The sequence below is a fragment of the Lycorma delicatula genome, chromosome 8, assembly GCF_047948215.1.
Source record: "Lycorma delicatula isolate Av1 chromosome 8, ASM4794821v1, whole genome shotgun sequence".
NCBI lineage: Eukaryota > Metazoa > Arthropoda > Insecta > Hemiptera > Fulgoridae > Lycorma > Lycorma delicatula.
The window spans coordinates 111,198,486-111,342,664 of NC_134462.1; the positions used below are offsets into that span (position 1 = coordinate 111,198,486).

Sequence of the window (144,179 nt, forward strand, 5' to 3'; positions counted from 1 at the left end):
TGATGTAAATGTCACACAGATATTATTAATCATCAGCATGATTAAAAAAATATTATTAACGACATTAAATTTCATTTTTAAAAAGAAACCAAAAAACTTGCGTACATTTATCAAACAAGTAAAAATATATAAAAAGTGTTTAATATTACTAACTGTTATGTGTATGTTTTGAATATTTAATACTAACTAAAGCCATCTAGTTGTGTACTCTGTTACTAATATGTAATACTGTTTATTGCACTTTCACCTTACAATGAGGATGGGTAGATAGCATGTCATGACACTATTCTTATTTTATTAGTATCATTAATATGAATCAAGAGATATCAGGTAATCAGATCCTTTTGTATTGTTCTTCTATCAATTAATTAATTGGTACTATATACATCTTCTATCTGATCATGAGTTTATTTATGTCTTTATTAATACTCATAGGAAGATACAAACATATAATACAAACAAAAAAAATGTATTGATGTACTGTAATTTTATCAACATTATTTTTTAACAATGAAAGTTTATGTATTAGAAACTAGGTGAACGATTGTTTGAATTTTGCTATTAAATAAATATTAAAAACTATTCTATATAAAATTTGACACTCATCATTAAGACGTTCATATGCAAATAACAAACTGGAACACTGCTTCATATGATTTACAAGGTAAAAATGAATGGTATGTCTTATATATGGATTCAGTATTAAAAAGCAAATAATTTAAAAGAAAAAGACATGAATAAAGGTGTTGCAACATGACAAAAATGAAGATCAAACAAAGTTAACTTCCATGGTGTAATGCTAATTTTTCAGCCTTTCATCTGGGAGGTTCCAGATTCAAATCCTGGCTTGGTGTGATGCACGCTAGAACATTTTTATTGCACATTTCTATAAACAAGTGTAAAAGTGTTAATACTCATACCAAAAGCAATAATAATACAGCACAAAAAGGTAATAATAATTACGCTGTAAATGACTGTTTGTATTGGTATAATAGCCTGTAGGTCAATTTAATCTGCTTAATAATACCATCAGTTACAATATAAAGCCTAGGTATCACCAGAGAGATGTCCTCATCATAGTATTAAAGTGTAATATCCTGTTCCTTCCCTTCATAGATTATAACATGATTGGTACAATAGCCAGATAAAGATATACCTAAAAATTAATATATACCATGTTCTGTTCTGACAAAAAACCCATGTTAGTAGTTGAAGATGGCTTATTCCATTACAAATGGAAGAAATCTGTTATCACAAACTATGTATGTAACTAAGAATTAAAAAATAATGTAACAAGATAAAGATTTTAAATTTTAGAAACCTCTGATGGCAAAAGTGTTGGCACTGTACATAATTAAATCATTTATTATTGAAAGGGCACATGTTCATTTTTTTTAAATACTTTTTTAGCGGGATTGAGTTTTTCTCATTCAGCTTCATTTAGTAGAAAGGTCTTATGTCCCAATGTAACAGAATGGTAAATATAGTTCTCTGTATATTTGGTTTAATATTGAAAGGGAACATGCCCTGGACTTATTCCCTTTCATTAAAACTGAACACAGCTTATATTAATATCATATGATGGTTTCTGTAAAACCTATAATAAACTATGTTTTCTGTGTCATTTCATTATGTTGCATCAGGCTTTTTAAGTTAAAAATGTGTGATATTAATGAATCAGATGTATAAATGAATGTAGAATAAAAAAAAGAAAACATATTAAAATTAATAAACAAAGACGTAAGCCAGATATTATTCAAAAATCTAGATTACATGGTTTACAATACAGTGGTTATTGACAGAGCTGTTCTAGCTTAAGCTTATGGAGAAGTTGTGGGTAAGTTGTTAATTAAATTTAATGTATTCATTTTATTTAAAATTGTATTGACACTAAATTTAAAAGTAGGCTGTAGTATTAAGTAAAAAAAATATACCTTTTACTATTTAAAGCTAGAACATTGTGTTTTATTTTTAGATGCAAAAAACACTGTTTGAATACATTTAAAAGGAATGAACTTGTTAACTTTTTCACTCATTTTTGTAACTCATTTTCTATAAAAAATGATCAAGATGCTTACCTTCAGACATTAGCTGAAAAAGAGCCTGTTAAACATTTACGTTCAAGACCAGAAGTTGGAGATCCTAAATTTAAACGTAAAAATCTGTTCCTTTTAAGAATTTTCTCTTGAATGATTCAATAAAAAGTTTTTGAAGTTTGCAAATGAGCATTAATGAAAGTTCTTAATATCAGACCAAAGAGAATTTGTAGAATCTGCAATCTTCTTGTTGCAGGTGAAATTCCTGTTGATAAAAGAGGTTACAATTTTAAGTCTCATGCCACATCTGGCAAAATTTGTGAACTTGTCCACAATCATATATAATGTTTTCCACTTAAACAATTACATCACAGAAATAGTGAATTAAACTTCCTAGATAGCTGATTAGATATTAAAATAATACATGATTTTTTTACAAAAGATATCCAGAAGTACATGTAAAGTACAGTTTTTATTATAACTGTTTTATATAATTGCAGATTTGGGAGGCCACAATAAGATGTGTACAGTAAGTGAGAGGAATTAAATGTAAAAATAAAAAATGCACAGCTAAATGAAACAACTAAAAGAGTGGCAGTGGCAGAACTAATAGTACATAAGATGCAGGCTAAAAAATTTTACCTAAAAATGAATGAAGTAGAAAATTTTTGTCGTGGGAGGGATGACACATATGCAATAGTATTTGATTTTATGCAAAACTTTTCCCTACCCCACATTCCAGTGTAAGAAATATTTTATTACCATCAGATTTGGGTTAACCTGTTTATACTGTCACAGTATAAATCCTGGCAAATGTGAGATGTATATGTACCATGAGACAAAAATTCCTCGAACTGTTAAATACTTGCATATTTTTTCAGATGGTTGTGCTGGTCAAAACAGAAATTACATAGTGATTAGATTCCTGCTTACTCTGACACAGACTGGAAGGTTTGAAAGAATTTTTCAATACTTTCCTCTTCGTCATCATAATTTTCTGCCCTGTGATCGTGATTTTGGGGTAGTTAAAGGATTTATGTGTAAGATAGAAAGAATATATACACCAGAAGAATATGCAAACTATGTTGCTCAAGCAAGTAAACAAGAAAATCTCAAAATAAATCTATTAAATGATAGTAATATGATTTTTGAATTTAAAGATTGATGGTAGTTATATTTTTAAAAAGTGCTTTATCAGTAGAATTTCTAGGAAAAGCCATGCCTAGAAGTGAGAAGCAACATTTTAAGATTTCACAGTTCTCATATTTTGAATACAAGAAACAACAACCTGGAACAGTTACTGGAAAACAATTTGGAAAACAGTAATTGGAATAATAGTTCACACTTTCAGAATTTCAGACCCTACTACTGCACCACTTGCTCTACAAACATCCTTGGCATTTAACAAAGCAGTAAACCCAATAAATGAAAAAAAAAATTGAAGATGTCAAAAAAGTAGTACACTACATTCCAAATGAACATAAAGAAGTTTATCGCACAATCTTACAATGGCCAGTTACAGCTCATAATGATAGTAATAATAATACCTTTCCTGATAACAAATAAAACATCAAAGATATTTTTCATGATTAATAACATTAAAACTTAACAGTATTTTTTCAATATAATTAATTTTTCTGTAATAAATAATTTTTTGCAACAATAACAAGCATTGTTTTTCTTTTATATAGTAATTAGTTACAAAATAATTTTCCTTTAATGTTACAAAAATTAGTTTATTATTGAAAGGTCACATGTCCAAGACTTATCTTTGTCCATTACTCTTTATTTATCTAAAAATAATCTTTGGCTAACTCTTAAACGTGTGCAAAATCAGTTTCTCAAACAAACTGTAAAAAAAAACATTAAATTAAATCAAGACTAAACGATTTAATTTAGTTTATGTACAAGTGTAAAACTATGCTTTCTAGCAACACATGCTGACAACAAGGCTGCTGCAATATTCGCATGAAGAGTTGTCATAAAAATTCAGTCACATTAAAAATTAATTCTAAAGTTGTACATAATTTTGAATATTTAACTGTTTCCTGATGGAATAGTAAATCATTAAGTTCACTCAATAAATATAGAAAACAAAGGCATTTTCTGTTTGAAAAACATATACACTCAATTCAGGGGGAGGGGTAATAAAAAGCAGGCTGATTAATCAAGAGAGCTTTGATACTGAAATCTTTCATTAAAAACTATATTTGGGTGAGATATTTGTTGTTTATTAGAGATTTGATATTGTATTTGTATTTAAGTAGATAGCTGGGGTATACTCAATAATCGCTTGTCATTAGGCTTTTGTACTATCACTGAAAAGAAGAGTCTTTGATTGGTTCCCACAGGACTAGCTCGCCCCTGCCATTATAATTAATGAAATCATATTAAAGATACATTGGTTCTATCAAACCTGGCATTATTAGAATTTATCACCGCATCAAACACAATATGGGAAAGAAGGTTTTGAAAAGAGGTGGATTGATGAGAAAGTTAGATCTATCAATCAAGGGACCAAAGTTGAGAAACAACCCCAACCAGACGGTGGCTTAAGGCTGCCTGTTCGTTCACAAATACTCTTATTCAATCAAGAGGGATTCATGACTTCTTTCATCTATCCGTGATGGATCTACTGATCAGTGATTTTTATATTGATTAGCTTTACATGCTGGGACAAAAATTAATTTTCCTCTAGAAATTAAACAGCCACTCAAAAGGAGGTATAAAGTTTCCAAAGGAACAATCTAATCCATCTCCAGGATTGTCTGGGATGTGGAATATTCAGCTACGGATTTAAAATCCATAATTAAAGTCACGAATTTAAAATGGATGCTCAAAAATATTTTTTTAAAGCATTTTATGACAGTAAAGCACAAAAGATAGACAAGAAACCTGTGAGTAGTAGTTTCCAAATATCCAAAAAGAATTTTGAGAAGTTGTCAGGTTAATACTGTCTTTCTTACAAATTGGAAATAAAGGATAATTTATAACGGAATTTTTTCAAGTAATAAAATTTAGAGATGTAAATAATGGATATAATAAAAAAAAGTAGTTAAAAATAAGAATTATTTTGCAAATAAACATTATTCAAATTAAAATTCAATTTTTCTCACAATTATGTTGTAGTAAATAGATAAAATGTTAAATTATGAAGGAAAATATAAGAATACAATTTTAATTTCTACATATCAAAGGATGTAGAATGAATGTTGAAAGTAAAATCAGTGTAAATATATTAGATAGAGTAAAGGTCCAGACTAAACCTATTAACAAAGTAAAAATTAAAGCAGTTAACTCAGTGTGCCAATATTTTTGTTTATCATGAAGTTCTTAAGATTATTAATCAATCAGTTGAGATTTTTAGTAAAAAATATAATTTTCATAAAATGTATTATAAAGATACATAAAATATCATAAAACATACAGTGTCTTATTTACTCTTATTCTCAGAAAGTCTGCAAACATAAAAAGTTGAAAAGTCAATTTTGTATTGTTTAACCTTTTTGGCCTAAGATACTGTAAATCCTAATTCATGCTCAGACTAGGTTATTTTATTAAAGTTACTCTTCTTTATGAAGTCATTCTCTGAATGATTTATCAGTTTACAATCACTAAAAATGATTTCATTTAAAATTTAAAACTTTTTTTTAACAGATTTTAAAATACGATTTTTATTATAAATACTAGCTCCCTGTCATATCTTCTTCCGCGCATATGGTTATTTGTGATTCCCGTAGCGGTCAATCTTTTTTATTTTAGTCAAGTAACCGGAAGCAGGTGCAGCCAGTCACACTTATAACAGTAGCAGTGGCTGTGTTTTATGGTTGAGCCACAGCCCTGTTCGTATAATTTTGCACTCCTTAAAATTCTTAATACGGTTTTTTAAATATTTATCTTCGCGTATTTGCAAGCCGAAATCTACTGAGTTTCATTTACTGTAGTCGGGATTGGGAAAATTTTCAATCATTGTTAAAAACATGTTTTACCTTTCTTCACCCCATTTCAAAGTCGAATTTAAAAATTCTATAAATTGGTTTATTGATGAGGTTTGCACTCAACAAAAATCAGGTTGATTCCTTCATTTGTTAATAGAGAAATTAAAAAAAATAACAGGATTTAAAAAAATTCAAAAATTAATTTTAATTCTTAAAACTCTGAATTAAACAAACATCTAGAATTTGGTTTTTAGATGTTCAAATCAACCCACGGGGTTGGTCTAGTGGTGAATGTGTCTTCGCAAATCAACTGATTTCGAAGTCGAGAGTTTTAACGTTCGAGTCCTAATAAAGGCAGTTACGTTTATACGGATTTCAGTACTAGATCGAGGATACCGGTGTTTTGGTGGTTGGGTTTCAATTTAGCCTGACACTGTACAACACTTACACTTAATTGGCATTCATACATATCCTCATTCATCCTCTGCAGTAATACCTTACGGTGGTTCCGGAGGGTAAACAGAAAAAAGAGAGGTAACAAAATGAACGATAATTTTCGGAACACAAGCAAAAATTTATGGACATTTGTTTAAAATTGATATATATGATTATTTATGTAGTTATACAGATCAGTGTTCAAAATATAAAATCACAACACTTCCATTGCATCGGTTCAAAACGTGGTTGTATCCCTACTCTTACCTGTGCATGCACAGATATTTTATTTAATTCTGGCCACTGATTTTGTAGTGCTAATTGCTATAAATTTTACCAATTATATCTATCCAGTTACGTAGAGATCTGTAAATTAGCTGAAACCTATTGATAGTGCAAATAGTTCGTTTTAAAGTCAATAGAGTGCAAAAAATGTGGGTGGAAAAATTATATTGGTTGCATAAACACGATGACAATACTCATAACTAGACCCGCCGGTTTGGTCTAGTGATGAACGCGTCTTCCCAAATCAGCTGATTCGGAAGTCGAGAGTTCCAGCATTCAAGTCAGTTATTTTTACACGAATTTGAATACTAGATCGTGGATAACTGTGTTCTTTGGTGGTTGGGTTTCAATTAACCATATATCTCAGGAGTGGCCGAACTGAGACTGTACAAGAGTAACTTCATTTACACTCATACATATCATCCTCTGAAGTATTATCTGAATGGTAATTACCGGAGTCTAAACAGTAAAAATAAGTACTCCCAGAGTTACGCGTTCGTAAACTGTGAGGACAGTTTACCGCTGTCGCGTAAGCGCGACGCCAGTCCCCCAAAGGTTAAATACATTCCTGGGTTACAGATTTTTTTGTGACAATCACAAGATTCTGCCTCTTTCTATTCCCTCCACCCAATACACCAATATTTCACTTTACATTACACTAACAGAACGTAGAAAATTAAACCTTCCTTAGCAAAATTAAAAATAATACACTAATTGTGAAATGTTTGTCAAGAAAATGTTTATACAATATAACACATTTTTTAGTTTAGATTAGTTTTATTTTTTGAGAATTAAATTTTGAATTGATCTGGTCTTTGTAGTAAAGATTTTTAGTTAACAAAATTTACTGGGAGGGACACAACTCCAGAAACAACTTGATTGGCTGGAAACAAATTACAATGTTTTTTTTTTCACTATGTACTTACTGTATTTACTTTCTTTTAAGTTTAATATACAGGAATTTCCCTCCTCTATGAATCATGAGACCTTGCCGTTGGTGAGGGGGCTTGAGTGCTCAGGGATACAGAGTAGCTGGATCGAAGATGCAACCATATCGGAGAGGTATCTGTTGAGAGCCAGACTAAGGAATGATTCCTGAAAGAGGGCAGCAGCTCTTTCAGTAGTTGTTAGGGGCGTAAGTCACAATGACTTAAACGGCCATATCAACATCACTCAGTCCTCTGAGTACTGCGCAGCTGAAAGCAATGGAAAACTACAGCTGTTTTTTTTTCCAAGAAAATGTGGCTCTGCATTTTCAAAAGCAATAATGGAGGCGCCTTCCTTGGTAAAATATTCTGGAGGTAAAATAGTCCCCCGTTCGGATCTCCGGGTGGGGACTACTAAGGAAGGGGTCACCAGAAAAGTAAAAAATAACATTCTACGAGTCGGAGCGTGGAATGTTAGAAGCTTAAAAAAGGTTGGTAGGCTAGAGAATTTAAAAAGGGAAATGGATAGGGTAAACGTGGATATAGTAGGAATTAGTGAGGTTCGGTGGGAAGAGGAAGGCGACTTTTGGTCGGGTGACTTTAGAGTAATTAACTCAGCATCAAATAATGGGCAGGCAGGAGTAGGTTTTGTGATGAACAAGAAAATAGGGAGGAAAGTGGAGTATTTCAAGACGCATAGCGATAGAGTCATTGTAATAAGGATAAATTCAAAACCTAAACCGACAACGATTGTTAACGTCTATATGCCTACAAGCGCCCATGATGATGATGAGATAGAATGTGTATACGAAGAGATTGATGAAGCAATTAAACACGTAAAAGGAGATGACAATTTAATAATAGTTGGAGATTGGAATGCAAGCATTGGAAAAGGCAAGGAAGGAAATATAGTGGGTGAATACGGGCTGGGCAAAAGGAATGAAAGAGGGGACCGACTTATAGAGTTTTGCACGAAGTATAATTTAGTAATTGCCAACACCCAATTTAAAAATCATAATAGAAGAATATACACTTGGAAAAAGCCAGGCGATACTGCAAGGTATCAGATAGATTATATCATGGTTAAGCAAAGATTTAGAAATCAACTCGTGGACTGCAAAACTTACCCTGGAGCAGACATTGATAGCGACCATAATTTGGTGATAATGAAATGTAGATTGGGGTTTAAAAACCTGAAGAAAAGGTGTCAGATGAATCGGTGGAATTTAGAGAAGCTTGAGGAAGAGGAGGTAAAGAAGATTTTTGAGGAGGACATCGCAAGAGGTCTGAGTAAAAAAGATAAGATAGAAAATGTAGAAGAAGAATGGGAGAATGTTAAAAAGGAAATTCTTAAATCAGCAGAAGCAAACTTAGGCGGAATAAAGAGAACTGGTAGAAAACCTTGGGTTTCAGACGATATATTGCAGCTGATGGATGAACGTAGAAAATATAAGAATGCTAGTGATGAAGAAAGTAAAAGGAACTATCGGCAATTAAGAAATGCTATAAACAGGAAGTGCAAACTGGCAAAAGAAGAGTGGATTAAAGAAAAGTGTTCAGAAGTGGAAAGAGAAATGAACATTGGTAAAATAGACGGAGCATACAGGAAAGTTAAGGAAAATTTTGGGGTACATAAATTAAAATCTAATAATGTGTTAAACAAAGATTGTACACCTATATATAATACGAAAGGTAAAGTCGATAGATGGGTGGAATATATTGAAGAGTTATACGGAGGAAATGAATTAGAAAATGGTTTTATAGAGGAAGAAGAGGAAGTTGAGGAGGATGAAATGGGAGAAACAATACTGAGATCTGAATTTAAGAGAGCATTAAAAGATTTAAATGGCAGAAAGGCTCCTGGAATAGACGGAATACCTGTAGAATTACTGCGCAGTGCAGGGGAGGAGGCGATTGATAGATTATACAAACTGGTGTGTAATATTTATGAAAAAGGGGAATTTCCGTCAGACTTCAAAAAAAAGTGTTATCGTAATGATACCAAAGAAATCAGGGGCAGATAAATGTGAAGAATACAGAACAATTAGTTTAACTAGTCATGCATCAAAAATCTTAACTAGAATTCTATACAGAAGAATTGAGAGGAGAGTGGAGGAAGTGTTAGGAGAAGACCAATTTGGTTTCAGGAAAAGTATAGGGACAAAGGAAGCAATTTTAGGCCTCAGATTAATAGTAGAAGGAAGATTAAAGAAAAACAAACCAACATACTTGGCGTTTATAGACCTAGAAAAGGCATTCGATAACGTAGACTGGAATAAAATGTTCAGCATTTTAAAAAAATTAGGGTTCAAATACAGAGATAGAAGAACAATTGCTAACATGTACAGGAACCAAACAGCAACAGTAGCAATTGAAGAACATAAGAAAGAAGCCGTAATAAGAAAGGGAGTCCGACAAGGATGTTCTCTCTCCGTTACTTTTTAATCTTTACATGGAACTAGCAGTTAATGATGTTAAAGAACAATTTAGATTCGGAGTAACAGTACAAGGTGAAAAGATAAAGATGCTACGATTTGCTGATGATATAGTAATTCTAGCCGAGAGTAAAAAGGATTTAGAAGAAACAATGAACGGCATAGATGAAGTCCTACGCAAGAACTATCGCATGAAAATAAACAAGAACAAAACAAAAGTAATGAAATGTAGTAGAAATAACAAAGATGGACCACTGAATGTGAAAATAGGAGGAGAAAAGATTATGGAGGTAGAAGAATTTTGTTATTTGGGAAGTAGAATTACTAAAGATGGACGAACCAGGAGCGATATAAAATGCCGAATAGCACAAGCTAAACGAGCCTTCAGTAAGAAATATAATTTGTTTACATCAAAAAATTTAAATGTCAGGAAAAGATTTTTGAAAGTGTATGTTTGGAGTGTCGCTTTATATGGAAGTGAAACTTGGACAATCGGAGTATCTGAGAAGAAAAGGTTAGAAGCTTTTGAAATGTGGTGCTATAGGAGAATGTTAAAAATCAGATGAGTGGATAAAGTGACAAATGAGGAGGTATTGCGGCAAATAGATGAAGAAAGAAGCATTTGGAAAAATATAGTTAAAAGAAGAGACAGACTTATAGGCCACATACTAAGGCATCCTGGAATAGTCGCTTTAATTTTGGAAGGACAAGTAGAAGGGAAAAATTGTGTAGGCAGGCCACGTTTGGAATATGTAAAACAAATTGTTAGTGATGTAGGATGTAGAGGGTATACTGAAATGAAACGACTAGCACTAGATAGGGAATCTTGGAGAGCTGCATCAAACCAGTCAAATGACTGAAGACAAAAAAAAAACAGGAATTTCTACAAAAAGAACAGAAAAAAATAAGTTGTTTATAAAATTGAGACAAAGAATACAAAAAAAAATTATTTTAAAGAGATCACTACTAAACATAAGATGTAGTTTCACATAAAAATTCTTTATGACATTATGCAATAATCTAATTTTAAATAAAAGAAATTGATATCATCTATATGATTTTGTAATTCTTTTTATCTAAAATAAAACCTTACATTGCCTTTGTATGGGATTGTCAAGAGGAACTTTCACCAAAAATAAGGTGAATCATCCAATTATGTACAAATATACAGTAAAAATATAAATATATTTTATTGGTCAAGTTGAAAACCTCCTCCTTTTTTAAATTTTTTCTACATTTATTTGCTAAATGTAGAAATTAATATTACTTTAAGGGAATAATTTATATGAAAGTATATTTAAAAAAAACACAAATATATTTATTTGATTTATGGCAAAGACAATATTTATGTATTCCAGTCATCAGAAAATTCTTTTTACAAAAAAATTATAATATATCAAGAGACAGTATTCATTGTAACATTTCTTGATACTGTTATATATTACAATTTCACAAAAAAAAAAAAAAAAAATAGAATCACTGAACTAGAAACAATCACAATTAAGAACTTGTGATTTACAGTCCCAAAAGTAGTGGATATGTTGTTTTTTCTTTTATTTCATTCTCCACATAAATCAAGACTTAGTTTCTTGGGAATTACTGACTTTTTTCTTTGAACTTTGTCTTTATAGTTCATGCTGCACTTTTTGCTTGAATTGTTTGTTTTCTGAAAAAAAAATTAATGTAAAAAGTAAAAGAAAATATTTAATTTCAAAAATAAATAAAATTAGAAACATTAAGTTTCCAATAAATTTGGCACTAGCATACAAAACATTAAGAAAATCAAACCTTTTATTTTAACTTCTAGGCACAGTGTGATTTTTAGAAATAACATGCCACCATTATATATCATAAACAATTTTATTTTTCATTAACGCTATTACTTCTCACTCCACTGTTTGTATTTTTAATATAGTGTAAAATTTATCTTAAAACATTTTATCTAATGCTTATTGTTAAAAAAATCACATGTACAAATTATAAAAACAAAATAATAGTAGAAGACAATTTCTTTTTAATAATGAAATTCACAGACTGAACAGTCAAAAATAATAATGTTATGTTTGTAATACATTTATATGTATGTATGTAGATGCTTGAATATCTGTAGTAATTATTACTTCTAAATGTGCAAAAAATAATGTAAAAAATTATTCTACTTTGAGATACGGGACACATGTAACCATATCTCCATCTACTTGACCAATTGTAACAAGACTGAAATGCCCTTGAAGAAAAAACTTATTGTACAAAATTTCATAAAAATCAGCTAATCCAGTCTGAATATAAAAAGCAAAACAAAGCTCTTTCCTAAGATTTTTCCTTCAAAGGTGTTATTTAGGAAATTTTATTTCTAACAGCTCATACATATTAATTCTCCTGTCAGTCCAGATTGATTCTTGTTATCTTTTTCCAAACCTACAACCCTAAAAGCTTGTAATTTTTCCTAATTTTGGTTTTCCAAAATTCCATGACTCAATCCTGTATGACAGCTTGTTGAACTAAACGCAAACATTCCAAAATATCTGTCAAATGTGAACCCAAATAAGCATTCCTTTCTTAATATAGTCATTAATCATTTATTTCTGTGGAGCAAAGTTCTTTAACGTGGTATAACACATTTAAGACCCTTCTTAATTTCGGGTCTCTCTTACTTGCTCCTCTTATTTACCATCGGTTTAATTTTTCTTTGAATTTACTATCAGTTAATTTACTTAAAGTGCTTTGAAAGTACTTCAACATTTACTTCACCTCTTTTTCTGAGTCCGCTAACACATTATGTCTTCAGCAAATCAGATTGTGGAATCAATTATCATTAATTTTGATTCCCTTAGACTTCACTTTCACTAGTTCAATTGCTTAGGTTTGCTTCTCTTTTGTACCCATTTAATTCTAGCTTAGTATTTTATGATTTTATAAATATTCAGAATCAGACTTCTATCTTTAAAAATAGACTTCCAACTTTGTTGGAAAACTTCTAAGTTAATAAACGCAAATTATATCCTTCTGTTTAAAATTATCTGTTCTTTTCTACCAGATCTTTTACAAAAAAAATTTGGTTTCTCTGGTCCTCTACCTATCTCTAAAGCTGAAGTGATCTAAATTTTGTACAATTTTTCTCTTCCACCTGTTTTTACTACATTCACTAAGCTCTGTGATGCATGAAATGATATGGCAGCTCAGATATATGCTGAATATTTTTTTGTATAAATCTTCTAAAATAAAAGATTATCTGTTTTCAGAAACAATATCTCTTAAAATAATTTTTACAGATTCCATAGAAACTGGGAACTGAAATAAAATCCACTATATCAACTAAACACACTAACAAAAAAAAGAGACCACATCTTAATACATGTGAGCATTATGAAATATATAAATGCACAACTAATTGTGCACTAAATGAGCAGACATTTTGAAACAAAAAACATTTTGACAACACTAAGAATGCATTTGTTGCCTAACTAAAAAAAAAAAATAGAAGTAAATAATTATAACAAAGCAAAAAAAAACAGCATCTTCCACGTATTAAATTCATCCATTAAATTACAGTGGACAAATTGAGTCCACATGTAGATACACAAGCAACAAAAAAAATGACATTTTGCAAAATCACCTCATATAAATAGAAGGGCAAACAGACTTTAGCCACATGAAAATTCTACTCAAAACTAAGGATTTAAAAACGTCAACATTATTAAATTACACACACTAAATCTGATAAAAATACAAATAATAAACAATTATGACAAATCAAATTATCAATTACATGATTAAGCATTTTTCTAACTTTTTAGGAAGAGAACAACAATGCTCCACTAAAATCCACCGTCCTACTTTCACCCTACCCAGGATGAGAACAGCAGTACAGAGTTATTGAAGACAATCACAAAGACAGAAAATTTTGCTGTATAATTTTAATATGTTGTATTTATGAAATTTGGTTCAGTTATCATTACAAAAGTACATCCTGACCCCTGTAGGGAGAGACACCCTCCATTCCTAGCTCTTCAAAACCTCGACTTTTGACGTATTCATGTCTGCCTCGCCCAGGATGCCACCTGTAACATTCCCATCAGTATACTACCATTTAATGAACTCAAAACAAAACACGTCTTACAGAGTCTTAAGTAAGACTGAAAGGACTAAAAACAAAGGAGCCTACCTAAAGAAGGTAAAAATGAGTTCAACACAACACAAAACATAAAATCGAACATAAAAACAAAAAATAAAAATATTGCACAGAACAATAATAACACAGTAACATTGAAACAAAGCAAAAACAATAAAAACAATTTATAAAAAATATAACAACACAATGCAAGAGAAATCCAAGCAGGGCTCTAGATCCCCTCAGCAATATTTTCCTTTGCCAAGTACACTATAAAACTCTCTACTTTTGCCCGTTCAGCCTGGCTTCTCCTGTTTACACGGAGATCCAACATCGACCCGATAAGATCAAGCCACAGATGGTCTCCATGCTCATTAACTCTTACTTCAAGTATATAAAGAACATGGTAGGTGTCATCCAATTATTCTGGGATGTATGAGGACACATCCCAGAATCTATCAGACCGAATTTCTGCAGTCTGTCCCCTAAAAGCACCATGGCCGGAAAGAAATTGCATCACATATTTATTAGAGTGTACCCAAAAGGCATCCCACAAACCAACAACATTTGAAAAGAGATCATGCATATAATGCACACCCTTTGTCTCATCCCATCTGGCCTGCCACAAGGCATTGCCATGTTGTTCAATTTCTCAAATTTTATCCAAAGTCAACTCACCAGACTTCTTAGCAACATACCACTGCTGTCTCTTAGATGCAATCAAGTCTATACCAGTTTCATGCCTGCAATCACTGAGACTGTCTTCTGTGAATAGTACAGTAACTACCAGTTACCATTAACAATATTAGGCACTGACCCCTTAATAATATGACCCAATAACTTTTATATTTTGCCTATCCACCCAAACAGACACCGCATATAGCTTAATAGTCTCGCACATGCCTTTATACAGAATGCTCATGGTCTTAAAATTAAGACCCCAATTTGGATTGACCATACGTTAATACCAAAGAAGGTATTGCAGGTCTTCTCTGCGACATATTGAAGGTGTATCTTAAATTGCAATTTCTCATCAAGAAATATCCCAAGGTACTTTTGAACCTGAACATACTTTATACACTGGCCTGCCATTAAAACTCTGCCGACTCACTGCCAAATGGCATTTGAGGAGTATCATCGTGGTCTTTTCCAGGCTAAACATCATCTTGTGTTGATAACCCAACAGCTCAAGCATCCTACAAGCTTGAGTGGCTCGGAGGTCAACCTCCCCTCACAAGCATCCTTCAACCAACAGGAACTATCATCAGCATAAGCCACAATGCAACACCCGCTGGGCAATCTCAGCCACAGGAGAGAATCAAACTCCACCTCCCACAATAAAGGACCCAACACACTGTCCTGGGAATACTCCTTGGACACAATCTTTCCAGCCTCATCCTAGATTATACATGCACCACCAAAATTTGATTCTTTAAGTCTGCACCACTAAGTGCCTTATTTAATTATTATTTTTTGGCTTGTAGGAAAATAGCAAAATATTGTTTATGAAAAAAATATTTAATAATTTACAAAAATTTGGTTTGTAATCACTGGTTTTCTAGCTAGCAAAACAATACTATGATTGTAGGACAACTATAGAATTGATATGGTACTATTTTTTGCAACACCTCTCATAGCTGAGAGTATCTATCAATCAACTTATTTTTTGTCAGCAGTTTTATAGGTAAATAACTAGAAAGGTTATAATCACATGAACCCCCTAAAACACGCCAAAAGACAAATAGTTTTTAATAATTACAAGATTTAATTTGCTTACAAGAAGGTAGCATTAAAAACACTAAAGATATTTTGCTTATAGTAAGCAAAAAACTAAATATGTACAAAATGAAACAATAGGCATAGTTTACTGCTCCTAATGGCATAAACTGAAAAAATAACCAAAACCAAAAAAACATTTTTACAAAAAAAATGTGTAAAAGCCCATTTTTCAAAATAATAAATCCACAAAAAATTAGTTAAAATAAATTTAAATGAAGGTATCTGGTTAGTTAAGCTTTCATTATATAATTACCAATAGTTATTAAATAAAAGTTGCATATGTTATAATTTTCACAAACTAATAGTCATTTAATAGATTTTTTGTGTTATTATCCAAGGAAATATCCACCCATGAATAGCCACCCAGGAATTTAGAAATTAAACTAGAAAAACTATGCTGTTTGTTACCGTGTAAATTTGAATTCATATCATCCATAATTACAATGTAAAGATCATACTGTCATTATATATATATATATATATATATATCCTTTGCATCACTTTTTAATCTGGTACAAATTTGCGAAGATACTAACCACAACATGCAAATTTTTACATAGCATGAACAGTTAAGAAGTCAACTCACTTGACAAATACAAAAACATTTAAATGAAAAAAAGACTACCTTGATGTTTGATGGTGATAATATTAATTTTTATAATGAACTGAACAAACTTGAAAAAAAATTTGTTTAAAAATTTACTTCCAAATGTTTTCAGTCATTTTTGCAGTCATGGTCAGTGACTGGCTGCTCTTACTTTTACACTTTCATTTGGATGTTGCTGGTTATCTACTACCCACCTTATATTCTACTTAACACAAAAAACAACCATGTTGATGAAAGTTATTAATTATGAACACAAAAACACAACAATGATTCATATAAAATTCAGGATCATACAAACTTTTTAACACATGTCTGTCTAATTAAAAATAAATACATCAATTGCATTAATACAATCAGAAAACAGCAGTAGTAACGAAAGATGATCACATTGATGACTGAACAAAGTAAAATTTTTTATTATACAATTTGGTTCAGTTTGTCAACAAAAGTTATTAAACAATTTATCTAACAAATTTGAGATGAACAGTTTAAAAACATCACTGGAAGGAACAAGTTCTGAAAAAATATCTGGAAGCTTATTTTTAGGCAATTAGAAATTAATTTGTAACTGGTTGTATTTTTTAATATTTGTGAATTTAAAAGTTTTAAATTTTCTGGAAATAATATTGAGTGATTTACTTATTTCCTGTTTCTCCTATTTACCAGATAGGACCTCCATAAAGCACTACCACCTCATCCATTCTCATATGGCCACTTCAACTGTGGCCGTTTGAGAAGTTGCTACCGATAACTAAATTCATACTCTCTTATCCCTCATTTTTACTATTCTTTACAGTGGCAATTGATTCTTTTAAGAGTAATATTAAAGCATCTCACCCAAACATATACCTATGTTTGAATCCTTCCTTCCTATGCAGTTACAAAACTTCAGTTGTTCTGACACTATTTAATATTCTCCATATTCAAGACCTTCATAATAAATGGAAATTATTTAGAACTATGTACAATGACTATTACAAATAAAGGACTAGCTTGCTCAAGTAGGTGTTTTATGTACAATTGAATATATTTTATATAGAACATTTTCATCAGATTTTGTTAAATTTATTTTATGTTCAGTATTTTTTAAATGGTGTATATTAAAACTGTCATTAACTACCTACCAGCTTTGTGTTTTAAAAGTTCTGCAATACTTCAGTGAATCCGTGAATTGTAAAATCACAAAATTTTAGATGTTAAAATCACTACTCACTTAGTAATAAACCTATTTATTTTTTTAATCAGTATGAATGTGTTGTTTAACACTGTGTAATAAAAACATTAGTTCTTAAAAATAAAGATTGTTTTAAAATAAATGCCTAATTTAATAATAATGTAATTAAACTAACATAAAACTTACTTATCTTTAGTAGGCGGTAAACAGGCAAACTGTGCAAGAAATTCAATTAATGTTCTAGTTGGTCTTCCAGTCATTCCTCTTCTCAGGTAGGGAAATGACCTTCCTGTTGTTCTTGAAACTCCATAAATATCCATATGTATCCAGTCACCTCCACACCGAAATCTGTCTAAAAACGCAGCAGCCAAGCATGGTCCCCCTAATTCTGTAACCACATCTTTTGTATCAGAAAGCTTGCTGAATTTAACCCTATTTGAAAAATGCTGCCACAAAGGAAATCGCCACACCCTATCACCAGTGTGAACGCTGGCAACGCGCATTTGCTCCCATAGATCATCATTATTAGTCCATACTCCAGTAGCTGCAAATCCTAAACTTTCTTTCATACCGTAGTTGAACGAACCGATGTCCAGAATAAATTTCGGATTGTAATTGTTAGCATACGTCAATACATCGTTCACAGCTAGCCTACCATCCAAGTCTGAACTATGTAAACGTATAGTTTCTCCTTTTAACGACTTTATAGTATCACCGGGTTTAACCGCTCTAGGTCCTATCATATTTTCGCACATGGGTATCAAGGCTCTGATGTTTATAGGTAACTGTAACAATGAGGCGGCTCTTAACGCAGCTATTACACACGCAGCACCGGCCATGTCGTTCCTCATATATTCCATGTTTTCACTAGTTTTCAGGCAAATACCGCCGGTATCAAAAGTTACCCCCTTACCTATGATCACGACAGGACAGATATCCGGATCACAGCCGTAGTACGTCGCTTCTACAAGAACCGGATCTTCACAGGATCCTCTACCCACTGTCAATAAACTATCCATTCCGACAATTTTCAGCCACTTTTTAATCTTTATCTCTATATTTATACCGGATGAATTCAATAGTTTGACTGTGTGTTCTGCAAATGACTTCGGTGTCAAAAGATTAGAAGGTACATCACTTAATTGTCTGGCTAGATTCTGAGCGGCGGCTTTATGTAAGCCTATATGCCATCCAGTAAGATTACAATCGTCAAATAGTTGTAATTTCGGTATAATTATCCTCTTATCAACTTTTTTGTGCTCTTGATATTCCCATAATCCCATTGCCGCTCCTTCCGCAGCCGATTCAGCATGTCCGAAGCTTTCCACATGAACAGTTTCTACTTTGCATGTATTCTGTAAAGCTATACTACCTGAAGCCGCAGCTTGTCGTATTCTTTCTTTATTTTCATCCATTTGCTCTTGTTCATTATAACTTAGGCATTCGTCACCCAATCCTACGACTGCAATTTTAGGAAATCTATCGTCCACACCGTACAATATTCTAACCTCATTTCTATTCGGCGTAGGTCCTGTTACAACCAATTGTTGTGCGATCTTTCCTTCAGTGTACCTGTTAAATTTATCCGCTGTCGGTGACAATTGAAAATTTTTGCTTAAATAGTCAGTTTCGTCCGAATATACTCCCAAAACTAGTCCAGTGCTCGCTTTGTCTCCGCTACAAGAATATGATATCATACGGTTTTCATTGTAACTGCTAGTGTATGTTCTTCTTTGCTGTTTTTTTTCATTTTTTAAAAATGTTGCAAACGTATTATTTTTTTGAATTTTCCAAGGTGTAAAATCAATCTTTTTTAAAATAAAATTTACTGAAAATTTATGTTTTAATACCAACATCTTTAACGAATCCATTTTGTTTGTAATTATAATTAAACCTAAAAAAACTAAAAACTTTATCACAAAAACAAGAAACAAAAATTTTTTTAACAAACCGTTTCTGCATTTATTTGGGTGAAATTTTTAAATATATCTTGTAGTTTTTTTTTTGTTTTACTATAACAGTAATAATTATAATTTATTTGTGAAAACGAGTCTCTGAAAATTTTGCACGAAAATATAATTTAATTACATTTTTCGAATTTACTGGAATTTAGCTAAACATGGTTGGAGTTACAAAACGTCCCGTGAAAACCGTATATATTGTTTAATTCAGAAAAATTTAGTTTACTACTCTAAGGAAACATATGGTAGACAGCTGTAATTGTTAATATTATGGAAACATAACTGCTTACTATAAAAAATATTTAATTTATTGGCTTCAAAAAAAAGAAGAAGGTTTTCAGTTCGATTTTTAATCAAATTTTAATACTTTTCAAAGATAAAATTGGTCGGAACGTTATTTTAAATAATTACTGTGAAAATCTTAAAAGAATTCCATATTTTTTAAATTATACTGGCATTAATGATAATTTTAATCAGCATGTCAATCTTATTGTTTTCATATAGTAATGAAATTCATCCAAATAGTGCTGATACTATTATTTATTACAATGAGACAACATCGAGTAAACAACCAACTGTGTTTGATTGGTGACTGCCTATCATTATTTAGTATTAGTATTATTTTATATAAATTAACATAAAATTAATGTACATTAATTTTATGTTAATTTATAACAAATATATAACTAAATATTTGTTTAGTTATAATAAATATTATAACTAATATTTATTAATCGTTAAATAATTTCTTTACAGTTATTTGCTTCTCTAAGAAAGTCCAAGCTCAATGGATTTACAGACTGCATTCGATTTTAATAACTTTAAAGATAAATCAGTTACTACATATATTAGAATTTTTACAACATAAACGATTTGATTACGGAAACGATTTTTTTCATAAAATAAGGAATGAGATATTCGTAGATCCGGGTACATTAATTTTTAATTAGATACACAAAATAATAGTGTAAATCAGACTATGTTTGTGATTGGAAGGTTCACGATTACAGATCTCAATTACTGGTATTTTGAAAGATAACGACGAATAAGTTTTTGTGAACGTGGACTAGGATTCAATTACGATACAAATATCGTTGGAATAATTATTTGGGAGAAGCGTATGCTAAGAAAAATAAAATTAAGAGCCAGAAAAAAAATTTATCAGATAGCCAGCGAGTATAAATATTGGTAAAAATTAATATCAGCAGTATGTCACTGTAAATCACAATGAAAATACATATAGACCCCGTTATCGCAGAACACAATCAGAATATAAATCAGTTATGGAGATAGGCTATGAATAGTACAAAAGGAGTACGGCAAAGCCAATGCCGTGCGTTAGATGTAGTCATGCCGAGTTTCTTTAGCGTCGGCGGATAGTAAGATGATACTAATCCATTTGAAAAAAGTTTTCGTGATACTGTTATCGTCTTTAGCCTCCTGCATTAATTTCCTCTTCTCCCAATTGCTATTTACAATAATTATTTTTTTAATTTTATAAACAGTTCTATAGTTGTTGAAATATATTGCCTATATTAAAGATTTGGAAACATTTTTCAGTAAATATTATTTGTTAGTATGACATAAATTGTATATAACCTGATATTATTCCAACTTTCACAAATCAGTAGATAGATAGGTCTTTATGTAGTCTCCAATGATGGATGAGTAGTCTGTTTTTACTTCAACAGTCAGAATATCTCCCTTTATGAATCATGAGATCTTGCTGTTGGTGAGGGGGCTTGAGTGCTCAGTGATACAGAGTAACTGGACCGTAAGTACAACCATATTGGAGAGGTGTCTGTTGAAAGCCAAACTAAGGAATGATTCCTGAAAGAGGGCAGCAGCTCTTTCAGTAGTTGTTAACGGTGTAGGTCAGAAGGACTTAAACGGCCATATCAACATTACATAATCTTCTGAATACTGCCCAGCTAAAAGCAATGGAAAACTACAGCTGTTTTTTTCCAAGAAAATGTAGTTCTCTGCAATTTTCATGTTACAAAGATGGAGGCGTGTTCCTCTGTAAAATATTCTGGAGGTAAACTAGCCCCCTATTCAGATCTACTAAGGAAGGGTTACAGAAAATTAAAAAATAACATTCTACAAGTCAAAGCATGGAATGTTTGAAGTCTAAAAAAGGTTGGTAGGTTAGAAAATTTAAAGAGGGAAATGGATAGGTTAAATGTAGATATAGTAGGAATTAGCGAGGTTCAGTGGGAAGAAGAAAATAACTTTTGGTCAGGTGATTTTAGAATAACTAACTCAACTTCAAATAAAGGGCAGGCAGGAGTCTGCCCTTTATTCATAATGAATAATGATAGGGAAGAGAGTAGAGTATTTAAAAAATTCATAGCGATAGAATCATTGTAATAAGGATAAAACAAAAACCTAAGCCAATGATTGTTATCTATATGCCTACAAGTGCCCATGATGACAATGAGGTAAGTGTGTATACAAAGAAATTGCAATTAAAACACATTAAACAATTAAATACATAAAAGGAGATTTAATAATAAATAAAATTTAATAATAGTTGGAGATTGGAATGCAAGCATTGTAAAATGCAAGTAAGGAAATATTGTGGGTGGATACAGGCTGGGCAAAAGGAATGAAAGAGGGGACCAACTTACTGAGTTTTGCACAGACTATAATTTAGTAATTGTCAACACCCAGTTTAAAGTTAAAGTTAATAGAAGAATATACACTTGGAAAAGCCAGGTGATACTGCAATATCAGATAGATTAAATCATAGTTAAACAAAGATTTAGAAATCAACTCGACTGCAAAGCTTACCCTGGAGCAGACATTGAGAGCGACCATAATTTAGTGATAATGAAATGTAGATTGGGGTATAAAAACCTGAAGAAAAGGTGTCAGATGAATCAGTGAAATTTAGAGAAGCTAGAGGATGAGGAGGTAAAGAGGATTTTTGAGGAGGTAAAGAGGATTTTTGAGGAGGACATTGCAAGAGATCTGAGTAAAAAAGTGTAGAAGAAGAATGGGATCAGCAGAAGCAAACTTTGGTGGAACAAAGAACTGGTAGAAAACCTTGGATTTCAGAGGATATGTTTGAGCTGATGGATGAACATCATGGAGTGTAGCTTTATATGGAAGTAAACTTGGATGATCAGAGTACCTGAGAAGAAAAGATTAGAAGCTTTTGAAATGTAATAAAGTGACAAATGAAGAGGTGTTCATTTGTCACTTCAATGACAAATTGATGAAGATAGAAGTATTTAGAAGTATAATAGTTAAAAGAAGAGACTGAATTATAGGCCACATATTAAGGCATCCTGGAATAGTTGCTTTAATTGGAGGGACATGTAAATGGGAAAATTGTGAAAAATTCCAAATATTTTCTTACACAAATTCAACAAAAGTAGTCACAAAATATATTAATGTGCGTTACAGTTATAATACACATACCAATATTCTAAAGAATCGTTTATTTATGCAGGGACATTTAATATTTTACTATCAATGTTTTAATGAACAGAAAAAATAGAAAAATGTAAATAAAATAAAAGAAAGATGTTCCAGTTAACAGGATTCCAAGGTAGGAAGGATAAGAGAACTGGAACAAAGTGGTCTGAGAGAAAAAAATTCACAGCACAAAGATGAGAGAGTACTGGAAGATAAGGAACAATATAAAAGAATAAGTTAATAGTTACATGGTCCTTTCTTTTTCTGTTTAGCATCCAGAACCACCATAAAGTATTACTTTAGAGGATGAGTGTAAATGAAGTGTAGTCTTCTACAGTCTCAGATCAACCACTCCTGATGTGTGGTTACACCACATATTCTACATACCCATTAATGTAGTAACTAAACAATTTCAGCTCATTAAATTTTTACTTGTGCTATAAATGCTAAGTCAGTGCTATAAAGATTATATTTTTCAAATTAATGTACAATGAGACGAGACATAATATAGATGACTAGGCTACTTTCAGTTACTAAAAGAAAACTTACTATGGTTGCACTAAAAACTAATTAGTCTTGAAAACATTTTCCTTTTTTGCATTTCAAACATAGATCCACACATAGAAACAAATTTAAATGGTTACATCATTTTAATTTTAAAGTAATCTCTTTTCTTACACCATGTTGATTAACACTGGCTTAATATTGTTGCATACACATGCGCATTTGGCACGTTTTATTTTTTGTCCAGCAGTCCTAGAATAAGAGGTACTGCAACTACCCTGCAGGTGCTTTTAATCTTAGCACTTTCTTGTGATGTTATTCCAACATAACTGATACGCCCATAGGATTTTTAAAAAAACATAGTCTATTCTAATGCATGTTGAGATTGTAATAGACTGTGTTGAAATTTTAACATAGGTCTATAAATTGTAACATAGAAATATAATGGTAATGTAGTAATGTATATAATGCATTTGCATACATTGCATATAATATGGTCAAAGTTCTCTGCTTTAAATAACATGTGAAAAATGTTGAACTAGAATTCAAGCCAGATTAAGGTAGATTACTCTGCCACAGAGATTGCCATTATGAGAAATACTTCTCTTTGGGATAATAGTACAAAAATTCTTGTAATGCTTTTGGCAATTTAGTCTAATTTCTTTAAGTATATCATTTGGGATTTAATAAAAATGATTTGAGCAAGTTTACCTGGCTTTAAGAATGCAAATATATTAATTTATAATTAAAATTTTAATAAAAATTAAAAATGTTATTAAAATAAAAACTAGAATTATTTTTTTATTAATCTTTTTTATAACAAGTAGTAATAAACTTAATCTCCTGGTCTTTTTCTCAACTATTGGGAAAAAAATTAAAGACATTTGAAAACAAATTATTTCCTTGATATTTATTTCTATTATTTTACAAAAATATAAATGTGTGAGGAATAAAAAAAATCAGAATAAAATATATGTAATTTTTTTTTATTTTATTATTTTTTATTTTTATGTTTTTAATCATATATTAAGATAAAAAGATGTTTACAAGTATATCTTTGTTGACAAACAATTAACTGAAAAAAAAAAATTTTGTCTAAATACAGTACATGAAATATAAATATTGAAATATTGAAATATGGGAACACGAATATAAAATTTTATTTTATTTAAATTTACAAAATTCTTGTAATGATAAAAATATTTTGTAGCATTAAGATGAAGTCTTGAAGAACATTTGTTTTTCCATTTAATTATTTTTCAGTTTAATCATGTTACTTACAAGTTTCAGTTTTTATCATTTTGCATGCAGTTTGCTGTTTTTGTGTTGGTTGCTTTACTTTTGAGCCTTTTGCTTTCCTGAAAGATAGATTTATAGGATAATAGTATGACAAACTTAAATTTAAAATATCACTTAAATTCTAAGCTGTTCTTGTAGCCCTGCAACCAACAAATAACATGTTTCATTGTTTCTTTTCAAAGGGAAAAGATTTAAATCTGACAACTCTTTAACAGTGTGATTGAAATCACTGCTTCATTTAAGTTTACTGATATTTGTAGTGTAAAGATAAGAATGGTATTATACATCTCGAAATACCATTCTTCTAATACCTTCGATATTTATCTTCTAATACCTGAATCGTATTCAGTACAATTGAATTTCTGATTTTGAATTATTGGATTATGTGATTTCTCATTTAAAGATGAAATTTTGTCAAACAAGAAACTGAGCCAATTATAATCAGTTTTATAAAACTGAGTAGAAAAGAGGCATTTTTCACTTCTTACACATTTTCCATTACATCATTAGTCTTTCTCAACAGAATTTATCTCTTTAATATTGTTTATAAAAATAGATATAAAAACTGTCTAATTTAGTCAACATGAAACTACAACTTCCAACAGTAAGTGTTAATAATGTTAGATAAGTGTTGCTGTTTAGATGTGTATGCAAAGATTTTTTTTTAAAACGAGTACTTTATTTTTTAAAAAATGTCAACTACATCAGTTATAGCAATTTTATTTCTATTCTAAAGTTATTTTCATTAAAATATACTACTTTAAAAATTTAAATGTGATGAAAAATGTATAAAATTGTTAAATTTAAATAAATAATGCAATCTGATTGTAACGGGACAAACAGAATGAATTAATACAAAGAATCAACAATCAGAAATAAAGAAAAAATATAAATTAAAAAATGAAATAAATTAAGCATTTGAATACACTATTACTCCTAGGTTGAAAAAATACAGAGCTGTGAGTAGATGAATTAAAATATAATTTTGCAATTTCATCATCTTCCATACTAGAGAAGAACCCTAAAATTACATTAGACATTAAGTTGGTTTGGCTCACATTAGTAATGTTGACATTTCAAACAGCTGAGAACTTTTTATTCTAAATTAAAATTTACAATAACAATTTTTGAAACATTTTAAAAATTCAGTAATTCGGCTAACTTATGAACGTCTATTACAATGCAAATTTTTTTTTAAAACCGTTATGAAACAATAGTGTACAATGTGACGAAGTATAACATAAGTATTAAAAAGCTGTTTAAATTTATAGATACTGTATTCTTTCAACAGATTTTTCTGGTGCTTTACTGAAGAATTAAAAATAGCATATGCCTAAATTTTTATAAGAAATCATTTTCAATAATAAAAAGTTAAATGGATTAAGAAGAGTTAAATAGACAGGAAAGAGTTAAAGGGATAGAGAGTGGTTAAATAGATACATACGTATTTTTATTAATACATGTTTTTTAGTTTATGAATTTTGTATGATATACATGAAGTTATACGTTATGATTAATATTTTCTCTCTGTATGCCCCTGTTTCTTACACAGTCAAAAAAGACTATTTAGAATAGAAAGGTGAAAAACAGTGGGTGGTTACTGTAGCCTGAACTATCATATGAGTAACTTAACAGAATTTATTAGTCACAAATCTTTCATCTTTTCAACAGTGGTGGGAGGAAATCATTGCAAATAAAAACATTAAAAAAATCACAATGACTGGAAAAGAACAACAATTACAAAATAATAGTAAATCTGTAAATGTTCAACAAAGTAATATCTGTAAAGAAAAAATAACAATGAGCTAAGGGTAACAACAAGTCTAAAGATATTAAATGGTCTTTAGGAATTGGAATCACCCACCACAATACATTTAACAGTACTAGAATACCATATCCTTAAAGAAAGCATCCAGTTAAGATATGGACCACTTTATATATTTTTGGGTTCATCAGCTTTGATAATAATAATAATAATAATCTAATAGGTTTAAAAAATTGAGTAATACGGAAAAAAATTGTAGGAGCAATATTTTCTTCTGGTATTATGATTCAAAAATACCTCCCTACTTTTTATATAACCAACCAATGGTTATGGGTCTGCCCAACCCAGGCAGACATGTTTGTTAGTAGGAACAGTAGTATCTTAATAAATAATCAGATTTAGTGAGAAAAAGATAACCGTTATAACTTTTTGAACATGCAAAAAAATTATTAAACTTACATTAAAAACATGTTATATTATTAAAAACTTACGTGTCTAATTTTTCAGGTGACAAACAAGCAAACTGTGCAAGAAATTCAATCAGTGTTCTTGTTGGTCTTCCAGTCATGCCTTTTCTCAGATATGGAAATGTAGTCCCATTTGTTTTAGTGACACCATAAATATCCATATGTATCCAATCTCCTCCACATAGGAACCGGTTTAAAAATGCTGCAGCTAAGCTCGGTCCTCCTAACTCAGTGAGCACATCTTTTGTATCTGATGTACCGGTAACTACAATTCGTTTACTAAAGTGTTTCCACAGTGGAAACCTCCATACTCTGTCTCCAGTGTGAATACTAGCAACCCGTACTTGCTCCCACAACTTGTCGTTGTTAGTCCATACTCCTGTAGCTGCAAATCCTAAACTTTCTATCATATTCCTGTTAAAGGAACCAATATCTAAAACAAGTTTTGGGTTGTAAGTTGCTGCATAACTGAGCACATCGATCACAGACAGCCTACTATCCAAGTTTGTATCCCATGAATTTACAGTTTGACCTTTTAATGATTTTATTGTATCGCCAGGTTTCATTGCTTTAGGTCCTATCATGTTTTCACACATCGGTATCAAGGCTCTGATGTTTATAGGCAACTGCAATGCTGAAGCGGCCCTTAATGCTGCTATTACACACGCAGCACCAGCCATATCATTCCTCATATACTCCATCTCATCTGGAGTTTTTAGGCAAAGTCCACCGCTATCAAATGTTACTGCCTTACCTATGAGCACGACCGGACATACACCTGGATCACAACCGTAGTATGTTGCTTCTACAAGAACCGGATCTTCACAGGATCCTCTACCCACTGCCAGCAAACTATCCATTCCAACAATTTTCAACCATTTTTTAATTTTTACCTCTATATTTATACCTGATGCATTCAATAGTTTGACTGTGTGCTCAGCAAATGATCTTGGTGTCAAAAGATTGGGAGGAGCATCGCTTAATTGTCTAGCTAAATTCTGAGCAGCAGCTTTATGCAAACCGATGTGCCATCCAGTAAAATCACAGTCTTCAAATAAAAATAATTTAGGTATAATGATCCTTTTGTCAATTTTTTTATGCTCTTGATATTGCCACAAACTCATAGCTGCTCCTTCTGCTGATGATTCAGCATGTCCAAAACTTTCCACAAAAATATTTTCCACTCTATTCACATTTTGTAGTACAACACATCCTGAGGCTGCAGCTTGTCGTATTCTTTCTTTATTTTCATCAATTTGTTCTTTTTCATTGTAACTTAGGCATTCTTCACCTAAACCTACCATTGCTACTTTAGGAAATCTTGGATCTAGACCATAAAATACTCTAACTTCATTTTGATATGGAGCAAAACCAGATAACAACAATTGTTCCATCAGCCTTCCATCAAGATATCTATTGTATTTATCTGCTGCAGGTGTAAGTTGCATTAATCTTTCATTAGGATCATGTGGATCAGTGTAAACACCTAATACAAGACCTGTATTAGCTGGTTCTCCAGCACATGGGCATGGTAATCCTGATTCTTTGAATGTAGTGGTTTTAACTGAAGCAAAATTTCGTTTTGTTTCTTTCATTACTCCATCACTTAAAGTATTGTGAATATTTAAGGTTATGGGACTTCGCTTGGCAAAGTGCCCCACAATTTTTTTTAAATGTACATATAAGAAATTCATTTTTTCATAGCTAGATTACCTGAAAGAGAAACAAAAATAAGGTGCTGATTGAACTATATATATAATAGTTTTCTAAATTCACAAGAACAAAGATGTACTCATATTTTAAGTAGTAATGCAACAAAATTATATAATTCAGGATCACCCATAATATATATTAAATTAAGACGGATAGAATTCATCAATCTTGAAAATCTGTGTGAAGAGATTTCAGGAATTAAAAGCTTGTTAATTTTAGTCCACCTAAAATATCACATTCTGTCAGCTAATTTATATCTGCAATGCAAATCTCCATTACATATACAATCAAGGATAACGCAGCAAACAGTGCAGCAGTTATTGAACAGGCATATCAGAGAATCACACTAAATTGCATGAAAAATCCATGCGATAACCTGATATGTACAAATACAAATAACAAGGGACATCATAGAAAATGTTTTGTACAGACTTCCATGGCAAATATACTACTTTTAATCAAACTAAGGTTTCATATTAAGAGTAACTGGATGATAAAGATAATCCACATGAAAGTAAACCATGTAATTTTCCTTATATTGTTTACTGCCTTATGCGGCTGTAGGCAAGATAAAAAGTTAAAGCTGTCAGAGAGGAACTAAAACAATGCAATGAAAATTTTCAGGAAAGAAATAAGTAAATGTAAAGAAAAAAATCAAATTTTTACTTGACATCAAGCAATCAAGTCAAAGACAACAGAATTAAATCCTGTTTCTAGTCATGTCGCAAATTGTATAATTAATATAATTGAATATAATGTAAAATTAAAAAAATGGCTTAGAAATAATGAAGATTGGAATTGTTTGTACAGTTTATTGTACATACACAGATTGGAATGTTAATAACCTGGCAAAGTATATCCTATCAGGTAGATAATCTACACAGATTTTAAAAAAATTACTTATTGCTTATTTTCCTGTCCTCTATATTTAGTACTCTTGCAGCAATATTGTTTTGTTAAACGTAAAAAAACACTACTTGGAAATTCAAATTTAATACATTTAAAAAATTACAAAACCATTTAAAACATAAGGAAAAAATAATTATATGAAACAAATTTTTATTAACAAGGATTATACAAAACTGACGATTTAAAGTTAAGCATAATTATACAGCTCAGAACAGAAAGGAATGGAAAACATCAAACCGGTCAAATGACATAACTAAATATTTATATAAACAGAAAAACAAAACAAATAAATGTAAATTGTTACAACTGAACCTTATGTATGATTATAATTTATTAAATATCTTTTTTATTTAGATATTACAATCTATAATTTTTTATTCTTGAAAAAATTTTAAGGCAAATAATTGATTACAAAGTGCACTGGAAAATATTTTAACATGAAAACAGATAGTATTATAAGTTAAATGTGAAATGTTATTCAGGTCCTAACTGATTATGGTACTTATTTTTTTTAGTAGACCAAATTTTACAAAAAAAAAAAAAAAATCAGTTCACAAGAAAAATGTTTCTTTTCTACCTTCTATAGTAAATAACTTAATGCATACACAGCCACACAAATACAAATGTAATGTTTTATTACCAGTTTATTTACATTTACAAACTTTAGTTAATATATCTAAGAGAGCCTATACTGTTTTGTTTTGTTCAATTCCTCCTTTTGGATAGATATTCATCAGCTTTTCTGTTTCATTGCTTTTATTTTCAAAGCTTTAATTTTCATGTCAAATTCTGTCAGTTTTCTAATTTTGGAATCAAATATTCTGTCCCATCTTTTAAAATGTTTTATCTGCAAACCTACACAATTTATTTTCCTTCATCCTGCTCTAATTTCTTCATCCTTATTTAGGCTTATCCCTCATATTCAAAAATTTAATCCAAGTAATATTGTTTCTATAACAGAAAATCTTAATGCTTTAATTGGTTGAACGATTCTTTAAACGGTTCAATAATTTATTAAAAATGGCACTGGAAACATAACAAGACACTTTCTCAAAGGCCTAAGGATTATGTTGATTACACAAAAACAACACCTTCCGTTGTCTGGTCTGATAAAAGTGGATATTCTATTTTAAGATTAAGTGACTATTATTTTTAACAAAGATTGCACATATAGACAAGTCAACATTTTAAATTTTTCTTAATATAGTCAAATTGATTTACACTTAATGGAGCACACCAAACGATCTGAACGTGTAACACTTTCTCAGATTTTTTGAGCGAGCCTCAGGCACGGAATTGTACGCAAGCACGATAAATACTGAATAATGGTGACAAGCTCAGTCTTTAATTAAAAGCGCCGCGTCATGTTTTTAAATGGCGCTTTTAAAAAATTGCTATACCGTAAAAGAGATTGCAGTTTTGTACAGATTTCTTTATCTTCGCATGATACTCCTACTCCACAATATTTTCTACACTGGTTACAGGATAAAGAGGTAGGCTATAGGCTAATCTTTTTTAGCTCAAGTATCTGAGCCATATGTCCAAATACGAAACCTGGCAAAAATATTAAACAACATGGCGGTTAATATTAGCAATACACTAAACGATTCCTAAAAACTACCACTTCATTTTACGCATTAGGCTTTTAATAATTCGCTTATAGGGCTTGTAAATCATGAAATCTATTTTCCATGGAATCCATTATTCGAAATGGTAGCAGTTATGTCGGTACATATTTTTATACTTATTGTCAAGTATAAATGTGTGTATTTTTAACAAAATTCGGAGTTGTAATTTTGTTTTAAATTGAATAGAATTAAAAAGAAAACATAAAATATATTTAAAGAAGAGTTCGGGAAAAAGTGTAGAATTACAAAATACAATGGAATGTTATTATAACTGGTTTTTACCTTAATTTATGTTGTACTGCACTAGAAATTATTTACTCAAAATTTTTAAGCCACAAATATTTTGTTCCTGATATTATATATTTCGTAATAAGAAGAATTTTGACATTACCAAAAAAATTAAAAACAAAAGACAGAAATGCCTTTTTACATGTTCGGTTTTTTTTGTAACTGTATTGTTGTTTTCCTACTATAAGTACATAATATACTTATTCATTGAAAAACATATGATTGTTATAATAGTCCATAAATTCGCAATTTACGGCTGGCTATATTAACCTCATTTTCTTGCAGAAAAAATGAAATAAAATTCATATTTTTATTTAATGAAAAGTATATTTTTATCATAAAAAAAATTCTTTACATGGTTATTAAAATACTTTTTATCTTAAAATCGATTTTCAAAAAAAAATTCAAAAAGTATTCCATATTTTTTAACTTTTTATTAACGATTACATAGTTTAAGCAAAATTTTTATTAATTTTAAAAAATTAATATAAATGTAATTTCGTAGATGGGGTGCAAGGGATAAAAAGCTCATTCCTCTTACGTATCAAAAAGAATAAGATCGGTAGTCATATCTAACAGGCATAGTATTCGTTAAATAAAAAAATTGTATCTTAAAATAATTCGGATGTATAAGTTGCATAATTCCTGAAAAAGTAAAAAAAATGTGTGTATGTGAAAGAACACACACGCGTGTATGTATAGGACGGGTACACGCGCAGAGTAACAACCATTACTCCGAAAGTCCCTCGCATATTCTTCGATAAGAAAAAAGGCATAAAATAAGGAGTGGGGAGCTTAATATAATTATTTAAGGTGATCACTGATTTTTAGTTACGCTTGCTTAAAATTAAATAATAAAACCGACTTCAAAAACGAAGAGTACGAAAAAAGAAAGTAACAAACACATTTTTCATCTTTTTTAAGTTTTCACACCACACTGCTAATGTTTTATGGTTATATACACTGCTTACACTAAGGTATTATCATTAATAATCGGATTTTTCAGACGGGCATCATTTAATTATTACAAATCTTTTCTACATGTTTTGAAAAGTCATGACAAAATTAAGCGTAGCACCAACAAAGCGGTCGGTAGTTTCGTTACTGGTTGCTAGTGAGAGCGCCCGCCTCAGCGACACGAAAATTTATCTGACAGTAACCCGTCCGTGACATACGATGTGTGTGAAAAAAGTAATGAGATTGGTAACACTGCGAGCGATCTGGCAACCCTGTGTCTACCGGTCTGTGCTAGACCGGTTTGTTCATCCCTTCCACATGCTAAGTACGGGTTTCAACTCCGTTCAGCCAACACATTATTTTTGACAGCGCCATCAGTAAAGTTGTGTTTTTGTTGTGTGTTACGAAAATGGAGCATCGGAATTTACGTTGTGTAATCAAGTTTTGTGTTAAACTTGGGGAATCCGCGAGTGTGACCTTTGAAAAGTTGAAACAGGCCTATGGGAACATTGCTTATGAAGAGCACAAGTTTTCCGCAGGCACAAATCATTTTTGGAAGGCCGAGAACACGTTGAGTATCAACCTCGCTCAGGGAGACCTTCAACTTCAAAATCTGACGAAAACGTTGAGCGTGTGAGGATTCTTGTGAGATCAGACCGTCGTACAACAATCAGGATGATTGAACAGTTAAATTTAAACACTTTCACCGTACATCAAATTTTGACAGACGATTTGGACATGCGAAATTGGTGCCGAAAAACCTCACAACGGAACAGAAGGACAATCGAAGAAACGTGTGCGTTGATCTTCTTGAGAGGATTGACAATGACCAAGAATTCTTTAATCGTGTGATCACAGGTGATGAATCCTGGAGATTTGAGTACGATCCTGAAACCCCCCCCCCCCCTATTCACCTGATTTGATTCCTTATGACTTTTTCCTTTTCCCGAAATTGAAACATGTCTTAAAAAGATGCCATTTTGAAACTCTGGAGAACATTCAAAAGACTGTGACCGACCAGTTAACTGATAAGCCCTACCAGTTGAAGCCTTCCAGCGCTGCTACCAGGAGTGGGAACAACGACTCCGCCGGTGTATAGCTGCCCAAGAGAACTAATTTGAAGGGGATAATATTATGTTGTTTGAAAAAAATAAAAACTTTGGTAAGTAAAAAGTCAGTCTCATTATTTTTCTTACTCACCTCGTAACTTTCTTGTTATTAAAGCACACCAAACTAATTATTATCTTGTTTCAAAGCTTACCAGAATATCTTCTTCTCACAGATACTATTACATTTACTTTTGAAAACAGCACTATCGGATGAATTCGCATTTGAGAGAAATGAATGAGAAGGGTTCAGATTTCTTTCGGTACAATCGGAGCTTTTATAATCATATGTTACAAGGATGTTTTTCTTCTAACGACGCTAGTTTAATATTAAATTCCTTTCATTTTGTTCGGCACAGTACCTTATTATTAACTAGACAGTAATTACCAAGATTGTTAGGAAAATTATTTATTAGAATAAACTGAAACTGATTAACGTTCAAGTTAGAACCCCTGACTTAAAAAGTGTCAGATTTTCGAAAAGGATTCCATTATTACAAGCTCTTTTGTTTATTTCAATATTCGACTCCACTTGAAACGTGTATCGTGGAAGAACAGCGTGCTATTATAAGATTTTCACTTTCTGAAGGTGTAAAACCGGCCGAAATTCATTCATGAATGTTAAAAAACTGTGGTTGAAAATGTATTAACCGTGCAGTCTTTTATAAACGTAACTAATAGTTTGAACCGGACAAAAAGGTGTGAAAAATTCTCATCATTGTGGAAGACCGGTGGAAGTTTCAACTGACGCTTTGCAAAATCGCTTTAATGATCTTATTTGCGAGGACAGATGCGTAAAAATTTTAGAAGTTGCTGAAACTTGTGTGAGAGTATCAGGAGTGGAAGTGCTAATACATTTCTACACAATAAGCTGAATTACTTCAAAACGTGTTGAAGATGGCTTCCGAGAAAGTCAACTCAAAATCTAACAATTAAATTCATATTTGAACGGAAACAACAGTTTCTTAGCGGAAGTTAATATTTTTTTATTTATAAATCACATAATAACGTGTGATGAAACTTGGATTCATTATTTTGAGAGCGGAATCTAAACTTACAATGCGAATGGAAACGTCCAATTTCCCACGACAGGGAAAATTTCACAACCCACGAGTCATCCGCTAAAGAAATACTAATGGTGTATTGAAACTACAAAGGCCCAATTTATTGTAATTAACTGGAAAACAACATACAATCAGCAGCGAATATTATTGTGACATGCTAGAAGGTGCTGGTCCTTTCTCAAAAGTCGTAATTCTTCTGCCTGATAATGCCCGCTTCCATGCCGCGCGAAAGATGTGAGAAGCTAATCAAAAGTTGGATCGGAGGATGCTACTACATCCGCCTGCTACATACGAGGTGCGACAATAAAGTAATGAGACTGATTTTTCTTTGCAAGATGTGGCAACCCTGCAGCTTGCGTAGGCACACCATCTTTGACTTTGGTCTATAAGCTATTTCTAGTCCAAGCGGCACATTGATGCAACTGCTCAGTCGTGAGTTGTGCTATAATAAGTGAACACATGTTTGTGTCTCTCGTCACAGAAATGAAACTGCAAAATATTGTGCAACGGTATGCCATTTCGTTTTGCGTTAAATCGGGTGAAAACGCGACGACAACTTACGGTAAGCTTCAGAAGGCTTTTGGAGAGGAGGTTATGTCAAGAGCTCAAGTTTTTCGGTGGCATAAAATTTTTAGTGAAGGCAGAATGAATGTTGAAGATGAAGACCGCAGTGGACGACCATCAACCTCACGGACAGATGTCAACTTGACCAGGGTGCGTGAAATCGTACGATCTGATCGAAGATTATCCGTGAAAATAATTGCAGAAGAACTCAACATCAATCGAGAAACGGTTCGTCTAATATTAACTGAAGATCTTGGTATGAGAAAGATTTGTGCAAAAATGGTTCCCAAAAATCTCACACAACAACAGCGAGAAACACGGAAAAATGTGGCAGCCGATCTGTTAGAGCAAACGGAAATCAATCCAGATTTGTTGAGCCGTGTTATCACTGGCGATGAAGGTTGGTTTTTCAATATGCTCCAGAGACAAAACGCCAAAGTTCGCAATGGTGCTCAAAGGGATCACCCAGACCAAAAAAATCTCGCATGTTAAAGTCAAAAGTGAAATGCATGCTTTTGTGTGCTTCTTCGATTCCAAGGGAATTCTTCATAAAGAGCGGGTGCCTCCTGGACAAACAGTTAACCAATATTTCTACAAAAAAATTTTAGAAAGACTTCGTAAACGAGTTCTTCGTATCCGTGTCAACATCGCTGATATTTGGATTCTGCATCACGATAATGCGCCATCCCATACTGCTCTGTCAGTACAGCAATTATTAACCTCAAAACAAATTTCAGAACTACCACAGCCACCTTATTCACCAGATATCGCTCTGTGCGACTTTTTTCTATTTCCAAGAGTCAAAATGGCGGTCAAGGGACACCATTTTGAAACAACACAAGATGTCCAAAAAGCTGTGACGAGGGTCTTGGAGGATATTACAGAGGATGAGTTTCAGAAATGTTACCTTCAATGGCAGAAGCGCTGGAATAAGTGTGTGCAATCAGAGGGGAACTACTTTGAAGGAGACAACACTAAACATGACTAAAACGGTAAGCAACATTTTTTTCACATCAGTCTCATTACTTTATTGTCGCACCTCGTATGATTATTGTTTGTTTGGTCTTCTGAAAGTGATTTTACGAGACACTGAGTTCGGGGGCATTGAACGGTAAAAGAATTACTCGGACACCGAGATGAACAATTCTTTACTATTGGAATAAGAAAGGTCGCAAAAAGATTAAAAGTAACCTTTTTAAAAGACTTTTTTTTAAACTTTTTAAAAGTAAGTACTTTTTTTTTAAAGTAATGTTAGTTTCATTATTATCGAATAAATAATTTCTCTTCAGTCATTCGTCTCTTTAATTATTGAACGACCCTTGTATTAATAACTCAAAATTACTGAACGGACCGATTATTTATAGAAAACTGAGGTAAAACAACCAAAGGTTGTTACATTACACTCAGTAATCGTACAAAAATGCATTAAAGACAACAGAAAACGGAACATGCAGCATTCTAAAGACGAGCCCAGAATGAAATGATCTGATTAACGGTACTATTGAGATAATTGTAAAAAATGTTATTTCGAAAACGAAAAATGTAAGCGTCTGATTTAGACCCCACCGATGTGATACAAAATCCAGATTACATTGGTATATAAAATTCGATTTATTTTTTGTTCCAGAAGTGAAAATTGGTGAATTTAAGAGCATTCTTCGCGCTAAATTCAAATATGGTTTCAGAATTAGTTCATCACGTAACATGTCTTCAGTGACATGTTGCATCCCGTGATTTTATGAAATTTTAAAAGATTATCCACTATTTCTTCGTAATTTTTTTGGATTTATGGTTTCCAAATAAGTTCTGGCAAATACTGTTAAAATCCATTCAGTTTTCTTCATTTCATTTAACGTACTATCAAAGTTGTCACCTTTAAAATAAATTTATAATTTGAGGTCCTACAAAGATTCCTTCTTCGAGTATTGCTTTACTGATCTTTGAAAACTAATTTTTTAAATAAACAAATCCAAGCCCTCTTCGATTCATTGCTTTCACGAAGTTTTTCATAAGTCCCAGATTTATAAGGAGTGGAAGTAAATAAATTTCTTTTAAATCAGTAAATGGTGAATTAACAGCATTATTCTTTCCTGGAGTTAATGCTGTTCGGTTTATCCACATTTTTTGTATGTAATGATTTTTTCGGTCTTTGGTTCCCCACTCGCAAAGAAAACAACAGTATTTGGTGAAACCAAGTTGAAGACCTAGCAACAGAGCAATTACTTTCAAATCACCGCAGATTTAGTCCGATGAAATTCTTCATACTTTATTTTATCTAGCAGAAATTTCATGTCCACGTAAGTTTCTTTCAGATACGTAGCGTAAGCTAGCGGCACTGATAAAACTCATTCCCGATAAGCAGAAGCACTGCTTTCGGATTAGCTTTTGACGAATTTGTAAACAAACGCCACTCCTCTGCTTTATTCTCATGACCAAATGATTCCATGAAATGAAATTTCATGAAATAATTCCACAGACAAAACATTATTACAAAAAACAAGACCATCTTCAAATACAAAGAGATTCTTGACGTCAAAATGGTTATTTCTAAAAACACATACTTTTGTTTCGTGGTGGAGGAGGTTCCAACGTTTTAATCGTGTGTCTAAAAGTTCTGCCTCCTTTTTTGATAAATTCAGATCTATTACAAGTTCATTGAGGTCCCCTTGTGTTATTAAATGTGCTTCACCAGACGTACACGAAGATCATAGTTTAGATCAACCCTTACATCATTTTTATCCTCTGTTAAATCTTTGTGTTGTTGATCACCGATAAGTATGTTATTTTCTAGTGATTTAGGCACAGGTCTCATGGAAGAGGGTAAATTAGGGCATCAAATAGGGTGCTTTGATTCTGAACTAATGCCCGCAATATTGGTCAGACAAAAGTAACAATCAGCAGTATGATCATTTGGTTCCCGCCAAATCATTGGAACAGCAAAGTTCCCGAGAACGATCGGCAAAATATGCCGAGAACTCTTTGACTAGCGTGTAAGGAATCTTATACAAGTAGCACAACAAATTTGAGAGGCCCAATGTTTTGTCTTGGTTACCTACTTTGCAGCCAAAATAAAGCTCGTAACGTTTTTGATGAGAGGAATAAAACTACTTTTCTGAAATTTAAATGTTACCTCACCATAAATCTAGAAAACTATCCAGAGGGTTTACACAATTTCTAGGCATTTTGCAAAGTCACATAATATACAAACATTACAAAAAATATTCACTGCACGTTTTGAATTCAAAATATGAAATACAAATTTAGAATAAGTCGTAACTGAGAAACGTTTACACTGAACTATATTGTATCAGCACATACTCACGAAAGATGTACAGATGTCAACAGAGTGTACACTAAACACAGACTGGCTACGGCTTGAACCAGAAACTCAAACATTATAATCAAAACAGATGTTGCTTGTGACATCACTTTGACAAAAAATAACGACAAAGTCTGTAAGAAAGCCATCTTCTGACTCGTTTTAGAACTGCATCGTCCAGCAGTTATGACTAATTGTACTGTTCTATGCAATTGCAGACCTTCTTTCATAACATACTAATCATTTTTAAATGCTTAATCAATACAATTTTTTTTATTCATTTATGTATTATAAACGCTTAATACCGTTACATAATTTCCATAACGTATATTTTTAACTTGAAAACCAAGGGTGACAGAAACATTTTGTTAACATTTTTGAATTCAAGGGGGAAAATATGTACAGGTACCACTTCTACTTGCTCTGAGACAAAATTTTGTATACAAGTGTTATTAGCAAAATTCGTATTTCCGTCGTAAAAGTGCAATTATTTTTATTTGCCAGTAGCAAGTTGTTAGAACGGTAATTGAAAGTACTATTACTTTGTATTCTGTCCGTTTCTATTCGTAAAATAATCTGAACTGCTTTATAATATATTTGTTTATTACTATATTTGTAGAACATAAATAACAAGATGAAAGAAAATGTAAAATCTAATATTAAATTTGAAACTTTTATAGAACAGCATCCTTGTTTACACGATTGCAGAAAAAAATGGTACTTTTTCATTTTATGCCCCACTTTTTTCGCATTTTTTCCACATAAAAATTATTTAATATAACATGTTTTGTAATAATTGATGAATAAAACATTACAGAAATACCGTAAATCTCCACTGATTTGGAAGAATTTTACCTCTGTGGTACGTTGTTTTTGTAAATGAGGATTCGTCTAATCGTGATTCCTGGACCACTACCTTTTTAGGTTTTTTAATAAATGAACAGAACACACACTCTCTCTCTCTCTCACCACACACCTCTCAGGTACATTTACCAAACTCCGGGACATCTGCCGAGAGGACCGTACTCCACAGGGTATAAGAAAACGGCCTCATGCCGTATTAAACGAACCACCGTGAAGAAGGCGGTACGAGAGTTAAAAAATGACAAACCAGGCTTAGGAGCCTCTAGATCGCGCAACCTACAAATGGAAACCGCACGAAAATTCCGGCCGCGATAGTGACCGTTTTCGCAATTAGATTTTGTTAAAACTATAAAAAGCTAGACAATACCCCACACCGTCCCACGAAGAGACCACAATTTCATTTAGTCAGCATATGCGACTCCCTCCGGAGAACGGGGCGCATTTCCCCATTCTCCGGGGAAATACGCGCGTGAAGATCACGCGCGTATGCATGTGGCATCTATGGACTAAAACCGCGGTTCCACCGGCGGTGGGGTATCCGGGCCGTACTGGCATATCCGTCCTATATGTGAAATAGTTCCGAAGATTTTCCCTAAATAATACGTAGAAATCCGCAATATCTCAAAAATATTATCACCCAAAAACTGTGGGCAATGGAAAAATTCTGATTACGTTTTTGAATTCAGTATAAAAATTTACGTTATAAACACAATAAAACTTCCACGTCCCAATAACTGTGTTTTTTTTTAATGTAACTAGCATAAATAAATTAAATTAAACTTAAAAAAACAGTTAAAAAATAACTAAGTAAACTGAAAAATTATCTTTTCCAACGACAGCGATATACAAGAACGTAAAGGTACAAAAAATCGTACCTTTTTTTGTGAAAATCAAAAAAAGGAAGAAAGCAAACCAACTATAAACACCCCTTCTCTTATTTCCCCACCTTTTTGAGCCTCCGACTTCATATAGCGGACAAACTTGAAACTTATAGGACAACAGTATTATTGTTCTTATTTTGACGTAACCATGCAAAATTTAATAATAATTTTTGGTACAAACAATCCCGAGTTTGTGAGTGACACACACACTCACACGAATAAGCAGATTTTTCTTTCCCCATATTTTTTCATTTCTCGACGTTTCATGACCTCCGAGTCCAAAAAAAGTACAAGGTGATTGATTTTTGGCATTAAAAAACAAAAATGTGTTTGTGCTTGCTTAACCGATACAATTGTATTGTATTAGTGTTTACAAGACTGTTGTCAAACTCCTCTTCTTTTAATGCCGCCTGTAGCGCTGTTATGAATAATTAATGTGACCAATAATGATCGAAGAAAATGGCACTTTTGGATGCATCCCAAAAGTAGCTATGAACGGAAAAAGTGCGTTGGGGTTTTTTTGAATAACTTATGTGTTCCATAAATTTTTTTGGATATTTATTTGGTACTTTTTCGTTTGAAGCCTCCCACTCTTTTATTATTTTATCACATAAAAATTACCTAATATATCATGTTTTACAATAATTGATGAAGAAAACATTAGAGAAAACACATTAACGTGCTGTTTTATACATGTCATTTTAAACATATTAGTCAAGGTTAGCGAGCGTAAGTTAATGCCAAGTGAATCAACAACGGTTTGGTAAATGGGGAACGGAACGCAAGAATGGCGGGAGTTTCAATATTTCTCCCTACAGATCGCAGAGCCTGGACAATGCCCCTTGCTGCTGTATCTTTCTATTATCGGGCGGATTTCATAGGTTATTTAGTGACGGTTATAAATTTTAAGTCTTATTTGTGGACGGATTTGGTAATTTGCGTTCCTATCCGTATGGACCATGGTGTAATTTATTTACTGGTTCTGGCCGTGATAGACTAAGCTTTTGAGCCTAGTAATCCCGGCGTGATTCCCCTTCAGTCCATGTAATGGTTCCCCTATTTTATTAACACTGTACATATGTATATCAGAGAAGCCACAAAGTTCCTTTCAATACAAAGAAATAAACATGAATTGTTTTTAATTAGTTTATTTAATATATTTAAGTAAAACTATAACATAAAACTTACTTTAAATTGCATCTGTATATGCTACTCCAATGTCCAGGTACAGTTTTATCAGTCACCAAGTGCATTTAAACACTCTCTTTTGTGTTGAAGGATCAAAGCAGTAAAAACAGCAGGCTCTGATAGCAGGTTATCAATATTCTTTAAATATGAAGAATATAAATAAGTATAAGTATAAGTATAAGTAAATGGGAGATTTTTTCTTTGATTATGCCATAGAGAGAGATCAATGTTGTTAAGTTTTGGACTTCTAGGTCGCCATTGAACGTGGGAGCCCCTAATAATCCACCGCACTTCAATATGTTCATTTAAAATATCCTTTGCTGACTGAACATAATGAACAGGAACTCCATCTCTGCCTACAAAGAAATTTGTCCTGACTGACTGACATTCATCAATGCCCAGCAAAAACTACTGAAGATATACTGATGAAAATTTGTATACATGTTCTTCTTACGTGTAAGTGCACACTAACAAAGGACTTTTGAAATTCCAAGCTTAAAGGGTTGATATTTACTATTTTTTTAATTTCTCTGTAACAAATGAAGACATTTAACAAATGAAGATATAACTTGATTTTAGATGTGTGTAATCTTCATTTGAATATTTAAAAACTAATTTCTAGATTTCTTGAAATTCCTAGTTTCAAGGGTAAAAATAGATTTTAATTTTTTCCCATTTTCAATTATACTAAATAAGTTATTCAGTAGATTTAGGCTTGCAAATACTATTCAGATAATTATCTAAAAATAATTTTTGGGCTTTTTAAATTTAATATTTTAAGGGGTAAAAAACACATTATTTTAAATTTTTTTTAAGTTTTATGATACCGCTATTGAAATAATTATTATCATATTTAGTAACATTGTGATGGTAATTTATGTTTCTAATTCTGATTACCTATTTTGCCAGTAAAGCCGCTACAAAATCAGTTAGTGGGTTCTGTACTGACCTAACTGTTGCTCTGAAGAAATGGAAATATAGCTTTTTTATAAATTGAACAGAACTTAATTTTTAATTATCATTATTATTCTCACAAGAATGAGTTTAATAAACATAGAGGAGGCCAGGGGGGCATTTTAAAAGCCATTTCAGTGCATTATTTATTAGAAAATTATATTCAGTAGATGGTAAATTATATGAATAATCTTCTAGTCCCATAAATTTGAAAAAAGTATTCCAATTAATAAAGAAAATAAAAAACTGCAATGGATTTTAATGTGGTGCAAACAGGATGCAGCAAGACTCATTATCTTAGTAGATGCAAGTTGTACAAGTGTCATGTAAGTGTTTGTGTTCTAGTATTTATTTACATAAATAGGAACTGTCCCAGCATTTGCCTGGATACATCAAAAGAAAACACGGTAAAAATTTGATTGGAGCAGCATCACAAAATATACAATTAATAATATAGATTTATTCAGCACAAAAAATTGAGGTCAATTTTTCTAATATACTACTCCACAGATAAAAAAAGGAACTGAGTCAAATTTTGGCTGGATAGATCAAGGGAAACCATGATAAAACATTGAGCAGCATCACAATGTATTATTAACATTATATAGCTAGATATCAAACTGTAAATTACTTAGTTCATTTTCCTATTAAACAACACAAATAATATAATAACAAATAACAGTTGAGGATTATAAATTTGCAGTCACATAAATAACAAATAATTAGATAAGTATTTCATAATATAAATATTTTATTGTTTGAAATATAAAAAAGTTTATGTAACCCACGGAAAGTAAAATTAACTGTTCTGGCATTTACCCTACTGGACCAAGAGAAACCGTGATAAAACCTTGGTCAGAAGAGTTTACAGTGTTTTATGTCAATAACATGCTACAATATTAAAGGTATATAATATTGTAAAAGAAATTTACTGGCGATACATTCACTGTTTATTATTAATACATTTAATAAGCTTTAAACAATATAAATTGCTTAATTTTAATTGTTATTTCTTGAATATCATGCATCTAATGAACCCTGTAAAGAAAAAAGAAAAAAGTTTTAAAGATAATAAAACATTTAATAAAATTCTGTATCATAATACAGATAGAAATATTAATAGAATTTAAAATTAATCTTTTTAATAATTCAGCTTTACACAAATTTTAACGAAGAAGATAAACCGATTAAATTATATGTAAAAAGATGCAACTCCTTGCCAGGAATGGAACCAGGGTCACTTATCTACAAAAGAACAAAAAAATAACAAAAGTTTGTTTCAGATCCGTTTACAAATATAATTAATTTATTTGTAATCAAACAAAAATTATTTTATTGACCTAAATTAATGGAACTCTCGATCGGTTAATACTAGGACGGACAATTAAGAAGAATTATCAAAACTGTAACTGAGCTTGTAATCTATTAAGGGATAAAACAAACTCAAATTACATTTAACATTTTATAGTTACTTTAAAGAAATTTGTTTTTTTTTAAATTGTGTTCTTTGTAGAATCGAAAGTTTACATCTGAGAACGTAAAATTAATAGACTGTGAACTAATAATTCTGCTGAATTAAATGTAAAGTATGCATAGTGACATTATTAATTAACTAATTACTTTTTTAAGCTTAACAATCCCAAAACAAGAAAATAAATCTTTGGCCTCATAGAAGGTGACAAAATGAATTTAAATAAATAAAAAAAAGACTTGTTTCAAATTACACAGAGATTGTATTTTATATATTTTTAAGTTTATTATGCATATTTATATTATTATTGATGTTACCTATCTTAAAAGTAGTCTGAAATTCCTTAACATGAAATTTATATAATTTTTCATTACTCCTAGCTTGATTTGGAGAGGGGGTAAAAATATTTTTTGTGTTCAAGTAAGGGCTCATAATATTTTTCCCATTTGGAGTTAAGTTGTCTCATTTTTTCCACGTCTCATTTTTTCTCATTTTTTTCCCTACCTCAGCTGTCCCATTCGCAAAGAAAACACATGTACTTAGTATAGCCTATCTGCATGCCTAACAAAATAACTATAACTTTCAAATCACACCATATGTTCCAGCTATGTTTTTTATAAAATATTTTTTCAAGAACGTCTTTCAACACATCGTATGTCTGTTTCAAATTAATATCATAAGCAACTGGTATTGAAGGATATTTGTTATTGTTGTGTAGTATAACCACTTGTAACTATAACTGGATGAATCTATGAAAAGGCGCCAGTCCTCAGGTTTATGAACTTGTCCTAAGTGCAACATAAGCTCATCGATATTTGTGTAATAAACCAATTTATTTTCATCAATAATGTACTGAGAAAGTTCTTTTTGTCGGCTTCAAAAGCCCAAAATTTGTATATTTTTTTGTAATAAATTCCAACCTTACAATCTTGATCCTAACAGTTCAGCTTGATTTTTGATAAATTTAAATCCCTAACAGAGTCATTTAATTCACCTTGTGACATAAGATGTAGCTTATTGGAAGATAATTCAAGATCAATATCATTGTTGTTTTCTTCAGTACTGCCTGATTCTTCATCGCTGCTTTCGAAACATACATTCACAGGTGGCTCAGAAACTGGAATAATTTCACTGTGAGGTACAGGCCTGATTGCAATTAAGCATATTTTACGGTATGTTTTGATTTTTTAGAAATTCCAGACACACTTGTTAAACAAAAGTAACAGTTGGTTACATAATACTTTGATTCATGCCGAACCATAAGTACACCAAATTGCAAAGCCTTCCATGTACCTTTCAGTCATCCTCTTAAATATACAGAATAATTAGTGCATACTATATGACGAGACCACGAAGTTATACTGATCACCAATTTTACACTGAAAGTATAAATGATAAGTTTTTTTAATTAAAGGTGTAATGTTTTTTTTATTTGATTTTATGGTAAACTAACCACAAACACAAAAAAAGGCATTTACATCATTTATAAAATTTCAAGACATTATGACATTGCACTGTTAACAAACTTAAGACAGCAATAAGACTGAACAAAATTAATTCATTCCTAAATCCAGTGCTTAATACAAACAACACAGATGTGTTTTCAGGTACAAGTTTTGACCTGCACAGACATGATTCAATCATGTACTCACATGATTAATCTCTATTCAACACAAGTCAAAAAAAAACTAACCAAGTTAGAGGAATAGTATTGGTGTGATAAGGCAATGACAGAAATGAACAATTTTAAATTATATATTATTCTAAATTACACGACCAATTTCATTTATAAGGAAATAATTATTTTTTCTAAAATAATCTTCAATCACCTTAAAACTAATTTAAGCTTAAAATTTCTGCCAAAAAAGTAACAATCTGTTTACGCAAGTATAAATCCATGATTTAAAATGAATAGTTATGATCTTTCATTTTATTTACGAGCATATTTGCACAAACAAAAACAATAACGGACTATATGTCTAATATATAAATCCTAATTCTCAAAATATAAGACTGACTGATATATCTGCTTCCTGAATGTATTCACGCTGATTCGTGATATTACATTTATTGCTAGAATTTATTGATTCCATTCCTTTTCCTTTTAGCATTTGCTGGGTTTGTGATTTAGTTAAAATCATAAAAATAAATAAAATTCTGCTATAATAATTTTCATAGTTATTTTTATAAAATTATTCAGTTTTAAATTGATAAACAATAGATAAACATGAAACAACTTTCTAATTTATGCCCATTACTTTTAATCTTAATTTTACACCTTTTAAAAAATTTTATTTCAATAAGCTTTGATGATGATTGCTAGCCGTTGAATGGTGTTTTCTGAATGTCAAAAGGTTTAATTATTAGACTGAGTGATAATAAGAATCTTTGTAAAATCATGTTCTTTGTACTTCGAAAGAATGAAAATAATTTATGAAAAGTTACAAACTTAACAAAAAAGATATTAACGTTTTCTAATCTGAAGCTGTGTCAGCAAATTAGAATAAAATGTTGAATAGTTTTTAAGGTAAAAAAATATCCAGTAAGATAAAAAAAAAAATTAATTAATTTGTGTTGTAACAGGTGAGTCGCGTTATTATTTATGATGTAATTTCTCCTATGGGGTAAGTTCATTCACTCACCAATGAGTGAAGTACTGTGTTATTGCCTAGGTTTATCATGACAGATATAGAAATCTGCATTAAATAATAATTAGGAGACAAAACTGAGAGTAAATAATATTGAAATGCAACTATTTCAACAAGAGAATCTAATAGCCTCCCTCAATGAAGCACATAGTTAATCATTAGCCTGGTACATCCACTTACACAAGTTAAATGTGTTTTGCTATTTTATGAATAAATAATTATGATTTTGTATTATTACTGCAGTATGATGTATGTATGAGTATTTGACCATTTATTGGCTGATTTGCTGCAATTCTGTATTCCTTTATGTTGTATGGTAATCTTTTAATCTTTATTTACTCGTATTTTACATCCTCAGTTTTCTGTTTTATATATTTCAATATTTGTTCTCAACTATGATTTTTACTTTCTACAAATCCTTTCTACACATCATCAAATTAACAAAAACCATGCCTTAATACTACATAACCCACCAATCTTTTTTATCTTTTTAAAAGATTCTGCCACAAATTTCCAACATCTCCTGTTTGTCTTAAAACCTCTTCAATAGGAATTTACAGGTCATCTAATTTTCAACATTCTTCTACAATACTATATTTCAAAGGCCTCATTTTGCTGTCATAAATCATTACTATCAACATATTTTCAAGAATAACCAAGTCAACTATAATTTATACTAGCAGATTTCTTTTTCTTCATGAAAACTATTCCTATTTGTACCAGTTCACAATTGACATAACCTTACTTTGTCCATCCATTGTAATTTTTTGATTTGAGTAATAAAAAAACATTTTGTTATGTTATGTTCTGCTTCTTAATACTTAATTATTCATTACATTACTCTTTTTCTTTTTACAGAGTAAATTTGCATTCTAGCAGTTAACCTTTACTCTTCAGTATTTCTTTTAAATCATTACTGGTCTCTGTCAAAACAACAATATTATCAATGGATCTTACCATATTGAGATTGGTAACACTGCAGCGATCTGGCAATGCTGTTTCTACCGGTCTGTGCTAGACCGGTTTGTTCATCCCTTCCACATGCTAAGTACGAGTTTCAACTCCGTTTAGCCAACACATTATTTTTGACAGCGCCATCAGTGAAGTTACGTTTTTGTTGTGTGTTACGAAAATGGAGCATCAAAATTTAGAGCGACGTTGTGTAATAAAATTTTTTGTTAAACTTGGGGAATCCGCGAGTGTGACCTTTGAAAAGTTGAAACAGGCCTATGGGAAACATTGCTTATCAAGAGCATAAGTTTTCCGCTGGCACAAATCATTTATGGAAGGCCCAGAACACATTGAAGTTCAACCTCGCTCAGGGAGACCTTCAACTTCAAAATCTGATGAAAACGTTAAGTGTATGATGGTTCTTGTGAGATCAGACCGTTGTTTAACAATAAGTATGATGAGTGAACAGTTAAATTTAAACGCTTTCACCGTACATCAAATTTTGACAGACGATTTGGACATGCGAAAGGTTTGTGTTAAACTAGTACTGAAAAACCTCACAACGGAACAGAAGGACAATCGAAGAAACGTGTGTGTTGTTGTTCTTGAAAGAATTAACGATGCAAGAATTCTTCAATCGTGTGATCACAGGTGATGAATTCTGGAGATTTGAGTAAGATCCTGAAACAAAGCGGCAAAGCGAAGAGTGGCACACTCCGTCATCTCCTCGACCGAAAAAATGTCGAATGAGCGAATCAAAGATCAAAACCATGCTGATTTGCTTTTTTGACAGTAGGGTATCATGCATAAAGAATTTGTTTCTCCAGCACAAACTGCCAACCAAGTGTTTTACAGAGGTGTCCTTGAAAGGCTCAGGAAAAGAGTGATTCGTTTATGACCAAACATTGGAGACAAGTTGATGTTTCATCATGACAATGCCAAATGTTACACGGCCTTTCCATCAGCGAATTTTTGACCTCAAAATGCATTCCTACAGTTCCTCAACCCCCCTATTCACATGATTTGAGTTCTTGTGACTTTTTCCTTTTCCCGAAATTAAACATGTTTTAAAAGGATATCATTTTGGAACTCTGGAGAACATTCAAAAGATCGTAACCGACCAGTTGAAGCCTTCTAGCGCTGCTACCAGGAGTGGGAACAACGACTCTGCCAGTGTATATCTGCTCAAGGGAATTACTTCAAAGGGAATATTGTTGTTTGAAAAAATAAAAACTCTGATAAGAAAAAGTCGTCTTATTACTTTTCTCATACACCTTGTATGTATTTATAATCAGCTGACAGATTTCAATTATTAATTGTTATTAATGACCGACTATAATGTTCTGATTCATACAGAAATTTTTTCCTTTACATTCAAACTTCTTTAATCGATATTTATACACTTTGTTATTATGCTATAGCTATCATAGCTATCATTATTGTATAACTTAAGCGATGGTATAATGAACTGCCAACAATTGAAGAGTGTTTTTTTTGTGAACAGTAATTATAATCTCTTGTAAGAAAGTCATAGTGTATGCTGCTCCAGTAGTCTCAACATGTCATCAAGTATATATCTGGGTCTGAGATAATGCATTAAGTATATGACAATAGTTGTTTATTTTATCTACAGGATTTAGATGATTTACATAGAAGTAAATTACTTAATGGTGATGACAGACCTGAATACCCAATTTCTGTTTATAACAAAGAACTCACTAAACAGTGATGGCTAAAATAGTGAAGTTTCCAAAGTAACAGTCACCAAGCAGTCATGCCTAGGAATCAAAACCTAACATATGAAATAGGGATGTCCAGTCATCCCTACACGTTAGATTTGCATCCCTGAGATTATTTCCTGTTTTGACTATTACACTTACCCTTGAAATGGCATCTTTCTGGTGATGATGAAGACATAGAGTCTTAAGATCACACCAAAAGCATACTTGCAAAGATTTTTGGAAATTGATGAATTGATGCAGAAGGGATGCACTTTCATTAACACACAAGTAACATTCAATCGTTTTCTTTTTATTAAATTAAACAATGTCTATCTCATTATTTAATAGTTAACTGTATATAAATGAACTATTTACTGCACTAACAAAATTCACAAAATTAAGACCTTCGCAGTCTAAAAACAAAAGAGTTTAAAGCATAAACTTCTTGGACCTTAATATTACAAACAAAAACGCATTCTAAACTTGCATTAAACCTATCATAACATAACTATCACACTTACGTATATATACAATCAGTTGCCCATGCCTTCACTCAAATTTTGAATTTGTACCTAAAGTAAATTTTCAAAAGCAACATTAGATTTTTTATTAAAATTCTTCCATAATTTAAAGGTTGATGTTTTAATGTACATATTGGCGAATTGGTTTTATAATGTTTAAACTGTTCTAAATTTTAGTTGAGCAACAAAGTAACAATATTTCATATCAAAACTAAATGATAAAATGATGGGAGAAAGAGAGTAGTCTTCTGAAGTATAATCATTTATTCATTATGCACTATTGAGATTTGGTATTTTCACACAAAATTTTGGTATGCCTGCTTGCCCGCAAAATTAATACATTTTTGAAAAATGATGATACCTATCTTTTTGTTTTAAAAGAAAAGTTTAAAATAAAATTTGCATGATTCGCTCCACATATTTTCATGAAAAACTTCTCTCCCTTTGCCACCTTACTGGTTTTTTGAAAATTATGAACTACATATAATTTTATTTTCAAATGAATGTCTAAATACCACTTTTCATTACTGTAATACCTCTGGTTCCTAAGGATAGAATTTTTTTTTTAATATTTGTCCTTTTTACACCCTTCTAAATGGATTTTTCAAAAATTCTTTCTTGGGTACCTATATTAGAAAAGAATGTTATCTCCAAAATTTACCTATCTAGGTTTTATTGAGCTATTTTACTGATGAGTTAGTTAATCATTATAAGTTTATATATATATATCTGTATAGGACGAAATGATTCCAGAACCGATTTAAACTTTTCTCCATACTTAAAATCTCAATTAAGAAAATCGGTTTGCGCCTCCACGTTGGTTCGTCTGGATAACCAGTTAGAAATGTGGAGATTTCTACTGGTGAACTAAATCGGAATCACCTCTCTGGATCACATCCAGAGTTGTAACTCGGGAATTTATTCCCACCCAAGGCTGACTTGCCTTTGAAAGTCAAATATGGAAAGTCTTTTAAGAAAAAATCCACCGTCTGGTAAATACCAGAGAAGGCTGCACTCGGATCCGGTGGGCAGCTGCTTAAAAGATAACAATAAATCGGAGCGTTTGGAAACACCCAAAAACAACACAACTTCAAAATTGAGGATAAAACACAAGCAAATAAACTACATTGCCACTCACAACATTAATTCTCTAACTCAACCCGGCAAACTAAAAACTTTAACAGACATAATGGACAAACAAAAAATCCTAATCGCAGGACTTCAAGAAATGAGAAACACCGATCAAGAGCCGTTTGAATCTCAGGGTTACAGAATTTACAAAGGAATACCTGGGAAACATGTGATGAAAAATTGCCCTCAGTTCAGAACAGGATTTGCAATCAATCTTAAAATAATTGACTTGGTCATAGAATTTAAGTCTTACTCCCCCACGATTTCAACCTTAACCCTAAAATCAGCCAATAAATTCTACACCATAATAAACGTCCATGCTCCCACCAATGACAAAAACAATCTTAAAAAAGATAGAGAAGAGATGGACAAATTCTGGGAACTTCTTGACCAAACTGCAAACAACGTAAATAAGACCCACACCAAGATTTTAATAGGGGACTTTAATGCCCAACTTGGTAAAGAACGAAGATATCGTGATATTATTGGAAAATAGCCTGCCCAGAAGAAAACTAACAAGAACGGCCAAAGACTTGTCGAATTTTGCAAAAACCATAATATGATCTCAAAATCCACCTATTTTATGAGAAAACCAAACAAATTGGAACTTGGAAACACCCAGATTGGAAAAAAAGGGAATGGCAACTCGATCATGTTTGCATGGACCGGAATTATCACAAGGAGATTTATAATGTAAAAGTCTTCAGGGGAACAGATACTGGATCGAACCATTACTTAATTAAAGTTAAAATAAAATTCACCCCACATAAAAAGAAAAAATCCCAACCTAAAAACAAAAGAGCTTATGATCCACATAAATTAATAAACAATGCCATCTTTGAAGAAACAAACAAAAAATCAAATTAACTAATAATTTAAAAGAACTGACATCCCAACTGAAAGAAATAGCTGAAGAACTAGCCCCTATAAACCCCCCAAAAAAGACACCAATGGTGGAATGAAGAATGTGAGAAAGCATTCAAAGACCGACACCGGGCTTGGATCAACCACCAAACCCAGAAAACTGAAGAATCTAACCATGAATTCACCAAACAAAGGAAAATAACTCAGAAAATTATAAGAGGAACCAAATGACAAGCCCAAAAAAAATTTGATTCAGCAAATAGAAGAAAGTTCCAAGAAAACTAACTCCCGAGACTATTATAAAATTTTTGGTCAGGCTCTTCAAAGATATGAACCACCCACCCTTATGCTGAGAGGAAAAAAAGGAAATATGGCCCACACCAATAAAGAAAATGCTGAAATTTTGGCAGAAACCTTCAATAGACTCCTCAACTGTGACGACTCCCCAGAGCTTTTTGAGATTGACACTGAAACTCCAGTTAAAACTTCACCGGTAAATATCAACCCGCCAACAATTCAAGAAGTTCTCGCAGCCTTAAATGAAATAAAAAACTACAAAGCAAGCGAAGAAGACCAGCTTTTCGCAGAACTCTGGAAACACTCATCAGTTTATTCAGTCAAAACTTCCCTACATCTATGCCTCGTGAAAATATGGAACGAAGAAAAACTTCCAGAACACTGGACCACAGCCCTCATTCATCCATTACATAAAAAAGGGGATAAAACTAATCCGGAAAACTACAGAGGCATATCTCTCCTGGATTGCACATACAAAATCCTGTCGAGAATCATATACAACCGATGCAAAGACCAACTTGAACTGGAACTTGGGGAATACCAAGGGAAATTTAGGCCATAGAGGTTGCCCGGAGCAAATAATATCCCTAAAACTTATGATGGACTTATATAAAAGATGGAAAAAACAACTAATAATCACCTTCGTCGACTTTAAAAGGGCCTATGATTGTATACACCGACCATCCATGCTGAATATTCTGAGAAACCTGGGCCTTAAACTCCCTAAACTCGTAAACATGATAAAATTAACTTTAACCAATCAATACCCAGTCCAAAGTGAAATTCAGAGGTGAACTCTCTCAACCCTTCTACATAAAAACTGGATTGAGGCAAGGAGACGGCCTCTCACCACTCCTTTTTAACTGCGCCCTCGAATTTGTCATGAGAAAATGGTATGAAATAAATCCCAAAAATATAAAAATGGGTACTAAGAAAAACTCCATCACACTAAATTGCCTAGGATTTGCAGATGACCTCGCTCTTTTAGCAAATAATATTCAAGAAGCCAAAACACAAATCATGAGCCTTCAAAACCTAGCACAAAAGATAGGGCTTCATATCTCTTTCGAAAAAACTGAACTAATGGCCATAGATCCTCTAGTAATAGAGCACATTACGGTAAACAATCAGAAAATTAAAATAATATAAAAATTTTAATATCTAGGGGAAATAATAACTTCTAATTTAAATGAAAAAGTGACAAGGCAAAACAGGACAAATAAAATGATTAAATCCCAAAAATGAACTTGGTCAACATATAACAAAAAATGGCTTTTTGCTAAAACAAAGCTTAAACATTATAAAAGTGTAGTTCAGCCAGAAGTCACCTACGGAAGCGAGACCCTTTTCAAAATCACTCAGAAAAACCGAATTGAAAAAATTCTGAAAATAAAGGGAATTGTCAGAACGTGTATAAATAAAAAAAACACCAAAAAGAAGAATCCAATGGTGGATTGTGCCAAATGAGGTGGTGTATCGAGAAATAGAGCCTGTTACTGATACTATGCGGAAAAAAAGAATCTCTTTCTTTGGTCATCTCATAAGGACACCGGAAACAAGACTGTCAAGAAATATCATTGAAAAGCTCTGGTTCCAAAAGCTAGAAGTAGGATGGATCAAAGAAATTAGAGAAGATATGAAAGAATTTGGAATTTCCCTGACTGACCTACAGAATAAAACTGGAAAAATTACAAAGCTAAAAGACAAAAGCATTAGATTTAAACAAAAGACAGACAAACGACAAAATACAACGATGTTTACGGATGAAGAAATACTGGGCAGCTCGGAAGAGTAACATAACACGCTTTTCTCAGAAAAGATCCAACTAAAATTGACTTAAGTGGTCCCATGTTAGCCGTAAAAGCATAATAATAATAATATACTGTATATCTTCTAATCACCCACACAATAATGAATCTCAGAGAGATTCCACAACAATAATCCATTCCCACAAACAGAGAACTGTACATCCACATGAGAATATCCACAATGAAGTGTACACAATGAAATATTTCACGAATCAAATTTTTAAAATTGAACACTGATAGAGACACTCCTATACAAATTTCATAACAAAAGCAGAATAAAGTAAATAGTATACAATCTCAACTACACTTGCACTGAAAAAATTTCCCACAAATTAAAAAACAGGATATTAAAATCTTTTTGGTATACTATTTATCTTCTGAATACTTATTTTAGAAAACACTATTGAAATTGCTCAGATATGTTAAAATAGCTATTTATTAGAATTCATATGGCGGAAAAAGCAACTGATAGACATCAACTTGTTTTCTGCAATTCTAGGTGATATTGCAGTTTTTTCACTACCATAATTAATAAAATAGGTAAGTAAACTGCATAAGTATTTCATAATCATATGTAATAACACATATTATTCATATTGGCCCTTGACTGTATTAGAATATAGGAATATAACAAAATAAAACTGACAAAACATATTAGTATAAATGACTTTACAAAGTGATTATTAAGTTTAAACCAGTACTAAAAAAAACAATATATTTGGGAAGCTTAAAAGTAACTTCATAACTACACATAACCTTTTTTCCTGTTTAGCCTCCAGGAATCACTGTCTAGTATTACTTCAGCGGATTAATGAAGATGATACGTATGAGTGTAAGTGAAGTGTAGTCTTGTAAAATCACAGGTCGACCATTTCTGAGATGTGTGGTTAATTGAAACCCAACCATCAAAGAACACTAGTATCCACAATCTAGTATTCAAATCCATATAAAAGTAACTGCTTTTACTAGGATTTGAACACTGGAATTCTTGACTTTGAAATCAGCTGATTTGCGAAGATGCTTTCACCATTACACCAACCTGGTGGTGGGTTAACATATAACCTTAGGCTAGAGTAAAAGAAAGTTAATAAAAACAAAGAATAAATGTAAAAATATTTAATTAAAAAAGAACTTTAACAATAATTTTTTTAGCAATAGTTTATAAATACAAAATTAAGTTTTTCTTTGAATAATCTTAAAAATTCTTTTTTATGCTTCAAATTTCTTTCCATTTTCTACTTTTACAAATTAAAACTAACAAAATAATAATTACAAATTATAAAAATGTTTAACATAAAATTATTATTGCACAATATAAACATAATATTTTAACATAATGCACACACTTATCTACATACGTACACACACTTTAAACAGATATGTACACTGCAGTGTACAAAGATAACATACAAAATAGAAATACAATTACCACAAAGAGGAACAGATAAATAAAAGCATAAAGAAAATTAAATAACGTATTTTAAAAATAATAAAAACAGCCTTATTTTCACTTTATTCTCAAATTTCACTTACAAAAAAACCATTTTGTATCTCTCAAAAGTAACTACACATTACGAATATTATCAGATTATAAGTATTGCAAGAAATATTCCTTACAAACAATATGAGATAATTACTATATATATCTAATTTAATATCGATCTAGATACATAATTTTTACATTCACACTAAATCTGGAAGAAACACTGTACTTCTTTTACTTAAATAGAGAAGTGATAATTAGGTCAGAAAGATTTCATAAAACTAAAAAGGTTAAAATATTATGAAAATAATATTTAATGAAAATAAAATAATCAGATATAAATATAACAAAATTATATGGAGGATTCTCTGACATAGCAGGGTAAAGGACAAACCAGAGAGTATCACTATTTTCTATTTTATATGATGTTGAAAACTACAGAGGCATCCAACAGATGTGATAAGAGATAAGCCATTTTAATTATGTTCTGTTAATAATAATTTTTAAATTGAAAGTAGTAGATCTGTCCATAGTTTACCCTCTGTTACAAGAGGGTAAACTATGGACAAACAGTGAAAACAAACAGGGTAAAAACAAACAGTGAAATAATTCTAAAGTACAAAAACAGGGCCATATTTTGTTTATTTAAACAAAATAATAAAGAATACTGAATGAAATCTAATAACCAGCACCAAAAACTTGATTTCTTCAATAAAACAATAGCCAATTTATAAAGACTGCCATGCAGAAGAACTAACAGATAAATAAATAGCACTTATATCCCTAAAATAACTGTTAAATAATCCCATAAGAACCAGCACAGGTATCTTATAAACACATCAATTTACAGGTAAAGACTTAAATAAAACCACCCACAATTTGAAGACTACAGGTTTTAGAGAATAAACAACTCATATCTTCCTATTTTTCAACAAAAAAAAAATTTAGAGATCCAGAAAACCACTTATCATTAATCATTACAAGCAAGAAATGCTTAAGAATAAAAATAGGAGCAAAATCTTTATGCAACTGAGCATTTCAATCCCAGCAATTAAACACACAAATTTTGAGTTGCATAAACCTTGTAATACAAAGTGAATACCGTCAAACAAATTATAGTAATTGCTTAGTTTTTCAAATAAAATTTTGACAGAATCATTCAAAAATTGTTGATTCTGCACTGATTGTGGTAAATAAGCCCAAAGAATCAATTTAAATTTAAAGAATTGCCCTTTGTATAAACATGATTCCTAGATAGCAATTTTCACATTTTAAGTGATGACATAATAACCTGACCAACACACCTTCCTGTTGTTATTTATATTTTTATGTTTGAATATTAATTGTAATTAAATTGTAAATTTAACTGCATTAATTGTAATTAAATTGTACTGATATTTTAATTCTATATTGTTTGAGTTTTACAATTTTGCAATAAAATTTGAATGAACAAAATATCAAAAACCCACTTAATAGAGAAATTACTTTTAAACTTTGCTAAGGAATACTAAAGTATTGAAGTACTTAAAGTTTTAGTACTTAATATGTGAGTACTTAAAATATGTAAATATTCAAAATCATCTGCATAAAGGGCCCCTTGGTGTTTTAATTTGGTACCCAAAGTTGCCAAGCTCAGGAACTGCACATTTCATATCAGCTGTAGATTTAATTACACAACTATACAGTATAAATTTTCTGTATGATGAATACCCTGATTTTTTCCTCACACTCACTCACTCACTCACACACACACACACACACACACACACACACACACACACACACACACACACACACACACACACACACACACACACACACACACACACACACACACACACACACACACACACACACACACACACACACACACACACACACACACACACACACATATATATATATATATATATATATATATATATACAGAGATTTTTTCTGTTCTGCCTATCACAACCATTTATAAGGTAATATACCTCTTTGTTTAACAGAGAAACATGTAATATTAAATATAATTTTTTTAAATAGTTTAATAATTGTTATTATTATCAACATTCAGAATAATTCTAATTCTGCTGAATTAAACCAATAAGATTATAATAAAAAAGTAAGCATAAACAGAAATACTAACATTTTTTTCAATTAATTCAATTCATGTACTGCCAAATCATTAATATATTCTCAAGTCAGAAAAAAGCTACATATAAATACCATAGAAATATAAATTCATAAAAGCACTGAATTTATTGCAACGATCAAATGTACTAACTACTAAATCAAATACTTATTTAAATATATATTTAAATATATATATATATATATAATATTTTTAAGCCTTATTGGCACAATAATTTTACAACAAAAACACAAATTTTCATAAATTATTATACAGTAGTTACAAGTATTTTTTTCTTTTTTTTAAAGAAGTTACTGTTTTGATTCCATGTCACTTCATCTTTAATGTGGTAACCATTTTTCAAAAGCCAATACCACACGTCCTAAAAGATATTTTTCACAAAAATGTTATTTAATTTTTTTCCATAATACTGTATCAATGAACAACAAATATTCAATTCACATTAAAAAAAATAAAAAATAAACAAAACAAATCTTAAAAATATGTATCTAAGTAAATTTAAAAATAATTTATTAAATTACAATTGAAATACTACATAAATTATAGCTAAAATTACGCATTATTTTTTAAACATTTTGTTACAAAATAAACTATAATATATTTTTTTATAAGTATTATGGAAGTATACATAAAAAAAACAAAAAAAAACAGAATAAAACGAAATAATTTTTTCAACGTACAAAAAAGAGTTGGCATAAAGGGTTGAGCTGGAAGATTGTTCGAGAGGTAAGCTACACTGTTCACACAGAAAACTGACAGCTATGCCATACAGGTTTTTGAGAATGGCAAGTAATAACCAGAACTGTTATGTATGCCTTACATTCTCCTGAAACTTTATATTCTATATCAGCCCCTGTCATTACTAAATGGCAACAATCAATAGTCATTATAATAGGTAATTAGATTCAGTATAATCTGGAGACAAATTAAATAAAAATTGACAAAGGCAGTAAGGCTTCCATTCATGAATGTATCTTTGGCTTTAGGAAAGAAGACTATAGACCCACCATATTTCCTAAATGTGAAAGAAAAACTGGATGGCATAATTTTCCATAAATACTACCTTCCTTCATGAGAAGAGAGGTGGAATAATTTGATAAATCTTAAATGCCAACAACATATAATTTGAATGACGCTAGGCTAAACCTGTTACTTATTAAGAGACTGTGAATATAAATAAATTAAAAGCAGATCCCTAAAAGCTATTCCTTTCATGATCATGATTAAACTTTTAAAACATATCTCTCCAGTTACAGTAATAATAGCTACTGTAAAAAAAAAAAAAAAAAAAACTTACGTCAGCATGTAAAATAACATCTATCATTTTACAAAGTAATACAATATTTAAGCCAGTTAACTTTAGAAAGTAAATCTTTTCAGATGTTATAAAAGCATAAAGAAATTCTTGATTTATAACAGGTGTGAATATTATTGCATCTAAAACAAATACCATTCATATTGATGATGTAATAGGAAAAGCAGAAACAAGCTGTAGAATAGAAAAAAAAGAAAATGGTGGAAATAGAATATTAACAGTGAAAAATATATATTTAATATAGAGTACTTGACATTAATAGCTAATATCTATTTATCTATTAATGTCTAATAGATCTGACCAACAATGTTTATGATACTTTTCAGTTTAGCAGGACTATTTACAAAGTTCTCTCTACGCAGAACTCTATTATTTAAATCATAACAAAACGTTTTTTTTTTAATTTTGGTTTGTTTCTTTTTTAATAAAAAAGTACATTTAGTTTCATAATGTTAAGCAAGTAATTAAATATGTTGAAACACCAGCATAATTTATAAATATATAGATTCAGGAGAGATGTAGAAAAATATTAACAAAACAAAAAAATCATACTTACACATTTGAAATGATAAAATACATTAAATGATAAAAATCTAAAAGTAAAATTTATTACCTGGCATTAATTAATTACATATAAGAGATTGAACTATCAAATTCTCAAAATCCATTTACAAAATAAAATAAACTATAATCATCAAAAATCACTTTTAAAAACAAAAAGTTAGATAAAAATAAACTAAAAACATCTTAATAAAATATACACTTGTAAAGTTAAAAAATAATTCAGTTAAAAGAGACAACTTCATCTTGGGCTGTTCAAGTAGCCAAAAAATCTGTTAAGAATTATTATTATCAAGTGTCTAATTTTTGTAATTTTCAGCGACTTTTTTTTTTGTGAAAGATCAGGCATCAACAGCTACAGTCATTAGCCTGATGAAAATTTGTAGCATATGAAAAAATGCCATGTCTGACCAGGATTCAAACCCGGGACCTCTACATGAAATACCGAGACACTACCTACTCAACCACTGAGGTTGTGATTTTTAGTATATAAAATGTTTATTATTAACAAAATAACTGTTGATTGCATCATCAAAATGTCTCAAATTTTATGTTCTATTAAATTTTTTATTTAATGGTTTTTGTTTTTATATACTTTTTCTTTTATTAATTTATGATGAATCATTTAATATAAATCACATGACAAATTTCAGATACGAGAAAGATCACAGATTGTAGGTAATAAATAGTCACCCACACAAAGAATAAAAAACTGCCAAATAAAGAGTCCAAGGCTTAAGTAATAATACTAACATGATGTGGTAGGAGTAACTATATGGAATAGTTGCTCTATTTAAATATTGTGTGCATCTTCCTAATGATGTTATAGCTGGGAAGGGTTTGACGCTACAGAGGTGAAGAATAACCAGTGCTAAAATTGATTGACATTCTCAAACACAAAAAGAAAGACATTATCTACAGCAAATAGAACAAAATAAACTAAAAGAACAACTCCAAAAGAAAAGCAGACAAGTCAGGTATTTTAAGGAAGCAGCTCCTAGCTGATTAAATGAATAGTAATTCATTTAGAGAAATATACTGAAAGGAAACAATTTAAAAAGAAAACTTAACAAGATGTTAGAATTATGATTAAACATAAAATGTTGACATAAAAGCAAATGATATGAAACTCAAAGGATAAAGAGGGAAGGGCACGATGCTTGGAAATCAGGATAACTGGTAAGAAACTGACAGATGTTTACAGTAATGGCTCGGAACAAAAAATAATAAAGCAAGAACCTAATATTAACAGCAAAAGAAGGATTCAGCATAAACCTATTCTGAATACAATAAAATTACAAATTTTTGAACTTATAAAAATAAACACAACCAATTTTCCTTAATTATAAAAATGGATCATTAAATAAATTATGTTTTTAAAAATAAATATTAGTCAGAATAGAAACATAAAAAAAAACATACGTATATAAAGAATTAAGGAAATTAAACTAATATTGTATACAGCAAGGATATATAAATTCATGCTATGTAAGATTACACTTTTGTTTTAAGCAAGTAAAATCAGTAAAATATTTTATGGCAAACTGTTTCGCCTCATTACAATTAAGAGAGCATACTACATGATTATATTATAGCAAAAAATAACATATGCAAACAAGTTTTATAGATCTTAAAATTATACAAGCCATTTAAAAAAAATATTAAGTAAACAATCTTAAACTTTAAATAAAAAATCAATTTTACAGTTTTAATAAAATATATATATATATATATATATATATATATATATATATATAATAGTGCTCTAAAAAATATATACAAAGGCACAACTTAATTTTTTATAAGTTTAAAACTTAATTCTTTAGAATATAATGATCTTTTTTTAATAAATATTCTTCTTATCATTTTACTTAGAAGATAGCTATCACAACCAGTTTTTATTTTATAACATACACAAATGATTTATTTTAATACATTCTTTAGTGTAAAATGAAGAGTATCTGGTTAGTCATTGAGACTTGTCATTGATCAAATTGATGATGAAGTATCATTGAAAAAATACATTATATTTTTACTTCATTTAATGCCAGATTAATATGTACTACAGTAAAATAATTTATGAAAAAAAATTCTCCAATTACTCACGTAGTGTGCTTTTAACATAGAAAGGGACAGTTTAGAATCAATCTTTGTTCCAATTGACTCATAAATTCTTTATTTGTACTCTCGATGTACTGTATGGTAAATTATGATCTCTAATTTCTGATTTTCTTTTTCTTAGTTATTAGTTTTGCTTTACTACATTTAATTTTGTAAAATAATTAAAGGGACTGAAATCATACATACATAAACACTTCCTTTTCTAATTTATATAAATTTTGGATTAATAGTTGATTTTGTAATTATTTTATTTATTAATGTTAGTGTATGATGAGTGTATATCTTAAAAAAACATTTTTACTTGGTTGAACTTAGCTGGTTTTATAAAAACTATATATAAAACAGCAATTATAAAATACAGAAAAATGCATAAAAAAAATAATAATTAGAAAAGTCTTACTGAACTTGAATTCAATATTTATATTAACCTAAAAGCAGTCTGGAAAAATTAATTAAGAGAATCAAAGATGAAAGCAAAAAATTAAGCCTGTATTTCAATATCAAAAAAACAGAAATAACGACAACTGCATATGATGGTAATGTCAAGATTTCAACATTAATCATACCTGCAATTAAACGCCATATAGCACTTGGACGAACCACAATGCTTAGATGTAGGAGGTATGGAAAGGTAGAGATGTCGGATTGGACACAAAATGCAAACTCATGCAGGCGACAGTTTTTCCAATTACCATGTATGATTGTGAGAGCTGGACTCTCAGGAAATCAGAATGGCGGAAAATAAATGAGTTAAATTTGTGGTGATGGCGACGACTGTTGAGAATCCCATGGACTGCCAGAATCACAAAGAACGTATAAAAACCAGGAATTTCACTCAAAACTAAAATCACAAGACTGACATACTTTGGCCACATCATGTACGCCAGCTGCTTAGAAACTTCAATTATGCTCAGTGTGGTCAGCAGGAAAAGAAAAACAGGACAACCGCAGACACGTTGGCTTGATACCATCAAAAGCAACACCAGCAGAACAATAGTGCAGTTTAAAGAAGCCATACATGATCAACAGTCATGAAGAACATTTGCCTATGAAATCACCAAGTGTTGAACACGACTGAATGGCTAATCATGACCATCATTAACCTAAAAAAACTGTAATATCTTGTTTGAATGATTATAAACAATGATTCAATTGCTGTGTCATTTTTGTTAAATGACAGACAAGAAATAAATTTTCAGCCACATTAATCGTTATAAAATAGTAGCACTTTCTTACTTTCTCAAAATATTTAATATTTTATGACAATATAACCAAAAAGAAATTTAAACAATACACAAAAATTAACAAAAGATGTTTTAATTTAAAATTTTAATTAAATTTCTTTCATAAGGATCCATTGATATATTTAATGATTGATAAAAAATTCTTAATCATATTATAATTTATAATATGCCAAATTTAAAATATTAAAGAATAATTTTTACAAAATCATCTTCAAATTAAATTCTAAAATAATGCCCCTACTTTGATGAACTTACAGATTCATTAAAGTTTATTATAAATTGCAGAAGTTAATGTTTTTCTCCATGACAACTGATGATGAAAATTAACCAGTCAATTTGATTAAATGAAATATCTATTAAATTCAAATTGTAATAGTCTTTGTCAGTATTTCAATAATCTTCAGTAACTGATGCTGCTGGTCACCCTGGCATCAACTATTATAATAGTAAGCTGTTTTCTGTTTTTTTGTTGTTTTTTTTATGTTATAAAGAAATGTACATAGATCAAGGTGGAAAGAAGTGTTTGATATTAATTATATATGTTTATTTGATATATTGTTGAATGTTTTTATTTTTCATAATCTATGGCTGTGTTAAGGTGTAGTAATTTTTATCGTTCTTTGATAAAAAGAAAAACATGAAAATAATAACCACAAAATTGAACATTATGAAATATAAAAATATGCAATAATAAGTTAATAATAATAATACTTTAAATTGTAATCGCATCAATACATAAAAGTCATTAGCGACTCATCAGTGTAATGTAACTGTACCAATAAATGTGTATTCTTGAACAAACTTAAGCCAACCATTCCTGAGATGTATAATTAATTAAAACCCAACCGCCAAATAACACTGATATCCACAATCTAGTATTCAAATCAGAAGGGAAATTCAAATCTTACATATTTGCAATCATATTCTAAGAAAATGTCTTTAAAAACAAACCACTAGCAATAACACAATTTGATGGCATGGTGAAAACTGCAGTACACCATTGAGGATAACTTCAATAAAAAGAGTTTTGAAAATGTTACAATTAATGCATTTAGTTCATCTGGTTGTTCTAAATAATAGTTAACGTCTATTTTATTTTCATAAATTGATAAGCGCTAATTAATTACTAATATTAAGACAACTACTTGGCAGAATGTTACATGCACATTAAAGTAAAACGTATTAATCCAATCAAAAATATTGATTTATATAAGTGGGTAAATATTTCTAAAAATTTTCATTTGAAAAAAATATGTAGTAATTAACCTTTTAAATACAGTTATTATAAAAGTAACAATTAAGTACAATTATTAATGAGACCAGAAAATAACAAATGATAATTTACTATACACAAGACTATTTTATACATTTATAATGAAACAACTACAATGAGACTAACATCAATTATATTTATGAATTGTAAGAGCAACTAATTTAAACAACAATGAATACAATTTTAGGAAAGAAAAAAGTCAGATTTAAAAAATAAATTAAACAATTTAGAAATAGTAGACATATTAAAACAAATAAAAATATACATTTATTTTGATATCACAAATACTACAGTTTATAATGCAATACCACATAAAAACTACCAATGACTCTTCGTACAAGAACAAATGTATATTATACTATTTTAACACTCAAAAAATTACCAAACACCAGATTTATAAGTAACATTACAATTTATTCATACATTTTTTATGTCAAATTTATTATAACCTGGTTCTAATTTTTAGAATAGAACAAATTTAAATAATTAAAAAGCCCATTAAAATACAATCAAGTAGGTAAATGTAATTAATTAACTTCAGCTGGGTTCTATTATTCTTTCCTTTTTGTGTACTTCACTAATAACTCTTTAAAAAATATATTAATTCTAAAAATAATACACAAACAATAAAAAAAAAAATCATTTACAAATATATACAACTGAATTTGTTCAATATATTTTCATTTTTCAAATATTCTTCAAAGAATAATTTTGGCATTACTCAAAAAATTGAAGCCAACCTGTTAAACTATTGCATAAAATAGTTTTAATAAATAATTTCAGTTTCAGTCAGTGTTATATACAAATGCATATTTTTTAGATATTGATATATTTTGTTTATTATATTTAAATTATTAATTTTAAATAATACTGTTGAACACAATGTTATCTGGTACATGATGCCTGGGTATATCTGAAATAATGTCCAAACCTTCAGCTCAAGTTTAGATATTTTCTACAACTATCGGGTAGGTCTAGCTACTCATAATTTTTAAAGAAAGATTTACTAATACCAAGGATATAGTTACTCTAAATGTCCTTACATCCTTACATCAATCAGTGTCTAATTAAAATATATGAAACATCCTGGGGCTGGGATCAAATTTAAGCAAAAAGAGTAATAATGAGTGATGAATTGTCTACCTGTAAAGAGACCAAAAAACAAGACAAACAACCTTACTCAAAAAATTTCTACTAGTCTTCACCGTCAGAAAGCAATCAGCCTAACCATACTGTCTCAGGAGATCACGATACCTTTACTCAAAATGGAAAACCTTATTACTGAACTTGGCATCTTTAAGAAAAACCTCTTTTATCTCCCAGAATTCTAAAAGACAGATTAGTAACAGATGACTTCAGTGACTGGGTAAAAAACATTAATGAATAAAAAGTATAGCAAAGGCAAATTCAATATTTTCCCTTAACTATAAGCAAAAATATATTCGACCTAAAAGGAACAAGGAAGGAGAAATATGTGTAATATGTAATATGCAATATATGTAATTGAACTTCTACAATGTTGATTGTTACAACTCTTTTCTTCCTGAATTGTAATCAACATGTCTGTACAATAGTAGTGCTACACAAAAAAAATTATTGTTGAATTTTTGACAAATAAAAGAGTTACTCAATCTCAGGAAATATCAAGACTTAAAAATTAGTTTGAGAATGAATGTTTCTCTCAGCCTAGAATGTAATGACATATTTCATTCTAAGAGGGTTAAGAGAGAGTTGAAAATAAACTACACATTACTCTCCAAATCAATGAAAATAAATCAACTGAAATTGAAGCTCTTATTCAAGAAAATTGACAAATTATGAATTATTATAACAGAAATCTCTGGAAAACTTGAAATAAGTGTTCAGAATGGAGAAACAATAATATAAAAAAATAAGTTACCAAAATGAATGTTAGGTGAAAGTCTACCTTCTGCAGCATAAAGACAACAAAAGAATAGAAAGGAATAAGAAATAAATTTTTAGAATATAATAATCTATGACAAAACACAGGAGCACCAACTCAACAGAGTCAAAATGACCAAGTACGTAGCAGCAATATTCAGGCTCATCTCTTTCTGAAAAAGCAAAAACCATATTTTTACTTGGGAAAATAATGGTTAATTTCTTTTGAAATTCACAAACAATACTCTACTTTAACTTTTTCACAGAATGAGAACCTATCACTGCTCAGGTCTATGCATTAGACAAAAGCAACAGGTTGGTAAGCCTACAATTCGTTTCAAGAGGAGAGTCACCCAGTCTTCAGTTTGTTTCTCCATAATAATATTAACCCAATACTGCTGACTTAATTACACTATTAGAGTTCAAGTGAGATGTGCAACTCCGATCTTCAATAACCAAATTTTAACATTATCAAAATATCACCTGTTCAGCTCAAATACTATTTTTTGGAAGGAAGAAATTTGACTCATTTGATGAGGTCATTGACACTGTACAAAGATAGGTCATGTATCAAAGTTACTTCTCTTCTGGGAGCAGGAAGAAATTCAATGACAAGACTAAACTGAAAAATAGCGTGCAATTATGCACGTTATTTGAGTTCAATGAATATACAACATATATGAAATTCCTGTTTGTAATTAATCCCCTTTTTTTAAAGTAGTGGTAGGTTCCTGAATTTCAACTTACAGATATTTTAAATATTAGTACAGTACAATTAAAACCAAAATGATTGTAAATAGATTTTTAAAACCAAAGTTTTTTATCCCTAATTACTTATTCTGCATAAGTAATAAAATTTTTTGTTTTATAGTACGATGTATTTATACCCTGAACATGTGAGGTTTTCTTTACTCAAATAATAATATTAGCTCTGTATTTGCTTAATAATGATCTGGTTTATTCTTGAACGTTACTGAAAAGAGGATAACTAAAAGAATTTGAAAGGAGGAACCGAGTCATTGGTATTTAGAGAAATGGATGAGCAATAACAAATTAAATGATTACAGCATAGACCTACGTTAACAGACTCAAAACTCAAGAAAATTTAGCACTTTCCAGGCTGGATATATGGTTTATAGTCATTTCATCATATCGAGACTTAACCGTGCATGAGTAGTCAATGAATATTAGATATAATAAAGTTCTGAAAAAAAGAAATATTTTAAAGATTTAAAAATTAAGTCAAAATTAAGTCAAAATATAACTCAAAACTGACCTTGGCCTTCAAGCAATACAGTAACGTAATAACTCTAATCTGCTATAATGATTCATTAAAATAAATTTGGGAATTTTAATATGTTGAATTTTTTGAGTTATTTTTTTTAATATATAATATTAAAAAAATAATTTCTATTTATTGTTTATCACTGTTTTGTTGGTCACCTGAACTAAAGGAAAGGAAGTAGACCCGGACCTTGAAAGTCACGCTCTCTTGCTCATGTTAAACGATATTGCAAACAATATTAAACACAACACTTCCAGGTAAAAAGCAAGCTTCCTGAAAATGTAAATAAGTATATTTGTACTTATAATGACAATTTTATTTTTTTTATATTTTATAAAGAAATAATGATTTCACAAGTAAAATAAATTGGTTTTAATAACCTCAGTCAAAGGTTAAGGAGACAATGTAGTAACTGCCTTCTCAAAATAAAAAATTAATTTGTAAAAGAACAAAGCCATGCGATTTTTTTTGATTTTTTAATTTTCAAAATATAATAATCATGTAAACAATATTTATTATTCAGTAAAAACTACAGAAATATACTCATTTAGCAGGTAGTTGTAACAGTTGATTGGTCAATTTATAATCTCTTTCACAAGTTGTTATTTCTTCTGACTTAGATGGATACAAGCCATAATTCCAGGAAAAGATATTTTTAATTTGATTTTGGAACTGGAATATTTGCATTCTAAACATACAAATTTCATTGATCAATTACATTAATGTGCTCAACATAGTTCTTCAAGCAATACAATACGTAACTGATAAGGTTTCCATTACATAACGCCACAAAATGTTGTTTTTCAGCACTAAACCAAGTAGCTGGTACATATATTTCACTTTATCTCCTAGTACATCCTCACAAAGAGGATGTATTTAATACAGGAATCGAATAAGTAAATCCAATTGATTTCTCCCATCATTCCTTTTTGGAAGAGTAATGTCATATTCCTTATTCATCTTAAAAATTGCAATTTTACTAACTTCCTAAATAGATTATGGCAAGCCCCTTAATGTAGAAATTCAATACAGAGATACAGTTCATCAAAAATTAACTGGCCTGGAGGCAACAATACGCTGAAACGTGCCAGCTAACAGACCTATCATCATTATTACTATCATTACTACAGTTGTTACAAATTCAAAAATACAACAATAATTGCAAAATTAAATTCAATGCGACTTCCTTTTCATGAATTTTATGAATGCAGCTCATATTATCACGGTAAATGAAAATATTTTACAATCATCCACCATTTCATCAAACTACAAGCAAAAAGACATGTTTACTTAATGGATATCCTATATGTTCTACTTTATCAAATGCTTATACATTAGTAATAATGAGAATGCTATGTGACAAATGTAGGCTAACACACATTTTTAGAAATGCAACAACTACATGACTCAGCTCCTTTCCTTTACTTCTTTCTTTGTCAGTTTAGCCTCTGGAATCACCATACGGTGTTATTTCAGAGGATGAATGAGAATGATGTGTGAAATTTAGATGAAGTGTTGTAGTCTTGTACAGTCTCAGGTCGACCATTCCTGAGATGTGTGGTTAATTGAAACTCAACCACCAAAGAACACTATTACCCACAATCTAGTATTCAAGTCCACATAAAAGTAACTGCCTTTACTAGGATTTGAACCTTAGAACTCTCGACTTTGAAATCAGCTGATTTATGAAAATGAGTTCTCCACTAGACCAACCCAGTGGGTTCATTTCCTTTACAATGCTTTTCAAGCCACTAGTTACATATTTCTGACTACACATATCAGTAGAAAAAGAGGTAGCATAAATAGTCTTTTTTTGCTGTTTTATGATAGCTTTAGTCCTCAATAACAAAACACTGATATATTTATATATTTACCTATCTGATTTTAATTTATACTGTGCTCATTTGACCAAACTTTTTTTTCTTTTTTGTTGTTAGTTATTCACACTATATATATATTTTTTTATAAATTTATTATTTCTAGAATTGTAAATGTAAATTAACCAGTTTAGTTTGAATTCCATTGATATTTAGCAAAGACAAAACAAAATACACAACTTTCTTGTTACCAAATATATAAGGCAAAAACTATGGCCCTGAAATCTTAAAAAATTCACTGTATTTTTCACGCACACATTACATAAGTTACGGCATTGATATTTTTTAAAAGGTTCATAAATGAAAATACAAATTTTGAGTGAAAACAAAACATATTCCTGGTCACTGCGAAGTTTAGTATATATGGAATAAACCTATACCTGTTATTTCTAATAAAATGTGAAATATTTATGCAATATTGCATCAATGTCTGGTATCAGATATCTAAAAACTAATATAATAAGAGTACTCATATAAACTACTCACGTAATCAAATACTTTAATTCTATAGCGCATAATATTTGGCATAAGAATTGTATATTACGAAAACAACCGTTAAGATGACAATCGAAGACTGAAAACAACGTTGCCATTTAATAACGACAATGAATAACCAAATACGATAGAAGTATTCTATTATTAGTTCTGTACAAAAAATACGCGGGTAGTCTTTCGGAATTTCCCCCCAAAACTTTTTTGTTATTTTTAACGATATATGACGAAACGTACGTATATCAACATAACCTAACCAAACATAATCTAAGCTCGCTAACCTCGTCTAATTAACGTTAAATATACAATTTTTTTACATAAACAAAGATGCAACCTTTAATGATGGCTAAGAGAGTTTGTTGAATTCTTATTCAAGTGAGTTTCTATGGCGTCACCGACATACAATGAGGAAGATTTGTTCAATTTGATACTTCAACATTTTACCGAATATCATCTTGTAGCACAATTATCGTTTAGTAAAATAAGTATTTTACTGTATTATGTTGAATGAATACTGTCTAAAAATTTTTATAATAAATGTTATATTTAAAAATACGCTATATGAATTTATAATTATACTCTCGTTTCTCCAAAATAAATTTTATCTAATCATTAAAATACGTGTATTTTTTTAATGAATTATGAATATTCATAATTAACGTAAATATACGTGTATTTTTTTAATGAATTGCACAATATTATAGGTACATATCGTTAAAAAAAATCGTAACTTTTGGGAAAAAATTCCGAAAAAGTGCCAATACAAGCATAAAAAAGGGGTAAAACACATTGAAGATATAGATAAATATTGCCCCAACATCTGTCTTCTCAAAACTGAAAGAAAGTTAAAAAAATTTATTATTCACGAAATACAAATCAGATAACCAGTTTGGTAAAAACACACACACACATATTTTATACGCTAATTCTCAAAATTCATCAAGTTGTTTCAATTAACAAAAAATGAAAAAACAGTCAAAAGTAGGTAGGTGTTTTTTTAAAGTTGTTCAGCAGAAATAAAAATTATATATATATAGATATATATCTTCGCCCACCCCCAGAATTATTCGAGTGCGTGAAAGAATTCAACAACATAAACCGTTCAGCCAGACCATCACCGAAGAGTATTCGTTATATTAACACAAAGTTCAATTAGGAATTTTTTTTACTTTTTTTTATTATGCAGCAACAAGATATTAGATTGCAACTTTATTTAATAAGCTTATAAAAAAAAAAAAATATTTATGGTGTACCATCATAGATATATAAATTAATGGTCAGTTGTTTCCATAGATTATCAAAGATAAGACACAATTTTATGTTACAATGTTAAAATTCAGTATTACAATTTTTAATATCATGATGCTTTCCTTTATTGATTTTAATTTTTTATTATTACATACATGCTTATTTTTTTTAAATTATTATTCTTATTTAATTTTTTTTAATTTATTTGATTTTTCTTTTTTTCATTAAAATTTTTTTTTCATTTTTTAAATTTTTTTTTTTTCATTTTTTAAATTTATTTTTCTTTATAAACAGTTTTTTTATTTTTTTTTATTTATTACATTATGTTTAATCATTTAAACTTTTTTTTTAAGTTTAAAGTTTTTTTATCTAAAATTTATTATCAGGGAAGCTGCTTTTTTAATTTTTTTTTCGTAGTTAACTACGAAAAACTTTTCTTTAAATATTTACCATCTCTTTAAATAAGTAGGCATTGGATTGCACATTTTCTTTTCAATAGTTCGTTGAATTCTGCTGGCTTTTAGAGTAACTAAATAACCACAATTTGTTAATGCCACTTAAACAAAAAAATCGGTGGGGGGGAGAAAGAACCTACAATTCGATCGATAACTTTAATAATATACCAAGCTCTCAAAAGTATACTATAGAAATATATATATAAAACGTTTAAAAAATTGGCCCGTATAGTATAAAAAAATAATGGATGAAATAATATTTAAATGGTTTATATGAAGCTGAGAAGTCATATGTTTTTTTTTTTTTTTTTTTTTTATTTACTTATTTACTGGAATATGCTACATATATTAAAGACAAAGGTTAGTGAAAAGTTAAAAAAAAAAAGCTTTTTTGATAAATGTCAAATGAGAAATGGAGTAAAAAAAATTACTATACGCTAAAATATTAATAATGAAAAAAGGATTGTTTTTTGTAAATTTATATTTTAGGAACCACTATATAGAAAAAAATTATTTTTATACCACATTAAACGTTGTTCTTTTTTTCTACGTTATTTTTAATATTTATCCTATAATTTATTTTAAGAAAATCTAAAGTATTTACGTAAAATCCTCGCTTTTTACTTATATTCCAGTTAATGAAATTTCAATGTTTCATAATTTTGTTAAGAGATAGCAAAAACTCAATAGTTATCAAAAAGTAGGCAAAGTACAATTGTAACATAAAATACGTTAGTAGCAGTAAAGATTTATCTGCCGTTTAAGAATGTTTTAACATTTTTCTGATGTCAATCTCAATAAAACTGCAATTAAAAATAAATTATTAAAAATGACTGATTAAGGATACTTGAGCAAACCGTGCATTTTAAAATTATCATCATTATCAGCACAAACATAATTTTATATTTTCAACAGGATTTTAAACGAATTAACAACAGAATGCAAAGTATGTATATATATTAGAAAAGTAGGAATCTCATCTGACACTTAAGAAAGAAGTACTATAGTCTTATATCAAACATACTGTCAGTACTGTAATGAAGGCTTAGATGAAAATACTGAACTCATTCCTAACAGTTAATGGAAGTTTCTTTCTTTCTTTCACGAACCTTTTTTTTATGCATCAGTAATTGAAATTATGAAACGAAGTACATAACATAATGCATGGTTTTTATCTTTAACAACAGACGAAAAAGCAATCTTTTTTTAAATGAACGCCATTTTGTAATCGGATTAGAAGAAAATAAAACATTAAACTATGTTCTTAAATAAAACTGATAATTTTTTTTAAGTCTTTTTTAACAAGTTACATAACACTAAAACTGTACTACCAAAATAAAGGTGAATTAAGAGATAATTTTTTATGCATAAATTACCCGTCAATTCTGTAATTTTTTGTTAAATCAATTACAGCTAGCACAAAATACGGTCGTAAAAGAAAGCAATATTTAATCGAGTGTAAAGTTCCCTTTATTTTAAATCAATTACCAAATAAGATGTAATTTTTCAAAAATAAACTGTCTATATCCATAGTAAAATTAAAACAATACATAAGTACAACACTGATTGAATGAATTCAGAGTTATCTTTGTTTTTATTCATTTTTTTAAAAACAAAAAAAATTCTGCAAATAATTAAATCCATATCCATTTGCCGACCGCACTACAGTATTTTTGTACAATTAAATACTACAACACATAGTAAAACAATAAAAATAATTTTTTTGTAAGCTACAGCGGAATTCAAGAATTACTATTATTTTTATATATTAAGATAAATACGAAGATTTTTGTTCAAATTATATCTAGATAGAACAGAAAGGTACGATAGCGTATAGACAAAAAAATATACGCGTTCCCGAAGACACGTACTAGCACACACGTGAATTGATGACTGCACATAGAAGGGATTATTTGTAGTTTTGTAGACGTAAATAAAATATAATGGACCGAATTAAAATTTTACAATAAATGTACATTTAACAGTTAATTAAATTACAATAAAGTTCAATTAATTACTTATAATGTTAACATTACATAATAACAAATATTAATTTGTAAAAAATTAAATTACTATCGTATATATAAAAGAAAAATCCTTCTTCAATAAATTTTTAAATTTGGCTAAAAAGTAATACTAATAGCTAAACAAAATTAAGTACACAATCAGACCATTGCATTATTCATTATTAATATAACAATAATATTTTTAAAAAATAGTATCTAGACAACGTAAATTCGTCAGAGTATTTACGTTAAAAAATTAAGTTGACGTTAGATTTTATTACAAAAAAATATATAAAATAAAATATATGTGTATACAAAAGAAGCAGCTATTCGCTAAATCAAAACTATTAATTTAAAAAAAAAAAAATCACATTGCCTATGTGGATACATACTACAAAAAATGCATGCGTTTATTTCAGAAAATAATTATAACAGCCAATTAATAAAATTTTTCATTTACTTAATACATAAAATTACAGATTTAATGCATTTTTCTTTATAAGGTCAGAACGGATTGCGGATAATTTAATTTTTAATCACAACTCTTTTTTTCATGATGATAAAATAATACTAGTAATTTAAATATCCTATTTAAATGTCCAACCATACAAGTGAGGCTTAATTAATGTAACCGGATGACTTTCAAACGCGTACTAATATAGAATATATATATATATATATAATAATAGCTAATCGCCGGTAGAGAAAGGAAGTTATAACACTAATCGACACAAACACATCCTCTCTCTTCACTTACACGTAATAATAAATTTAATAATTAATTCTAAATTAGCCGATTTGATTTAAAGGGAAATACATTAGAACTCTATTAAAAGTGAAAAATAAAATAAAATATTTTTTTATAAAACCTACAGTGATGGAATGAATTTTGACAAATATTTACAATTTTTTTTTTTTAATGTAATATTATTAACTTCAAATCAATATTATATAACATGCCAATGTATGAAATTTAATTGGAAGCTCGAAAAAAATGTATTCCTACAAAAATTATAATATATACATATATATTTATCGTTTTCTATTTTTTTTTTTCACAGAATGACCTAAGTTTCTTGCCGATTATATTTAGGAAAGAGGCAATTTTTATAACTCCATCCTCGATTTTAATAAGGGGTAGCAAAGGGAAAAGGGAAATTTTGTAAGTAATAGTGGCAGCCCTGAGGATCTGGTAGAAAAATGGGAATGGCATTCTTCTGTGCATAATTACTTGCCGTTTAGTAATCTTGGACCAGCGGGTCGGTATACAACGTGCACTTACCGTGAAGGCATTTTAAAAGAATGGTGCGGCGTGAGGTGAATGTTACTCAACGGGAATTCCGACGTCATCACAATTTAGGACGTCATGGTTGCGTTCCATCTTGCTACGCCATCAAGACACGGGCTGAAAATTTCGAGGAGACGGGTTCAGCTCTGAACCCTGAAAATAAACCGCCAGGAAGTCAACGAACCCCAGAAAACATTGAAGTAGTAACGGTAGGGGCCCAGGACGATCGGTAAGGAAACATGCATCAGCATCGATATTGGAACTTTCCTGATCATCCTATTCCTTGGTTTCAGCAAGATGGTGCCACAACCCGTAATGCCAGAGCGTCGAAAGCTGTTTAGTAACCACGTAATTTCACGGTTTGGCGACATTCATTGGCTCTCCAAGATCGCCAGATTTGTTGATGTGTGATTTTTTCTTTCGGGGCCACCTCAAAAGTAAAATGTACACCTCTAGTCCGACGACAATCTCCGTGTTGAAAACGAGGATTTGAGAAGAAATCGCTGCGATTCCCGTGGAAGTGTTTCAAAGTGACACCCAAAATTTCAACATTAGCTTTCAATAATGCGTACGTTCGAACGGCCGTCATCTTATGAGCATTGTTTTTAGAAATTGAAATTTTTTGCGTTGGGACACTTAAGAGGCATGCAATTTACTTTTAGTTTTCAACAATAAAACTTGTAAATTCATTTTTTTTTACTGTTGTGAGAGTTAATTAAAAATTTCCCGTTTCCTTGTCCCACGCTGTATAAGGTAACCCAGGGAAAATGTTAAAATATTGTATTTAAAAATTTCTATAAAAAATAAAATACTTGTTAAAATTAAAAAACTTTTGTTTCAAGCATACTAGGGAGTATAATGTTCCCCAACAATCAACTAACTGTAATTTCCGTGACGCCTAAAAAAAAATATTATTTTGAATTAACATCAAAATTATTACAATATTCTTCCATTTTTTATGATAAAATTGATTGTTATTATACTGCGTATGACTCTTAAGATTTCTTTTACAGTTTCCAAAACGCGGGAGGATCAATGGATTAAATATAAATTTTAATAAACGCAAATCATAAATTTCTAATTAATAGAAACATTCAAGAGATTACTACAATACAAGAGATTACATTTCATCTATACAATTACTAGTAATGATATTAATAATATTCTGTGTAAATGACATAATTTTTTACCAAATTTAAAGAATTGGGAATTATATCGGTTTCTAAGCTATCAGTTGATAAAATAAATCTAAATAGAAAATTGGAAAAAAAAGCATAATTGTGAAAGGTAATTCGAAAAACATTTTTAAAAAAATAATAAAATAAAAAACCTTTTTACCGCCTCTGAATAAAAGGTCGCAGAAGACATTTATAATAAATAATTAAAACTTAATAATTATTAACACATAAATGAAAAAAAAATTAATAAAAATTATTTGACTAGCTGTTGAAGAACCAGAAAAAATTCATCTTGACGGTAAATTTGCTTCTTTAATTTTTATTCTGTTTACATTTGTCTTTTTCTACGTTATAACTTTATTAATTTAAACTTCTTTTGGTAAGCGTATTTTTATGTTGGGGATTTTTTATTCCATTCAAATATTGGACCGCATCTTTGAAATCTTGTAGTTTTTCTATAGGAAATCCTTACAAATTTGTAATATTCAATAATTAATAAAATATGGTTGTTTTTCAGTACAAAACATAAGTAGAATTTTTCCATATATATTTTAATTGTTGTATCTTACCAAGGAGTTACGATATCAAGCCTTACTTTCAGGATTTAATTGTGACTTTGTAGTAGTGAAGTTCATCATCGTAAATTTTACTAATTTTATCTGGTGGTCCCCTTTTCGTGATACAAGGATTTTGAATTAAGGAAAAAATTCACAGATATTTCTTGATGTCTGATTTATATATATATAGTATCCTCCTTCTACCTCTTCTAAAACTGAAGGAAGTGATGTTTCTGGAAAATGCAAAAAAATTTCATCACCAAGTGTCTTGGGCGCTCTACCTTTTGGTCATATTGCCAATTTCCGGTTTCAACCAGAAGTGAGCTAACTAGAACGAAAACTCGTTTTTTTAAACGTAACACATTTTTTCACCGCGAATATCGATTCTAGGGACAAAGCAACGTAAGTCTTCTCCGAAACATTTTTACATAAAGTGTCATCTTTAACCTCTAAATGACCTTCGAACTTTAACTAGGCCTGAATTCCTGTCAAAAACTTACAGAAACAAACAAAAATTTACAATAGTAAATGTTTTCACGTTGTTATCAGGTTCCGGTTCTGACCAGAAGCGGGTTAGCGAGACCAGATTTTCATTTTTCTACTTTTTTACCACGGATTTGGATGGAGGGTGGTCAAGAACACCTGGCATGTACATCTAAAAACTGTAAATTATGTAAAAAAAAAACTGTATATTAGACAAAATTTAATGTAGAAAAATAAATACGATCCAATCTACATAATCCAAATTTTATTAGTAAGAATCTGAGACGATTATTTATAATTATTTTTCAATTAAAAATTAGTTATAAAAAATATTCCTTATTTATTATTATTTTTTTAAATCATAAACTTTACAGGGCTAATTAATTACTAAAATATTAAAGTTGTATGCCCTAAATATTTTCTAGGAAAATATAGACTGAAGTTAAAAATTAAATGAACTCAAAATAAATACATAGTAACTATTAAATACTAACTCGCAAAAATAAGTTAAAAACTTAATTATAAATACAACTTGCTAAAAGATAATCACCAATGAAAACTAAAAATTAAATTTTGTAACGTACTATCGGTCCGTTTACTGACCGGGCTGGAAATCAAAAACTCCATCTAGTGAAGTTGCGCTGCGCTTCTAAAGATTCAAAATAGGATCTTTAGTAAAACCGATCCATAAACTGAAACGTACTAAAAAATAACCATTTTATTAATAAAAATTAATATATTTATCTACATATGGTGTGGTTACATTCAATATTAAAAATCTAAAAGCTTAATGACAAAAGTTATAAATTTATTTTAAAAAATTCAGTTTCTGTGAATACTTAAGGAGCAATTTAATTATTTCCATTAAAAGTTACTGCGGAAACTAAACGCTTCATGTAATTGCATGTTTTATTTCAGTTAGTTATAACTAGTAATAGAATAGCTACATATTTATTACATAATGGTGTATAACATTACGTAATCCAATATATTCCTTGAGGTAAGATTTCATAGAAAACATTATAGATTATATTTACAATATCAAAATATTTAATCCTTTGTAGAAATATTTAATACCGTGGTATGTTTTAGTTTCATTTAACTATACCATCGGTAGATGTGTTCCACAAATCTATAAAAAAAACCCACAAATCCAAAAGATTATCCGAATTTTTTTATTAGTTTCTTAATTTTGAAAAATCCTTAATTTTTTACATATTAGGGATATCATGTCCTTGTAAGTTTATAAATGGCAGCCGCTTCAAATAAAAATGTAACAACCCATCCCTGTTTAGATATCTCTTTAATAGATATCCTAGTCATGCCTGATAAATTTAAAGATATCATCTCTAGTAGCGATTTAAATGCTAGGAATAATTAATGCCAGAATACACTATCACTCATCCACTCTCCAAAAAATGAAATCTTTATAATCCTGCACTGGATACAAATAGTATAAACGTTAAGTCGATTTATTGTGAGCCTTTCTTATCCCTTTTAAGTACTTAAGTCTAAAATGCTCTATAAAACACATGCAATAAAAAGACAAAAATAAATTTTTTAGCATCGAAGGAAGTTCCTCAAAATTTAAACATTCTTAATGCTTCATGTATAATTTTAATAATATAAACAATTCATACGGGAAATATTATACTTTGTAATATAGAATTAAAGAATATATATATATATATTTAAAACGAAGATGTTTTACTTTTATCTAAATACGTTAACACATTTTAGATATATCATCAAGAATCCATAAAGAGTTGCGAGTAAAAAATTAAAATGCACATTGTATTTGAGTTTAACAAACAACACATCACATATCTTTTGCATACACATACAACTTAAATAAAGGCAAAAATATAAGCAGGCATTTTTTGTGAACATCATTAACAAATTATTACAGATTTAAATCATAATGGAAGCGAAGATTAAAGGAAAAACAAAAATAATCAATCATTAAGTACCTCAATTAACGTTAACATAAATTAAAAAAAAAAAAATCAATAAATTTAAATAATTAGGAAGCTCCCGCAGCATTATTATATAGTAGTTTGATTAAACAAACTAAAACGATGGCATGATTACACTTCAAATTGTGAAAATGTTATTTTCACAAACATAAAAAATACGACAAATGATGGAACGTATTTTCGATTCTTAAGTACTAACTCAATACAATAACAAAATAAAATAAAAATAAAAAAACCAGCGACACTGAGATTAAATAGGAATTGTAATTTAATTGTTAATTCCATCATTTTACGATAATAAAACTAAAACAGTATCGTTTAATTTTTATACGAGCGTTGAAATTTTTGTTTGATGATTTCTATTATCCCGTTCGGGAACGGTTCGTTTTCTCCTTGTTCGCCTCCACAGACAGCAAAGGATAATGAGGACGACGACAAGGAGAACGATACCGGCTGACGTCACGACACCGGTCTGCGTCAAGGAGAACGGTGGAGTTCTAGCCAGGCATTCTTGTCGCATATCAAACCACGTCGAACGGTTTGACAAACATAATTCGTGTTCTACTTCGCCTGTAACATAATACACAGTGAACAATAATTTTAAAAAAATTATGTATATTTGCAAATGAAAGTTTGTCTGTCAGTTGAGGTAAAACTACTGTACAGTTTATCTATTTCTAGTGAAATTTGCGATTTGATACGGTAAAAAAAAAAAAAAAAAAAAAAAAAAAACAAGGAAATAATTAAGGCTATTGACTTTATTGGCTCTAATTAATGCCTTATTTGATGTCTATTTTTATTGTATCATGATATCATTAACTTTTTTTTTTAAAAACAAATATGTAGAATAAGCAAATATGACAAAAAAAGATTACGTACAACTAAAATATTGCAATTTCAACATTTTCAAGCCGACTATTTCAACTTAAGATTAAACTATTAACATTAATATTAAACATTTTAAATAATTATCGTACAAAATTTTAAATTAATAAACCTCTATATCTGAAACCGGCTCGTATGTTTGTATAGTTTCAAAGTTATTATTTTTTTTAAATATATTTTATATAAATTTAACACCTCATATCTCAGAATGGGTTATTTGTACAGCCACCTAATAGAAATAGAACCCCCGAAAAGTTCTACAGTAGCGAGTCGCCTCCTACTGAACTGTAATACGAGGTGTGTGAGAAAAGTAATGAGACTGACTTTTTACTTACCAAAGTTTTTATTTTTTCCAATAAACAATATTATCCCCTTCAAAGTAGTTCCCTTGGGTAGCTGTACACCGGCGGAGTCGTTGTTCCCACTCCTGGTAGCAGCGCTGGAAGGCTTCAATTAGTAGGGATTTTAACTGGTCGGTCACAGTCTTTTGAATGTTCTCCAGAGTTCCAAAATGACGTCCTTTTAAGAGAAGTTTCAATTTCGGGTAAAGGAAAAAGTCACAAGGACTCAAATCAGGTGAATAGGGGGGTTAAGGAACAGTAGGAATGCGTTTTGAGGTCAAAAATTTTCTGATGGAAATGGCCGTGTGACACGGGGTATTGTCATGATGAAGCATCCACTTGTCTGCAGTGTCTGGTCTCACGTGAATCACTCTTTTCCCCGAGCCTTTCAAGAACACCTTTATAAAAAAAAATTGCTTAACAGTTTGTCCTGGAGGAACAAATTCTTTATGCACGATACCCCTCCTACTGTCAAAAAAGTAAATCAGCACGGTTTTGATCTTTGATTTGCTCATTCGACATTTTTTCGGTCGAGGAGATGACGGAGTATGCCACTCTTCTCTTTGCCGCTTTTTTTCAGGATCGTACTCAAATATCCAGGATTCATCACCTGTGATAACACGATTGAAGAATTGTTGGTCATTGTCAATCCTCTCAAGAAGATCAACGCTTCTTCGATTGTCCTTCTGTTCCGTTGTGAGGTTTTTCGGCACCAATTTCGCATGTCCAAATTTGATGTACGGTGAAAGTGTTTAAATTTAACTGATTACTCATCATCCTTATTGTTAAACGACGGTCTAATCTCACAAGAATCCTCACACGCTCAACGTTTTCGTCAGATTTTGAAGTTGAAGGTCTCCCTGGGCGAGGTTGATTTTCAACGTGTTCTCGGCCTTCCAAAAATGATTTGTGCCAGCGGAAAACTTGTGCTCTTCATAAGCAATGTTCCCCATAGGCCTGTTTCAACTATTCAAAAGTCACACCCGCGGATTCCCCAAGTTCAACACAAAACTTGATTGCACAACGTCGCTGTAAATTCCGATGCTACATTTTCGTAACACACAACAAAAACACAACTTCACTGATGGCGCTGTCAAAAATAATGTGTTAGCTGAACGGAGTTGAAACTCGTACTTACCATGTGGAAAGGATGAACAAACCGGTCTAGCACAGACCGGTAGACACAGCGTTGCCAGATCGCTCGCAGTGTTACCAATCTCATTACTTTTCTCACACACCTCGTAATTCCTCCTCCTCCGAAAAAAACAAACTTTATACAAATAATCCCTCCACATCCTTAAAGAGGATACCAATGGTATCGAACAAATACCCGTAACAGATAGGCACAGGTCAGTAACAATAGATCAAAATAAAAAATTACGAGAGGAGGTTAACGGTGTGTGTTAACAGAACCATCTACCCACATAGAAAACTTAAAACAAAAGGAAAATCTCGGGATGGATGATTACACATCTCGCCCGCAATCCCTCGGGACATCTTAATCTAGAATGCAAACACAATCACCTTTTTTTTTATTTCGGATTTGAATACTATACTGTACATTCTATGTTAAATTGTTTTTTCTTCCAGATATAAAAGACCTACCTGAAGAGAGTCTATCAGTTCGTTAAAGAAAACTGAGTCTCAATACTCGGAATTGTACGGCGTAACAAACTAAATTACACAAATTTTTGCAACCACATTACCACTGATACGAGTTTTGTAACATAATGCTTATACTTTTTTATTATTAAATTAAAAAATAATTCATCCTAAAAGTTCAAAAAAAAAAGATGTTTAAATAATTGAGAACAGGATTATGAGAGGCAAATATTATTTCTGATCGTAAATAATGATGGAAACAATGGTGTCGGTTAATAATAATTCTGAGATTAATTTAATCAAATATCTTCATCAACAAAACAAAAGAAAGAAAAGTATCATCAGCGGCAACAGAAATATCGCTTTACGTTGTAAAAACATAGATAAAAGCCTTTTAAAAATAAATGATCTTTAATGGTTATAAAATTTTCGATTAATTACAAAGTAGGCGAGAAAATTACAACAAAAAAAAATCAGCATCGAAAGAAAAATGCAAATGGGATTTAAAAAAACGATTTAGACAAAAGTTTTTAAGAAATGTGTTTACAGATATCTTTTTCACGTAAACTGGTGCAAAATGCAAAATATGGAAGAAAATTATGAAAAGGTTTTTCTACGAGAAACACAACGCTACTAGACATATCTTAAAAATGATGTACATCTAATATTCCATCTTTTAAATAAGGTTTCAAACATGAAGATTTCATTGAAATTAACATCAATGGTTCTCAAGTTATAGAGTTAACTTAAGACATACTTTTATTTTTAAAAGAAAAACTTTAAAAATTTCAAGATGTTTAATATTAAACTCACACAAATTTTAAAATAGATAAGCCATACGAGTTTTTAAAATGTGAAATGAAAATTTTGAAATCGCAATATTTTCCATACGAGTAGCACACATACAGTATACCAGATATTACTTATCCCTGCACACTAAATTCCGTTTTCACTTTAAAATGAAACAAATCTTCTTTACATATATACGAGGAAAAAACCTTGTATTAACATAAATAAAAATTCTCTAGACGTAATTACACCAATAATTTATACCAAGATTCCAGGAAGATAAAAAGAAAACCAGTTTTATTGGCCAAGCAAATACATTACACCACTTGCGTTTATTCCAGGTATTTTTAAATGTCATTTGCTTTTATTATGAAAAAAATTCATATTTGGGTTTTTTTCCTATGTAAAAAAAAAAATTAATTTAAACAGCACTGTTCCATTTCCTGTTTTTTTTTTTAAATATTAATTCCTCAGAATAGATAATTCCAAAGAAGAAAGAAAGCGTTGTGGGTTAAATTCCACAACCGTAATGACCGAGTCACAAATTACTCCTAAAAATCAAAAACCAAATATTCCATGCCGAGTTGATTAGGTGGGGGAAATAGAAATGAAATGGTTTCATATTGTCTTTTTCACCCGAGTCAAATACACGGTTACATGCCAACATATCACAAGCGCATTGAAATATAGGTAATATTCAGCCTATAAGTGAACCTTCACTATGTTCATTTTAAGGAACGGCTATAAAATGAACAACATTACTCTCAAAGAAAGCCAATCTGGTTGGTGCCTCTTTAATTTCAGCTACTATTGATGTAACCATAAGCGCGCGCGCACAAGCACACAAAACTAATTTCGCTACTTACATCGAAGCATCTTCTGGCGAACAGGGGACCAGAAAATTCTCCGATATAAAGAGCGAAAATAGTCCTGAGAAATAAAGTAATTCATCAATGTTGAGCTCATATTAACAAATACACGAAAATCATACACAATTCAAACAATTAATTTATACAATGAAAAAAAATTTACATTTATTATATCCCTTAACTTTCTTATGCAGAGTGATTTTTTAGTCCTGATATGCAATTGTTAATGTCTGGTAATTTTTTCTAAGAAGGGGAAATTTTGTTTTGTGACACGAAGTTGGTAGCGCTACTCAACCGGTTGTTGTTTCTCAACAATGTTTTGCTACGAAATCGTACGCGAGTGTAAAAGAATCATTTCAAATTAAATTTATTGGTGTTCCTCCGCCAGAAAAAATGTCAATTTCTAGGCTAGCAAACCTATTTCGAGAGACAGGTAGTGTTTGCGACAGAAAACGTAGTGGTCTTCCAACTCGCTTAACAGATGATGTTTCAGAGAATGTGAAAACAAGATTGCTCAATTCTCCACGGAAAAGTTTACGAAAAATTTCCACGCAAGTTGGTTTGTCATATTCCAGGGTTCAGATAGCTGCTAAAAAATTTTAATTGTATGCGTATCGCGTACGATTAGTCCAAGAGCTTCAGCCTCCAGATTTAAACAAGTGATTGCAATATTGCCGTCGGTTTAGGTTTCGTAAACGATAACCGAATCGAATCTGTAAACACAGTGTTCTTTAGTGATGAAGCTTGGCTCCATCTCGATGGTTCCGATTGCAAAATCTTGTTCATCTCGATGGCAAAATATTGTTCAAGAATGAAAACTCGTTGTTCTATGGTAAAAGACATTCTGTTTGTAACACGACCGGAAACGGCACAAAAGTTTGCACAGCTCAAGGAAAATCAACTCACACTGCCGTATCTATACCGGTTGAGTAGCGCTACCAACATCGTGTCACAAAACAAAATTTCCCTTTCTTAGAAAAAAATTACCAGACATTAACAATTGGATAACAGGACTAAAAAATCATTCTGTATTATGTAAATTAATAATGATGATTTCAAAAAATTATCTGGTATAAATACGTTTCAAACTTAAAGATAAGTACGTTTGATTATTTCAAGTTAAATAACAATTTTTCCAATTACTGGTGTATGCATGAATATTTGTATGATTTAAATAACAAAAAAAAAAATTAACTTTATTGCCGTATCAGCAGTGAAACAAATACAGTGAATAACGTTTAACGCGAAATGAAAGGTCTGCTTATTTCCGTATTAAATAAAAAGAGTTAGAGGTATAAAAAAAAGAGAGAAATACAGAGACAGCGAGGCGAAAAAACCTGAAACAGACAAATCAAATTTACTATAAATAATGCATAAACTAATTATATGTACTCTTTACAGATTTTTCGAAGAAAATTACGATGTTATTTTCGGCCGCATGGTGGAATTGCGTGATGAAAATGAATTCTCTTTACGTTTTGAGGTAGGAGGGAGTATGAAAATACTATTCACTTAAAATGTAATTTCCTCATATACAGGTTTATGTGTAAAATTTGTAGCTTGAAAATCTCCAAAACCACTGCATAAATATCATTGAAATTTAGAAATGCTATAGTAGTGTATCTGAAGTTGTGCATATGAGAATTTCATGAAGATTGGTTATCGTTCCTGAGTTACGCTCAATTTAAGGTCGACAAGAGACAACAATGACTATGCAGTGGTGTAATTTTTCATATGCGCTTTTGCATTGAATCACAACGGTGAGAGTTGAAAATTTATGCTTGTGAGTAGTGTAGGTTACTCGTTAATCGAACCTATGTAGTGCGTTCTGAAAATCCGTTCGTTTCTGAACCGACCCGGTTCGTACGAAGGATCCGTGTTTCGTACCGGGTCGAACGAAGCTGAGCATTTCGTTAAATTTAAATGAGATGAAATATATCCGAAAGTGTCAATGCAATTTAATTATTTTCGGATGTTAAATTTCTGAACTAAAGGAAACTACATTTACGAATTAAAATTTGAATTGTATTTAATGCTATTTAACTCAACGCTCTTCTTAACAAGCAAGAGATAAAAAATAAACATAAAAAATGCTCTTATCCAGATCCATAAACAATCTTTCCTATCCTAAAACGGACGATAGCATTAAATAATCAGATAATATTTACAGTAAGTTACCGTATTAAGGACTGAATGAAATTCACAAGTAATAATGAAAAACGTAATGGTGTCATGTTAATTACTACGTAGAATGTCTACACAAAAAAAAAAATAGATCAACAAATAAATATATAAGTCAATAAACGCTCTTCTATTTCATTTTTGCAGGAAGAATGTATTCTACAAATGATAGTGACGTATGCGTGTATTTTTATTTACATAGTTAATCAGAAGCCGACAAAACAAAACAAAAAACAAATTACGTCATCATACACTTTTCCTGTTAATTGTTATTTTTCAGGAAAAATTTAGTGCTTTATAACAAATACCACCGGCCGGAAATTAAGTAATATTTTGTGTTAATAAACATCTCGTTATTTGTTTTCCACTGTATTACAAAAATTAAAAGAAAATTGAAAAATTTGTAATTCAAGCTACGCATTAATACTTTAAAAAAAAATAATAATTTCACAATCAAATATATTTCTTTCCTGATTTATTCAGTTAAAACGTTACTATCAGCATTTTTTTTAACCCCACCACCTGTTTTTAAAAATCATAATCCTAATGGTTGTAAATGATGTGACCAGTGGCGGCTCGGGTATAGGCACCGTGGAACTGCAGCATCCCCTGTCTCCACTTGATATTATAGATAAAATTTAATACGAATCCTTTTTTCTTTATACTTGTACAATATATAATCCTTAAACTTAATATCAGTAGCTATCCCCCGGTTTACGAAAAATATACAAAAATCTATGTATGGAACTGTGCGCTTCTCAGTTCCATCGGCGTGGTGTTTGGCTGTTGTGCGCATGCGCATTTAGGAAGCTGCAAGCGCGTGGTTGCGAGGGAGAGAGCACTGTCGTTCCCGCAGTTCCGACCCTGGCGTGCTGGTGGAAGGTATTTTTTTTTTACTCCGCGTGTGTATGGAACGTTCCGTGTTCGTTCCCTTTTCTATTTGTAGTTTAGTCGGTGGAAGGAATATGAAAGCGGTTTAGTTGTTTTTTCAGTACTGATCAGAAGATGGCGGAAAGCAAGAGCTCTTTCACTGCCAAATCTGTCCCGAAACATGCTGGAAAGGCGAAAGAGAAAGTAATTAGTAAAAACTAATTACCTATTTATTTCTGTGTGCATAGAAATTTAAATTAAGCACCGTTGGATTATAGTGAATTTAAGCGGGCATTCTATTGTGTTATTATCTAACAATACTAAAAAATATTGTCTGTATTGGCATTTTATTATTTATTCGGATTAACCGAATACGGGTTTTCAGCACAATGTGCTTAAAAACCGTATGTGTACCGTATTCTTGAATGTGATAAAGTGTACAATTAAATTATTATTCTGCTTCCAGTTATTCTATTTGCTTCATTTTTTTTTACGGTTCTTTTATTTTACAGAAAGCTTTTACCACGACCTTGAAATGGTCCAGAAAAAGGTTTTCTGGAGCAACACCCCGACTAATTTTAGCTACGAGCCGCCACGGGATCTGACAATAGTCTAATCGCTTCCGAAAATAGCATAATCTTTTGATAAAGATGAGAAATACAGTTAAAAAATTGCTAACAACCATTAATATGATCTAAATAATAAAATAAATTTAAAGAAAAAGTTACTTACTTAATTCGGTGCAGTTCAAAGTTAAATTTGTAAAAATTGAGTACTTATTGGTCCAATAAGAAAATTCGTGGCACTGACAAGCTGTCTCTTTCTTTTTCGAAAACAATTCTTCAGGAACATGTAGTACCTTTAATCTGCATAACGGCGCTAGCTGTTCAGCAGATATAGCATCGACAGAGTTACCGGTCAAATTCAATTCGTTCAGATTCGGTAAAAATCCAAAGTTTGGTAATTTACTCAGTTGGCTTCCTCCGATCGACAGGTATTCTAGATTGAAAGCGTTCGAAAGAGGTACCGATACCAAATGCCGATTTCGGTCTAAATACAATTTATTTAATGATAACGGCAATTCGGCCGGCAAACTGGATACTCCATTTATCCTTAAATCCAACACCTCCAGTTTTGGTACGGCCATAAATGTACCGGCCTCGATAAAATTAATAAAATTATTCGACAAATCTAGCCACTTCAATGAGCTGTACGGCGCAAAACTGTGATTGAACAAATCGCGTATCCTATTTTCAGATAACAAAAGCACCTGAAACAAAATCAAAACTCAGTAAATTTATAAAAAAATATTCTATATTAACAGATAATATATTTACGTATTATTCGTTAATAAACTTAAGTAACTAAAGTTGCCCAGTATTTTACCTGAGGAGTGCTAAAATGTTAGCACTGCTAATAGTACAGCAAAGTGAATAGTGCGCCGCGACAAGTCGTGGGCAACAAAAACCCGCCTCCCATGCCGATCTAGGAATCTATCCCCCACCCTTCGGGTCAAATGAGCTTTCTAAACATTGACGAATAATAATATAACAGAATTTTTGGAGTTCAATTTTTAATACCTGATATTGAATATAGTAAAAATGCTTGTTACTCTTATAAATAATATTATTTAAAACAAAGTCATAGTCCAGACTTTGTTAAATTCCTATGCGTCTTATGTCACACAGGATCAAGTATATCATTCCATTTTCTGTTTACTAGGACCATTCATATAATATAAATCATATTTAGTTCACATTCTCTTAAAACATAGGATATTTTAATAGTTTTTAGTGCAGTTACTGTCGAATAATCTGTCGCCTTGGTTTGATTGAACAATTTGTTTGAACAAACAAAAGTTGAATCTCTGGATGAAGGAACTAGACTCCCCTATTCTAGTGCGTAGCCAGCTTTTATAGCGTGGATAGAGCCGAGTGAACTGTCAGGAGCTATGTGGCTCGTGCGGAGCCGAGTGCAGCTGTCCGAAGGGCTTTTTAAAAATTAAAAGTCCTTTAAATAAAAAGTTAAAGTTCCTCATTTGAAAAAAGAGTCACAAAAAAGGGAACATTTGGCAGGGAAGCCAACCTGAGCCAACGAGTAACAAAAAAAAGTGAGAATTTAGCAGGGATGCCAACCTTCATTGAAAAATATGAGCGCCCCCTGGCCTCTTTGCGACCATATTTTCAGCATTTTTCTAACCATTTTATAATATAGGGAGAATCATTGTTTGCTCTTATCTCTACTCAGAGTTGAGAAAAACATTTTGAGTGAGGCTAGCTTCTCACAATAAAAAATGTAATTTAGTAAACTTTATTTTAAAAAGATAAATTTTTCCATATGAAATGACTCCTTAGGAAGAACGATAGGCTACTTCTGAAATTAAATGGCGATTATCTGTTACATAAAACGGAGGAGAGGGAAACGGCAGAAAAAATGTATTTGAATCCTATAGCTAGTAAATTAACTTTCTGTTAATCATACCATTTTTATTTTTATTTGTAACGTTACAATTACCCGCTTAATATTAGAAAAGACGAAATCTAATTTAGAAAGGAATGAGAAAAGGATGTCCCAGTTGCTTTTCAATTTGTATGTAGGATTACAGTAAGTGAAGGAAAAATATGAAAACAGAGTTAACATCCAAAGAGTAAGATAAAAAAACATTAATGACGTTGTCCTTTAAGCAAAAATGAAATATGAATCTGAAGAAATTCTGAAATGTCCTGGATTTATTGGTACGATAAAAATTACACTCTTAAAGTGGATTGGTCTAGTGGTAAAACTCGTCATCGCAGTCGAGAGTTCTTACGTTCGAACCCTAGTAAAGGCACTTTTATACGGATTTGAATATTATATCGCGGAGATCTTTGATGGTTGGGTTTCAATTAACCACACTGCGAAGGCAATGGCAAACCACCAATAATACCCACCCAGGAAAATTCCAATGGCAAAAGCATCATCGCCTACAATGGTCAAACACGATTGAACGGGTAAATTAGATTTTTTTTTTTTTTTTTAATTAACAAGAGTAAAACAAGGTAATGAAATACAATAAAAAGGAAGATAATGAAGAATTCAACATTAAAGGATTGTAATATTACAAATATTACATAATTTTGTTATTTTGGTAGTCAAATTACAAAGGACCAGTGAATTCATCAAGATTGACGAAAACATGCAAAAGAATGTCTATTATTACTAAATATAATTTAAAATTAGAAAGAATTCTTGAAAATATTTGTGGGAAATACACCACCGCCTTTATGATAGTGAATCAAGTGTCAAGATCTGATTTGATTAAAACATTCACCGTTGTAAAGTCTGATTATAACACGATTTAACAGCCAACGCCTTCTTCATATTCAAAAATGGTTTTCTATCATTTACTCGCGTATTTTAAATCTGATCAAATACTCCAAAAGAACAAAAATTAAAATATACATTTTGAGATTCAAAAGATGTTTTTTTTTGTGATTAAAAAACTCCCAAAATTAAACCAACCTTAATGTATTAACTAAACTAGGTTTCTCCTCTTTCCTGCTTATAGATGAGTTGATAAAGAGAAGTCGGATAATCGAAGTTGCAAGATCTATAACTAGCGGCAGAAAAATTATCTGATGGACAATATCCAGTAATACAAAACAAAATCAATAATAAAAAAAAATACCAGCGAGAAAAGAGAACTAATATAAAAATGAACGAACCTATAATGTTCGCTGCCAAGTAAAATTGTAACAGACAGCAGCACGCTGTGTGTGGATCGTGGATGACACGGTATGACACCAATGAGTTGATGAAATATGAAATGAAATCGTAAAACTCTTTTTATGTTTTTTCGCAACGAAGAATAATGCTTACTTATAAAACAGTTTAAAACATTTATCAGGCTATGAGTACGCTTTTTTTTAAAAATAATATTTGCATAGCAACAAGTTACGTTTTGTTAGTAGAACTGTAATCTTTTCACGTAAGAATAAAGTAAACATTATTATTATTACTACTCCTCTACAGAAAACAATTTCATATACACCCAGTAATATGATTTATAAAATTTTTCTCCGAATAGCAGGTGGGAATAGTAATTTCCATAAAAAAAATCAACTATTTCGTACGCAAATTCTTCGTATTTTAAATAATTCTTGCCCCGCTAAAACAGCTGGGAAAAACTGCATTCTTCCGAAAACATAAAGAAAGCAATAAATTAAAATAATCGTTCAATAATTTAAATGAAAAATTATTTTACTAAATTCAAAATTCTGACTCCGTGATTATCTATGAAAATAACAATATCCTAACGTAATTAGAAATTATTTTTTCCCCACAAAATACCATAACGTTATGATTAAAGTAAATGGACCAAAAAGGTCTTCAGAAATCATCATAAATAAGACGTACCACCAAAAGTTACGCTAGCCAACCCATGACAAGAGGCATCTTGAATAATGGTAGCCTGAAAAAGGACCGTTTAGCAAGTTGGTAGCCGAGACAAGGGGGCATCCATTTCATTAGATAGGCTCTGAAAAGGGCCGCTTAATTTTTTTAAGCTTCTCGAAGCTGATGATTGGGCCAGCTCGGCGTTTTAATTTTCAGCTCTTCATAAGGCGCCCGGCGTTGGGAGACCGAAGGGACTGTAGCTGATGTGCGGCGACTGAGATCACTTGTAGTTCTTTTCCTTCTTCTTTCCTGGATATCATTTGGGATTGTATATAAAAGGCGTTCAGGTCAGCTGGAACGGACTGCAAAAGTTGTTTTGAGGGGTGGGTGCATTACCTTAAAAAACTATGTCGCAGGACTTGGATATTTCCTCCTTGCTGAGAGGTGATTCTTATTTAAAGACGGTAATGTGGATAATACGATTGGTATTAATTAAATTACATTTGATTGGAGGACAATAGGACTGGGTTTCGTGCTTATTCTAGATCGTAGATAATTTAAAAAATAATAAGTATGGGTTTTTTGGGATCTTGCAAGAATTGTTCATTCTCCCAGCGCCATTCCTTTTCAATCCATCCTCCGAAAACCGTTTCGGTCGCCGAATATTGTGTGGTCTAGCAGAAATGCACCTGGTGAGGGACCCTATGACTCATGACTCGGCCGTACAAGGAAGAATGCTCTTTATATAGCTCCCGCACTGCCGCGCACAATTTTGCCACGGTAGCTTGGTCGTGCCACGACAACAGTCATTTTAACTGGTTGTCGTGCCATGATCCCTGTACATCATCGGTCAAAATTACGAGGTCTCAAGTCGGTTGGTTTATTAAATAGCTCATAAGATGGTATCGCAGTAAAATAAAAAGGCAAATACAAAATCGTGCTCGAAATCGAAAAACCAGGTATCTTAATGTTTTTTTATTTTTTTTTTATTCCAATATATGAAATCTTCTTAAAATACTACTGTGGTGCAATATTTATTCAGTGCAACAAATTAGAAACGGTTTTGACCTAGTTCTTTTATATTTAGTATTTTAGGGGAAAAAGGAAAAATATTTTACCAGATACAAAATTCCGAGCACGTACTACCTACGCATAAAATTGTATCTTAACCCATTTGGAAAAACGAAACATCTGTTCCACAAAATGATAGCTTAAATTTACGTTCAACTGACCAACGAAATGTAAAGAAATTATCATTCGTAAATATGACGTACCGAGAGATGTCTCGAAACGAACCAATCACCAATCGACTTAGGAACGAGACTATCTCGATATATATCTATGTTATTTTTTTCTTCAGATAACAAATCGGTTTGAATACATTACTGCTCTATGAGAAATGTATTGTTAGTAGAGGGTACAAATATAAAACATTCTGAAAAAGCTTTTGTAATTTAGGTGATAAGTGGAAAAAAAATCCTTAAAATAAACTGTTTACATTTCTAACCACATATTTATAAACGTTATCTTCAAACAATTGCAAAATCAAAATATTTATTCCGAAAGCTTATAGAAAATGCTAGGCCGTGTATGATAAAACTACTGAATCAAAGAATTTTATGTAATTACTGTTCATTAGTTAGATATAGTAAGAGGTAACGCAAACCCCCACAGGTGTTCGGAATGAAAAAAGAAAGATACCACGAATTTTTATGTTTATCGTTAACAAAAAAGAGAAATAAAGGAAAATTTATTCAAAGATTTATTAGGTATGATAAAATCCAACCGAAAAATTAAATTTTAAGAAATTACTGCCCATAGTTCAGAACTAATATGAGATTATGTTAATAAGCGCCTATCTCAGAGTAAAAATAGAGAGGCTTTACTTTGTACTTTATTTTTCATTGTTCATCTCCTCTACAAAAATTAAATTTCCTTGAAAATATTATTGAGCAGCAACAGCGCTATAATGGAACAAAATAGAAAATATTTTGACCAAGTATTTAAAAATTAAACTAAATCTTAATGCATTACAGTCTACAGCATTTATTTAACAAAATTACTATTTTATTTAAAGAATAAAATAAACTACACTAATATTTAACCGCTAATTACCTAGGCGGAATAATAGTCTTTCATCCGGAAGTTCTGAGTTCGAATCATGGTCAGATACATTAGTATATTTTTTTACACGCTTCAAAAAAAATATCTTTTCATCATCCATCGGCAGCTGTTATTGGGTGCCAGTCCCATTAAACGGAATATAGAGGAATTAAGTGGCTGTTGGGGTTTCCCTCCTACATCTGAAGCTGCTATTCACTGTTCCAAAGAGACAGATTGTAGATAACAAATTCTGTTTATATATACCGGGTTGTCCATTTAAATTGACACACATCTATATCTAAAAAACTACATATTTTATGGAAAAAATGTTTCCTATTAAGGTTTTTCCATTTCAAGGGGGAAATACGTTCACATCTTATGTTGTCCTTGATATGGTCAAATAAAGGTCATCAAGGTCAACTTAATTTTTTTTAAATAGGAACCTATATTTTTCATAGCAGAATCGAATTCTTTACAACAAAAAAATTCATTTCACTTTTTTTCTAAAATTTATATCTTTTTTAGTTATTCATCTTCAAAAATGTTAAGGCATATAAATTGGTGTTTTTAGTTTCATTAAATCTGGCCCAGCTGACGAGTTACATCCAGCTGATGTTAAATTTTAAATTAAAAAAATTAAACTTTAAATAAAAAAACAATCGATGCTAACAATGATGATGCAAATGAAGAAGAAGAAAACGAAGTTAAGCATGTAAACACCAGCGAACTTTTTAAAATACGAGGGTAAGTCAATTATTATTCGCAATTTAGTTAAATTTTAGTTTATGTTGGTAGTACTGTCGTGTTGCGTAGATGACGCATGCGTGGTTTAATTGTTGTTATGTCTGTGCAGGTTTGATGCTGCTAGGTTAGTTCCATTATCGCTGCCCTGCCGTTAACCGTGGCTGCTCGGCTTACTGTTTGCACCAAAGAAGATCAACGTTCAGCGATCCGTTTTTTGTGGTCGGAAGGTGTATCAGGAGCCGAAATTCATCGAAGACTTTCGGTACAGTACGAGAATAGTGTATTGTCGCAACGAAGAGTCTATGAATGGAATGAAAAATTCAAAAAACGGTCGCACAAGCGTTACGCACGACGAAGGAGTGCGTGCACGTGACATGGTTTCTTAGACAGACGAGTAACTTTCGATTAAGTGGCGGCACATCGTCTGCAAATTAGTCACGGTTCTGCCTACGAAATCATCCACAATAGACTTGGGTTTCATAAAGTCTGTGCAAGATGGGTCCCAAAACAACTCACACAGTCGCATAAATAAACGAGCTTGGACATCTGCCAAAAACATGTGGATCGCTATGGTAACGAACTATGGTATCTTCTTAGACAGAATCATTACTGGTGACGAAACACAGATCCATCATTACGAGTCGAAGAGTAAACGGCAGAGTATGGAATGGAAACATCCAAATTTGCCCTGCAAAAAAAGTTCAAGACCCAACCGTCCGCAGGAAAACTGATGCTTACACGGGTTTTTGGGACTCACAAGGCCCAGTACTGGAACATTATGAGGAAAGGGGCACGACAATTAACAGTGCGCGTTACAGTGAGATGCTTACTGCCAAGCTAAAACCTGCAATTCAAAACGAACGCCGAGGACTGCTGTCGAAAGGTGTTGTGTTGTTACACGACAATGCCCGTCCACATACTGCTGCCCACACTGCTGAAAAACGCTCCAGAAACTTAACTTTGAAGTACTGGCTCATCCTCCGTATAGTCCTGATCTTGCCCCTTCTGACTACCACTTGTTTAGTTCACTCAAAGAGGCTTTAAGGGGCCGTTGATTTACCTAGGACGAAACAGTGAAAGAAGCGTTGCATTCCTGGCTCGCAGCTCAACCGAAAAACCTTCTTTTATGAGGGCATCAGTAAACTTGTGCAACGATGGACCAAGTCCGTTGAAATTCAGGGGGACTAAGTTGAAAAATGACGCACATGTAAGTTTCCTATTTGTATTGCAATAAAATTTATAACCATACTGCGGATAATAATTTACTTACCCTCATAGCCTAAAAGTGGAGTTCAAGTTGGAAATGACATTTGTCTAAGTGAACGTATTTATCAGTGTCTTCAATTAATTTTTTTATTACTTTGTTACTCGCCAACTATTAATAAATATTAAGTTATTTAGTTTTCATTTATTGGAAATTATGGAATGATTTACACTTAGAGAAAAAACTGAGGTAATTTTGCACCGAAATGTTGATCCTTGTATGCTCTACAATTCTCCAGTAGAAATACTCCAAGACGTGCTTCTGTGTAGAGAATTGTAAAACAGTCTAGTGATGCTGGAAGTGCGGGGGCCAAAAATAGGAACCGTCAAATTACTGTGACAGCAGAAAACAATGAAATAGAGATAGCTGCGGCGGTCATTGCAGATCTTCATGTTAGTTCAAGAAAAATTTGGCGTGACTCCGGGATATCAAAGCCAATGTTCTTAGAATAATGAAACGCCTGAAATTCTATCCGTACCACATTTCACTTAATTTAGAGTAGTATTCTGTCGATGGGCGTTGGAAAAAGTACAGGTAGGTCAAATTTTTTTATTAATGTTCTATTTTCCGACGAATCAGGTTATACTTACGAAACAGTAAACAGACAATATCCATTATTGGGCAGTGCAAATCCACGGTGGCTAAGGGAAGTAGAACATCAACATCCATGGACTGGAAATTTTTAGTGCAGAATCATAGGCTGCAGATTAATCGGAATGCACTTTTTCAATGGAAATTTGAACGGAGAGAAATACGCAGATTTTCTAGAAAATCAGTTGCCTTTACTGCTTGAGGAGAACTACCCTTGGAGAAGAGAGGAACGATATGATTTCATCATGATAGCTCTCCTGCACATTATTCAATTATCACCAGAGTAATTTTGGAACGCGAATATAGTGATCGTTAGACTGGTCCAACTGGTCCAATTCACTGGCCTGCTCGTTCCCCCGACATTAGTCCAATAGACCTTTTTTAACGGGGTACCTCAAAGAAAAGATTTACCTAGAAGTATTAACCACCCCTAAAAACATGAAAGAGCGTATAACAAACGTCTGTAGAGATATCAGGTGAAAAACTCTATTAAATGTTCATGGGCCGCTTTTAAAACGTATCGAAAAATGCATAGGACACCACTTCAAACAATTGTTGAAATAATTTATGTAGAGTAACTTTTATGTAATTATTTTAAATAAAGAGCATTAAAAAAAAATATCTTATGTATCAGTAATTCATTAAATCAAATATTTTCTTAGAGTTAAAATAACTTAACTGACCAAACCGGTGTAACACATGTAGGCTGTATATCGTACCGGTATTTGATTACAAAATACATTAAAACATAAATGGATTTTATTTAGGTTAATCCTTTAATCGATTATTTTTTATTTAAAATTTAACATCAGCTGAATGTAACTCAACAGCTGGACCAGAAGTAATGAAACTAAAAGCACCATTTTATAGGCCTACAGCATTTTTGAAGATGAATAAGTGAAAAACGATCAATTTTAGAAAAAAAGTCATCTTAAATGAAATTTTTATTATTTTTTATTTTTTCAAAGGAATTCGAGTCTGCTATAAAAAATATAGATTCCTATTAAAAAAAAAACAAAAAAAAAAACAGTTAACCTTGAAATGACCTTTATTTAACCTCATCAAGGACAACATAGGTTGTGAACGTATTTCCCCATTGAAATGGGAAAATTTTAATAGCATTTTCCTAAAATGTGTAGTTTTTTTTTAATATAGGTGTCTCAATTTAAATGAACCCTCCGGTATATATACATACCGTATACGGAAAATACAATTTAAAGAATTTAGCATTCATACATACATATGTATGAATTCATATATTTTATTCATATTTGTCTGCTTTCATATTTTCATGAATCTATATTCTTCATGTAATCGTTTCATTTTTTCATTTAATTTATTCATATATTTTTCTTATCATACATACATCTGTCAACTATTTAATCGAATTTCAAATCAGCCTGAATAAAAAATTTTGATCCGAAAATACAAAGGAGAAATTAGACTTAAAAATTTGTTTTAATAATTTCAGAGAGAAAGTGAAAGAAATCATAACACAAATTAAGAAATTCCACTTCTCAATTATCGTTCAGGGCATCTATGGATTCCCTATAACAATCTTTATTTAAATTTTAATATTTTTCCCGATTTTACATCCTTTCAATATTCAATTCTACTCTCTCCTGCTTTCCTTCTTTCCTCTGAGCAGCCTACTTCTCTCTTCTGTTGCTATCATGAAACCCTTCAATCTTTTTGACTATTTCTTTATCTTACTCTATCCAGAATTGTTTGTTCTTTAATGTCCATCCCGTCATTATCCTGAATCATTCTCCCCATCCACTTTTTTTTTGTTAAAAAAAAAATCTGATGTGTGGACACCACATGACTTCCTTGTACGCCTATTAGATTACATATACACATGTTTTCTAAATGAAAATTACATAAATTTTATTTTATTAATAACTTCTGATTTTTTATTTTTATTTTATTGAATTATTAATCGAAAAATATTTTTTACTACACACACACATATATATATATATATATATATATATATATATATATATATATATAAATACGTAAATTATAAAAAAAGGAGAAGCTTTGAACCGATGTGCCTTCCCCTTGTAACACCAAATATTTCATTAGTTAAAATTTCCAAAAAAAGTCCAAAATCCAATTTTTTTTTGGATTTTGGGCTGTTTTGGACACTTTCGGTTCAGTCGATTGCAATCAAAAGGGAAGGTGCACAACTAGATGTTACAACAGTCCTAAAACCAAAATTTTGACATCCTACGGCTAATGGTTTTTGAGTTATGCGAGATAGATACGTACTACCTACAGACATCACGCTGAAACTAGTCAAAATGGATTCGGGAATATTGAAAATGGATATTTCCGTTAAAATCTTAAAACCGAAATTTTTCGCAATCACAATACTTCCTTTACTTCGTACAAGGAAATAAAAAATGAAATAGCTTTATTAGCCATCCTCCAGCCATTCGGTATAAGTGTCGGAGTCGTTCAGCCTTCTTTTTCTCAAAGTATCTTCAATTTTGACCATTCTTTATAATTTATACAGTTCTTCTATGGATTTCATTCTCCACTGTCCCCTTTCATTCACTTTGGTCCCAGAATTGTTCTTAGTACTCTCTTCATCGCATTCTTAACTGTTTGATTATGTTGATTGCCGTTCAGAGAACAGAATTCTATTGCGTTCAATAGTTCTGGTCTCACTCCCGTGTAATAATGCCTTATTTTTGCGTCGATCGACGATGAATTTTTTTGTAGATGTTTTTTATACGCTAGTTACACCCCTTGTTTCTTGTTCTGTAGTGGTTCTCTTGGTCATTTGGTCGGATCTATTTTCCTAAGTACGTGAATGTTTTCTCTTTGCTGTGTTGTTCTATATTTTGTTTTTAGTTGCCTGATTTTCCATTAATTTTGCTGCCATGAACTCCGCTTTTTCAAAAGAGTTATTTAGGTCAAGTTTCTCAGCAACTTCTTTTAATACCTCTATTTAAACGACATTAATATTTTCTGCAAAAATGGCCATATATATCATCTACAAATGCAAAACAGTCAAGCTTTATCTTCTTAATTTTTGTACTTTTCCCTTCAACTTTTTTTCCAATTTCGGATAACTTTTTCAGGGCACAGTTGAATAAAAGTGGTAAAAATACATTACCTTTTCTAACACCACTGCGCTGTCCGAATTTTGAACGGGTTTGATCATTTCTGACAAAAATAAGTCTTTTACAATACAGAAAATACATAAAATAATAGGCAAAAATGATAAACTGAAAAACCAACCAAAAAACTTTACGAAACTATCAATCACAATAAATGGGAAGAGGTGATTGTAAGGGAATACGCTAGCCACAACAAATCAGCATTTGAATTCGAGTTAATTAGAAAATTAATTCAAATAACATGTAACTTACTCCTAGACGCTACAGGTTGATGTGACCCCCAAGCCTTCCGAACATAGCCCGATCCCCTGCCTGTCTTCTCAAATTGAAGACGCCAAGCGTCCTCAAGTCACCCCCTCCACATCATCCATCCACCTATTCCGTGGTCTTCTTCTATTGTACATTCCTCAATATCCTCCCTGCCATCCTCTCTCATCTCCCATTCTAGCCACATGATCCACCCAATTTTTCCCGATTCAACGAACCTTACATCTTCATTTTCCAGTGTCATTAATTTCAACATTATTTTTCGCTTTTCCTTCCCCATTCTCACAGACAGTGAGTCTGCTCATTATGTTTTTTTTCTAAAACTCTCGCATGTTCGATGCGTCATTCACTCCCAACCATGTTTCAGAACCGTAACAAACCACAGGGCTTAGTAGTAGTTATGTATAAAAGGCGGACTTAAATAACTTCATACTGGCATAAAAAGTTCTGATACCCGCCATTATCTTTCTGCCTATCTCATCCGACACCAAGCAAAAAGTAAACATAACACTAAATCATAATTTGAATAAATTTATTTAATTCAGCTCCGTACATATATACATACTGTTAACCATAATACAATTGCATAAAAAAATAATTGATTAAAACAATTTATAGAAAATGATAATAAAAAATAAAATTTTAAGAATTTTTATTTATAATCGATGCTGTCAGCCTAAATCGAGAGATACCTATTAGAATAGCTTTTATTTACTTTTTATTTCAATGTCAAATCTGCGTGTAGTAAAATAATGATTAATTCAACGAATTGTAAATGTTTTATCTTCTGAAGGAATATCATTAGTCAGTTTAATATACACATACATGAATTGAAATCAATTTATTTCTTGTTTTTTGTTTATCTAAAAATGTCATGTTGAACGGAACTATGATACGAAAACATAATAAAAACAATTTTTTTAAATATTTTGAAAATGGTTTTTGTGATTTTTATACATAAACTGATAAATTTGATCAATAAATTAAATACAACATCCAACCGAATTCGATAATAGTACAGCCAAAAATACAAAATGTCGTAATTGGGTTATTATTTATCGTACAAAGTTCAAGTAATGCCAAACTTTACAGAATTCCTTAAGTTAACAGGTTTTTAATATTTTCATAAAAATATTTAATCGAATTTTATTACCCTTCCTCAATAGACCACCCTACTCCATACATTCTCCAGAATGATAAGTGAGTAAAAGTACACTAGTTAAACAAAAAATTCCTTCATTATTTCTATATATAATATCTATTTTTACCATGCAATATGTGATTTAAACACAATGCAGTGTCTTTTCTGTTTTCCCCATAATGGTTTTTTTTTTTTACGTTGCCTATTACTTATTAATAATTGCTCGTTATAATTATAATTTTATGGTATTTGGAGGTATTTGCAAAGAAATCATAATTATGATGTAACCAAACTCAACCTACGCTCGTTTCGTTCGCTAACCTTGACAATTAATTAATACGGTATAGTTTGAGTATTTAAATGATAAATAACTGCAATAATTACTGAATTTATTATTTAAATACTCAAAACATAACTGTTAATTAATCAAGGTTAGCGAGCGATGCGAGCATATTAAATTTGGTTAGATTATATTTATAATTTCTCTGCAAATACCGACCGATTTGGGAGAATTTTGCCTCTGTTGTACTTTCTTTTTGAAAATGTTGACTCGTCTATTTCTACCGTTATTCCTGGACCTTTTATGGATTTTTTAATAAATGACCGGCATACAGCTCTCTCAGGTAAATTTTCCAACTCGTTATTGCTTCAACTGATATGCGCTCGCTTCGTTCACTAACCTTAACTAATATGTAAAATATGTTAATATGGAGAATGTTTAAAATTACCGGTATAAAACAGCATGTTAGTGTTTTACTCATCAATTACTGTAACACATATTATATTAAGTAATTTTTATGTGAAAAAAATGGAGGCGTAAAACGAAAAAGTACCCGGAAATGCTGTAAAACGGTTGCTTCTTTTTTAAACGATTGTAACATTTTATGTGTTCTCTTTAGTATCAAGCTACATACATTATTTTATTTGGTATTCTAGATTTTATCTTAAATTACTTTTAGGCAGCCGAATAAGGAAATCGTTGAAGTTAAAACCTCAAGAATTTGATCTGTAAGTAGAAAGTAGAACATAGTAAACTTCTGAATAAACTGAACTTCCACTGATTCTAAGAACGATCGCGTCCAGTTATCGGCTTTCTATTATAAGAAATAATAAGAATAATTCAAATAGTGTTACCTGAATATCTTCTTTCAGGTTATTTGGTATGTCTTCCAAGTTAATACCGACACAATTAGCAGTGTACATGCGTCGACTGTAGGAATACTTGCAACGTCCCAGAGCTCGTAAACCTCCAGTTGTCGTCGCGATCATCAATACACCAAAAATATCTGCAAAACAAAACATTATAATTATATTTATTATTCTCCAATATCAAAATAATATTCGTTTTTGTACTTGTCGGTTAGCATCCCAACCGATACGATATCTACACAATCTAACCGAACATAACATAATGCTCGCTTCTCTCGCTAACCTAATTTTTACTGATAATATTATCTTAATTCTATTTCATTAGAAATAAACTTTTGCGATTCATTTGAAGACTACACTTCATTTACACTCATACATATCATCTTCATTCATCCTCTGAAGAATTATCTAAACGGTAGTTACCGCAGGCTAAACAGGAAAGAAAGTGTTACATGAGACGCTAACAGACAAGTACCTTATTTTTATCCAAGAAAAATCTGTAAAAAACCACAAAAAATAAAGATAAACTATGATTATGATATAAAGCTAGTCGGTAAGCACGATAAAACATTTATAATATTAATAGATAGCAAGTTTTCTTTCAACAAAATTTTGATCTCTTTCAATGATTTTAAAAATATTTTTAGAATGTTCTCAAATTAGAATTTACGAAAGACTCCATGAAATACTATCGAAGAACTGTCTAAAAATAGGATATTTTTAAACATTTTTTCCATATGTAAATGAATTAATTATCCACGGATCTGGTTAAAAATAATTTTTACCTAAAAACTTTATCATTTCTTATTTTTGTATTTAATTATTTAAATAAAAACAAAGTATAAAGAAATCCCATAACTAGTAAAACGCTATTATATTTTATAGTTAGACAAATCAGTGGTAACTTGATTTTATATTTTCAAAATTAATATTTTAATAAATAAATATTATTACAATGTTATTACAACATTATTATAATAACCGTTTTATCATTATAATCATTACTGTATAAAAAGCAAAAATAAAAGAGAAATTACAAAACGACTTAAAAAATGCTAAAAAGAAATAAATATATATCTTAACTACTTCTTTAAATCCAGATTTGTAGTTAGCCGAAATTAAAAATAAAAACAATAATTATAATTCTAGGAACTATTTCTTTTTTTTCTATAAATAATAAAATATTATACGGAATTTTTATCATACTCTGTAAAAAAAAAAAAAAATTAATACTGCATATTACTACAGAGTAAAAAACACGGTGAAAATTAAAAATTTCCGGATTTATGTTTACGAGCTCTTTTTTCATATTTCCTGAGAGAGAGAGAGAGAGAGAGAGAGAGAGAGAGAGAGAGAGAGAGAGAGAGAGCACGCTTTCTCTCATGTGTGTGCGCGCGCGCGAAAAATTTGTTTATTTATTTTATTATAAATGATTTAACTGCAATTCGGTCACAAAGAAATAGTTCGAAAACGAGGTTTTTCGCAAGAAACAAAAGAGTATCTGGATAAAAAATAAGAAAAGAATGCTAATTAATGATCTAAACAGACTGCTATCAAACTAACGTAAATCTTCATAAAATACGTATTTATTTTTTACTTAAATCTGTACATGTATCCGTAAAACTTGACATTAAAAGATTTTTTCCCGGCAATTCTTATACCTTTATAAGTATTAGAAAAAAATTATGGACCTATTTTGGTAACCGGAAACCGCCATTTTTCTTACCGGGAAAGCTATCAGTGCAGCTGTAGCGCTGATAGCTTTAGCAGGGAAAGTATTGGAATCGGACCAGTTTGGGCATAGGCGGTTTTCACCGGTTCTTTACGTTTTGACACAAAAAAAACCAAAAAACCAGATGTAAATTTTACGGATATTCGTATGTACGTGTGTGTTGAATGTAGCACTCTAAATCACCTTATATCTCCAGAACTGGACCGATTTTGACCAAACTTGGTCAGATTAGTTGTACGTATGGGGCATTGATGCCATTAAATGTTCAATTTAAACGGTCATACGGGTTAGGCTGCACAGCAAAGTCACCCTCAAATTCTCGAGATTTCGCCTAATTAAGGTCTTGTTTTTCTTGGACACATTTGTTAACAATTGAAAAGTAATATTTGCAAAAACTTTTTTTACAAAATCGCACTCCCACCCAAAAAAAAATGCTCTAAATAAACTAGAAGCTATGTGAGTACATTGCATCATTAGTACTCCCTTTCACCACAAGTAGCGCTAGTGTAACACCGACGTAAAACTGCTGCAGTCGTCCACTATATTGTAACAATACAGGTGAGCAACAGAATTAAATAAATGAATAATTTTTAGAGTAAAAAAGTATTTAAAATGGCTGCTACTACCGCCACACCCGCGCGAATGAAATACGGGTATGCGCGAACGCTTTGGTTAGAATCACTGAATTAAATAAACGAAAAAAAAATTATATTTAAATAAAATGAAATGCATCAGTAAAAAGCCGTGTGAAAAAAGTCCTACAACTGTGCTGTCAATTTTTTTTCTTCCAAATCGGTGGATATTTGGAGGTATTTGCAAAGAAATTATAAATATAATCTAACCAAATTTAACCTACGCTCGCGAGCAAAGGTTAAGTTTGATTAGATTATATTTATAATTATAACCAATAATGCTTACATTGGATCTCCCTCAGGTACATTTTGAAGACCCATGTTTGAATAAAATCAACGCATAGAAATAAAAAAATATAGAAAACTAATCAGATTGATTGTTAACATGGAAAATTGATCCTTTTTCGATAAAAATGTTATTTGGTCATTGGTTTATTTAATAATTGTTATATAAATGTAGAAATGGGCGTTTTTATTGTTATTTTTGAGAAAAAAAGAAAAAAAGTGGTATCCGCTTACCGTAAAAGGTCTAACATTATTAACGTATACTTCGCAATCGATAATAATGAATTTTCGTGCGAGTGTAATCTGAATAATAGAATGGAATAAAGAAGTATAACATTGCACTATTACAAACTACAGAAGTTATTCTAACGACAAACAAATAAATAATCGTCTATTTAAATGTTGTAATTTTTCATTTCATAAATATTCCACAAATTATCTGGAAGAAACTGAACTACCGAACTAGCAAACAGTAGCTTTACGAAAGAATTAGTATCAGTCGTGAAAATTGTTAACACGCTAAAAAATTTCTATACGTATAAATTTCAAGCGTATCTGTTGAATTAATGCTTTAAAAAATTTCAGTGTTTGATTTAAATTATTATTTATTCTTATTAATTACAAACTGTTTAAATTATCTTAAAATAAATTTAAATTATTTTTAAAAAAAACTTTCATGATTATTTCTAATAAATAATGTATATTTATTTTAAACTTTTAATAACCGTTTCTCACGTATATATATTACCTTCGGAGTCATATAATAAACGTATTTTTTGAAATCTACTTTTTATGTTAAGACGCAGGGTTATTTAAATGAGGAACTTTAAATTATTTTAGGAAGGACTTTTAATTTTTAAAAGCCCTTCGGTCGGCTGCACACAGCTCCTGGTGGCTCGCTAGGCTCCATCCACGCTAAAAGCAAAGCTTTACTTTACGTTGGCTCACCGCTAGAACAATCCGTTTTCTGCCAGCCGTCAATGACAAAACAAGTTCAAATATTATACCAAAATTAATTTACAATATAAAATAATTAAAACTATTATTTAATTGAACCAGCAAAACAAAAGATTTTTGAATAATTAAACCTAACCAAAGTACTAAACCAAGGTGGCAGTTATTCGACATTATTTTTGGTCCTCCGACCGCGGATATGATCTACAACTTTAAACAATTATAATCTTGATCTTAGAATTTAAGATTAATAAAAAATTTTATAATTCTAAGTATTTTTATATTATATTCCAATTGAAAAGTTTAGAATAACATAAACTTACACAAAAATCTAAAACAATTTTTTAAAAAACCTTTAACGTTAAAAATAACACTTCTTTAAATTTTCCTTTACATCTTTACTTTTAGATTCAATCAAATTAAAAAAAATCACCAACTTATTAACCCTTAAATTAGAAATGAATAATTCACACCAAATCTTTACAAACTTTAAAAAATAAATTTTTAAAGAGTAGAAAATGCTCCTCCAAAAGGTTTGTAATATTTTCACCTGGAAATAACTCAAAACAGCAGGAAATATTGATTTCAAATATAACCAGGTTGAAGTAATAACCCAAATATCCGATATAACCTTTTATATTAATATTTTTATAAACATTTATATTTATTTATTTATTTTATAAATATAATGTAACTAAAATAAACCTATGTTTTCTAACCTCGACTAATTAACAATAAGTATATTTTGAGTATTTAAATAATAAATTGAGTAATTATTGTAATTATTTATAACTTAAATAATTAAAATATTATTGTTAATTAGTCGAGGTTAGCGAGGTTAGGTTTATTTTGGTTAGATTATATTTATAAAATAAATAAATATAAATGTTTATAAAAATATTAATAATTAATTTTCGAGGTTTTTTCGAGGAAAATTTTCACCGTGTTTTTTTACTCTGTAGTAATAGGCAGTATTAATTTTTTTTTTAGAGTATGATAAAAAAATCCGTATAATATTTTATTATTTATAGAAAAAAAAGAAATAGTTCCTAGAATTATAATTATTGTTTTTATTTTTAATTTCGGCTAACTACAAATCTAGATTTAAAAAAGCAGTTAAGATATATATTTATTTCTTTTTAGCATTTTTTTAAGTCGTTTTGTAATTTCTGGTTTATTTTTTCTTATAAAAGGTCATAAAATGGTAATACGAGGGTTAGTTTTTTCAAGGTGTGATCGGTCGCGAAATAAAAACCCGCCCAAAAATCGGATGAACCTTTTCGCATATGTGTTGCGCAGCGTCTCTAGTACGCTTTAATCTAGCCGCGTGATTCATTTAGTTCTGAACACGCAGCAAGCACGTAAACATGTATACAACAATAGCATCTCCCGCCAAGTGTGAAGTGCGTGCAGTAATTCGATTTCTTCAGGCTGAGGGGTGTTATGCAGCTGAAATTCATCGGCGAATAAGTAATGTGTACGGTGAAACTTCAATTACTGACAGCAAAGTGCGACAATAGTATGATTTGTTTACATTTGGGCACCCCCCCCCCCCACCTCAGCCCCTGTGCTCAAACCTCACGAGCACTGATTGGTCGATTTTCCCCCGCTTTTTGGCTCCGCCACTGCAGATAGCCCACCAATTTTAAATACAAATTTTTTTTAATTTTAAAAATAGGGCGTAACTCGAAAACGGTGCACCCAAGCCCATTTTTAACGCGATTTTGATAAGCTTAACTGAAAGGGTACTTTCCAATTTTTTGAATCGATTGCCGGTAGTTTCATCCGCCCAAGTCCACCCGTTCTCGAGATACACCCTTTTCACAACATTTTTTGAAATTGATGCTGAAATGAATTGAAAACATACTCGGTTAACAGTTTTAATCACTTTTAAATTAATTTTTAAAGAATCGGCCATTATTACTTTCCGCGAAAGCAAATAAAAATAATTAAAATTTCTACTTATGAAGGTTGTTTAATAACTTTGCCGCTTAACAGTGAGTAAGCTTACGTTTTCATATATTAATAAACAATACGCGATTGTATTTGGTGTATAATTCTCTTCAACTTCAATATTAATTTTCAAATTTATAACGCCCATTTTTATCGATTCATCCTTTCGTGAACAATTAATCACGTACAACAGATATGTTTTTATAATCTGAAAACGTATATGGCGAATCGGTCAATTTATAATACAATTAGTAGTGATGACCAAACATCATAATAAAATTTACACAATCATGGTGTCATTAGCCATTTCATCAATAAACAAAATAAACAATCTACAACCTCCACCACCCATCATCCCGCTTTCGCTGAAAATAATGATGCCCGATTTTAAAATAAATGTAAAAGTAATCAAAACTGTTAAACGAGTGGTTAAAACACATTTTCATTTAATTTCATCATGAAAAATAAAAATATTGTGAGAATAATTTTTTTTTTTCATTACACTTTAAAATACTAGTTGTGCTTCAACTGGTAATGAATCTACTGCTTTATTCACCACAGAACCAATAATACCACGACCTTTTTTTTGTTCATGTCTATATATTTCAATATAAATAAATTATTGATTCTGCTGCTTTTAATAACTAGGAAGAAACCGAATCATTTGGTGGATGGAATTCCATCCACCAAAATATTTTACAATAAAACAGATTATTTCGCAGTTTTACTCGGCTCAATGTACAATAAATTTACAAAATAATATATAATTTTTACAAGACGATGAAATTTTATTTATTTATTTTACCTTCTTTACACCCACTGTCTTTAATTTTTTCTAGATTTACCACTACAGTGTTTGGCCCATCGGAATTCCGAGGAGCCCAAGTTTCTGCATAAATAGTGTTTGCCCCCATCGATTAATTCTTTAGCTTCTTTATTTTGAATCCAATTTCTAAATCGTTTCCCATATAGGCGATTCTTCGTACATGAGGAATCGCTTTATTATTGTTTAAAATGTTAATTTTAAATATTATATAAAATTGCAAAAATGTATTTGAAAAGTTTAAATTTAACCAGAAATTACTAAATCTAATGGATATTGCACCCTTTGGATTCACTTTGTATAGGATATTTTGTGGGCTGAAATTCCAACAGACTAATTTTTGTAAATAATAATCTCAATTGATCTTGTATTGGTAATAATTTTAGTTATTTCATCTTTATCATCAATGTCTAATATTTTCTATATATTGGAAAGTTAAAATTATTCATCTACAAACCATAAATTAGTAAATCTAATGGATTTTGCACCCTTTGAAACGAGTTTATATGAATTATTTTGGTCACTCGAATCTGCGGGACCAAAATACTTTAACAATTTTGTAGACTCTTTAAGTACCAGAAATTACGAAATCTAGTGAATTTGTACCCTTTGAAACGATTTTATTTGAATTATTTTGGTAGTGAAGATCTTTACCACCAAATGAGTTGAAAAAAGAAAAGAAACTAGTTTAAATGTATTGTGTATCTGCATCAATAAATAATTTTTTAAATATTGGAATAACCTTTTTTACAATTCTAAGCATCAATACCACATGTAAATTCTACATCATGGTAATTATGACCATTACAAAACTACATCATTGTAATAATATTCTATTATTTTCATCTACAAAGCAGAAATTACTAAACCTAATGGATTTGTACGCCTTCGGATTAGGATATTTTGTCAGCTCGAATTCGAGCCGACTTATTTTTGACAATAATAATTCTTGTATTGGTAATAATTTTAGTTATTTCAACTTTATCATCACCTTTAACATTACAAAAAGCCGAGGTTCGTATGTGAGCATCGGCTTCAATTAATTTTTTTACAACAATAAAATATTAATTTTAAATATTATATAAAAATCAAAAATGTTTAATATTTGAAAAGTTTAAATACCAGAAATTGCTAATAAAATGGATTTTATATCAAAATACTCTATCAATTTTTTAGATTCTTTGTTACAAAATAACTACCAGAAATTACTAAATCTAGAGGATTTATACCCTTTGAAATGAGTTTATATGAATTATTTTGGTCACTCGAATCTGAGCGTTCAAATGATTCTATTAATTCTAAAATGCAATTTGTAAAAATGTCCAATATTTTTTTTTTTAAATTTCATCTACAAACCAGAATTATTGATTTTTATTAACTACATTACAAATTACCCGAATATAAGTAACGAGATGAATAGTACAATTTCAATATACCAGAAGATTTTAATATGTATATAGTGAAGTTGTGGTTAAAAATAATACATTTAATTATACTCGTCTAGTGTTGGAAAATCCCATTCAAGTATAATATTTTTTTAACGCAAAACTTTAAAATTTCTCATTTAAAAAAAATGTTTATATATGGGGGAAGAAAATTTAAGCCCCCACCTCTGTATGTATTTAAAGACAAGCATTCAAATGATTAGATTGTTTTCTTTATTTATTAATGCCGAATAATGTTAATTACTTTATATTTCATAAACATACACAAATTTATAAATAAACACTACCTAAAAAATTCATATTAAAAATCACAAATCGTATTTCAGTTTTTATGGTTTTTAAATTCAGAACAAGCGTGATAACGAGTTGACGGTACATATAATAATTATAATTTGAAATAAATTTGTGTAAAATTCCACAGTAAATAATGAAGCCTTATCAATTTTCAGTTTAAGTTATATCAATTTTCATGCAAATGTAACCACATTTTAATGGGTAATCGTAAAAATCATGCGTTATAATAAATAATATTTGTATTAAATTTTACAATAGCGGAGACTAACGAAAGAATATGTAAAAGATTAAGATACGAATATTTATTCATTTTTATAATAGTGCGATTTGATGAAAATATTTAAAGTTTGGCTCTTCATCACATTGACTTAAAAAGTACAAAAAAAAACCATGAAATATGACCCAATACGTTTCTAATCCACTCAGAGGCAAGCCGATAAAAATAAACCGATGGTAATTGACGTTCATCCAAGCACATCGCAGATTATACTTAATATTCTCCGCCCTCCAGAGATTACATCAGTAACTAGGCAATCAAAATATTGTATTTTTCCAACGAATCACGAGTAGGAATACGATTGACCAATCAAAAAGCACTACATTACACATATCACACTCTAGAAGTCATAGATTAATTATCAGTCAGTAAATTCCAACCAATCGTATTCTATGTTTTTTAAGCAATCATAAGGTGAGAGTAATTTCTTATCATGCACGAAATTCCAACCAATCGTATTCTTTGTTTTTTAACCAATCATAAGGTGAGAGTACTTCTTATCATTATCGGGCACAAAATTCCAACCAATCGTATTCTTTGTTTTTTAACCAATCATAAGGTGAGACTAATTCTTATCATTATCGGGCACAAAATTCCAACCAATCGTATTCTTTGTTTTTTAACCAATCATAAGGTGAGAGTAACACTTCTCATCAGGCACAAAATTCCAACCAATCGTATTCTTTGTTTTTTAACCAATCATAAGGTGAGAGTAATTCTTATCAATATCGGGCACAAAATTCCAACCAATCGTATTCTTTGTTTTTTTAACCAATCATAAGGTGAGACTAATTCTTATCATTATCGGGCACAAAATTCCAACCAATCGTATTCTTTGCTTTTTAACCAATCATAAGGTGAGACTAATTGTTATCATTATCGGGCACAAAATTCCAACCAATCGTATTTTTTGTTTTTTAACCAATCATAAGGTGTGAGACTAATTCTTATCATTATCGGGCACAAAATTCCAACCAATCGTATTCTTTGTTTTTTTAACCAATCATAAGGTGAGAGTTATTAATTTTATTAATACCCGACATATTAACAACAAAAATTTCAATGCACATAACATAATAATCTTTACACGTCATTCAGTGTATAAATACAGCTACAGTGGGTATGTATTGGTTTTTCAGTTATAGATTGTAAAGAAAAGTGGAAGAATCTGCGGTCAGTTTTTTTTTGTCAGAAAGAGGAAACTTTCTCCAAGTGGTGAAGGCAGAAAATCCAAGTAAACTAAACTATTTACATGATTATATGCAGTTCATAATTCCATACATAAAATGTTCAGCCCCTCTGACCGGTTGATGTGACAAACCAATCCAATGAAAACACCGAATTACAAATAAATGAAGCTGAGGAACTTTAAATGCGTACACAACAAACATCTTTGGTAAAACAATTGAAAAGAAAACCAATATTGAATGAAATCGATAAAACCTTTTCTTGGCTACTTTCAACATAAACAATCCGGTAATGACGGTTGTCCTCGAAAATACATCTTACTTAATCTTCTGTCTTAAGTTAGTGAACTAACTGAAGCGCAATTAAAAATTTTTAGAAGATGAGCACTGTCATTGTTAGATGAAATGAACGTGTTATTCTCCCCCATCATAGCTACCTTTCATCTCTTATATATGCATCAGACAATTCATCGGCATTTTCTCCTGAAATTCCTATGCCACCTTCAGATTACAATGTTAACAGTGCTCATTTGCTTAATTTGTAAGAACAGTTAAAATTGTATGTTTTATAATTCTTTCATTTTGTACATACATGATGTTACATATAAGAAGTAATTAAGTAAAAAAAATTATCGGGATCTATAATTCTATACATAATTTCCTCAAAAAACTGCAGCCGAGCAACTTTGTCGTCATCCGTAATGCGTTGAACCACGGTAAGTTTGTACGGCTTCAAATACAATCGTTTATGAAATACGGAGTAAACAGTCGTTTGTGGAATGCCAGTCTTACGTGACGCACGTCCGAGTTGATTTCTTCGGATTATGTATTAAGCTTTCTCCGAGTTGTTCCACAGCAGCTTCAGGGACGCGTGGACGTCCTGGAGATTTTGTGTGTTTAATAGAACTATCTGTCTCAACGAAGGTATGGTGCTAACAGTAAATTGTATGCCTACTAGGAGGCTCCGTACCGTACTCTCTACGAATATTATTACGTTGATCAGCAATTTCTGACTGCAAATAGTGAAATCAAAACATTCAGCGAGCACGTTCCGCACCAGTAGATGTATCCATTTTTTACAGCACTGGTGACTGAATTCGGCACTAATGAACTACGAAAGTCAAATTTTGTTGTGTTTTGCTATGAAATAAGACCGCAACTGAATCTGTAAGTTATCTAAATAATTTTTTTTTTATATGCTTTTAAAGTTGTGAAGTCCTTTTTGAATCACGGTAAACCCCAATACCTTTTATTATATATATATAAATAAATAACTGGTTACCAACTTACGTATGGTAGGAAATGAAGCAATGATTAGTGTTAAAAATTAACAATATTTTTCATGTTTGATAAACACTTTTTTGGCTTTTAAGGAAAAATACAAAAATCTTTACGAATGCATTTTGTTCGCTCAAGTTTAAATGTGCGTGAAAAACTTTCAATCTTAGAGACGGATTTAAATTGAAAAAATGAAATAAATTTTATAGTAAACAAAAGAATTGTTAAATTTTGTACAAAAGAAAAATCTAAAGTCCACCCGTTATGCATAAATTTTGGGAAGGGTTCACAGATGGTAACTATAATATGAAAAAAAAATTTTCAACTTTCCTTTCCAATTTAATTGCCTCTAGTTTCTGAACAAGGTGTGTTTTAAAATAACTAGTACGTCGACAAATAAAGAGTCTCTTAGAAAGCCGGTATAGACTTGTATGATTATTATTTCTTTTACGGTCAACTCTTATGTAGCCTATTCAACGGTGAGATTTTTTTCTCTCATTATCTCGAAGCAAAAAACTAACAGTTATTCCTTTCTAAAATGAGATACTAATCAGAAGAATTAAGCTCGACACGACATTTTTTTTTTATAAGTTTAAGCAAAATATTAAAAAAAAAAAATCCATAGTAAAAAAAAGGGAGTAACAAGTACAAAGAAGAATAACGAAATGAATTTCACGAAAACCGTTAAATTAAAATTATATTAAGAAATTAGTCATGTGCTGAACAGATGATATTTATTTTAAATATATTTTAAACTCTGAATAGGGCTCACACGTGTGTAGTACACATATCAACTACAGCCGTTTACGAGACGGAGAGGAAGTTGAATAGATTAAAACACTGATTTCCACGTCCTGTCCTAAGAAGTTCATTTCTTTAATATAAGCTGCCAAACTTAAAAATACTTTTTAGGTCGTGAAACCATTTTTAGGAAATATATATAAAAAAAAATCAAAGCATACTAAACTGACAGCAAGAGAGGAAGTGATATATGCATAGAGAAAAAAATAGGATACACAGGCTCAACGTAAAGAAAATAAAATTAGACTTATAAATTCCACCTTTTAAATATAATTTTTAAATAAAATAAACCCCAATTATACGTGGATGACAACTGAACATTAGTTTCACCGCGAATCTAAAACAAGTACTATAATAAAGTAAATTCATCAATTTATGGGGTAAAATAAAATTTTTAACACATCAATTTCTCCCTGAAATTTCATTTAATTATGAATCTAATTTTAAATAAGTATGACTGGCCCGATTTAAAAATAGAAATAATAATATTCATAAATAAAAATGTAGAATATAAATAAAAATTGCATACTATTTTCGTTAAAATAAGTTAAAAACTGAAAAACTATAAAACATCGACGAGAAGTTTTCAATTACCGTAGTCTATCGTTTAAATCTCGTGCAAAAAGAAAGTGCAAGGAAAGAAAAGCGTTTCCTAGTAAAACAGAAGACAGGAATACTTTTAATTCAACTTCGAAAGAGTTTGACGATTGATCGTGCATACCGCAAAAGATACCCCTCACAAGTCCAATAAATTACAATTAATAAGGAATAAAAGAAAATCTAATGTGGACACCACATGACTTCTTTGAAAGTTTTTTTTCTTTTTCCAGTTTAGCCTCTGGTAAATACCGTTCAGATAATACTTCAGAGGATGATATGTATGAGTGTAAATGAAGTAATCTTGTACAGTCTCAAGTTTGACTATTCCTGAGATGTGTGGTTAATTGAAAATCCAACCACCAAAGAACACCGGTATCCACCATCTAATATTCAGACCTGTGTAAAAATAACTGACTTTACTAGGACTTGAACGCTGGAACTCTCGACTTCCCAAATCAACTGCTTTGGGAAGATGCGTTCACCAGTATACCAACCGGGGGTGGGTTTTCCTTGAACGCCTAATATATTGCATAGACAATGATTTTTTTAAATGGAAAAAGTACATAAAATTTTATTTCATTAATAACTTCTGATATTTTTTCTATTTTTTTATTTTTTTTTATTGTTATTATTGAACATTATTTTATCGTAAAAATAAATTATGATTTCCAAGGCAGTAGGCATACAGTTTAGTTAACAGTAAGTAGCCAAAACAACGATGACTGTATGCCGTCTGCTGTACAAGATTTTAAACACCTTCTGTGTGTCGTCGCCTATTATAATTGGCGACTTGTTTACTGGAAATGTAAACATTTATGTAGTGTTAAAAGCGAATTTATCAGTTTCAAATCTGGCATGACTAATTGTTATTTTTGATTATGCAAGGTAATTTGTAACATAGCGTAGTTCAGTATACTGTATACGCCGGTCTCCGTGGCTCGAGTGTTAGCGTCTCAGCCTTTCATCAAGAGGCCCGGGTTCGAATCCCGGTCAGGTATAGCATTTTCACACGCTACTTGTCATTCATATCATCCTCTGAAGCAATACCTAACGGTGGTCCTGGAGATTAAAAAAAAAGAAGAAAAGCATACTGTATACAATATGTATATAGTACTAACCCACCGGGTTGATCTAGTAGTGAATGCGTCTTCGCAAATCAGCTGATTTCGAAGTCTGAGTTCTAAGTTCAAATTCTAGTAAAGTCTTTTAAACATATTAAAATACTAGATCATGGATACAGGTGTTCTTTGATGGTTAGGTTTTAATTAATCACACACCTCAGAAATGGGCGACTTGAGACTGTACAAAACGACTACACTTCATTTACATTCATACATATCATTCTCATTTATCCTCTTAAGTAACACCTGAGGATGATTCCTGAAGATAAACAAAACAAGAAAAAGAAAAAATATGTAAAGTATTGTACAGTATACGCATTCTATTTTATATCGTGGGAAACTTTAGTACTACTGTATTTTATGTATACCATTAAATGGGTATACGTATTTTTTTGCATAATTACAGTACTCAACACGATTATCAAAAAATATTTTCGTTGACTAGTGAGATTTTTTCCGTTTCCGCGTCAACCAGGTTCCCGTTATTTTAGGGAAAATTAACAACATATCCTTGGTAAAATTCACGGGACCAAGGAAATTTTCCGTTGTAGACAGGATTCCGTTAAATTCAGGTTCCGTTTACTGTATATATATATATATAGTTAAACTTGAGTTAACAAGAAAGTGTATACATGTGTGTGTGTGTTTCACTTTCTTCTGGACACGACAACTGCCGTAATTTTGCGCCAATCACTTTCAAATTTATACATAAAATATAACGACCCAAAATCTTGGTCGAGATCGTTAATGGGAAAAATCGGATGTGGGTGGAATGGGAGGGCTTTTTCAAAAAAAATATATATATTTCTATAACTTTCTTATTAAGTAAAATATCGAATTCGTTTAAAATTCCTACTATTCTTTGGATAAGGGTCTAAAACTTGTATAAGTACAGTTTATTGATATCACCAACCACTGGCCCAGTGGGTGGAAAAATGGGGTTTTCTAAGATAAATAATGTCATACCTCCCTTAATAGGCACAATATCGAATCGGTTTAAAGTGGACGTTTTTCCTCTAAACATTACCTAAAAATTTTGTCTGAAACAATTTTTGATACGACCAACCGTTACGGCAAGAGATGACCAAAACTTTGCTGGAATTGTAAGATGGCGCTTGTCATATGTGAAACTTTTTTTCACATGCAACCACTGTCGTATTGAGTAAATTTGAAGATTTTCGTAACTTTAAGGTGGAAATCTTTTTTATCCCCTACTTAGCACCGGTGAAATCTTCCTCCGCCTTCCGGCGTGCCGAAAGGGGTTCCCCCCGACATGAAATATAAACCTTCTTAGTTATGTCAAAACACGTGGGTGAAAATCTGCTTGAGACTGATCGAATAGTTTATTTATCCGAACAAAAAAAAAACCCTGTTCCTCTTAATATAATAGTATAAATTTACAGCAATAAAACGTAAATTTATGCGTACGTACTCAAACATATTTATTAATTACACTTCAAAATTAACGTTATTTTATATTACACAGGCATTATTCATTTATTATCTTATAACTATTATTTAAAATAATTATAATGTTTACTATTAAAATAACAAATACCCAATCGAGTTGAAAAAGAGTATATAATGCATTGTTTCGATGTAGAAACGAATACACTAATATCCTGTTTTATACTATCTGCCGCATCTTTGTTATAACTTTGAGGCATGTAAAGCAACTGAAGTACATGATCCGAAAATCTAGTTTTTTTTTTGGAAGTAATGATTTTTACTATATGTCAATCTCCTTAAAGAAAAGAATGAAGGTTCTTGGAACGGCTTGGAACCCGATATACAACCGTTTATTTGATTCTATGGAGGTTAACAGGAAACTACTTCATTCCTAATTTTAACTAGTGAGCTATATATAACCTGTAGCTGTTACGCGGTTATAGAGTTCGACACATACATAAAGTAAAACAATTTTTTTTATTCAATTTTCTTTACGTCTGTATCGTTCCGCTGATTGGTTTTTCTACGATTTCCCTTGATACTTCCAGGGAAATGTTAGAGGAATTTGTTCTTTTTACCGATATAAATAACACCTTATTGATTTGTTGTTCTTATGATTACGCTTACATCTGAATTAATGGATAAAATATATGAAGCAATATGGACATACTAATAAATAGAATAATCACTTGAAACCGGGGTTAAAACTGCAAAGTGAAGCGGTTAGAAATTATCTAGGAAAATTAATAGTTTTTATCGTTTAAATATGAGTAATCCTGTGTTTTGATTGGGTCAATACACAACAGATAAAAGTTATTTAATTTAAGTGTAGACGTATAGCTGGCCAAAAAGAACCGAATAACTCAATCAGTAACTGGTCAATTTTAGATTCATTTAACGAAAATTTTGTTTCGTTTAATTGAAAGGAGATTTGGAAGATACGTTTGAGGATTATTTCCTGCAAATATTACATCAAAGTAATAAAATTATTGTGAATATAAGATACCCTTATGAATGAGCCGTTATGATAAAAAAATTCTATCTTTTTTTTATAGGGTTAATACATGTGTGTGTGTATATATATATATATATATATATGAATAATTAATTGTTCACAACAAATCGGTTGTATCGATGTTCCTCATGTAATGAAAAATTTAGAAGTTAACATTAAAGAACAACCAAAATTATTTCTAACAATATGATTCTATATAGCACTTTTTTATTTAATATAAGAGGTCTTTTGTTCGTATAACCTACAACCCTCGTACAGACAATCTTATGTTTAACAATTAATTCATTCACAAATTTCTACATTATATTTTTCATTTAATACACAAGAAACCCAACTTTAATATATATCTATTAATAACAATAATTTCCTCTCCCGACTGTTTCAACGGTTACCCACCATAATTGATGGGGGAAGTCTAAAAGAACAGGCAGATTGAAGTGCTCTAAAAACCACTGAACCTCTCTCGTATTGCTGACAAAGAAATTCTAACCTATATCATTTCTGTTTTTCGTGTACTTTACAAGACTGAACGTTTAAAAAAATAAATTTTAACTTTACAAAATAAAATATCTGATCAATATTTCGTAGTACAATACATGGGAGTGGTGCTTTTTTTAAAAGAGTCTTATTTATTAAATTACTTTCTCTTTACAAATTAATTTTTCTTTTCTAGCACTTCTTGCACAGATATTTTCTCCGATTAAAAAATTACGTTTACAGATACATTTACTTACATTTTTTCTAAATAAAGTTTAAGTAAAAAGACGTGCGCGCGCAAAAATTTCACTGATAGACAAAAAATGTTTTTCTAAGTGAGATACCATTTCTTGAATTGCTTTTTTGCGTACTTTACAGATCTGTAAATACAACTTTTCTATCAGCTTAGTTATAAATAAATTACGATTAAAAAAAAATTTAAGAGAAAATAGAGTTAAAATCTGTAAAATTTATAATTTTGGTTGACCACACCTGTGTTAGAATGATTTCGTTGATACTTTTCTTATATAAATAACCTTAGGCACATCCCGAATTAATGTCCAACAGTAATCGGCTACGTTAGTATTCCATTTCCCTTTATCACCGAAATGTCTTTCCATTAAAATAAGACTTTCCATCACCGAAATGTCTTGGTGGAAAAGTTCACCGTGTTCGTCACTTACGTCTCCGAGGTTGTCCGGGGAAAAATCTAGATGCGAGTGGAGGAAATATATTTTCAAAGACATATTACATCCCATAGCTCTGTATGAAGTAAGAGGTTGATTAACAATATCGTGGTAATTGTCAGATTTTTTTTGCCGAGAAAATTTTTGCAACGTCTTTAAAAGAAGCCCAAGGTGCAGTTTCTACATTATTTAGCTTCGAGTGCATCATCTTTGATCAACTCTTATTTGAGGACCAACAAATATTCCTTCTTTAATTTTTCCTTCACTTACATTCGGAAATTTGTGCCTGTTGTACAAAAATTCGGGACTATCCTTCTTCATTGTTTTTACACAATTTTTCATTAGTCCTAGCTTGATATGGAGAAGGGATAAAAATATTTTTTGGGGTTCAAGTAGGGGCTCATGAATAATATTTTTGCCATTTGGAGTTAATTGCCTCATTTCTTCCATTCATTGGTAACATAATGTTTATCCCTAGCTCGGCTGTCTCATTCGCGAAGAAAACACACGTACTTAGTATAGCCTAACTGCATGCGTAATAAAATAGCTAAACTTTCAAAACACTACATATGTTCCAGCTATGTTTTTATAATTTACTTTTTCAAGAACTTTTTGATCACATCGTATGTCTCTTTCAAATTAATACCATAAGCGATTGGTATCGGATATTTGTTACCGTTGTGTAGTAGAACCACTTTTAAACTATACTTGGACGCATCTATGAAAAGGCGCTAGTCCTCAGGTTTATGAACTTGTCCTAAGTGCAACATAAGCTCATCAATATTTTAATCAATAAAGTACTGAGAAAGTTCTTTTTGTCGGCTTCGAAAGTTTTGTATTTTTTTAAAGTAAATTCCAATCTTGCAATCTTGATCCTAACAGTTCAGCTTGATTTTTTGATAAATTTAAATCCCTCCGCAATAAGACTGAACAAAATTAATTCATTCCTAAATCCAATGCTTAATACAAATAACACAGCTGTGTTTTCAGCTACATGTTTTGACATGCACAGACACGACTAATCTTGTCCATGAAGGCTCACCTTCACTATTAGATATGATGTCATAATACGTGACAATTAATAATATGTAATAGGTTATAAATTATGTTAACCGAGTTAAACAATAAAAAATGAGCTATCAAAATACAATATAGGAGCTTAAAATGATAAGTATACGCTGAAAAATGTATAAAATCCTTTAATTAAAATTTTAAAATTTTTCAAAAACGGCCTGTGATAGAAAGATTCTGAATTCACTTCATTTTCAGCATAAAAAAAACAGATTAAAATCATGTATCGCATGTTTGGAAACAAAAATTATGTTTATCAGTGTTATTATTTTTTGTGATGAATGAGTGGGCATCAACAATTATGGTCATTAGACCAGTGGAAATTTGTAACTTATGAAAATATGCTATGCCTGGCCGGGGTTCGAACCCGGGACCTCCACCACGAAATGCCGAGACGTTACCTACTCAAGTCCTTAAAAGGAGAAAAATCCACGAGTAATTTTGTTCTGTATGTTCACCTATTATTTTATAGATCAGATCTATACATTTCGATAACTGTTTTTTTTTTTTTTTTTTTTTTTTTTTTTTTACTGTTCCGGCTAGAGATAAAAGAAGGAACAGGACTGTTAATCGTAATTTTTAGTTTTAGGATTATTTTATACAAGTACCTAAAAATAATCTTATTGTATTAGATATCGTAAGTACTTTTTTATGGACAACAAAAATCGAATGATTGATAATAGTCACCAGGTACTTTCATTACCATTACCATACGGTTTTGTAAATCTGCCTCTTTCGTTAACCCACCCCCTATTAATAGCCAGTTTCTTAACGCAATAAATATTATTGAAATATTAAATGTAATATAAAATTAAAAAAATAACACGTCTCCTGGAATCAATAACTTTAATGGTTCTTGCTTAAAAGAAATAAGTAACTACATAGTAAAACCACTTGAACACATAATAAATAAATGTTTTATTGAAGGTTATTTCCCTATTAAATTTAAAATAGCCAAAATACATAAATATAGCAATACATAAATCGGGAAATATAAACAACCCGGCAAATTACACACCTATAAGTCTGTTAAGTAACTTTTCCATAATACTTGAAGAAATATTTTAAAAATGTATAATAAAGTTTCTCGACAAAAATAAATTTTATTCATAAAAACCAACAATCTGAAAAATCAACAAAAGATGCGGTTTTATATTTAACTAGAATAATTAACGACAATTTTAATAAAAATTATAAGACTATAGCAATATTCCTCGATTTAGCTAAGGAATTTTATACAATTCTCGCAAAAGTTTATATAAACTAAATAACTACGGTGTACGAGGACCGGTAAAAGAACTGTTTGAAAACTACCTTAAGGATAAAACTCAAATTCTGACTTTAAATAATGTCAGAGATAACAGAAAATCCTGAAACTTCGGACTACCACAAGTTACTGTTCTCTCGCTAATACTTTTTCTAATATATGTCAAACGATCTTTTAAAACTGAACCTTCCTAACGGTAACACAGAATATTTCGCTGATTCAGCTTTGTTTTTTAGGGCGAGACGTGGAATGAAGTATATAAGAGCGATACCCGTGGATTACTTATGGTAAAATCTTGGCTTGAAAGCCATATTCTTACGCTCAACCTAAATAAGACGAAAAACATCTCGAAACAGACAAAAATACAACACAAGAAAAAATACAGACGAAATGTATCTCGCCTACTGAAATTGTCAAATCCATTCGTGAATTTCAACTAAAATTCATGTTCAGTAAATAATAGCGAATCGATAAACAGTAACTGCCGTTGTCAGTCAATAGACGAAGTCAAGTTAATAAAATATATCTGATAATACTGGACGATCATATGAAGCGGAATGTCCAAGAGTACTTTTTACAAAATAAACAAAATTAAATAAACAAAAATTATTGTTTAAATAAAAGTTGTCTGTTTTTTTGAGATTAACAACTTTTCCAAATGCAATACAGACAAAAAAAACAAATTTTTCCGAGGAAAAACAGAAAAAAAAGTTTTTTACAACTTCAGCGCCACCTAGTATTTCAATTTCAAATTATACGGCATAACTTCAAAGACATTAATTATAAAGGAGAATGTCCTCTACATTTTTTGTTTGAAAACCTTTTCTCTAAAATGCATAGATTCGGAGAAAAACGCATTTCAAAATCTTTTTGAGTTTTTCAAAAATCTATGGGAGGGGGGATGTTACAAATCTGGAGTTAAGCTTTCCTCATAACCCCTAACATATTGAAAAAACATCAATCGGTAGGTAAGGATTTTCAAATAAAAATACAAATTGACCTACTACATGACACTCGTCTTAATAAAATATTTATGCTTCAGAAATATTTAATTAGAGCAGCTCTCGGTAGACCAAGGTTATATCCCGGTACACACTTATTTAAAGTACCTACTTTGAGATAAATATATGTCAAAAAGGTAATACTACATACAAACAAATATATAAATGATTTTGAATTTAAAAATACACCGTATTCGTTCAGCAGGAACGAGTATCATTTATACCACATTCTTTTCAAAATTAATTGTTTGTAAACGTCAATTTTCGTATTACGCCAGTATATTTTCTAACAAAGTCCCCAATCATTTTATGTCCAAAAAATAAATAGTAATATAATCAAAGAAATAGATGAACGAGTGAAACACAATATATATTTTAAAATACCAAAATAATCCACACTGATAACAATAAATTTAACATATTATTATAATGAAGAGCATATAACGAAATAAATTAATATACTACTTAACATTAAAAAAATCTACATATATATATAACTGTAAATGTTTACGTGAATGGCAGTATAAATTCATAGCAGTATTCAGTTGTCTTATCTTATGAGTATTTCTTGTTGTCTTATCATATGTTATCTTAAGTAATTTCTTTTTCTATTATGAAATTATTTTTTTTCGCTTTTTTTAGGTAATGAATTTATTGTATTTTATTTTATTTTCAATGTAATTTAAATATTTTTTCATTCTGATTCTGTGTATTTTTTAGTCTATTTTATTTAACTTAATTTCTCAATTTAATTGATGTTTTTTTTTTATATATCATGCAACAAACCCCATAAATTTTTATTTAGTTAAATAATGCATTTTTAATTAGTTCTTTTGTTAATCATCCTGTTATAATGATATGCACTCGCCGCTAACGCTCAAGGCTTCTTTTGCTAGCTGCGTAAAGGATAAATATGTTGCATAAAATTGTATATGTAATTTTCAACTGACAATAAAAAATAAATAAATAAAATAAAACTCTAATGTCCCAAAGTATAAATGATAAAAATTTAATTTATCGAACTGCTTTACAGTAGTAGAAGAACGATCTCAAAGACAAATCATATGCTGTAAAACAAAAATGTAGAATGAAGGATACAATATGTTACCGCTGAGAGAGAATTGAAATCCTGGTGTCATTTTGATGAATAAAATATTCCGTCAACCACTCCTTTTTTAACTTATGTCTAGAAATAATTGCACCCGCCATTTTGAAACTGAAAAGTTTATGAAAAAACACATTCTCTCGTTCCGCCTAATAGCCAATAATCTTACAGAAGAAACGCTAAAATGTCGAATTAAATAAAATAAGACTTCGCCTCGCTCGAGAAAAGTATTTTAATGAATACTAATTTTCTTCAAATTTTATTTTAAGTTTCATGATACAAAAGAAATCTAAGGCGTAATTCTGTATAAATGCGTGTAATTGTGTTGGCATCCAATTTCTTTAATATCTACCGAAGGTTAAATATGCAAACATGCAATTTTATATACCAGTCTCTGAGGCCGTTCAATTTAATGTAAATCAAACAAGGATTAAATACAGCTAAGAGAGTTTCGTAACCACTTTTCCAGCTTACTTTCTAGAGGAAGTTTCTCTATTAGTATCAAAGTAATTTTCTTCTTGATAACTTCAGTGTAAGATTATTTTTTTAACACAGAATTACGAGGTCTAAAATTATAAGACAAAATCATTTTAAAATATATATAAGTACGGAATCTCTAAATATTTTTTCAACAGTTAAACATTAACTTCGACATATTTTTAACAATCAGTTTCAAAAGTAGATTTAAATACACCCTTAAGTAACGCTCTTTTACCAAAAATAAATCGTTTTGAGGGAGAAGCGTTTGTTAAATTATATTTTTTTATGTTTAGCTGTTAAATAGTTATTTAAGAGATACTTCAAATCGGTTATGAAACTAGCACTGAAAAACATTAAATTGCCGCCATTTTAGTTATGGTTTTGTAGCCTGATTTTTTTAATCCGTTTAAAATTACGCGACACAGCCCTACCACTTCCATTTATAACATTGAGTTACCCCTATGATGACTTGTAAAGGGGTGACCTCATACAAAATAATATAACGGTTAAAAAGGTTATTTAATAGTTAGTTACTACATTTTATGAACAACTTTGTTTTATTTTTTTATTTATATATTTTTAATTAATTAAAAATATTTTAATTAAATATCTTGTTAATTAATAAACCAGTGGATCTTAACTAAATTATATCAATACATCTATCAAAAAATAAATAAATAAATTAGAACAAATTTATCGTGTCCGGGCGATGATAACGCGAAAGCGTTTTTCGCCCTAGAAAAAAAAAAGTTGGAGCGATTGAGATAGAGGGGAAAATCAAAGATTTCAAATGGGACCGTTTATATAAACAGTTTTTCATATTTATAAATATGAAATTATTTTTAAATTAGTTTTTTTCTATTTTTAATTAACGAAATGACATTTGCGGTCGCCAATTTGGTTCAACTAGTCAAAATGTAATTTTTTTGATATCGTTTTGCTTGTCTCACAAGGACCTTCAAAACAGCTTACCGTGTAACCATACGTCCGATTTAAAACTTTTGATACCTCCCCTGAAGACAGATTATCTAAATTGAGGCTACCGAGTTAGCCTTTCTTATCGGAGAAGATTTCTAAAGCGAGAATCGGGTACCTCAAATAACAAAAAAGTTAAAGAGGAGCATTCAACCGTAATTTTGGATTGGGCGTTTAGAATTTAGTTTCGATTAACTCTTTAAAATGACACATCAAATGACCATTGACCCCATTTGAAATTTTTGAATTGCCCCCCCCCGACCCCCGCCGCTCAAACATGAACGAGTGAAATATACTTTCATTGAAGTAGCTTCTCAGTACAAGGAAGAAGGCCGCAAACCTCATCCAGTTATATCAATTATAAAAAAAAAAGTTAAGAGGGTGTAAGTTACTTTTCACCCACCCGGTATATATAAATATATATAAACCTTTGGATCAGCATTTTTTATCGTGTGGTGTGTATAAATACATGTGTGTTTTTATTAAAATATATTTATTTCTATAAATTTAGACTTTCTCAAGTCAGAACGAAACTAAGGAGTAGCGTTACTGCTTTTTATTTAAGGGCCAAACTTTGTCTAAATTTAAAGAAAAGATTATCTTTATCTTTCAATGCAATTTTTGTTTTCTGAAATTAATTTTAATATTTAATATTTTTTAAACCACCTGTCATTTTTAATAATAAAAAAAAATTGCAGTCTATTTTTTTTTACGTGTACCAATTTTGATATTTCAAATAAGTTTTTATATTTATTAGTTAGACAAAGATTTTTAAATGCATTTACTTTTTTTAAACTAAACTAACTATATCTACTTTGGATACTAAATTAATATTATTAAAAAAAATCTATAAATACACCATAAATATTTTTAAAACATATTTTTCAGCTTTCTTCGATACCTTTACATAATGAGTTTAGAATAAAAACTATTTCGCTACTTTTTAAAAATGACCTCGAACATCACGAAATTTTTTAAGTAGTAATATCGCCAATGTCATTCGTACAACTGAATCGGATGGTTTGATGTGTATAATATGATAATGTGGTAAAAAAATGAACATAATACCCGAACACATTAGTCCTCTTCTTGAAATAACTGAGTAAAATTCTTTTTTAAAGGTCATTCGGATATTATTTTATGAATGAAACAAATCCGGTATATAATTAGTAATAGAATATTTTTGAGCATTTTTATTTTTATACTTTTAACAGAATCCAAATGAGAGAGAGTTTACATATGTATAACATAACAGCGATTGTTTAATTTAAACACGTCAGCGCATCTCACCTCCATTCTGCTCTATTTTAGCACACTTTGATTCCTCCATAAAACCATACACAAGCGCGCGCGCTCACACACACTATACAAAATCAGTATGAAACAACGGTAATTTAAGAATCTGTGTGAGTAATGATTATGTTGGATGGAGTAGTGTTGATAGGTTAAGTAATAAAATAAACAGAAAGGAAGATAAGCAGCACAGTTATTCTATAAACAATGACGTGAATAATAAAAAGGGGTTGGGGGTTATCTACAAGCAGAACATTAAAAATGAATCGTGAAAAATAATAAGAAGAAATGTGGGACAACTAATGGACCAGAAAAGGATAAAATATTTAAAAATAATGTAAAAATAAAACTTAGTTAAAAATTCTTTAATTCTACTTTTAAATTTATACATTGCTTTAAAAATCGAGGCTAAACTAAAAACAATTATCAACGATATACTGATTTCAAAAGTTTAAATTTTAAGAATTGGATTTAAAACAAAAAAAACTGGTTTTAGTTAATTCTATTTTATATTTTGTAGTTCTATTTTTATTTAAAATACGAATAGGCATACAAAAAAATGTTGCCCGTATGAAAAAAATCATTTGCGAGAAAATTTAATAATTAATTAATTCGAAAAAAATAACTTTTAAGAGATCGCTAAAGGGCATGAACTAAGGTTCGCTGGAACGCTGGAAATTGTTACATTTTACTGTAAGTTTGCCATCTAAACATTTTTACTTAATCTTCGCATGGATATTTTTGAATATATATATATATATATATATATATATATATATATTCGTGGGTGTGTGCGAGCGCGCGCGTGCACAAGGGATTAATAAAGTATAAAAACTCTACAATACAACAGTTAAACAAAGAAAAATGAAATTTGGCAAATGTTCCTCCCTTGAAATAATCTATTTTTGAGACTACCACATCCAAGGACAATTCAAAAATTTTAAATAAAAGAGTACATCGTCATTTTAAAGGGCACTGAAAAACAAAAACTTCTGACGCGAAAAATTTCTGGGTACGATAATCCTAACCAAAATGGCGCCCATTTAATAATTTTTTTTCAGCTACTTTGAAAAATGGTCTTCATTACACCCCAAGTAATGTAATCTCATACTGAAAAATAAATCGATTTGAAGTAAAATCATTTACTAAATTAAATGTTTTTAGTATTTCACTGTTGAGCGGTAATTAAGGCTTGAATAAATATAAATAAAAGGGTAAAAACAGAACACAAAACATCTCTTTTAAAATTGTTTTTAAAAAAAATTCGATGTGGACACTACATGACTTCCTGGTACCCCTGTTAAATTACATATACACTTTTTTTTTTAATGAAAAGTACATTATTTCATTAATAACTCCTGATATTTTATCTTTTTTTTTATTTTTTTTTTTGTCTTCAATCATTTGACTGGTTTGATGCAGCTCTCCAAGATTCCCTATCTAGTGATAGTCGTTTCATTTCAGTATATCCCTACATCCTACATCCTTAATAATTTGTTTTATATATTCCAAACGTTGCCTACTTGCACAATTTTTTCCTTCTACTTGTCCCTCCAATATTAAAGCGACTATTCCAGGATGCTAATATGTGGCCTATAAGTCTGTCTCTTCTTTTAATTACATTTTTCGAAATGCTTCTTTCATCATCAATGTGCCGCAACACCTCTTCATTTGTCACTTCATCCACCCATCCGATTTTTATCATTCTCCTGTAGCACCACATTTGAAAAGCTTCTAATCTTTTCTTCTAAGGTACTCCGAACGTCCAAGTTTCACTTCCATATAAAGCTACGCTCCAAACTACTTTCAAAAATATTTTCCTGACGTTTAAATTAATTTTTGATGTAAACAAATTATATTTCTGACTGAAAGCAAGTTTCGCCTATGCTATTCGGCATTATAAAGCTCCTGCTTCGTCCATCTTTAGTAATTCTATTTCCCAAATAACAAAATTCTTCTACCTCCGTATTTCTCCTTCTATTTTTACAATCAGTGGTCCATCTTCGTTATTTCTACTACATTTTTATTATTATTAGAGACCAGATTACATGCAACATATAACGCTTAAATATGCATGAAAAATGCTTAAAATATACATGAAAAGTGTCAAAATATGCAACATTACATAAGAAAAAATGAGTAATTATTAGTTTTTTTTATTTCGATCAGCATACAATTAGAAAGTAGTTGAATAACAAATCCATAAATTTAATAATTAACATTTTGTTATTTTTGAAAACGTAAACAATCAGGTACTGTACCAAATGTTCGGTAGTAAGATAGTGTCTTCGATCACTCAAAATATTTTTATATGTGGAAAAGGATCGTTCCACATCCACTGAGGTAACAGGGTAGTATTTGAATTTGGTTGTTGTTAGCACTTATTGTGTTAGAAAAAAGTTCACCCTTCCCAGTTGATAGTTTTATCAAAACTATCAATTTGACACACAGGTTCAAACCTGGGTTATTATTCAAAAGTTTTCATATTTTTCTTTAAGTTTACAAGGGAATACCTCTTGCAATGCGGAATTCATTTGGCGGATTTTATTCATTAACCGAATAAATTCAGTCAACGCCAAAAAACTCTAGTTTCAAGCGTTTTAAAACTCGCAGTATGTGGGAAAAATGAGTGCTGATCACAGCTGTTTTATTTATACTAGAATCGTTAAATGCTTCCTTGGACTGACAAACTGCCATAGCCTGTGTACCATCGAAGTAGTTTACTACATCTTTGATGGCTTCGAAATGGTCACTGTAGAACAGTACAGCTTCAATCTACATTCTCCATCGAGTTACCACTGGTTCGAGAGGTAAAGGCACATTTGGCAGTTTTTCTTTATAGGTCTTATTGCGAGCAGATGCCTTAAGAAACACTTTATTTGTTGATAAAATTAGTCTATTTGCATTCCCAAACGTGGATGCACTTCTTCAGCGAATCGATGTACTCCGTGAGCAAAGCACGTCACATGAATCAAATTGAGATTAAATACTTGGGAGAGCTTTAGCTGCCTTGATTATATAGGGAGCACCATCTGAGAGAAATATAAACACTCTTTCATCTTCAGAAGATTCAGGAAATATTTTTTTAATACGCTCATTCACAAAGCTGGCGATCGTAAATGATTTGCCTTTCCAAGGTCTTTGTAGGCCACCAGATAGGAAGAAGAAGGTTCTAGTTTTAATACACCAATTAAATTCGCAATGTAACGGCAACAACAATCGGTAGCTTCGTCAGCTGAAATCCAAATAATGCTATCCTTGAGTTCATTGCGTTTTTCTTACAAAACATGTAGGTAAACTGTTTGTAATCTTTACGCGATGTTGAATCATCTAGAATATTTTGATTCAAGCAATATTTTCGCAGAAAATCTTTGAAGGTAAGATTTGTATGTTTGTGAAGACGAATATTACTTGTAAGCAATGCTTCATATAAATCCACGCTAAAGTAGTTTTTTTTTTGTTTACCTTTGGAAGTGAAATCACTGCTACTTGCCGCTGTTATAAATTGTTGCCGTGGGCTTTTCTTTTGCAATCCTGCGATATAAAGATTTGTCTGGACATGCTGGTTTATTTTTCTCGCAAACTCGACAATATAAAACATTTTCGTCGTATGTAAATGTTCTAGGATAGTCAGCTATCTACAAAGAAGCACTTTTTTTTCAGGAGGCAAGGGACATTAATCTTTGCTCAAATAAATAAAAAATTAAACTAATAAACGCGTCAACAGTAACTTGTGTAATTTAATTGCCTAGTGGGGGGAGTGCTGCAGTAGGCGTGCGCAACGCAGAACGGTATCGTCCGTCTTTGTCTGGCGTGAGCCTGTGTTTTATTTGGCCTCATAATAATATTATCCTATCCTACCAAAACCATAGACGCACGGCTGCTAAGTGCGCTCTCTAAGAGTCGTGCGGCTTATAGGTTTGGCCGGCTACAATGTAAGATTTCATTTATTAACAAGGTACCTTATCGAAAAATATTGTAAATATAAAGAAAATATGCATCATCACTAGAATTTAAGAAAAATATGCAATAACCGGTGAGAATGGGCTTAATATGCAAATGGGTATAATCCGGCCTGTAATTATTATTGAATTATCTTCTTTTTTTTTAAATCAGAGGTTAATAAATAAAATTATTAATAAATCAATATATTTAAATAAATAAAAAAAGATGAAGTCGGATTTGAACCGATGTACCTTCCACTTGTAAAATCCAAATATTTTATTAATTAAAATCTTATTTGGCTATAACTCTGAACCAAAATAAGAACCACTTATGATATATCGATGAAAAGCTCTCAATGAGGCTTATTACTGCATTTAAGAAAAATACCAAAATCCAAATCTTTTGTAATTTGGGATTTTTTGGGCAGTTTTGGTTCAATAGATTGCAATCAAAAGGGGAGATGCACAACTAGATGTTACAATAGTCCTAAATCCAAAATTTGGACATCCTACGGCTAATCGTTTTTTAGTTATGTATACATAACGTACAGACATCACGCTGAAACTCAAATCTGAAAACCAAAATTTGTGATTTCGCGATCACAATACTTCCTTTACTTCGTACAAGGAAATAATAATAATAAGAATTACATTTTTAAGGAAATTGATGCATTTTATTTATTTATTAATTTTTGGTATTATATTTAAGAATAATTTTTTATAAATTAAAAATATTAACAAGTAAAGTTTATTATTAAGTCAAATGCTATTTATTTATTTTTTCTGGACTCAAGCAAGACCTTAAAATATAAAGAAATACGAACATCTTGGTGGAGGAATTTTACGACCAATGTTAATACTTAACTACTGGAGTACAAATTCTGCCAAGTCAGGGAAAGTAAAATAAAGTGAAAAAAATTGTCAAGGCTGTAATAAATGTCAATTAATGACGAGTTATCTGTGTTAAGCATACCTATTTTATATAACATATATTTATTTACTATTAAGTTGTATTTATTAGACATTAACGTTAATAATTTTTCATAAATATAATTGAATATGTAGACTGTACTTGTCTTAAACGTGACTAAAAGATTACGTGTGGTTTAACTTAAAATATTTACCAGTTGCTTTCATTTGAGCACGAAAAAAATCCGTCCACAATTTTGAAGCTTTTCAAATTGGGAAGAAAACTTTTATACTTTGGACAGATTTTTTTAAATGCTTAATTTTTTTGTGATTGTACATTGAAAATGAACTTTTCTAGCACAATAATTCAACCGATAGACTTTTGGAATTTAATTACAAACTTGCTTAGTTTAATTACATTTAAATTGAATTTTAGACGAATAAAAACATTCTCTTATGAAACTTTGATTCAGCAAACTTAGCTGTTACATTTTACCTTAGGTTCATAAAACTTACTTGTTCGAAATTCGCTTTACCATAAAACTAAACCTAACTATATTACAATATAAAAAATTAACACATACAAAGCGTACTAAGAAGTTCTGTCAGGACTTTCATAACATATTTTAGTCGTGAAAATAATGGAAAAAGTTCATATAAACATAGGTACTAAAATGCTTCGTTTGCGAGTTACGGCTAGTGAAAGATTTCACTCAAATTTCAGCTACCCTGGTGAAATGAGGTTAATTAGGGGGAAGAATTAGTAATTTCTTATGATTTTTTTATCTGAAAAATCGAATAAAGTAGGTCTCAGAATCGTATCTGCTGTAGGTTTTGAGAAATTTCGGTGAAATCCAATAAATTAGGGGAAAATCTTGTTTTTTTTTTGTATTTGACGTACAATATCTTTAACGGATAATAAACACATAAAATTCTTTTAAACAAAATTTGTAGAGAATTTAATTCTGAACAGATTTCAGCAGATCTTTTCAAACCCCTGTAAAAGGATGTAGAGCAAAAAGATTTTCTTTCTTGTTGTTTCTGAACTGAAACTCATAATTTTGTATTAATTTAGATGATTCCATTACTATACCGTTTTGATTATGTATTTAGGCAATTTCATTCCAGGCTGGGGGACTCGAAATGTGCAATTTCTTCCTTTTTTCTTCAGTTATCGTTTTACTTGATATCATCTGACTGGATTTTTATGAATTTTTTTAAAATAACTTGTGATTATGTGATATTGATTCCATTTAATTTTGGTCAAGGGGTGGAGATACGGTCACCGTGGGTTCCATATCTCAAAATTTTGCTCAAATAATAGAATCGTTCATTTTACATAATTCTTTACTCGCATATTTACAAACTTTAATATTTAGCTTTACTTTCTTCCAAAGTAAAACCATCATAAAGTGTCTAAGCTACCCAAAAGGTATTAATTATACAAAAAAAATTTACCGACGCTTTAAATCCGTATTTCTCCTAGACCTACTGACACCAAAATTAAATGGTATCAATGCCTCATATACTCGTACATAAAATCATCGTGCCAAATTTCATAAAAATCGGTCCATCCAGGACCGAGATAAAAAATAAACAAGCAATAAAAAATAGGCCAACATACACGAAATGTTTCAAATCCAAAATTGTGTTTTTTGGTAAGAGAGAGAAATTAAACGTCAAGATCTGCAAAAAGGAAACACTGAAATGTAAAATCTACCCGATTACCCTACTTTCCTTTAAAAATAGTACTCATAACTCGGTACTACGGAGTTCCCTTTAACGGATTTTGAAAGCAGAGGACAAAATCTTGAACAAACGATTCGATTTAAAAGCCCCAATTTCAATCTAAAAATGTTGAATTATAGTGTTTACAGTTATTTTATACTGTCAGGTTGGTTAATGTACACGATTAAAAGCACAATACTGTATTTATTCCTCTGTCTTTCGTAACGTAATTTTTGATTTTTTTTTGGGGGTAACCCCTCCCCCAAAAAAAAATATCCGTTAGGCATGGTTGAGAGGATAAGATTGTTGAGGATGATTGTTGATATTAGCCACTCCTAACGTAACCTAAGCTTAATGTCGGTACTTCGGACAATCTGCTTTATCGGACCGATGTTCTCCCCTTTAAGTCGTAGTACTGAGGTGTGACTGTATACTGCATAACGACACATTAAATTACATAGCCGAGAAAAGTAAAAATGACTTCAGTAAAATATTTCTGAGACAAATCAAAAATTAAAGCAACCTAGATAAAATGAAAGAATTTTACGAATTCTGACTGAAGATTCTTTCTAAGTAACTGAATAAAAAAATAAATAACTCTGGTTAATTCAGCTTGTAAGAAAACTGAAATTTTTATTATAGCACTTTTGTTTATCTTTGCTTAAATAAATTTCAATTAATTTACATATCAAAGATATGTAAATTTTTCGTGACAGAATATGCAATAAACAATAATAAATCAATAATGTTCAATTTGAGTTTGTATGCTTGTGTGTACATCACACATAATTTGCATTTAAACGACAGGTTTTTTTTTTACATTTATCATAATGTTTCTTTTTTAATATAATCCAGTTTTTTTTTTTATTTTAGCAATATATTTTATCATTCATAGCATAGTTAGTTATATACGCATACGAAAAAATATTATTAAATGCTTAAACGTACAGTAGATTAAGTAGGTTATGTGAAACAGCAACGGAGAAAGAATTTCATTTATCAACATGACCCTGTCATCTTCAAGGTTATTGCATAAAAAAATTACCATTTCGATAAGTTTTTTTTATGTAACTGTCCCAATAAATAAATACACTACTCCCTCTGTAGATTAAATGGACAGAATATTATTCATTACTAACAAAAGGAAATTTTATAAATAAAAAGAAAAAAGAAACAATTTTTTTCTATTCTACAATACAGCCTTTTCTTTTTCTATTTAGCCTCAGGAACCACCGTAAGGTATTACTTCAGAGGATGATATGTATGAATGTGAATGAAGTGTAGTTTTGTATTATTGTGTTTTGGGGTTAATAAAAAAAAAATTTCCCATATTTTAAATTCTCCCGAACGCGAGGCTCAATTTGAAAAGAACGACAGCACTATTTAAAAGGTAAAGCTAAAATTCGTACAGCAGAGTCAACTGAAGGAGCGCGAGGTTCGAATTGAAAGTGAACGTCAGCGCTATTTGGAACGCAAGGCTAACAAAATACTAGAGCACCATGCAGTTAGCTTACAGAAAAGGTTGTTATAGATATCATGAAAAAAAAATTTGAAACATGTTTTTAAACATTTTTGTTTTTAACAAAATATGTATAAAAAGTTGTCTATTTTCGCAAAACCACAACGAAAAGCACGGGGCGCGCTTTCATATTCAATATTTACATAAATTCTTTAAATATGACAAAGGTTTTGATGCAAAATGGAAGTAATAGCTTCAACATACAATATCGAGTAAATTTCTTCGCATGAACTAAAGTTAAGGTGCAATATAGAACCCAGGTCGCGCCCATGTTTTTCATTGTGGTCTTGCGAAAATAGACAGATTTTTACATATTATTTGTTGAAAACAAACATTTTTAAAGCATATTTTAACTTTTTTTTTTTTTTTATTCACTTTCAAATTAACTTGGCTGTATAGTAGAAACCCAACGAATTGGTATAGTGGTGAACTCGTCATCACAAATCAGCTGATTTCGAAGCCGAGAGTTCTAAGGTGTAAACCTAATAAATAAAAGCAGTTACTTTTATACGGATTTGAATACTAGATCGCCGATACCGGTGTTCTTTGACGATTGGATTTCAATTAACCATACATCTCAGGAAGGGTCGACCTGAGACTACACAAGACGAACATTTACCACTCATACATATCCTGTGAAGTATTATCTGAAAGGTAATTAATTACCGGAGGCTAAACAGGAAAAAGAAGAAGAAAGAAAAGCATGTCACAACACAGTTAAAGTAAATTAGTACCGTTGAATCTAAATCCACCGGGTATGTTTAGTGGTGAACGCATCTTCCCAAATTTGATTTTGAAGTCGAGAGTTCCAGCGTTAAAGTCCGTGTAAAGGTACTTACTTTTACACGGATACGAATACTAGATTCGTGGATACCGGTGTTCTTTGGTGGTTGGGTTTCTAGTAACCAGACATCTCAGGAATGGTCGTATGTAATATCAATATTGCAATATTATGATAGTTTTTCGTTAGTTGCGGTCCAAAATGCTGTCTCGTTCTCTGCAGCGATGGTCCCGAATTGCGCACCAAGTCATTACACGAACAACTCACTTCGCCTAGAATAGAACATTTTATAACAGACGAACTGCGTACCGTTTGTCTAAGTTAAATAAATACATACTAATGACGGTAACATTGTAATAATACGAAAAAAAATTTACGGCACAATTTTATAAGACTACAAACGATATACTAAAATTATATTTCCTTAAAAGAGTACGATTGAAATTTAAGCAATACCTTTAAATGTTTTATTGAGTTTTTCAGACATCAACAGTTTTGGTCATCAGCCCGATGGAAATTTTTAGCGTATGAAAAATACCTAGCCTGACCGGGATTCAAACCCGCGACATCCCGGATGAAAGGCCAAAACAATCCACTCCGTCAAGGAGATCCGCTTCAAAATCATTGTTTATTAAAATACCACAAAAATTTCACATACTGCAGCTGCCAATTTCATAGCGCCTCCCTATATTTTTTTAAGAAGGCTTTGTAAAACCTTTAATTAAGTTGTGAGTAAAACGATTCGCAACAGTTCGCTGTTTTTTTCTAAATCGGATGTGAAAATGGTTAATAGAGACACTGAATTTTTCGATATGTTTATATCGATAAAAAACTCTAAATATAAATCTTTCGTTTCGTGGTTATTCATTTTCTAAATCGAAAATAAAATAATCAAATATAGGTTAAGAAGGTTCCAAAAATGGTAAACCAAATATATAGTTCAACATCTACTCACTTCACTTCCAGCAGTTTTGTATTCTTTTAATAAACCTAGTTCCTCCAGTGGTGTAAGCAGTTAGAGGGTCTGAAGGTTACTCCCGTTAAAGCCCATCAGTGCTATGAACGGGGGGGATGACGACTGGAATGTCACAAAGTGGGTGTCATCTGGAGGTCTCTGGTTCGAATCCCGGTCAGGCATGGCATTTTCATACGCTACAAATCAGTCATCTCATCCTCTTAAGCAATACATAACGGTGGTCCCGGAGGTTAATAAAGAAAAAAATATCTAGTTCCTAAATGTTTTTAAACCAACTCTGGCCAAGATGAAAACGAAAATCAGTGAACTGTTTTTTTTTTTTTAATTTCCATTATAAAAATAATATTCTTCAGAAAAAATATAAATATTTTTTCAGGTAATAACGGATTAATGAACAATTGTAAAGTTGGTGCGCTATTCTTGTTTTATTATACAGGTGTACTCAACAGGAAATAAAAAGCGATTAAGCGAATAAGCAGTTCGGGTGAACACCCCTCTCTATAGAACAATATATTCTCCCCCTATGACATTCTGAACCATTCTTGTTACCAAGTAATTAAAGAACTTAACCTAACTCAATCTTTCATAAAAATTATAAAAGTCGGAAAATACCTTCGAAACATCTAAGTCAACTACTTTTGAGATGAATAGACCATCCCTTTTGCTACCTTTTATTAATCAATTAATTGATATAATTACCAATTATTGATCAGATCTATCGTGAAACTGAATTACAAAAATCTTATTTACATGAGGTGACAGTACTGCAACTCTTTCGATGACTGATGACATGACCGCTTGTAAAAATAGATATAAAAAACGGACGACAGCCACGAGTTAATAACCGTACGACACAATTTCAGTGCATAAATAGGCCCTAAAGACATATTTATTAGAATTTTTAAAATGTAGATACCAGCTTTTAAAATCACCAGCTCAGCTTTTTTTAATTATATGTTTAATTTTGTTTTATTTAACTAACGTTAATCGTTTGTAGTTAAATACCCTGCATTTTTTATTATTTAATTGATTAATTTACTTTTGAGAAAGATATTAAAATTACAATATTATACAGATTTAATTAAAAATATCAGCATTGTCGTACAGTTATCGCTGCGCCGCAACTGCAACAATTTAGTTATGAAAGAATATCAATCAATCCATTTGTCATCATATAACGTGTTATACTGCATTATGTAATATTTATAAAAAAAAATTAATGATAACTGGTAGTAAAAATATAATATACAGAGAGTAGAAAACACGGTACTTAATTTGCGTTGGTGATAGCGTGTTTAAACTTTTTATATATTAGTTGTCTTATTAAAGTCATTTAAATGTCATAGGCAATGAGACCAAGCCTCATTCACTTAATGATTGATTACTTTCAGTTTAATTAGAATATAATTTTAAAGCGTTAGAATTAAGTAATCGAGAAAATATTATAATATTATTTTCAAAACTAATTTCAAATTTATGAGACCATCTTAAGAATATAAACAATGTAGGAATAATTATTGTAAAGGTATTATTTATTAAACATATGTTTCAATAAAAGAAGAAATATAAAAAGGAATTTCTTTATTTCTATGTTTTGAAGGAATCATGGACCTTGTGTTTTTATTTTAATAAAAAATAAATAAATGTTGTTCGATAAATTATACAGAATCATCGAAAAAGTTAATTAAAAAAAGTCATATCTCATAAACTACTACAGATAATCAAACGAGTATTTTTTTTTTTTAAGTCACCAACTCAAAAATTTTTTTTACATACCATAAAACTTCGGATCGACCTAAAAGTATTGAATTCTCAAGTAAACTGCTTAGTAACAATGACGATGATGAAACATTTTTAAAACGTGTTATATTAACGGATGAACCGACTTTCCGTACCGGTGATTCCGTCAACCAGCATAATTTTAGCATACGAGGATCTCAGACCCGATAGAATTATTAAGTTTATCACAGATTCCCCAAAAATAAACGTATGGTGCACTTTCATGTCCTATCGTGTAATAGGCTCATTCTTTTTTCACGAGAATGTTTATTTAGACATGCTACAATTCTTTTTCTGTTTAGTCTCCGGAACCACCGTAAGGTATCACTTCAGAAGATGATATGTATGAATGTAAATGAAGTGTAGTCTTGTATAGTCTCAGGTCGACTGTTCCTGAGACATGTGGTTAATTAAAACCCAACCACCAAAGAACACCGGTATCCACGATGTAGTATGTAGATCCGTATAAAAGTAACTGCCTTTACTAGGATTTGAACCTTAGAACTCGAAATCAGCTGATTTACGATGACGAGTCAACCATTAGACCAGCACAGTGGGCTACATTCTACAGCTGTACGTTTTCCCTCAAGTTGACCAAATTGATAAGAAAGTAACGTTGTTGTAATGTTTAAACAAGATGATGAGTCCCAACACTTTAGCCTAGGCGTTCGACGCGCTCTCCATGAAACAGTCGCTAATCGTTTGATCGGTAGGGCCGTTCCTGTGCTATCCCAGAAGCCCAGATTTGACACCCCTAAACCTTTTTCTATGGATATATATTAAAAGCAGTGTCTACAGTGAAAAAAATCAGGGATGTACAACATTTAGGACAACGAATCACCGCTGCTATTGCCACAATTACGCCTGCGATGATCCAGCGGACCTGGGTGGAAGTCGATTTATCGGCTGGATATTTGCAAAGCGACCGACGAAGCACATATTGAAACATTCTAATTATGTAAAAAAACTTTTTGAACAGGTAATTTTTTTTTAAAAATACTCGTTTATCACTAGTAGTTTTTGAGATACGACTTTTTTAAATTGCTGCAACAATGATAATAAAGTTTAGCTAAAATATATAAAATAGTTTCTTTTCATTAAAATGTTTATAATATTTTCCAATTGATTTACACATAAATAAATATAGAAAAAATGTTATATAATAATAATTTTTTTCATACAGTTGGCACTACCACCGTCTAAAATTTGAATTATTATTTATATTCAACATTTATTAAGGTATATTATATTATATTATTATTATCAGTCGTTATCATTTTATTTTTTTTTTCATTATTATTAACATCACGGTAATTACGTATAAAAAGTGTAAATTTTAAATTTAATTAGAACGTTTACACTTTCTTTTTTCAACAAGTTAACGTTGATTTCCGTGGCGGAGTGGTAGTGTCCTTAGCCTTTCAACCAGAGGTCCCGGGTTCATATCCCGATTAGGCAAGGTAATTTTTATACGGTAAAAAATTCCATTTCCATATCCCGCAGACAAACTTTCAAGGTTATGTGGGACACATCATCAAGCAAATTATCTATAATCTCCACCCTCGATAATGAATTACTATAATTAACTTGCAGGAGAGAACTCAACAGCAATTAAAATTCCTTTATACTCCATTATTCTGGATGGAACCCTTTAAGCAGCTGCTAACGGATGATATAATGATTAATAATTTTAAATATATGTTTTCCTCCGTGTGAAAAGATGTCGACGTGTCTGACTGAGTTCGAATCCAGAACTCTCAGATAAAAAGGAGAAATACTACCACTCCACTAAGGAGATCAATACTATTATTCAAAATTAAAGCTTGTAATAAAAAAATAAGTCCGTTACCTCGGTTTGTATCTACCCGCATATCAAACGAGAACGGCTGAACCGATAAATTAAATCTGTTCAGTAACACCTAGTTACACTGAGTCGGTTACATATAGTGTAAGCATAAACAATTGGAGGTGAGGGCTACTCGCTTCTGGAATCACCGTTAGGCATTGCTTTAGAGTGAAGTGAAATTACAATTGTGTGCATGAGAAAATGCCTGTCCGGGTTATTTAAGTGTTAATTTATATTTCTACGTATATAAAAAGTTCTGTGCAATTTATGTTTATCTATAAAATAAAATTTAAAAAAAAAACAGATAAAAGGCTTATTTTATTAAATTTATATACTTAAATAGCCCACCGGAGAGGTCTACTGTTGTCACAAATCGGTTAACAGCCGATTTTCGAAATGAAGGTTCTGAGGTTCAAATCCTAGTAAATGTTAAGTCCTTTTATACGGATTTGATGCTAGAAGTGGATACCGGTGTGCTTTGGCGATTGGGGTTCAATTAACCCCAATCTCGAGAACGGTCGGCCTGTTAACAAGACTACACGTCATACGTTATCATCTTCATCTCATTCGGTCACGGGGAGGGGTTTGATTATGTTCACTAATTGAAAAAACTGTAACGTACACATTAGGAACAAAACAAAAAAATATATACATATAAATAATTTATTACATAATTATACGTAATGGAATTCTCAGGATAGAAAAGTTGTCATCTGAAGTTTGTTTGGGACCAGTAAATATGATTTGTGAAGATAAATTAAAAATTCTGATAATTCCATGAGTTTTTATTTACAAATATGTAAATTTATCTACAGAAAGTCAAATATTTATTCGTACAAAAGAAAATAATAATAGATTCATGGTTATTAAACCAAGTAGAATAATTATTTTCGCGTTTCACTTCCGCCAACATACAGCCTTATTAATACTGGTTTATTAATAAATTATTTACTTAAATCTAATAGATTTCTGAGAATTAATTTTAAATGAAATTAAAACAATCGTATGGAAGAAAAAAATATTTTACTGTAAGTGTGTTTTAAAATAATACCGATTAGATAAAGCTAAATTTCTGATATACATTTTAAACTTGTACTTAAAATAGTACTCAAAAATTTATCAATTAACACAAACAAAAAAATTATTTTATTTCGTATCGTTTTAGCTTATTTATCTCGACCCAATTGCATCATTATTATTTCTTATAACTATAATTTTTACGTATTAATTAAGACTACAACCTGTTGTATTTTATTCATTAATTTTAGTCTTTAAGTAACTCATCAATTGTAATATGAGTTTAATAAAGCATTTAACTACTTTTTATAACAGAACTACTGCCAAAAAAACTGTATAAAATCTCAAGTTATTCTCACAACTCATGCATATCATCTAGTAACAGAGTCAACGGGATTGTAATTTCCGTTTATAAATCAGATGATTTTCAGCGTTATTAAAATTTGTAAAAATTATTTATAAAGAAAAAATTTCAAGCAATCCTCTTCCATCAAAACTAATTATTAATCAGTAACAACGGGATTTAATTATTAATAAAACTGGAAACATCAAGAATCAAATTTTTAATTCTTTAATCCAAATCATTATGAATTTTAAATCTGTTACAAGAACGATCAGTGAGGATCAGAAACAGTACGTAAACCATTTATATAAAACGCTTATTTTAATAAAATACAAACAATCTGTAGTAAAGTAATAAAAAATATATAAAATTTCAGTTAATTAAAACTGGAAAAATTTAACGCGATTTAAAACAGTGATGAATAAATCTTACTTTTTGATAGGACTAATATTCATTTTTCCGATTAATTAGAAACAGCGGTATATGCATTATTCCAAATAAAAGGGATGGATTAATTCAACAACCAATTACGATCATTCTAATGGTTGTGACGCAAGAAAAGCGTCTGAAGCACAAGTGTCACCAGTCAGAATGTTGTTTTCCTTGAGTAATAACGCTAATTAAAATACTCGATCATAAAACAGGGTGAAGGTGTTAAACTGTAGGCCTGAAATATCATCTGTGTTCTTAGCATACGGCTGTGCAGTATATTCGTTTAAGACAGTAAGGCAACGGGAAATACCGGTTAGTTTTTTTCTTATTTTTCTTAATGAGTTTGATATAAAATATTTGTTATTCTTAAAGATGGCTATCTTACTTTCATGAATGTCTTATGTCTCGGGTCGGGTGTACTAGAACGATTACACTAATGGCATCTCACAAAAACAGATTTTTTTTAGAGAATTAAGACGAAAACGCATAATTAAATGAAATAATTCTCATTCGTTTCTATGATTTTATTCGATACAGAGAAGGGGTAATCGGTTTATTAATAATTTTAATTTAGAGAAAATATTATATTAGATTGAAATTTTTGAAAAATCTCAGTAAGTAAAGTAATACAAAAAAAACCTTATATATTTTTTTTTCATTTCGTAGATTAACACAAAATTTTTTATATTAACTACATTTTTTAAGGAATTATATATCTCATAAGATGTTCCTTTAAAAAACAAAACAAAAAAAAAATTGTTCATTTTTTCACCTTTTTTAAAAATAATTGTGTCCATGCGCACACATCAATTTTTTCGTGACACATATATGTGAATTAATGGAATCTATTCGTGTATATATATATATATATAATGTTATACGTAAAACCGAAATTTTGTTTGTCTGTGCGTCTGTTTGTATATTCTGCACGCGAAAACCAACCGAACGATTGCTTTCAAAATTTGCAGGATACATTCGTCTAATTTATCCCTGAGAAGATTATAAGCCATAGACCGAGGCACTAGTCCCCTTGACGGTGAAATTGTAAATTAAAGATATTCATTAAAGAAGAAAAAACTAATAATTAAAAATTTATTTCTGTCACCAAAACGACAAAAATAAGTTGTGAAGTTTCCCCTGCCAAAAGTGTGTGTACTTTAGTCGTAATTATTGTCTTTTGCAATTTAATTTCTTTTTGAGGTTTCTATAAAGCCTGAATATTTAAACTGTTGCATATCAGTATTATTATAACAACCATGAAGGTAACGAACATTGCGTGGGTTCTGGCTAGATGAGAATGGCGAGCGAAGCGAGCTCTGCGGCCCTGGTGCTCGCCTACGGACGACCTGAGCCACAGGAGTCCAGGGAGCAGAGCTCCGATCCGTTAGTGTATGTACAAGGTCTGTTAAAAAAAAACCGAACATTTTTAATGAGGCACCAACGGAGATATTTAGTGACGTGCAGTTGTCAGCATTCTGTTCCACATTATCTCCTCTGTAACCACATTTTCTTGGATTGCTGATATCTCGTTTAGTTTTCGTGTTATTGTTATTAGAGTGCCATGTGTTTATGTGTTAGAAGCGATTTTTGTAATGCATGATTTTCGGGAGCAACGACACAATATAAAATTTTGCGTGAAACTGGGGAAAACCTTCACTGAAACGTTTCAACTTTTGAAACAAGCTTACGGAGATGATACTGTACGACCTACGCAATGTTCACGATTTAAAAGTGGTTGTCAATAGATTGAAGATGACTCTCGACCAGGAAAACTTTCAATTTCAACTGATGACATCCACGTTCAAAAAAAAAGAACGATCAGGTGCGCGCAAATCGCCGATTGACTTGTCAGAGAACTTGCAAATGAGATTAGCATCTCGATTGGATCAACCGTGACATTTTGACTGAAAATTTAAACGTGCATTTAAGAGTTGCAGCAAAGTTTGTTCCTCGTTTGATGATCGAACGGCAGAAAGAACATCGAGTGGGTGTTTGTCGGCAACTTCTTGAACAAGCCGATGACTATGAAGCATTCATGCAGAGGATCGTAACGAAATACGAAAACTGGGTTTACGACTACGTCATTGGAACTACAGTTCAACCATCAAAAAATCGTGCATTACAAAACTACTACTTTTAAGCTACTAACACTTAAAACACGTTGCACTCAAATAACAATAACACGAAACCTAAACAAAATATCAACAACCCAAAAACATTTTGCTACAAAGGAGGTTATGCGGAACACAATGCTGTCAACCGTACGTCACTAAATATCTCCAATAGCACGTAATTAAAAATGTTCGGTTACTTTCTGAACAGACCTCGTATATATATATATTTTACATTCTTCTATAGCCTGGCAAGTTTTTTTTCCGGAATGGGACCCCCACTACCCCCCAAGCTGCCAAGGGTGGCAATTCAAGAATTTTAAATGAAAAGAGGTAAAATTTTGAAACATTATTTTAAAGTGTATTGAAAATTAAACATTCTGACATAAAAAACGTCAGACTGAAATAGCTCTAACCAAAATAGCGGCCATTTAACATTTTTCACAACTAATTTCAGAAATGGTCAGCAGTACTTCGTAAAAAATTAGACAGTACTGAAACACTAAAAAAAAATTGTAAAAATGCTTCTACAACAAAACGATCTGTTTTTCGGTATAAAACCCCGTAAACAATTCGTGGGGTGAACTTATGACACTTTTAAATCCAGCTGTGATAAATATTGCACGGCTGCCATTTCGGTTAGAGTAACCACAGCACCAAATTTGTTACGTCAAAAATGATGTTTTTCAATACTTTTGAAATGATCTGTTAAAACCAAAACTTTATATTTAAAATACCGAAAAATATATTAAGTCGAAATACGATCATTTGTTGAATTTTATTTTTCTATGTTTAATTGATGGAAAGTTATTTAATGGTTTCCATATTTTATTAGCAGTATATATATATATATATATATATATATATATATATATATATATACACACAAATATATAAATGTATACGAGTTTATGCGTATATTTCTTGCAAATAATCCGCCGATATAGAAATATAAAAAAATTTAAACGTATTATCATCAAAAAATAATCAACCAACTCTTTCCTTTTAACCGTACTTGAGTCAAAAAAAAAAAAGAAAAAAGGCTTATGTGTGGCCGTGACTGTTTAAGTGAATAACACAGAATTATATTACAAAAAGGATATATTGTTCTCAATATATATAACTGGCATTCTTATAAAGTAAGCTAGTACTGGTGTATTCATGTCGGCAATTTATTTCTGAGAACGTGGTCCATTTAGAAAACTAACAAATGATCATCCTTCATCTCTTTATTTCAGACTGGATATTACACCCCACACTTGTTTCCAAGCCTAATTTAAGTTTGAAAATAAAAAAAAACTTAGACCAATGTATAACACAATTTTAACACGTTTACGAAACTGTCTACTTCAGTTGTAATAGGATTACCATAGAAGTTGCGTATGTGTTTTTTTTTCATTATAAATAAAAACTACAATA

At 30.8% G+C, this 144,179-nt stretch overlaps 1 protein-coding gene and 1 pseudogene across 1 annotated transcript; both read right to left on the reverse strand.

Annotated features, from left to right (window-relative positions):
• Positions 1-17,908: 17,908 nt before the first annotated feature.
• On the reverse strand, positions 17,909-19,423 carry LOC142329509 (cytosol aminopeptidase pseudogene; annotated as a pseudogene).
• A 5,312-nt stretch (positions 19,424-24,735) lies between these two features.
• On the reverse strand, positions 24,736-101,289 carry LOC142328701 (cytosol aminopeptidase-like). Its single transcript, XM_075372638.1, has 3 exons — positions 101,160-101,289; positions 27,170-28,858; positions 24,736-24,972 (listed from the first exon to the last, which is right to left on the reverse strand). Exons 2-3 carry the CDS (start codon positions 28,837-28,839, stop codon positions 24,888-24,890), a joined length of 1,755 nt encoding a protein of 584 aa, XP_075228753.1. The 5' UTR covers positions 28,840-28,858; positions 101,160-101,289; the 3' UTR covers positions 24,736-24,887.
• Between the last annotated feature and the right edge of the window lie 42,890 nt (positions 101,290-144,179).

Excerpts from the sequence above, each read along its gene's own strand:
- LOC142328701 (XM_075372638.1), bottom strand. The coding sequence starts at position 28,839 with ATGAATTTCTTATATGTACATTTAAAAAAAATTGTGGGGCACTTTGCC. Across the intron at positions 24,973-27,169 it reads TCACCTGAAAAATTAGACAC|GAAAGCAAAAGGCTCAAAAG; the intron begins GTAAGTTTTTAA and ends TCTATCTTTCAG.